At 41.4% G+C, this 112,070-nt stretch overlaps 11 protein-coding genes across 19 annotated transcripts; 8 read left to right on the forward strand and 3 right to left on the reverse strand.

The window, feature by feature from the left end:
• Window positions 1-721: 721 nt before the first annotated feature.
• On the reverse strand, window positions 722-7,453 carry ift22 (intraflagellar transport 22 homolog (Chlamydomonas)). The gene is made up of 5 exons (XM_058068991.1): window positions 7,179-7,453; window positions 6,879-6,961; window positions 6,704-6,790; window positions 6,147-6,349; window positions 722-6,071 (listed from the first exon to the last, which is right to left on the reverse strand). The coding sequence occupies exons 1-5, from the start codon at window positions 7,215-7,217 to the stop codon at window positions 5,923-5,925; spliced, it is 561 nt and encodes a 186-aa protein (XP_057924974.1). The 5' UTR covers window positions 7,218-7,453; the 3' UTR covers window positions 722-5,922.
• A 227-nt stretch (window positions 7,454-7,680) lies between these two features.
• Window positions 7,681-16,918, forward strand: LOC131125522 (trichohyalin-like). 2 transcript variants are annotated; one of them, XM_058067149.1, is made up of 17 exons: window positions 7,681-7,695; window positions 7,913-8,078; window positions 8,158-8,305; window positions 8,367-8,498; window positions 8,603-8,677; window positions 10,192-10,263; window positions 10,715-10,831; window positions 10,898-11,083; window positions 11,153-11,262; window positions 11,334-12,726; window positions 13,199-13,306; window positions 13,948-14,052; window positions 14,245-14,382; window positions 15,759-15,859; window positions 15,965-16,136; window positions 16,215-16,340; window positions 16,411-16,918. In XM_058067149.1, the coding sequence occupies exons 2-17, from the start codon at window positions 7,918-7,920 to the stop codon at window positions 16,576-16,578; spliced, it is 3,312 nt and encodes a 1,103-aa protein (XP_057923132.1). In that variant the 5' UTR covers window positions 7,681-7,695; window positions 7,913-7,917; the 3' UTR covers window positions 16,579-16,918. The 2 variants fall into 2 exon arrangements, with proteins under 2 accessions (XP_057923132.1, XP_057923133.1); XM_058067150.1 differs by lacking the exon at window positions 14,245-14,382.
• Window positions 16,919-17,279: 361 nt separating this feature from the next.
• Window positions 17,280-19,362, forward strand: bcl10 (BCL10 immune signaling adaptor). Its single transcript, XM_058067156.1, has 3 exons — window positions 17,280-17,536; window positions 17,954-18,242; window positions 18,628-19,362. Exons 1-3 carry the CDS (start codon window positions 17,486-17,488, stop codon window positions 18,999-19,001), a joined length of 714 nt encoding a protein of 237 aa, XP_057923139.1. The 5' UTR covers window positions 17,280-17,485; the 3' UTR covers window positions 19,002-19,362.
• A 139-nt stretch (window positions 19,363-19,501) lies between these two features.
• Window positions 19,502-25,302, forward strand: mcoln3a (mucolipin TRP cation channel 3a). 3 transcript variants are annotated; one of them, XM_058067153.1, is made up of 13 exons: window positions 19,506-19,673; window positions 20,028-20,265; window positions 20,326-20,493; window positions 20,566-20,719; window positions 22,248-22,329; window positions 22,674-22,770; window positions 22,855-22,954; window positions 23,029-23,141; window positions 24,057-24,206; window positions 24,319-24,420; window positions 24,487-24,609; window positions 24,677-24,883; window positions 24,954-25,302. In XM_058067153.1, exons 2-13 carry the CDS (start codon window positions 20,032-20,034, stop codon window positions 25,104-25,106), a joined length of 1,683 nt encoding a protein of 560 aa, XP_057923136.1. In that variant the 5' UTR covers window positions 19,506-19,673; window positions 20,028-20,031; the 3' UTR covers window positions 25,107-25,302. The 3 variants fall into 3 exon arrangements, with proteins under 3 accessions (XP_057923135.1, XP_057923136.1, XP_057923137.1); XM_058067154.1 differs by having other exon boundaries at window positions 24,957-25,302; XM_058067152.1 differs by having other exon boundaries at window positions 19,502-19,673; window positions 24,319-24,609; window positions 24,954-25,186.
• Window positions 25,303-25,496: 194 nt separating this feature from the next.
• On the forward strand, window positions 25,497-31,195 carry ssx2ipa (synovial sarcoma, X breakpoint 2 interacting protein a). Its single transcript, XM_058067155.1, has 14 exons — window positions 25,497-25,697; window positions 26,328-26,436; window positions 26,594-26,757; window positions 27,361-27,558; window positions 27,769-27,879; window positions 27,939-28,074; window positions 28,881-28,956; window positions 29,037-29,217; window positions 29,283-29,427; window positions 29,669-29,784; window positions 29,864-30,037; window positions 30,121-30,238; window positions 30,354-30,504; window positions 30,915-31,195. Exons 2-14 carry the CDS (start codon window positions 26,394-26,396, stop codon window positions 31,003-31,005), a joined length of 1,704 nt encoding a protein of 567 aa, XP_057923138.1. The 5' UTR covers window positions 25,497-25,697; window positions 26,328-26,393; the 3' UTR covers window positions 31,006-31,195.
• An 89-nt stretch (window positions 31,196-31,284) lies between these two features.
• Window positions 31,285-33,315, forward strand: gng5 (guanine nucleotide binding protein (G protein), gamma 5). The gene is made up of 3 exons (XM_058067157.1): window positions 31,285-31,471; window positions 32,779-32,921; window positions 33,009-33,315. Exons 1-2 carry the CDS (start codon window positions 31,391-31,393, stop codon window positions 32,902-32,904), a joined length of 207 nt encoding a protein of 68 aa, XP_057923140.1. The 5' UTR covers window positions 31,285-31,390; the 3' UTR covers window positions 32,905-32,921; window positions 33,009-33,315.
• A 575-nt stretch (window positions 33,316-33,890) lies between these two features.
• gpt (glutamic--pyruvic transaminase) lies at window positions 33,891-51,833 on the forward strand. Of its 4 annotated transcripts, none has more exons than XM_058067804.1 (12): window positions 33,891-34,188; window positions 38,164-38,350; window positions 44,158-44,247; window positions 44,622-44,730; window positions 45,101-45,234; window positions 45,318-45,561; window positions 46,751-46,830; window positions 46,891-47,027; window positions 47,107-47,281; window positions 47,374-47,529; window positions 50,171-50,283; window positions 51,276-51,833. In XM_058067804.1, exons 1-12 carry the CDS (start codon window positions 34,124-34,126, stop codon window positions 51,364-51,366), a joined length of 1,581 nt encoding a protein of 526 aa, XP_057923787.1. In that variant the 5' UTR covers window positions 33,891-34,123; the 3' UTR covers window positions 51,367-51,833. The 4 variants fall into 4 exon arrangements, with proteins under 4 accessions (XP_057923787.1, XP_057923791.1, XP_057923789.1 ...); XM_058067808.1 differs by lacking the exon at window positions 33,891-34,188 and adding an exon at window positions 37,577-37,683; XM_058067806.1 differs by lacking the exon at window positions 33,891-34,188 and adding an exon at window positions 37,703-37,895.
• fuz (fuzzy planar cell polarity protein) lies at window positions 34,214-37,159 on the forward strand. Its single transcript, XM_058067809.1, has one exon. It carries the CDS (start codon window positions 34,473-34,475, stop codon window positions 35,778-35,780), a length of 1,308 nt encoding a protein of 435 aa, XP_057923792.1. The 5' UTR covers window positions 34,214-34,472; the 3' UTR covers window positions 35,781-37,159.
• Window positions 51,834-65,697: 13,864 nt separating the features above from the next.
• c1ql3b (complement component 1, q subcomponent-like 3b) lies at window positions 65,698-69,592 on the forward strand. Its single transcript, XM_058068801.1, has 2 exons — window positions 65,698-66,664; window positions 67,156-69,592. The coding sequence occupies exons 1-2, from the start codon at window positions 66,047-66,049 to the stop codon at window positions 67,333-67,335; spliced, it is 798 nt and encodes a 265-aa protein (XP_057924784.1). The 5' UTR covers window positions 65,698-66,046; the 3' UTR covers window positions 67,336-69,592.
• pter (phosphotriesterase related) lies at window positions 68,577-76,661 on the reverse strand. Of its 2 annotated transcripts, none has more exons than XM_058068799.1 (5): window positions 76,548-76,661; window positions 75,614-76,072; window positions 74,504-74,769; window positions 73,106-73,246; window positions 68,577-71,562 (listed from the first exon to the last, which is right to left on the reverse strand). In XM_058068799.1, the coding sequence occupies exons 2-5, from the start codon at window positions 76,043-76,045 to the stop codon at window positions 71,352-71,354; spliced, it is 1,050 nt and encodes a 349-aa protein (XP_057924782.1). In that variant the 5' UTR covers window positions 76,046-76,072; window positions 76,548-76,661; the 3' UTR covers window positions 68,577-71,351. The 2 variants fall into 2 exon arrangements, with proteins under 2 accessions (XP_057924782.1, XP_057924781.1); XM_058068798.1 differs by having other exon boundaries at window positions 68,578-71,562; window positions 76,438-76,591.
• A 10,649-nt stretch (window positions 76,662-87,310) lies between these two features.
• On the reverse strand, window positions 87,311-107,683 carry mmp16b (matrix metallopeptidase 16b (membrane-inserted)). 2 transcript variants are annotated; one of them, XM_058068427.1, is made up of 11 exons: window positions 107,165-107,683; window positions 103,877-104,025; window positions 103,731-103,745; window positions 102,648-102,764; window positions 100,459-100,763; window positions 95,716-95,877; window positions 95,268-95,485; window positions 95,046-95,184; window positions 93,309-93,459; window positions 91,196-91,311; window positions 87,311-90,430 (listed from the first exon to the last, which is right to left on the reverse strand). In XM_058068427.1, exons 1-11 carry the CDS (start codon window positions 107,291-107,293, stop codon window positions 90,069-90,071), a joined length of 1,863 nt encoding a protein of 620 aa, XP_057924410.1. In that variant the 5' UTR covers window positions 107,294-107,683; the 3' UTR covers window positions 87,311-90,068. The 2 variants fall into 2 exon arrangements, with proteins under 2 accessions (XP_057924410.1, XP_057924411.1); XM_058068428.1 differs by lacking the exon at window positions 103,731-103,745 and having other exon boundaries at window positions 107,165-107,681.
• Window positions 107,684-112,070: the final 4,387 nt, after the last annotated feature.

Here is a 112,070-nt window from a genome sequence, read left to right on the forward strand (position 1 = left end):
TGGGATTAAGGCTTTTTTTATTATTATTATTATTATTATGAAGTTATGCGCTGCTGTGGCAGTAGCCCACCATGAACCACCAGCATTTAGAGAAAGTGAAGTGTTTGCTCATTTGTCTTCCCACCGCTCTTTGCCAATAATAATGTTTGGATACAGTACATGCCATTTCATTAGGTACACCTGATCCAATAAAAGAGCTGTTTCAAGACAAGAACCCTTAAATTAATTTTTAGAAAGGGAAATTTAATTTGTTTGGCATATGCATACATGCTTTACCAAGATAATGTTCAGTTTTGATTGGCACTGTTATGTCGAACTGCACTGCATCATATTAAAGGGTGTCAATAATATTTTGGGGGCGGACGAGTGGTTAGCGCACAGCTCGGAGACTTTAGGAGACCCTAGTTTGATTCCACCCTCGGCCATCTCTGTGTGGGGGTTTGCATGTTCTCCCCATGCATGAGTGGGTTTTCTCCGGGTACTCCGGTTTCCTCCCACATTCCAAAAACATGCTAGGTTAATTGGTGACTCCAGATGTTTGTCTATATGTGCCCTGTGATTGGCTGGTGACCAGTCCAGGGTGTATCCCGCCTCTCGCCCGAAGACAGCTGGGATAGGCTCCAGCACCCCTGCCGCCCTTGTGAGGATAAGCAGTAGAAAATGAATGAATGAATGAATAATATTTTGGTAAGCTGATGCAGCTAAATTAGAGGAAGAAATGTTCTATACCTTTGCAAGTAGAACCATAAAAATAAACATACAAATATTGTTATTTTATATACAAAATGAGCATTATTATCACTGTAAAGGCAAAATTGTTGCTTTGGTTATTATTGTTTGAAGAAACACAATAAGGGTGTCCACTTTGTGGGTATTTGTACTACTCCTGAATCGCTGCACACAAAAAGGGTAACATTTGTTAGCGCATGCAGCTACTGATTTTCCGACCAATTCACCACAAGGTGGCGCTGTTGTTAAACCCCAAAGGTAGACCCCCATAAGTCAGCTTGACTTGAAATTTCTCACACAGCTCACTGGCCTAGCCTAATACCCACCAAATTTGGCACACACCTTTAGGGGGCTGGCAAACACAATGGTGGCAAATCTGAGCAAGATTGGTTGAACAACATGGGCGCCAAGAAGGCAACCATTTTACAGGGGCACATGAGGGTTTTCGCAACTATTTATCCATATGCCATTGACTATATTTTGAGGATAAACAGTATGTATTACATGTATTCCAAAGCATTTTGAAGCCAACCTCAAATATCATATGTCCTGTACTTCTATATGTTCATATTTTCCTACAACACATCCATCCTTAGAATAGTCATGTCATCCTCTTGGTATAATCATATTCTGTAATGTGACGTTTCCCTTCCTCAGTTATTTTGTGGCTTCTTAGCCTCAAGGCTAAAAGAAGGACAGCCATGTTATAAGAGAGGAGGGGGGAATGGGATGGTTTACTCACACAGGAAGGAAATACAGTACAGGAAATGTCTCATCATGGTGGAAAACAAGTATCAATGTAATTGTGAAGTTTGGGCTCAATTACTGTCTGGGTGGTCAACAACAGAAGCAGCATCTGTGTGAGGCTTTGACCGTAGCGCCACTGATACACTTATGTAATATATTTGTCATGCTTAGTAAAAGCCCACCGCTGACAACGTAAGACAACCCAATCTAAACACGGCCCGTGCTACTGCACCTTCACCTTCCATTCTTTCATGAGAAAAATACATTGCAGTCATCAACAGACTCAGTGGGAAATAAATTGGGAGTAGTGCAATCAATCATTGTCACATTAAATAAATCAATGGGATTAAAGCAGCAATGGGGGGCAAAGTATCGTTTGTTCTTGAAAGCTTTGGATAAGTCAACCAAGTCAAATTGTGTTTGTTATTTTTGGGTGAGAGAAGAAAGTCTCATTGGTAAAGTCAGAACTATTTCTGTCTGGGATTGCAACTTATTAGAAAAGACTAAAGCCTAATTAATTCCACAAGGAGGAAAGTCACGCCACATCAGCAAAGTATAAAGACGAGACCATAATACATTTAGTAAAAACAGTCTGATCTGGGAGACTAATTTAATTAGTATTGGTATATTATTAGTATAGGAAATGTTTAAGTATTGTCATATTATTATGATAGGAAATGTTTGAGTAACACTTTAATGCTCAACTGTCAAGTGTAAGAACAAGCCAACCACTGTTAAGTCGTAACAGCGATAAAACAGTCTTAACTTGAATGAAAAAGTCATAATTTATTATTGCTTAATGTGTTTCAAGTACAAAAAGACATTACATACCGTAGGCGTGGTTAAAATAATAAAAACAGTCTGCCTTAACTTTGCTAACACGTGCCACATATAGTGGCGCTTCAAATGTGGGTCAGCTGACTTGTAGTTTCCTGTATTGCAAGACAGCCACCAAAATCCAAAGAAAAAGTCACATGTTTTTGTGACTTTTGACGTTTTGACTCTCAACAAATGACCGTCTCTTGTCAGGTAGACTTGACTTGCATGCAGCAGTCCTATTCTTTACAGCTTGCAGTTTGCTTCCCCCTGTGGTGATTTTAGGGAGGTGCAGCTGCCTGGGCTCAGCCTCCTGTGCCTACTGAGCTGATAACAGTTGGATATTCAACAAGCACTGGCTCAGTTCAGCAGGAACCGGAGTTAGGCCCTCTCGAAAACAGCGACGGATCAGCTCAGCAGTTGCCTACAGTGAACTGATCCTCTGCACTTGGGTTCTGGATTTCAAACACGGGAGATGGAGGAAATCTGCTTCTGTTGGTTGGGTTTCACGACGAGATCACAGGAACAGCGTTTTTACAGTTATATTACTGACATTTTTGGAACTCGGCCATAAGACATTTTTAGACAGATCATGGGTACAGTGGTGCATTTGTGAAGATAATGATAGGAAATCTGCACAGGAGCTGGCAAGATGACAGCCAGTTCAAAAGCAAAACACGAGAAAAAGGGGGATGAGGATGATTCACTCATTCATTCATTTTCTACCGCTTATTCTCACGAGGGTCGCGGGGGTGCTGGAGCCTAGCCCAGCTGTCTTCGGGCGAGAGGCGGCGTACACCCTGGACTGGTCGCCAGCCAATCACAGGGCACATATAGACAAACAACCATTCACACTCACATTCATACCTATGGACAATTTGGAGTCGCCAATTAACCTAGCATGTTTTTGGAATGTGGGAGGAAACCGGAGTACCCCGAGAAAACCCACGCAGAACATGCAAACTCCACACAGAGGGTGGAATTGAACTCAGGTCTGATGAGGATGATTACATGAAAAAGTTTGACATCTTAATAGACTAGACGATATTAAAAGAGTCAAGTTCAGCAGCGGCTCAATCTACCTGATCCAAATGACTTCCTGTTACATATCTCTGTATCTTATGTATGTGCTGACAGAACTAAAGACTTTTAGTCACCAAAAAAAAGCTGTTCCATTTTTGTCGTCCTGATGGTGTGACTCATTCACCATGACTGTCTTGCTTGAACAAACGCAGAGACAATGCAGGGTTATATCCAAAGGGCACTTTATACCGTATATTTATCCTTATCTCTTCTTGCAAAGAGAAACCGACTTAATTATCATAGATATGAATGCCATCTTCAGTGTGAGTAATGTGCTTGTGAGGCTCTGTCCTTGAGAGATCATCTCCTTGTGAGAGTATGGAAATGGATATATGAATATTTTCTGACAAGGTTTCTTGCTTTTGTGGATGAGTACTGTATGCTTTAGGGTTTGTTTACTGTGTGAAGATGAGTGCCTGTTGCTACTTGGGTATGTTTTAACAGGGACCTTAAATCTTCATTAAAACATGTACAATACCCATTAGGCTGGCTCATACAAATAAAGATGCATCTCAATATTAGAATATCTCTAAAATGTTCATTTAGTTCAGTCAACACCTTGTATAATTTGAAAAATTGTCAAAAAGTTCAACATGGTAAACTTGTGATTTTTGTGGTAGTGCGGGAATTATTATATTAATATTATGGTTATTCTAATATTTCTTCTTTATTCTATATTACTGTTTTTTTTCTTGTTTTTGTTAATTTTCCTGTTAAAATGTATGTCTAAAATATGCAAAGAGAGCATTAAAAATAAAACCTTTGTGATCTGCAGTGTTGTCCTGTTGAAAAGCCCAGTCATTACCACACAGACGAGGGCTTTCAGTCATGAAGTCTTGCCCCTGCAAGATCTCCAGCTGCTGTTTGATGCCCATGCACAACCCGAAGCTCCATTGTTCCATTGAGAAAAAAAAAACACCTCAGATCGGGGTGGGATTTTCTCCAGTAATATTGAAAGCCATCAAGACCAAAAATGACATTGAATTCACATTTTTGCCCAGGTTTTGGCTTTTAAAGCCTGTGGTCTGAAACTTTTCATCAGCTGGTGAAAAGCCCATTTCACAATAAATTGCAAACTCTATATTTGGGGGTATTTGATATGACCTTGATTTTCAGTCAAGGGATATGTTATGCTTGAGACGAGCACCAGGAATAAAATACAATTTTGAAATATTAATTATGCTGGTGTTGGCAGCAGTATTCAGCCCGTTAGTCTTCTTATATTAAAATATTTGCTGGAGGAAGAAGCCCTCTGAGGCATCACTCAACTGAAAGAATGCACTTTTTATTTTAACAAGGGAACAATTATAAATTGATAAAACAGCAACACTGCTATTTAGTGGTCACAACGAGATACAGCATATGAAAACAATATTGACTATTTCAAACACGAAAAAGACAGTTGTTAAAGCGTTACTGCGCTAAAACGGCTACTGTGTCGAAGTTCACAGTGCAATGTTGATAAATTAAAATATTAGTAGGGTTTACGTTGTATAATAACCAGTGTTAACACCCTCAGGATTATTCTGCCAACGGTCCTACCTCCCTCACTCGACTGGCAGCAACAGTGTTGCATTTGGTAGTATATTTCTTAACTCCTCATAACAATTACTTGCCCAACTTGTATAAAAAACACCGCCTGGGATCGCTTCATTGTTGTGCGGAAGTCTAATGATGCAAAACACACCCTTTTACATGAATGTGCACCAAAAATAACCATCACAATACCATTCAGCTTTGTTTACAGAATTTAGTTTTTGTTGAGTTGCATCCTGAGCACAAAGCCTACGTTCCTGGCAAAATGTCTCTGTGTTTCAGCTGCAAATGTCCATGAGAAGGATTGTGATCAACTATATCTCCTCTGGCGTGATTACACAAAACAATTACCTGCCAGACACAACTGTTGCCCTGTGTTCAATTTATGAAGAGCATTTTGACCTGGATGGATAGCAATTTGCAGAAACAATACCGGTCACCTCAGTGACATGGCTACTTTTTTTTTTTACATCACAGTGTACAACATTTGGCTTCCTCCGTTCATATGTGCTCTACTTTATTCCATAATAGCGACTACTACAACTCGCAATGTGCATACAGCAAGCATTTAGTAATTTCTACAACAATAATGACCCACTTGGCCACAAATTCTTGGTTACATCCTGCCGTAGAGACTGGTACATGCGCGCAAAGCCGGCTCCGCTCGGGTAGAACACACATGCAAGAGAGAGAACTATTTTCCAATCACATAATCTAAGTCAGTAACTGAATTGTTAAAAAGCCAAACAGATTAACTGGACGCACATTCAGGAGTAGACAAAAACCAAACAACCACTTAGTCATAGTCTGGAGCCATTAAGAGTTTTTTCTGTTGATGTTTACTTTATGGATTTACTTGTGAGGATATTTAAAACAAAAATACATCTCTTTTTAGAAGTATCTACGTATAGTACCTATACTGCCTTAAAAATTTGATAAGTGGTCCTTAAATGGTTTCATTAAACACAAACACGTGTGTTGTTTTTGGAGAGGTAAGAAAGGTAGGTGATGCTAAGTGATGATGGACATTTCTTCCCTCTCACGACTTTCCGAAAGTGTATTTACCACTTTTCCCAAGTAGCTGCAAAAAGCCCTCCTCAGGTCCTCTGGTTCTTCCTCAACATCAGAGTGAATAAGTGGAAGTCTACTCAGGTGTGACACTGCATCAAAAATAACCGAACATGTTAGCAGTGTAGAAACACAATGTGTTTCATATGTGAAGCTTGAAGGATTACCTAAAGCCAGTCGACCTTCTTCTGCTGCACTGCCGGGCTTGTGGTGAGCTATGAGCAGACATTGGCTGTCCTGCAAACCCTGGTGGGAGATGAACATGGAGTGCCACGTCTCGATTTCTTTGAGGTGACTGGGAATGTCGGGATTAAAAACCATCACGATGCCGCTGCAGTCTTTCATGAGCGCAGGCCAGCATGACTCAAATCTGCAAGATGAAAAAAGCAGTGAAATGTAAAATGATAGATACTTTATTTCATTATTTAAAAAATCAGTACACAACAAAACAATGAATGAATGGCAAAACTTGATACACAGGTTAATTGTGTACTTTCCGCCATCTAGTGGAAAATAATTTAATTCTTCTGCCTTTCTTTATATGTCTCTGGCATAGCTAATAACAAAGATTCCCTGTTAGTAGTAAATAATAATAAATAAAATTGGATGAGTTCCTGTGGCACACCTGATGATCTCTCATGTCACACTAATGTGCCATGGCACACTGTTTGGGAATCACTGTTGTAGATAGCTTTAAATGTATGATGCAGGTAAGTGCACCCACTTGAAATCACCGGAACAATCCCACAGCTCCACTTCACATGACTTTATGTCACCAGTGCCTTCTAGTTGGGATTCAAATTCTAGTATCCTGCAAGCAAACACGGAAAAAAATGTATTCATTTGATCATCAAAAAGATATTGTTGGTGTAGGGATGGCCACCGTTTAACCTACAAACCTGACAGCTTGAGTGGGTCTGTATTCACCTCCCACATTTTCTGTTGCATCCGACAGAAAGTTTGCAAGGACACTTTTCCCACTCTGAAATAAACAGGAGCAATGTAAAATACATGTAAAAGAAGAGACCCTTTCTTTGTATGCATAGGTTTACAGCATGGTTTATTTTAAAGTCAACATACAGTACAATCTATTTAATTGTTGCTGATCTTGCAACTGACAACTGACTTTTCCTTTGACGCTATGTTCTAGTCTCACAAAAGTTACGCTAAAGACTATAGAAGTTATTTAATTTGCTTACCTCGTTTGGACCAATTAGAAGTATTTTGGCTTTGATCATTTCATCAGCAAGGATAGAAAAGCATGAGCAAGTTAGCTACCTTCGCCTGCAGAGAAGTGCCACGAAACGGTAACAAATGTTATCTTGAAATATTGTTGGTTTGGAAGATGGAATATATAGCTGTATGTTCTCAGTAGAGCACTTTGAATGTGGTAATGCTAAAAAAAAAAATGCCGATGACTTCCTAATAGCTTCGCATATTAGCCAAACTTGTCACGCTAAACTTCCGGGTAGTTTCTATGGTTCCAGCTAACAACTGCTCATTGGCTCATTTCAGACAAACAAGACCGCCTACTTTTATGTCACAGCCAATCGACAGCGATAAATTACAATGACGTCCTCAAAGTGTTGCCTCATTAGCCAATCATTTTCAAATGATTGTGTCAAGCATTGATAAAGTGGGCGGGTGTTAGGAGCGTTTCCTTCGGCATTGCAAACAACGCAGTAAGTAAATATCACTACAAACAACAATCTGCATGTACGCATTTAATTATTATAAAAAAGACCGCCACTGGATGTGCAATCAGGGTTTTTGTTTGAGTGAAAAGAAATGCTTAAACGTCATAAAGGGGTGTTTACGCTACGTTTCCCTGGCGTCGACATAAGCTAATGCCAAGGCTAAAATATCGCTAATCACATACCATTCATTGAACATTTTAACTGTTTTAACTGTCTTGTTGTTGCACCGATGACAGGTATTATGTGTCCGGAGGATGAGCAGACGAGTTCAGCCTGTGGTCCCAGCTCCCCCAGGTTGGGTGTGACTCTGACCTGTGGGGACCCTGACAACTCTCATGCATCAACAAAGAAAATCTGGACTAGCAGTGGTCTCAACAAAACCCCAGAGGTGGAAATCCACTGGTGAGGTCCAAGTAGGATGTATGCATAGAATACTTGTTTGTGGCACAAGCTTCTGACCCACTAATGTCACTGTCCTTAGTCCATGCAGTCCACACAGTCCATGCAATCTATCTATCCCCGGGAACAACAACAAAGGATTTGGATCTTTTGTGAAGAGACTGACAGATGCTGAAGCTGCGATCGTCTCTGCAGCCGCACAGCTTGTGTCTTTCAAAGATATATTGAAAGTATGTCTGTCACGTATTGTGAGCAAGTAGACTTACAACTTCATGATCTACTCTTCTTTAGGATGCAAGATCATCTACAGCCAACAAGCAGCGGGTTGCCAAGCAGAGAGGACTTTTGTTGCAGAAGATGGAGGACTTCCGGCAAATCAACAAGGACGTGCGGCAAAAACTGAACCAGCTACTGGAGGAAGAGGTCAGTCATCAATTCAAGCTCATACACTGCAATATTCAGCCTTATTGTCAAGTTGATGAGTGCTGGTTTCTGCGACTTTTTTATTGTTGTTTCTTTTTAAACAGATGGATCAGATTAACGCAGGCACCAAGATTGATGCTTTGCTGAATAAGATCTTGCAAGCTGAGCATGAAATTGAGGTGTGTTATGTAAGCTTTCATATTTATGTAATATACATTTAAAGGGGACCTATTATGCTATTATTTTTTTTTAATAAGAAGTCTACAGTCGTCTTTGGCAGTGAATTAGTTAAAGGGGGACTAATTTTTCTGCCTTTGTATTGAGTTGTGGACTCCTATAGATCAGCTACACACAATAACCAGCTTCCGAGAGCTTCCATAATTTGCACCTATTCCAGGTTATTTCTTTGGTTTTTGTGCTCCTCGGGAAAACGGGCTGTTTTAATTTATTCCACCCACAGCCCGCCTCTAGGCACACCCACTTTTCCTGTAGATGCTCACACTCCCGAGTGCTTACAAAGACTTCCCGTGTTGTACTGCTAGCTGCTGCAACGCCACCTTTATAGGAGTTGATAAGTCCAAAGTTTTTCAAGAAAAGAGGTCACTTCAAGACGTCTCTCAATGGTAACTAGCTTTAGCATTTTAGCGTTGGGTTTTCTAGAGTATCAGTAATGTGTAATGTGGTCATTACACATTTTTTGCGGGACTGCTAGTGTTTAAAAAAATTGTGTAGACTCTCTGTTAGTGGTGGGAAATGGCTGTTAGTAATCCCGCTCCCTGTATGCACACTCTATAATGCTACACAGACAACCGCTTTTGTTCTTTGACTTACACAAAATAAACACTGTTAGCACACTGATAAATTGTTACTTACTGTTTGCTCTTCTGACTCTTCCACACGACCAAGTAACGTTGGAAACTCGTCAGGCTTCAGCGAGAGTTTGTCGGCTAGTCCAGCTGCATACTCGATACTGCATAATGCCCTCTGAAACCGAGCATTTAGAGCCATCTCAAACGTCTTTCAGGGCTCACTTCCAAATGTGCAGATGTCATTATCTGAAACTTTGGCATCGTTTAACATGAGAATACAACTTTCTAACTATATTTATCGGTCAGAAAAGTGGAAAGAGCATAATAGGTCCCCTTTAAGTGTACCTTGACTGCCAACCACTACAGGGTGTACACTGCTGCGACCCTCGTAGGTTAAAGCGGCATTGAAAATGGATCACTTGATCTTTTGAGTACCTAGAAATGTGATCTTAGTTCTTCATTTTAGAAAGACATTTTGGATAATTAAATGTGTCCAGCTTTGTAGGAACACTTTATGGAAGGCCCTTTTCTGTTCCCATAGTGTACAACACAAGGCATGATTGGATGAGTTTGGTGGGTCGGGGGGGGGGGGGCCCTCAACATCAGTTCTTCTGGTAGAATGGACAAAAATTCACTCAAACACACGCCTCCACACAACCTCCCTGATGCCACGCTGAATAATGAATTCACAGCTTTGGCTTTTACATCAATAGCTGGCACTGCTCATCTCTCATCTAAAGGGGATCTGTGAATGCGGGGTCACGCCCAGGCAGGATGTAGGGCAGGCTGGTCCGTGCTTGTCACACCATTATATTTGCAAACAAATATTTTATCTAATTTTCAATTCCTGTCAGGTGTAATATGCTTTTGTTTGTCTTTTCTAGCTTCTAAAAGGCGACCTGAGTGTAGCAGAAAAAAGAGCAGAAGAGCTTATGAGTCTACAGCAACAAGAGCAGGTGATGAGTGCGTGTTTGCACATTTCAGTATATCAGTATATCAAGGGACAATAATATAGAAAGTAAGTTGCACTTTTTTTTCATGGTTTTTCTGGTCCTGGGTCGACTTACAGTACACTATCACTCCTGTACCACTGAAAATGTACAATGTAAACATCAACTAATGAAGACAACTGGAGCACTCATGGGCACTAAGCCTGGGACAATAATAATGAATCACACAATAAATGAAAATGACCCTGATAATTTTGTTGGTCTCAATATATTGCCACATGCATGCGTGTTTTCCTCTTCTCCCACCTCCAGGCAAGAGGGGATTCACTCTGTGCATTGGGTTCAGCACTTTGGCACGTTTGTGTCATAGAACAACGGCATACTAAAATGTGGGGATGTACTTAGTTTGTTGAGCTACTGAATATTAACCCTGATATCCCATTCCTGATGACTACAGGAGAACATTAAGAGTGCTCTTAACATGGCCAAGTCCGCTGAGGCCAATCGCGCTCGTACACAGGGGCAGCTACGCAGCAAGGAGGCTGATAACAATCGACTGACGGTGCAAGTAAAGGTAAAAAATACATTTATTTTTATTAGATCTGCATTCTCTAAAGTCAAAGTCATCCTCCTTTCCTAGACTCTTGAGCGAGCCCAAACCCAACACAAGGCGGAGATAGAGGAGTTGAAAGTGTCCTTAGCCTCTCTGACAGAGCAGAGCTCACAGGAGAAAGAGGCCTTGAAGAAAGCTTCGCGAGCACACAAGCAGAGAGCCGAGCGATTCGAGGTCGGCCTTGACAAATGCTTCTTCCATCTGAAGGAAAAGGTAGACTAGGTGTCGATGGGGCGTGGAGTCTCCTCTTTGCTTTTTTTTTCACTTTTTGTCTTCACGTAGGATGTGCAGCTGAAAGTTTTCCAGCAAGAGAAGGAAACATGGATGCGGGAAAAGGAGCAGCTGAGTGAAGAGAACCACAAACTCGCCGCTCATGTGGAGTTCCTGCAAAGGTCAGTAATTGTTAACTTCATATGCACCTTGGAGCCAGTTTTAACTTTGTATTTTGGGAATTTTAACAAAGACAAGCCAGCGACCTTGAGCTAAAGCTGCAGGTGGACGTAGAGAGGCAGACGACCACGGCGGTGTCGCACGGAAAAACGATGGAGGTGTTGAAGCTGAGGGAAAAGGAAATAGACAGAGAGATGGAGGGGGAGATGCTGAAAGGGAGGGAAATGGAGATTCAGAGGGAGAAGGAAAGAGAAAAAGAATGGGACAGGGAGAAGGAAAGAAAAGAGCTGGAGATCCAGAAGAAGGAATGGGACAGGGAGAAGGAAAGAAAGGTGGTGGAAAGGCTGAGGGAATGGGACAGGGAAAAGGAAAGAAAAGAGCTGGAGATCCAGAAGGAGAATGAATGGGCCAAGAAGAAGGAAAGAAAAGAGCTCGAGATCCAGAAGGAGAAGGAAATAAGGGAGGTGGAGAGGCTGGAGGAATCTGACAGGGAAAAGGAAAGACAGGAGTTGGAGATACAAAAGGAGAAGGAATGGGCCAGGGAGAAGGAAAGAAAAGAGCTGGATATCCAGAAGGAGAAGGAAATAAGGGAGGTGGAGAGGCTGGAGGAATCTGACAGGGAAAAGGAAAGACAGGAGATCCAGAAGAAGGAATGGGAGAGGGAGAAGGAAAGAAAAGAGCTGGAGAGGCTGAAGGAATCTGACAGGGAGAAGGAAAGAAAAGAGCTGGAGATCCAGAAGAAGGAATGGGAGAGGGAGAAGGAAAGAAGGGAGGTGGAGACGCTGAAGCAATCTGACTTGGAAAAGGAAAGAAACGAGTTGGCGACCCAGAAGAAGGAATGGGAGAGGGAGAAGGAAAGAATGGAGGTGGAGAGGCTGAAGGAATCTGACTGGGAAAAGGAAAGGAAAGAGCTGGAGTTTCAGAAGAAGGAATGGGAGAGGGAGAAGGAAAGAAGGGAGGTGGAGAGGCTGAAGGAATCTGACTTAGAAAAGGAAAGAAAAGAGTTGGAGACCCAGAAGAAGGAATGGGAGAGGGAGAAGGAAAGAATGGAGATGGAGAGGCTGAAGGAATCTGACTGGGAAAAGGAAAGAGAACAGCTGGAGATCCAGAAGAAGGAATGGGAGAGGGAGAAGGAAAGAATGGAGGTGGAGAGGCTGAAGGAATCTGACAGGGGAAAGGAAAGAGAAGAGCTAGAGATCCAGAAGAAGGAATGGGAGAGGGAGAAGGAAAGAAGGGAGGTGGAGAGGCTGAAGGAATGGGACAGGGAGAAGGAAAGAAAAGAGCTGGGGATCCAGAAGGAGAAGGAATGGGACTGGGAGAAGGAAAAAAAGGCGATGGAGAAGGAATGGTACAGAGAGAATGAAAGTAAAAAGGAGGTAGAGAAGAAGGACGAGGCCCCTGCAGTAGAAGTGGAAATGGAACAACTCACAGAGGAAAACCAGCACTACAGCAATGCAACGCTCAAGGTACAAACCAACTTACAGTCCACTTCATTAGTGGGAGGGAAGCGGAGTACCTGGAGAAAACCCACGCACACACGGGGAGAACATGCAAGCATTTAGTTTTTTTTTTACTAATAATAGGCCGTAGTCAACTATGAAACAGGTGATATACAGGGTGTCTCACACTTTAAATAATTTTAAACTAGGTGTTTATTATGAATTGTTAAATTTTCTAAATGTAACTTAATTTAAATTATTATTATTATTATAATATTATTGTTGTGTCACCGCCTGTTCTTAAACTGACGTTCGTTCTGGTGTGGACACAGAGAGGCTTGGCTTCCTATGATACATATGCGTTAATTACGCTAAAACATTTAACATAATAAATTGGTTGCCGCCGTTACCGTGCTATTTTTGACAGCCCTAATGTATATAGTATGTATGTAAAATAACTACAATTGTGTCAGAAATCTACATTTGTGTGTGGTTACAGGTCTTGGCCCAGTTTGAGGATAAGCTTGCTGAATGCGAGGCGGCCCTGGTTCAAGAGAAGATTGCATCGCGAGAGAAGGACGGCAAAGTTGAAGAGTATCAAATTCAGGTAACAGCCTCCCATAGTTTTCGGGTGCGTGGTCTACAAAAGCACATTACTACCAGGATCTCTAATTAGCGCTGAGTCAAAAGACATCAGCATTAACAGCTGTGGCTGTAGGCAACCCTTTGGACCCACTGGTCAAACATCTACTGCATGCGCTTTAAAGTTTGTTAGTGTTTGTGCTACTCAGCTGTGAAACTTGTGTGTTACACTTGCCGTACTGTTGTTTGCAATGACATCATTAGTACTATTAATGCTGACTCAGCAGTTTACGCCTTACTGCTATTACAATATTGGTTCTTTTGGTGCTGTGTCGTGCAAAGTACGTGTGTGGCCAACTATTAAGATATGCCCAAGATTAAGATATGCCTTTATTCGTCCCTCAGTGGGGAAATTTGTAAATTATTATCCTCTCCGGTTTCTTTTGCACACTAAGTCGTTATTATAATGAAATAATTAAGTTGTTTTCTACATTCATTTATTACATTTTGGGGGAAAAAACAGCCTGTCTTCAGTTATCACCTGTTTTGTAGACATGATTAGAGAAATCGAGAGATGTCAAATGAAGAGAAGATAACCACTGTACAGTATAGTGTAACTAAATAAAACTAAGATAAAATGAACTTTTTAACATCTGTGTCTTGTAGGTTGCAGAGCTTGAAGCGGACTTATGTAATACAAAGCTCCAATGTAAAAATCTGGCACAAGACATTGAGATACTGCAAGCTGCAGAGGAGGCAAAGGTTGATAAGGTAGTCTTTCTTTAAATGTCTCATTATGATTCATTCTGGGTATACTGGTACCACTGGTTGAAGCTTTGCAGTGTCACCTGCTTTGTTTTCGACCCATGTTTGCTTGCTGCACACCAGATAAATAATCTCAGCTAGCTTAAGCGACATGCGGCACTCCACCCATCCGTCAGCAGACCAGTTTGATTTGTCCAGGTGAGGCAGGAGCTGCAGGGTCGCGTGGAGGAACTGAGAGCAGCTGAAGGCAAGCTCTTGAACTGCCAGGAAAAGCTGGAATGCTCAGAGTGGAAGTGCTCAGCACAGTCCGAGACCATTCGGCAGCTGCAGTTTGAGGTGTGCAAGCAGAAGAGGTTACCGTAAATTCCGGTGTGTCAGCTGAACGGGTATATAAACCGTATTTACTAAATTTAGAAGAAAAAACAGATTTGTACATTATAAGCATCATGTGTCTACATCATGAGCTATGAAAAAACTCACAAAGTACCTGTCAACCCACTGGAAATTGCAGGAGGTCATTACTCAATATAACAGTTCGATGCACTGTTTAATGCTCAACAAACATGTACCAATACGAGTTGAAAATGAAAAATGAAAAAAAAAGTTTTCCCATAATGCATTCATTTGAGGACAAGCGGCATTGAAAATGGATGGATAGGGTGGCAAAGCTGCCTTTATCCACCAGAGGGAGGCCCAATGAATGTGTTATGACGCAATGTATTATGGGAAAACTTTCAAAGAGTTGTTTTTTGGGTTTTTTTTTTCATTTGAAACTTTGATTGGTACATGTTTGTTAGCCATAAATTATCACCGCTGTATGAGCTACAGGGTTCAAATTTAAGAAAAAAGTAGCAGCTTATACACCGGAATTTATGGTATTTAAGACAGCTGGGATAGGCTCCAGCACCCCTGCGACCCTCGTGAGGATAAGCGGTAGAAAATGAATGAATAAATGAATAAATCAGCCAGGGGAAGTAACATATTTGATAACCATATTTAGTGGGCTATTTCTCACTGCCAATCAGCAAAGCAAGCATTGTTAAAAATATTATATATATCTAATATTATAACAGTATGATGGTAATTTTAATGATTGTATTAATAGTAACGTATTATAAGGTACAATAAAATGCAGAATAAAATATGTATGTATAAAATACAAATTGTAATTGTAATTCTGACCAATAGATGGTGCTACAACCGAATTAAAACCGATGCATGTTCAACTTGAGCCAAAGAAATGTCCTTAATAGATGATTAAGGAAATTAACAAGGTGAAAGAAAAATACTAAAGAAAGGAGATTTTTTTAAAGATAATTATATTAACAACTATTAATTAACTTTAAATAAGAAGTGCTTAGATAAGCACTTAGAAGCTAAGAAGCTTAGACGTGGCAGCAGAGACTGAGGCTCAGCGCTAAATTGCTTTCCTATTCTATTACCCAAGGCAAAATAGAGTAAAGGATCTAAAATGCAGCTGCAATGAGGCGTGAACGTCACCGGCCTGAGGAGCCTCACCCAATTCACCAGGCTGTGATGTGAAGTCTGCTATTGCCACAGTATATACAAGAAACTTGCAGTTTTAGTTCAACTTTCTGACTTATATCATGAATATATCAGACACTTGAAGCCAGAATCCAACACAATAACTAGTGTCAATCTCCAGTGTCAAGTGAGTCTCAAACAGGGCATTTTCCTTGGAAATTTTTCAGGTGGAGACTCAAGGGAATTTTATGAGATCAACTGTGGAGCTGAAAGAGTCTGCAGAAAAGGCGAGTGCAAGGCTGCAAGAGCAAGTGGACGTCCTTCAAAGGTCAGATGACACACACCCTGACTGTTGCTTTTGTGGATGCAGAATAATCTTATGTTTAAAATGACTAAATATGTGGCAGATGTAAATATATGTTTGTGTTTTTAGGAGGGTAGACGAGTTGCGTGAAACAAAGCTGGAGCTTGATGAGAAGCTCAAGGCCAAGGAGGCAGCTCTCTGCCACAGTAACCAGCAGCTGGAACAACGCACGTCCGAATGCAAGGCTCTCAACCAGCAGCTGGATCAACGCTCTGTGGAGTGCGAGGCTTTCAGTCAGCAGGTACCGGACGCGTTGACAAACTTGAGAAATTAATACTCTATTAAATGAATACTAATATTATAATGTATAATGTTTCAGATTACAAAGTTTAAAGAGCAAGCGTTATCCAAAGAAGAGGACCTACAGAACACCATCCACGAGCATGAAGCAGAGAAGAAGAGAATAGATCATGAGTTGAAGCTTCTCCGACAGAGCAAGTGCTCGGTGAGAGTCGCATTTTGATCTCATTTGGCAATCAGCTGAGTCAGCCTTAATGCGATTGTGTTCTTTTTAGGCAGAAAAGCAGTTTGAGGTGCGTCTGAAACAGCTACAGCTAAGTCTGGACCAGTGCGAGAGCCACAAGAAGAGCATGCAGAACTACGTCAACTTCCTCAAGAATTCTTATCTCCTCATATTTGAAGATCAAATATCCACTTTTTGGTCTTCTGGTTTTCTAAAATGAGGGTTTATTTATTTCATTATTCTTGGGTCAGGCATCTCAGTGTGGAGTTTGCATGTGTGGGCTTTCTCCGGGTACTCCGGTTTCCTCCCACATCCCAAAAACATGCTAAGTTAATTGGTGACTCCGAATTATCGATAGGTATGAATGGGAGTGTGAATGGTTGTTTGTCTATATGTGCCCTGTGATTGGTTGGCGACCAGTCCAGGGTGTACCCTGCATACTCATGACCCTAATGAGGATAAGAGGTATACAAAATGGATGGATGGGTTTAATTATGTGTTGTTTTTTTAAGGACTGTATTTATTATGCACTTTGGAGAAAATGTGATTGAATAAATTATTCATAAAAGTGGTCATTGACGCTTGAAGCAAACCTGAGAGTTTAATCAACATAAACAGCCAAACAACCATACAGTACTTGAAAATGGCAATGTATGGTTTACCTGAAATCTTGTTTAACAGCAAAACCCAGTGGCCAAAGTAACTCAACAGCCACAATAGTCCCTATCGCAAGTATGATAGGGACCACCATATTGATCTAAATAGTATTCAACATTCAACAAAAATAAATCAACAAGTAAAATGTACTTTTCGGTTTCTCGTTTAATAGTGACACCTAGTGGTCAATTCAGGCTACTACAACACCTTTACGCTCTCAGAAGTGTGACGTCCTACGTCTTGATGACGTAACTTTCACTTCACATTCAGGAAGTCCGGGTTCGTTTTTTTCTCTTTTTTTTGAAACCCAAACATTTAGTGGACGCGTTAGCGCAATTAATAAATCAAATTAATCATGTTTGGCACCATTAAATGAAGTTATGAATGTATTTTTTGGTTTTAACTCTACGACGAACTTGTGTTCGAATTTTGGATTACTTATATAGCTGAACTTTTACTTCCTGGAGAGGATGGATGTGCATCAAATCACTGAAGACGAGATGGCAGAGATTAAAAAGGACGTGAGTACACTAGTTGACTGACAAACAATTAAATACGACACATGAAGTTGTAGTGCCGCAAAAAACGTCGACTGGATTCGCCATTTTTTTTATTATCAGTTGTAAATAAAAGTGGAATGTATCAAACCACAAATTACGTAAACTCCTTTCAGGTTTACGTCAAAATGCAGTATGAATATACATGCATTTTAAAAGTGCAATAATGCTCCATTTTGATTGACACTGCCATTGAAGAATGTCTTTTGTAATGGGTAGCCCCTCCTATGTCACTCAGGTAAGCAACATATTACAAACAACCACAATAATTAAGCTTTATGATTTATGGAAATTGCAAATATATTGCATTGGATAGTGCAGGTGTACCTCATGTTTTATGCAACATTTATTCAGCATATTTTTCTCTACATTTCTCGCAAGGTGCTGAACAGGCTGCGCCACTACCTCTGCTTGAAGATCCGAGCTAGATGCCACCTGGACTACCTGCGCTCCCGACGCATCCTCACCCGGGACGACGCTGAGGAGATCAACTGCAAGCCCACACAGACAAAGAGGACGGGCCTGTTATTGGACATCCTCTCGGAAAACCCCCAAGGCTTGGATGCTTTGGTGGACTCCATCCGGGAGCTGCGAGTGCAGAACTTCATCATTGCCAAGATCACAGACGAGGTGCAAAAGGTCAAGAATGAGAAGATAGAGACCCTAAAAGGTTTGAATTCCAGTGTTTTTACTTATTTTGAAGTAGGTCCTTATAAAACAGTTGTCATACGGACGATCAGTGACTTGCGTTTTTGTTGTCGGTCTGAAAGAAGAGGCTAATTGGAGAGGGGCTGTCATTTCTTACATGTTTATTTTTGCTAACTTTAACAATGATTTGGAGTACATGAGAAAGTAGGAAGGAAAATGTATCTCCTTGAACACACAACAAGTATATTGTTTCTTGATCTGGTGCAACTTAAAGCTAATTCAGATAGCACATGACATTATCACTGAGTAAAATCCTAATCTACCATTATCTACCACAATCTAGCATTATTGTTTGACCTTGGCAGAGGTCTGAACACAAATGAATGCTCTATTATTTCACTCTTCAGCTGGAGTATCCACTTCCTCACCCAAAAGCAACGTCACCAGCACAACCCATGAGCCTTCCGGTACATTCTCAAACAACTCCACCTTGCTCTTCCACCCTGATGGCGAACAAAGCCCCTTCACTTCAGACGGCTTTGTTGATTCACGGTTGCAGAACGGTGGCGATCTCTCCTCCTTAGCTGCCTTTAGCATGGCCGCTGCCTCCTCCAGCCTTCCCAGGCCAGGAGAGCCGGGAGCTCCCCCGCTTCCTGAGGAGGACATGACAGAAGATGTGGGATCACCGGTGTCCAACAGCAGCAGCAGTGAGGCCGACCCCAACTTTCAACCCCTCCGGTCACGTTCTGTCATTCCGGCGTCACATCAAAGCCGCTTTTAATTTTTATGCAGTCAAAAGGACAAACAGGTAGACACAGTACATCCACTGCTTAACTTTGCTGCTTATGAATATAATCTACTGTACATCATAGTACATTGTACACTAATAGCTGCTTCATCTCTTGTGCCTTCTATGGTACCTGTGACGTTCTTATTTGAGGTTTGTAAACATAATTTGAACATTTTTAAGGTATTTTTTTAATGTATATCATCGGATCCTGGTATGAGAGGAGCATTAAATAAAGATGGTGCATTTTCTGCTCTTGCCTGCAGATTTATTTAAGCCTCAAAAAGAGGGAATTTAGTCATTCGTCACTTCAGTAGAATGCATGAGCAATGCAAGAGCTGAATACAATTCTATAAAAAAAAAACAAAAAAGATGCATTGGAATACATAAACATGTCTTGAATTAAAAAATAATTAGTCCCATAGGAACATTAAAAACTTGACATTAAACACATTTTAACAGTATTATAGCATTGGGGGGGAAACGGGTGACATGGGAAGTTCTGTTTTTGTTTTGCTTTTTTCCTTCTTGTGTTTGTAAATTCCCAAACTGGAAAAGCTGAAAATGACGTAGATGTACGACAGTCATGGTCGTGGTGACAGCTCCACACTGAGAAGGATACACTTGTACTGTAGCAGCCCACTGATGCACAACCACTTCTGACAGGTAAGTTCATATATATATGGTAATATAGTATACACATATACACACAAACATATGTATTCATTCATTTTGTACATGTACTTCTGTTATATGTCTAATATTCTGCCTTTATTATTTAATGTGATGATTTTTCTGCCTTACAGGTTTCCGACTCGTGCAGCGATTATTTTTTAAAAATATTATTTCATATCAACAGAAAAAGTAAACATTCTTAAAGACATATTTGATTAATTTTTGTTCTGAATGAGGTAAAAGTTCATGTAGGAGAACCAGTTTGATAAACATCAGAATGCCTGGAATGGTGGAACTAACTTACACAGTCACTGCGAAGTTCAACGTTTGATTCCTGTCTGTCAGCGTCATGGAGGAGTCAGAGCCCCTGCTGGCGTCCAGGTCAGAGGAGAGGAGGCCCAACAACAACGGAAACTGCAGGTGGAGCATTCGCACTCCCAACATGGACCCCAAGGTGGTGGAGGACCTGAGACGCAGGCTCAAGTACTTCTTCATGAACCCATGCCAGAAGTACAAAGCCAGGGGTCGCAAACCATGGAAGCTGATGCTGCAAATATTAAAAATTGTTATCATCACAGTCCAGGTATCCTTACAGTATGTCGCCTGATTATTATTGTTGCGGTGATGATGTCTGTTTTCTCAGCTGGTCTCCTTTGGACTGAGCAACGAGATGATGGTCACGTTCAAGGATGAGAACCTGATGACGTTTAAACACCTTTTCCTCAAAGGCTACAAGGATCATCAGCTAGGAGGTCATGTTTTGTACACTAAAGCAGACGTCGTCAATCACATCTACTATGTGATTAACAGGGTAAAGGGAGCAAAACTAGGCAAAACTACAACTGGAACTTCATGGCAAAGTTGTTCCTTCTTCTCGTTGCAGTACATCCAACTCCAGAACCTGACAGTAGGCAACCTGGCGTACGAGAGGACCAACGGAGAATACACGCCTCTGATTGTCTGCCAAGAGTTTTACAGGAACAGCAACATTGATCCCGAGAACGAGACCTTTGACATTGATCCACACATTAATACGGGTAGGTAATGATTTGGTTTATTTCCAACATGTACAGCACATGTTTACACTATTGTGACATGTTTGGAAAGGAGTAGGAAGAAGCAGAGCTTATGTTAAGCTTAAGTTACTGATCATGTGTTGACTTTCGATGTTAAACATGTACCAGGTTACCATTTACTAATAATGGTGAAAGGCATCATGATGTGTAATAGTGATATTAATATTTATAAATAGCTTATTCACTAATAAAATATGTATAAATAAAATAAACATGGGCAAAAACATTGTAAAGTCAAACATGCTAGGTTAATTGGCGACTCCAATTGTCCATAGGTATGAATGTGAGTGTGAATGGTTGTTTGTCTATATGTGCCATGTGATTGGCTGTACCCCACCTCTCGCCCAAAGACAGCTGGGATAGGCTCCAGCACCCCCACAAGCCTTGTGAGGGTAGGCAGTAGAAAATGCATGAAAAAATGAATTTACTTTTTGTTTGACCCAAGCACAGCAGTGGTGTAGAAAAAATGATCTTGTGCAATTATAAAACTTAACTGCTGAGTTAAATCATAAAAAGTATGATTAACTGCACATGTAGAAATTAAATTAAACTTAACTTTAAAAAAAACACCTAACTGCCAGAGGTATAAATTGTAACATAACCTTAACGCTCTGCATGGAGTCAGCTCAGCCATGGCATGTCCAACATGTCCAAGAATAACCCCATGACCCTGATGAGGATAAGCAGCAAAGAAAACGCATGAATGGATAGCCATTTACATGCTTTAAAATGCTTAATTGTTGGCCAGAAATACATATAATTTGCTTAAATATGCTTTAATACGACATCTTATATTTTGGAAAAAACATAATAGAGTGAAGCCGCTAAATTTGAAGCTCTTTGTATGTTGTTGTGAATCTAGAGCAGGGTTGTTCTGGGACCCGGGGCCGTTTTGGGCTGTGGCCACCAAAGAAGCTTTATTAAGTGTGGAATGCATGTTTATTATAACATAACAGACCTCTGCATAGTTTAAAAATAAAACGTATTTGTGATGAGAATACTGACAGGCCATTGTGTTCTCAGACGTTTCACCTCTCATCCAAGCAGCCTTATCCGCCATTGCACTTCATTGCTTTGCCACACAAAGCTAAGATGTGGTTGTTTTTTTAGATAACTCAGCATATACTGCCCTACATTGCATTAGGTTTAGCATCTCCATCCATACATTTATACCGCTTATCCTCACTATACTGGGGTATGCTGGAGCCTATCCCAGCTGACTTTGGGCGAGAGTTGGGTTACACCCTGGACTGGCGTTTTAGCATCTCAAAATGTATCCAAAAGTGTATGGAAAAACATTTTCAACAACAAAAAAACGGTGCCCTTCTGATGTACATTCATCCTGATGTACATTTTTCTGTATCAAGTGATGTGTCTGTCTATTATTCATGGATTCTGATTCATTGCACCAGTGGGAAAGATGAATCCCCCAAAAAGGGGAAGCACATTTCCATGTCATCAAATCAGTTTTGTGCATTTCCTCCTCCAGATTGTTTTTCCATCTACCCCATGCAGTCCTTGGACAACAGCAGCCTGGCGATGCCCCTCAACTTCTCTTTGGACTTTAGGAGGTGACTGAATTCATACTTTACAGCAGCGCCATTTCACTGGCAGCATGCGGGCAAATTCCTCAATGTGAATGACGTAAGACCAGTCCATGACTTCAGAACATGGACAGCAGTTTTTTAGAATACTTACAGTTTATTTATAGTACTTGAATAGGTCTGATCTTGGCTTGAGATCAGACCAAAGTGTACCCCACCTCTCGTCCGAAGACAGGTGGGATTGGCTCCAACATGTCTGCGACCCTAGTAGGGTTGAGCAGTGTACAAGATGGATGGATGGATGCATGAAGAGTCCAGCTTTAGAGTGTTATGTAACATGCTAATTAGCAATTTATGTTTTTTGTGTCCAGGCTGCTGTCAGTCAAAGTTTACTTTACTCTGAAAACCATCAATCTGCAGACTGTTAGGCACCACGAGCTTCCAGACTGTTACGTCTTCCATGTTGTGGTTAGTCGCCACACCTGTTGTCAACACAAATGATGAAATACATATCCTGTAAATCTCCCATAAATCTCGTTTCTTGTTACACAGATTATATTTGATAACCATGCTCACAGTGGAAACATAAAGGTGTCAGTTGAGAACGATGTCACCATCAACGAATGCAGAGACTGGAACGTGGAGGGCACTTGTAAGTTCACATTTGCCTTGTATGAACTACATGGTCACTACAGCATAACTTGGAAGTCTGTTTTGGATTTCAAGCCGGGAAGAATGACTACTGGCTGCTCTTCTTTGACTCGGTGGTCATCCTCGCATGCTTCACCTCGCTGATCCTCTGCCTGCGTTCTGTCATCAATGGCATCCAGCTCCAGTTTGTGAGAAAGCCATCACACAACACAATATAGAGCAAGGAACCATAGTTGGTAACCTGGAGTCTATCCTAGCTGTCTTCCGGCGAGAGGCGGGGTACACCCTGGACTAGTCGCCAGCCAATGACAGGGCACATATAGACAAACAACCATTCACACTCCTGTTCATACCTGTGGACAATTTAGATTCGCCAATTAACCTTACATACAACCTATACATCACAGGAGTGTGAAATAAAGCTCGAGGTCATGAACAGATGACTGGAAATTCTCATTCAGGGTTTTTTGGTAGACAGCAAAATTCACAGCAAGTCTTCCAGCAAGACAGACGCAGACCATGACACTGCAACCACCATATTTTACTGTTGGTATTATGTTATTTTTTTTAAATGTGCCATTTTCAAATTTCCTTGGGGAAATTTTGGTTGGCAGACCACTCCTCACCACTGTTCCATGTTTTCACCGTTTGTGGATAATGGCTCTCACTGTGGTTTGCTGGAGCCCCAAAGCTTTAGAAATGGCTTTATAACATTTTTCAGACCTCAATTCATCTCAGTTATGTTTTAACTGGGGGGGCAAACACTCTTTCACACAGGGCCACATTTCATTTAAAAATGTTGTACATTTTGCATGTTATGTTGTCATTGACTAATATTTTAATTTGTTTGATGATCTGAAACAAATAAGTGTGGCAAACATGCATAAAATAAGAAATCGTAAACGGGGCACTAATGTATATCTATTTAAAAAAAATTTAGGGCCATCGGCAAAAACAATGATAATAGTACATAAATAAATAATGTAATACTTAACCTAATTTGGTGTAACAGGCTCTGAAGTCCATTTGAGTCATATCAAGGTTAATAAGTACTCAATGCAAACCTAAATATTCAATATAAAAACAATTTTGGATGTGTGCAGGAGTTCAACACCTTCTTCCACGCCTACTACAATAAAATCGTAAGCATGTCAGACCGCATGGAGTTTGTGAACGGCTGGTACATCCTCATCATTGTCAGTGACACTCTTTCAATCGCCGGCTCTGCCTTCAAAATCGGAATACAGATGAAGGTTTGCATGTCGCCTTTATTATTTGTTTGTTAGCTCGCATAAAACGCTGCATTTATTTTTTATCATGTGAATTTATGGGATTTTTATACAAAAACTTTCCTGAATTTCACAGTTCATGACTTGCTATGACGTCTGCAGCATCCTCCTGGGCACAGCAACCATGCTGGTTTGGGTGGGCGTGCTTCGTTACCTTGGTCTCTTCAAGAAGTATAATGTAAGAGTTCTCATTTTCAGTACAGTGAAAACATGTGACGATGAAACCTGGTATTCTTTTGAACAGATCCTTATCTTGACTTTGCGAGCGGCCTTCCCAAATGTGATCCGGTTCTGCAGTTGTGCAGCCATGATCTACCTGGGCTATTGTTTCTGTGGCTGGATAGTGCTTGGACCATACCACGAAAAAGTACCCTCACATGAGTTCTGGAGAACAAACTGCATAAAGATTTTGATGATTCAAAAATATTTTCCAGTTCCGAACGCTTGACAAGGTGACAGAGTGTCTTTTCTCTCTCATCAATGGCGACGACATGTACGCCACCTTCATGAAGATGAGGAACAACGGCTACATGGTGTGGCTCTTCAGCAGGCTCTATCTCTACTCCTTCATCTCGCTTTTCATCTACATGGTGCTCAGCCTCTTCATCGCTCTCATCACAGATACATATGAGACCATTAAGGTCAGTTGCCATTTATAGTGTCCACCTCCATAGAGACATTCTTAGCTTGACATATTTTCTTCTGTTGCAGCAGCAGCAGGAAAAAGTCAGAGTGTCCCAGCTCCAGGCCTTCATAGCAGAGTGCAGGGACGAGCCCGGCTCTGGAAGATACAATACTGATGAGGGACCAGATCCCTGCTGCCTCTTTTCTTGTTTTTGTTGTGTATGCCGGGAGAAGATGTAATGTGTGCTTTACACTATAAAGGCTGATGCCCAAACGCACACCTATATGCATTGTACATCGTTGAATTGTACTACTACTAGCTAATTTATTGATATTACTTGCTCGTGATGTTCTTGAAATGTCAGCAGTTCTTCAAACCTTCAAATCTATTTGAATTTTTCCCTCTATCTATTTTTCATATTTTGCGGAACAATATTGTCTTTTTAATTAATTGCAACAGTTTTTCCTTCCTGACGTCATTTCCGTACACCTGATGGCACCTTCATTTGTAATAGTCTTCCGGATTTCCTTTTCAACCAATCATCAGTCCCCGCACTGGTTGCCTAGCAACCTCTACGCCAATAACCTTGCCGTTTGGTTCAGGGTTGACTGGATGGAGCCTTCAAAAGCACTACTATCAGCTGCTGCTGTTTAACTCTACTCCGCTGCTTCGAGATTAACATTTTGGGGGTCGAATATTGGATAGTTTGACGAACCAACTCAGGGGAATGGCATTGGAGTGTTTTTATTATTTAAGTTAGTTGAAAAGTAGAGTTTAGTCACTTTGTTCCACCCTGTTGACGCATTTTACGTCGCTGAAGAGGTAGACAGGTAAGTGCGTGTGTGTTACATTTTGTTTATATTATTTTATATTATGGGCGTTTGTTGTTTGGTGATATTTAACTCTTAAATCCTCTTAAAAGTTGGATTATTGTATGTTGCGTTTTGGGCGTGTGCACCGCTTAGCTGGCAGTTTGTTCAAGATAACCATGGGTGGAACACATTTTTGCTGAGCTGGAAATGTACATTCCAACAACACACAGTAGTTGTTTCTCCATGAAGGTCTCAAGTGTGGAGGAACTTGATAAGGTAATATTGGTTTTTCTCACTGTTTTGCAACGCGCCGTCCATGACAACATGTGTGCATAAATTTGGATGATTATTTACTGCATGCAATAAAGTAGAGCCGTTTGAACTATTTTTAAGTGGTGTTGCTGTATTGTCTGCAGGGATAGAAGTTATTTTAAAAAAATAATAATACTGTGGAAGACTAATGCTCATCCTAAATGTTTATCCCCTGGCTTGCACTGCCGTCATTTTCCCTACCATGCCACTTTAAAACCCCTATCCCACCCTAGCTGGACCGCATCTGATGTTTTTAAGCCTGTGTGAGCTACTCTACTGTGCACTTGCTCTCAGATTATCCGTTGCCCGGTCGATCTCGCAGTTTCTGTGTTCCAGGACCGCTAATCCTCTGTGGTTGATAGCCCATGAACTGGCATCCTTGTGTCCTGATGCTTCGATGATATGGGGGAGTGGTGGACAAACGCAACAGGAGACACATCCATGGGTAATTTTCGCAGAGAATACTCTCCTCTTGTTTTGCTGCAGCCGACCTAGATTTGTGTTCTCGATTTAGAACAGCAACCTGATTCAGTTCTGGAGATCACTGGGGATTTAATCTTCATTGTGATTCGCCTTTGTCTTTCATTTGCCTTTCCCCTCAGGAAACTATGAGATCTCGAGCATATCACATGTGACGATGTCCCCATCGAAGCAGACCAACCTCGTGTCTCTGAACCCTTTGCCGCTGTCTAAAAACTCTTACAATCTGATCACAATCTTTTGCACAGATGACAACACCCCGCACTGCATCTCGTACATCAATCAGGTACCAAGATGCTGCTTGTTATGTTGTTTAGTAAGGGAAGGAACCAATGTTCCCAATAGCCTCCTGGAAACGCTCGCATCAAGCAGGCCCAAACCAATTTTTGAAGTGATTCACAAGAACGGTGGAGCTGCTCATCACTGAGTCCTACTGAGAATTTTGTTTGTTCTGGTTTGGAGCATTTTTTTGTAGTTTTTTTTTTTTTTGAGGGATGGTCTTGAACTTTTGATCAGCCGATAAAAGCCTATTTTGGTTAAATTGTTTTGAGTAAATTACTTTTTCAAAGTGCTTTTTGTCTCACTTCCTCTTGTTGCTATTGCATATTGTAGGTCTACTTGTGAATTTCTCTTGGAGATGAGAAGTATCTACCTACCTACCTACCTAAAAAAAAAAAAAAAAAAAAAAAATATATATATATATATATATATATATATATATATATATATATATATATATATATATATATATATATATATATATATATATATATATATATATCAGGGCTGTATGTGTATTATTATTATTATTATTATTTATTTTATTTTTTTTAACTTTGCCTCTATAATTGGACCTCATATTTTAATTTGACACTGCCCTCCCCTCTAGGAGCTTTCGTCCCTGGGTCTATCCACATGCATCGAGGCCAGCTCATCCGGCCTGAACGCAGCGCCTGCTCTGAATGCCATGTTTGAGCTGCTGCAGATCCAGAGACGCACGATGAGCACTTTAGAGGAGCTGGAGAGGGACCAGATAAAGAAGTCCAGCACCTTGGATCAGATGCAGATGAGCAACTCCAGACTTAAGGCATGTTCGTCAGCTGCTCCCTTGTATAATACAAATTACATGTCCGTTCCCAAATCAACAAAGCTGTAAAGTGAAAAGTGGAAAAACCATAATAGGTACCCTTTTAAAAAAAAATGTGACCGTAATGTTGGCACTGTAGCTTCCATAGCTATGCTAATGTTTTGAACGTTTGTGTGATCCCCACTCCTCCTTGTTGCTGGTTATCCCCAGGATCAGCTGGAACTGTCCATGAGGGAGAAATCGGGTCTCCATGAGACAGAGAGGCAGTTACAACTCAAGATTAAAACTCTGCAAAGCTGTCTCAAGACAGAGAAAGAGGAGGTAGACGACCACTGTAATTTGTGTTTAGAAAACGGCACATACACTGCATTCTTGCGCAGGTTCAGAAACTCCAGAATATCATCGCCAGTCGTGCATCCCAGTACAGCCATGATGCCAAGAGAAAGGAGAGAGAATCCATCAAGCTCAAGGAACGCCTTAGCCAACTACTTGTCGATCGAAAGGAGAAGAAACTGGGTGAGTACTGTATAAAGTTATTACGTCTCACGACAGAGAATGTATTGATGTTCAGTATGATGCCCTTACATTATGTTGAGCCTCTGCATGAAGGTGCAAATTCAAGCAGCAAGGACATACTAGGAAGTAACCTGCATACAAAACAGATGGGCATACAAATGTGAATACTGTTGTCCCTCTTATTGCATTTAATTGGTTCCACACCCAACCACGAGAATTTTTTCTAGACCACTGCTGTGCTTGGGTCAAACAAAAAGTAAATTCTTTTTTTTTTAATTCATTCATTTTCAACTGCTCACCCTCACAAGGCTCGCGGGGGTGCTAGAGCCTATCCCAGCTGTCTTCGGGCAAGAGGCAGGTTACACCCTGGACTGGTCGCCAGCCAATCACAGGGCACACATAGACAAACAACCATTCACACTCACATTCATACCTATGGATAATTTGGAGTCGCCAATTAAACTAGCATGTTTTTGGAAGGTAGGAGGAAACGGGAGTCCCCGGAGAAAACCCACGCATGCACGGGCAGAACATGCAAACTCCTCAAAGGTTCACACTCTATGTGCTCCTCCTGCTCAAGCTTGGTCAAGTCGCCCATAAACATGGCACACATCACGTGGTGGCATAGCATACAAATAACGCAGAGGTGAGGTGCATTCAGTGACATCGGGTCGTTACTTTTTTTTTTTTTTTTTCTTGGCAAGACCTGCAACCCACCAGTTGAGAAACACAGCTCTAAAGTATAGCCAAATTTATTTTATATAGCACTGTCCCTTGACAAGAAAAACTTTTTTTCTCCAAATTAGCTATTGATGTGCTGAACTGCCTTGGCCGAGCAGACGGCAAAAGGAGTCACTGGAGGACGACAAAAGTGGCAGTCAGGTATCAGCCTTGTGACCTTTCACATGGTTTTGACTTTATTCTAGTGTAGAACATCAGTTTGTGTATATTTTTTTCTTCAGCCACGAAGGGCAGATGTACAAATCCTTGCTCCGTGACTATGAGGCCAGTCAGAGAGCCCTGATGCTGGAGAACGCCGAGCTGAAGAAGGTCCTGCAGCAGATGAAAAAGGAGATGATTCACATCCTTAGTCCACGGCAAGCACCCTGCAGAGGAGCTGGCGCCGACGACAGCCAGGAGATGGTAGATGGTGACACAGAGGGAAAATATTATGTGAATGCTGACTGATCACACTTTTTTTTTTTTAGGTGGATTCTGATGGAGAGAAGACTGGCAACTCCAGCAGGGAAACCCTGGATCAGTCATGTGACCAGGCCAGGGAGCAGCTCACAAACAGCATCCGCCAGCAGTGGAGGAAACTGAGGAACCACATGGAGAAGTTAGACCACCAGGGTGTGTCAACGAAACTATACTTCCCATTCATTCTGCATCCATTTATGAAAAATAGATTTTTCAAATATGTTCTCAGGATAATACATACACAAGCTACAGACACATAAAATGGTATGATTCCAGCAACAAGTCTAGATATTCGCTATTGTGGGACCTCTGCAGTTGTTGATAGGATAATGGATTAATATGGGACACAAAATAGTAATCTCCTAGGTCTTTTCTTCCTAAATTGAAAATCAAGTTGAGTCCCATAAAGAGGTGATACCGAGGGAAGCACACGAGGATGAGATGGAGCGGATGAGGCATGAAGTGCAGCAGTGCAAGGAGTTCATTCACGCACAACAGCAGCTCATCCAGGTCGGTCTTGTTCAGCAGCTTCATAACCTTCATTGGTCAGTTGCAGTCCAACATTTCTTTCAACGTTTCTTCTCTGCAGCAACAATTAAACACATCATTTGACGATGAGACGGCCGAGCTGCTCAACGGCTGCTACACCTTGGAGGAGAAGGAGCGACTCAAAGAAGAATGGAGGCTCTTTGAGGAGCAGAAGAGGAACTTTGAGAGGGAGAGGAAGTACTTCACCGAGGCCGCCATCCGCCTGGGCCGAGAGGTACGGACATTTCACACCTCTCGCCTTTTTTTAATTGTGCTGAATGTCCAGTTCTTTCTCTTATTTGTGGTTGCATTTGACAGAAAAGGGCCTTTGAGGAAGATCGTGCTTCTTGGTTGAAAAATCAGTTTTTAAACATGACCCCCTTTGCCAATCGTAGTAGGTGCTCGTCGTCTGATGGTCAGAGTGCCTTATCAATCAGTAAGTGTCATTTCTTCATCATGATAAATTCACCATCACTTCCACCACCCAAGTAGATAAACCGACCCAACTTCCGTCGAAAGATCCACTAATATTACAATCCCCTATATTGTAGGAAGTGAGCCAGAGATCAGGATGTCTTCCCCTAAAAGCCAACAGTCCAAATCGTCCACCAACACCACATTCTGTACCCCAAAACCTGCCCGGGCGACCACACCATCCACTACCGAACTTTACCGAACACTCCGGCTCATTTCAGATGGCAGGTAAAAGTTTGCTCTTGTAATTCAGTGGTTCTTTTTCACACTAAGTACCACCTCATTTTTTTCTGTGCTACTTCTGACTGTCACTGTTTAGCTTCAAATACATGGCCAGTTTTTATGATTTCATATGTATAGGGCCGCACAGTGGCATACTCCATTGCAGCATAACTGTGTGGAGTTAGCATGTTCCCACCATACTTGCATGGGTTTTCTCCTGGAACTTCAGCTGCCTCCCAAATACTTGGGTTTAATTTGAGTTTTTAAATAGTTGTGAATGGCTGTTTAGATGTGCAGCTGTGATTGTAGTTAGCTGGGATCGGTTCCAGCTCACCTGGGTCAAGTAATAAAAAAATTGATGCGTGTCTCTAATGTTGCTTTTAATTAACCACATCATCCCATTGACCCCCTTTCAGTTCCCCCAGGCATTCGAATCGAGGACGCCGGCAGGAGGCTGATGACGAAGAAGACCAAGCCAAGTTCAGAACTGGAGTATCTTCTTTGTAGGAGATGATGAGAACCCCATCGCTTTAAGAACGTGCTCATGAACTCTTCTCATTGTACATATAAATAATTTGCCAAATTAAAGAAAGCACTTTAGTGAGCTCTGAAACAAGCCAAGCAGAAGATTGTACCATTTAGTGTGTCAATCAAATGTTTACAATGAGGTTAAATTTAGATGTACTTTAATTGTATAATATCAAGCTAGTAAAATAAAGGTATCTTAACATGGTCTTCTTTGGTGTTCCGAGTTTATAGCACCCCTGGTGTTGGTAAAGCGCAATAGCAAAACCGGAAGTGATCATTCTTCCGGTCGCGTCAGTCGTCGGCAGCATCCAAGGAACCTCACCGCCCAACAAGCGTCTAGTTTTAAAGAAACTACACCGCGAAAATGTCGAGTTCCTCCAATCTTATAGCCATGAAAAAAGTCGTACAGCAGCTACGCTTTGAGGCAAGCATCAACAGAGTGAAGGTAATGAAAGAATCCATTGTTTTCCCCGTCTAAGTATCTCGACAGTTTCCTTGTGGTGTGTGTGTGTGCGCGCGCGCACTGGCATTAACAGTAACATTAGCATTAGCCGCTAGTCAACAGAACAGGGCCGTTGCTTTTCCACTAAAGAGGAACTTTTATATAATGTTGCATTCAAAGCTTCTATTACTTGTTATAACCGATGCCTTAAGTCAAATTACAAGGTCTAGCTTGAAAACAATGAATGATCATCCTCTTATCCAGTGATATTGGTAACGTGGATAACCGGACAAGACTGTTATCATAATGGGTTTTGTTGTGTAACAAATCTAACGGTTCATTTTAATCTATTGTAGGCTTAGAAGATTGCGTTTTCTTTGTTTTATTGTTTGATTCTCAATATACCAGGTTTGATAACTTCATTCTAACAGCATGAAATTAATGAAAAGGACATGATCTGATGATATTGCTGAATGTTTTTGTCCCTTTTTATAACCATATTCTTCGGATTGATTAAAAAGTGGAATAAATGTATTTAAAAAAAAAACAGTCACATTATTAATAGAACTTTTTTTTTAGCTTAAATTAATAATGCATCAAAATCAGCAATTAGTCTAGTCAAGTTAGTAGTATTTATATCAAATATTGACACCTTTACGCCTCAATAACTTTCTGTAAAGTTGTTGAAAATATTTTGAAGGGATGTTGGATTTTTTTAAAACTTCTTTAAAGCTTAACAATGAATGGATGGACAGATGGCAATTATTTTAAACTTATTAAATGTTTATCAATGAGCAGGACATGAGCCAAGGACATTGTCTGAAATGTAAAGCATTTTGTTACCTGACCTATTTAATCCAATCGTGCTATGTGACCACAAACCCTTAATTAATTTGATGCCTGTTTTAGAGTAATACGAATTATTGCCGAACCCCACTTTCTAATTTTGTCATAGTACAGTCCTTCTCATATATTTTCTGTCATGCACCCCCAAGGGACAGACTTTTTTTTGTGCTCCCTCCGATTTCAAATACTAGAGAAAGTGACAACAGTCAGAGTTTGAGCAGGTGGGGATTATTTTATTTTTAGTGAAATTTCTTATCTGAAAGCATGTGTGCTGCACCTCAAAGATGGGGCCAGGAGGCGGGGAGCCTGGTGGAGATCCCCTGGAAGGACTAGGTGTTGCCTCTGTGCATCACTAGGCAGTAGAAGTAGAAAGCCGTCCGCGTGGACGTTGTTATTTTTAATGCTTATCAAGAGTTTATACCATATGGCACCGTGTTGAGTTTGTGTCTTTTTTTCCTCGCAAGGTGTCCCAAGCTGCTGCAGACCTTCAACAGTTCTGCATGCAGAACGCCTTGCAAGACCCCCTGCTCACGGGTGTGTCATCCAGCACCAACCCCTTCAGGCCGCAGAAGGTCTGCTCCTTCTTGTGAATTCACTGTGCTCATTGGTGAGTGTGCACTATTTATGATCCAGAAATGTAGGTCATTCTGATCTTCTCCAATCCCCAATATAATTGATATGCTTGTCCTCACAGGCCTTCGTTTTTGATGCTACAGGGAAAAGTCGACCTCAACACTGCTCCTCATGCCAAGCCATTAACAAAGAAACTGCCACAGAGGGGATCTCTTTGAGTGTATTATGCACATCGAAATCATGACAGAGAGACAACCATCTATTTTTAGCCACAGTAGTAGTAGACGAAGAAGAAAGGAAGCTAGTTTTATTTTTCATGGCACAGTGTGGATTTTTAATTGTGCCTTTTCTATTGTTCTATTTTAATCATCACTCTTCTGGACAATTTTTTGTATTTAATGAATAAAAAGCATTCTTTGTTACTCTAATGTTTGTTGTGCTTTGTGTTACATTCACTGGACATTTGAGAAAGTTCACTTGGATAATGTATTGTTATGATCCAACAATATATTTGTTATTATGGGTATGCAAATTAAAAACTAAATTATGTTAAAAACTATATAAAAAAAAGAATGTTTAATGTTTTGCTCCTGATTTGGACGAATAAAAATGTTAAATACCTCTAATCCACTGTCAACTGTAAAGGCATAATTTCCTGTTCAAATCAATTCAAACTTTATTTTGTAAAGCTATTCAAGCTTAAAATGTAACCCAAAGTGTTGTACAGCTTATTAGTGCTTGTAAACCTTTGTTTTTATAGAATAGATGAAGCTTATTAACTACTAACCAACTGCATGAAAATAAGGGAAAACAATATTCGAGCACCTGTATACAGCGCCCTCTAACGGCAGTAAGAACGTGATTTGACACATCTCGCGAGAATTGGGTTTACGACGAATGTTACCCCAACTGATAAAAGTACAGTAATACAATGTTTTGTTTATATTTATAATGGTATGTTTAATTGTCTTCCAGCTAATGTTCTGTTTGATTCATTTAAATTGGCCTCTATGTGGAAAAAACGTGACCAGACAGTGGCGCAAGCGTACCAAAACGGCTTACCACAGAAGAAGAAAAAAACGAGGAAGAAGTCAGACGTCTCCCTTTCGACAAAATGAAAAACACGCGATAAACCGGCACGTTTACTCACGGCACCGAATTTACGGTATCCGACTATCGCATTGTTTTTCTGTTGTGATAGTGAACATATCATTAAAAGGATTTTGGACCGGCCAAATGAAACGCTCTCCTCCGCCGGTTGAAGAAATGAATCATGGGACCGCGTTGCTGTGGAAACGACGGTAACCTGTCTCCTTAACGCAGCATGTCCATCCCCTTTCCCTTTCCCATCCTGTGAGATGAAGCTGCCCTTGTGTGTCACAAATATCGGTCATAATTTGCTGCATAATAATGTCTTAGTTTAGCGTTCTTCTGTTGTCGATAAGTTGGTTGTAGCTGCTGATGCTAACGGATGACCCGGGTACTCGCCCGCGCTAAACTAGCCAATGAGTTACGAGCTAGCGTTGCTCATTCCGCCTTACAATCACTTCCGTAAATACCTCATTTGACTACTCTTAAACCAAGCATGATGGTCCAGGAGGGGCCCATACAGCTGGTGTGCCTCACAGCCAGCAGTGGGGTTCCCCTTTTTACAAGAGGGGCCTCCAGGCAGCTCCCCTTCTCCATCATTGGCTCCCTGAATGGTGTCCACATGTTTGGAAGTGGACAGGGCGTGGTGTTGTCCAGCTGTGAGACTGAAGGAGGTGGCAAAGTGGTGTGGCGAGTCTTCCAGGATAGTGTGATGCTCATTGCTGTGAGCGGGGGTCACCAAGCGGGCAGCAGTAAAGGAGAGCGTGTGTATCTCCAGCGCCTCCTTGAGAACGTATGGAGCTCCATGGTGATGGTGCTAGGGCAGGACGAGTTGACCAATGTGAGGAACGTGGAGCGGCTGAAGAAGGACCTGCGTTCCTGCTTTGGCCTCATCGATGTGCTGCTGGAGGACCAGAAAGAGGGCATCTTGGGCCAGCTGACGCACTGCGCCGACTGCCTGCTGTCTCCGCAGCCGACTCTCCTCCAGGAGGCCCTGCAGGGCTTCGCTAAAGCTGCGGACAGCGAATTTGGCTGCCTCCTCGTCCATGGGCGGATTGCGGCTGCCACAGACATGTGGTGGCGCCTCGCTCCGCAGGAAATAGTGCTCCTCTCAGCGTTGATGCTATCACTCTCGGACTCTGCTTCGGCCTCCTGTGACTACCCCGTGTTTCTTCCTCAAGGCAGCCCCACTGTGGCGCACCGCCTGCTCTGTTTCCGGCTCCTGCCTGGCGCTGATGTTTGTGTGCTGTGCGGGCCCACGCCCTCACTACACGGAGCTGAGAGTGGCCTGGTGGGTCGCTTTTGGTCACCTCTCGTGGACACGGTGAGAAACTGCCTTGCCATTGGGGAACGTTGTCTCCCTGCATCCTTATTCTTACGCCCTGATATCCTCGCCTTTCTCCTCATCAACCGGGAGAACCACCGCTCCATCTCCAGTGTGTTGCCCCCCATGTGTGCTCAACCGCAAGGTGATCCTGCTTTACCGCCCAAGGCTCGCTGCTGGGAACTCCTGAAGCTCTTCTACATTTTTTGCACTACGCGCTACTTCAAGCAGGAGGAGTCAAGTCCACTCACAGAGGAGGAGGAGGAGGGAGCCCACCAGGGGAACACAGGGGACTTTGTACATGGACTGTCCCACCAGCCACTACAGTGCTATTTGATCACAGATGAGTGTAAAAGCTTTGGACTTCAGACATCACAGCATCACCTTTTTCTGCTTCTTCCCCCAGTGGTGCCAACTTTCGCCCTCCCCACCATCGCCACACAGACTCTCTCCACCATAACAGCAGCTACTGCATTCTGACAAGGGCGTTAGATCTTTGCATAGCACAGGACTTCAGCCAAAGTCCGCCTTGCTATTTATTTTCACGGGTTTAACTTCTCTTTTATTACAGACAATGATTTGTCGAGCATAACATGTTTAAAGTTGCCTAAAGATCACTGATCTAGTAATAGCGACTCAGTATACATCACACTGGCTACAATATTACATCCACCTGCATGTATCTAATGAAAATTACTTTTACAGTTTAGAGGTATTAATTTATCTATATGTTTATTACTGTAGCTGTCGCTTTGCATCACGCTAAGAAACAGTTCCATATGACCTGCTTTGCTGTTTGTGTCAATGATAATGTGAAATGGGAATGGACAATGCTGATTATTATTTCATATTTGGCCTTTTTAAAGAGAACATCAATTCAAATGTGGCCACTTGGTTTATGTTCATTCTGTTTCATCCTGCCTCAGTTTTGATCATTTATATTAATGCTTTATTAAAGTATCTTTTTGTTATTTGTAATGACAACATTAAGTGATTTTGGGAGTCTATCAGTAAGAATCACAAAGGTCCCATATGATGTCAGGTTACAAAGGGCATCTCCTGTGCAAAATCCCCTAGTTTTCTGTTGGATTTGGGTGTCCAGACCCGTTTGGTACACGGGAAACATTTTGTTGCATTTCTCAGGTTTCGAGTTCCGTCTACGCATAGGGTTAAGTGCACATCCTTAAAAAAATCATTAAGCTGCGCTGATGTGGACTGTTAAGGCTGGGTTTTACTTGGTTTGTAGTACATTATTTCCTGTCTGTGTACGACTTGTCTGGAGGTGGCCCGATGCCATCTCTTCTGATATCGGATCGACATTTGCAATAAAAGCATCTGTTTAAACACAACGATTAGTGACAGCTGCTAATACACTTCCATTCTGTCTTTGATTACTTTTGTGGGCTTGCTCTAAAGGAAGCTTAATAGTTGAATGTTGTGGTTGCTCAAGGAGCCCTGAACCTCCCAGAGCGAGGTGCCATACAATCCCTCTCTCTATAACCCCCATTATGTTTTTGAAAAAATAAATCACATGGCGGAAGTGTTAATAAATCCCAAAGTTTGACCCACGAAATTGAAATTTCTCACACACTCTACAAAAACCCAATGTTACTTCGAGGTGTTCAGTCGAGTCACCATTAAATAAAGTACACTTCTGTTGGGGACTGACCAGCATGTGTATAAAAATAAGGTTGGCTGAAAACCATGGCTGCCATCAAGCAAAAACATCTTAGAGAGGCAACTAATTGTCCATAAGTGAATTATTTTAAAACTTTGAGGATATATATATATATTAGATATATGTACAGCATGTCTTCCAAAGCATTTTGGACCACAATCCATCTGAGTGTCATTTACATGTCATGTGACATCCCGTTCATCTTGCTGGATGAACCGGTTTTTTAATTCAAACTGTCCAAAAGTAGGAAATGTTTTGCAAAGTTAAGTCTAACCAGAACCTTGACGTATTCCAATAGAAAATCTTGTATGGTGACCTAATGAGGGGGCTATGCACAAGGGATGCCATCCAATCGGGCACACTCTTGTAATGAAGAGTGTACAGTACAGCTATTCTGTTGACATTAAAGCAATCAAAGCATTTCATCGAAGTATGTGATGGCTGTCTCTACTGATGCATCTTATTTTGCATTTTCAAACCTGGAAAGTCTGATTTCAACAGGACTTTGTTCACTGATTCCCAAATAGGAGGAGCATCCATGCTTATTTTGCATTAAAAAACTCATTCGTAGTCTCCTCCCAAACTCCTTCACAGTGGAGTCACTGTATTACTGACTGTCTGTCTTTGGTTTGGAGTTGTATCCAGTCGCGCCACGTCAGGGTTCAAAACTTGTGCAGAACCGGAGCTGGGTGTATTGGATAACGGGTAAAAGGGGAGGGTTAGTGGCGGAGCCCACACAGAAAGGAGGGGGAGATACGCCGTTTGTAAGCGTTGCCATGTGTGCACAATGTATTGCCAATCACCTCCTCCTCTGAAAAAAAAGAAAGCAAGAAAAGAAAAGAAAATAGAAAGCGGATGCTGCGAAGCTCCTCGGAAACATCTCTGGGGGGATTTTTACCACCTTCTGTTTTGACGAAGTTTGTACTTTCACCCTGACTCAAGTTCAAAGATCTACGCAGAGATTTGACCGTGGAGCCTGCACTTGCTCAGCTTAGTTGAACTAGTTAACTCTTTAATTAAGTTCCCCAAAACGCGCTAGGAGAACATGGCCGCAGCGAGGATAGGGTGGCTGTCGCCCCGTAAACTCCGCTTTAGTTTGACCTGGGGACGGGGAGACTCGCTAGCTGTTAGCAGCGGCGGTATTCCCGTGTTGCGTCCATTGACCTCTCCCCCTCTGTCCGCCAGAACTATGGCCGGCCTGAGCTCCACACGATGCGGACTCCCGAAGGAGAGCGTGACCGAGAACGGTGCCTCGCCCCGGGGCAAGGTGCTGACCATCGACACCATGAACCCTACGGTGAAGATGGTGGAGTATGCCGTGCGGGGCCCCATCGTACAGCGGGCCGTGGAGCTGGAGAAAGAGCTCTCTGAGGTGGGTGATAACGATCACTTTTGTATTTTTGTTTTGATTTGTTAGTTCAAGTTTTGGAGCACTTTGTTGCTAAAAAAAAACACATTTTGGACGAGCCATGTTCCACAAAAAGATGTTCTGGGTTCGTATTGAAATAAAGTCATAAATTAAAACAGTCAACATATTTAAGATATTCAAAGATCCTTTAATGTTTTAAGGACTTCATGTGAAAAGCCAAAGTATCTGTATGACACGACTGCTGTGATGTTTGTAACTGCTGTAAAGTTATAAATATAGTACATATTGAACCCCTTTGTTACACAGCAGATGATACCTCTTTCCAACTATGGTAACACAGACAGAGCTAATCCACAGGAAAGTGGATTTTATTTTATTTTATTTTATCGTTTCAGCCTCTCATCCACATGAGACGGCATTGTGGGTGCCCTGAAATGGTATTTTTCAAAAACTGCTTCCAGACCCTGTGATTGGCTGGCGACCAGTCCAGGGTGTACCCCGCCTCTCACCCGGAGACAGCTGGGATAGGCTCCAGCACCCCCGCATCCCTCGTGAGGATAAGCGGAAGAAAATGAATGAATGAATGCTTCCAGACCAGTCAGCTGGGATAGGCTCTAGCATACCCCCGTTACCATAGTGAGGATAAGCGGCATAGGAAATGGATGGTTGCTTCACTATAAATGTAGCGATACAGTAGGCTTATCAATTAATTGTAAGCTAATAAATGTTAGCTTTCAAACAAAGAATAGCAATAAACTCATTCAATCATTCATTTTCTACCACTGTTCCTCACAAGGGTCGCAGGGGTTGCTGGAGCCTATCCCAGCTGTCTTCGGGCGAGAGGCGGGCTACACCCTGGACTGGTGGCCAGCCAATCACAGGGAACATAGAGACAAACAACCATTCACACTCACATTCATACCTATGGACAATTTGGAGTCGCCAATTAACCTAGCATGATTTTGGAATGTGGGAGGAAACTGGAGTACCCGGAGAAAACCCACGCATGCACGGGAGAACATGTCAACTCCACACAGAGATGGCAGAGGGCGGAATTGAACCCCTCCTAGCTGTGAGGTCTGCACGTTAACCACACAACCGCCGTGCAGCCTAGCAATAAACTAATAATAAAATATAAAAACACACTCCTCTTTTATCCAGGCTTAATGAAAAGAAAAAGTTGTGTTTTAGATGAGGTCAAGCTCCTCCCCCATGGCATCGTGGCGCGGAAGCTGTGTACTACCGATACACGAACCAATAAACGATCATTCAATTATTTCTGTGATGTTTAGTGCCACCAAACTCCCATCACACATCAACTGGCTCCTCCTGGCTATTCTACAATACTTAGTTGGGGAAAAGGTGCTTTTACATGCATTGAATAATTTTGGCTGGCGACCAGTCCAGGGTGTACCCTGCCTCTCGGCTGAAGACAGCTTGGATAGGCTCCAGCACCCCCGCAACCCCCGTGCGGATAAGCGGTAGAAAATGAATGAATATCTTGTATTGGATCATATTAGCTTGTGGAGATGAACCTGTTGAACCGTGGCTTTTTAAAAATTTTTAAACAAATTTACGCCCTTGTTTCAGTGTGAGCTAATTCGTTCAAAAGCCGCCTGGATGTTTTCCCAATGATAGCTCATTCTGCCATTTCTCTGGTGTACAATGGAAGAGTGTACAATGGAACCTCGGCTAGTGTACGCCCCAGTTAGTGGGATTTTTTTGGTTAATGTAAAAAAAAAATACCTCAAGATTTTGCCTCAGTTTGCGTACATTTTGCATTAACCTACAATATTTTGCACATCTTGTCCTTATTAAGCCACTGTGTGAGTTTTTCTCACAAAACATCCGACTATAAAAAAGAAAAGAAAAGCACTTTTGGCTTTCTGGAACTGATCAATTAGATCAACATAATTTCTTATGGGAAAATGTACTTGGCTAGAGTATGTTTTGGATAGAGTCAGAAATTCTGGAATGGAATAATGATGCAAACCAAGGTTGCATTGTGTTTGCTTTCTGCACACTGCACACCCCCAGGCTAAAAGGTTCTGTCTGAATGCCAACGGCACTTAAAAAATCCGGAATGACAAGTCATTGTGTTATCACTTGGCCCGTTGCTCCCATATCCTCTTGGCAAAGTCCATCTGTGAGTTAATCATTGAAGTTTTTCTCCTAAGTGGGCCTTTTTGACGCTGATTTACCCTCCCGTTTCATCATCTGCTGCACTTCTCATTTGAACATGAATCATCTATAACTTGTGTTTGTGTAGTGATCGTAGAGGTGAAAGTCTTGCTGTAAGTGCTTTTTTTCTGACCTCTTTGCTCCCCTCTTCACTGCTACTGGTTATGTACCAGACAGCTGCTGGCTGGTGTACACAGTGCAGGCTGCTGTGAAAATCAAATATCTCCTGTTGAGACTGCCCAGAAAAAAATGTATCAAACATTGTTTGGTTAGCCTGGCCTTGGGTGGAACCGGCAGGCAAAGACTCAAGCACTGTCTGAGTCTGCTATTAGTATTGGGTAAAACAAAACATGGCGTTAAACTATTGGGATCGTACAGAAAATAGATTTAAATGCAGTTCAATATACAAATATTAATATGTGGCATCAGCTGTGGCTGTAGGCAACCACACAAAATAGCACTAGCTGTATTTGACATTTGATAGGTCAGCATAGTAGCTTTATGTAACTCTGTATGTGCTTTAAAATATTGTTTTTCCCATTCATTTATTAGGTGTGAAACTAACACTTGTCGTACTGTTGTTTACAATGAACCCCTTGGTGGTATTAATGCTAGCTGAGCAGGCTATAATTACACTATTTATAGTAGATATTTTTAATAAACATTGAGTGATCAAGTGTTTTAAAAAGGTCCTCCTTCCTCATGCATGCATGCATACATGCATGTTGTCCATTACAGTGTTTGTTTTGTCCTCAAGGGCATTGAGCTGATAATCAACTGAGACACACACACATACACACAAGGTTCTTTGTCCATCTTCCATGTCCTCTGGCAGCCTATAAAACAGCCTTTTATATTTGTGAACATTATTCCAAAGTATTTCAAACATTGTTGAGCAATTAGTTAGTTCAGAGACAGAGATTGTTGCTGTCAATAGTGAATACGAGTGTATTCACTATTGTCATATTTGTCTTGGTTAAAACAAATAGAATAGAACGGAATTTTATTGTCACTTATACGAGGTACAAGCAAATTTGAGCAATCGCCCGCCTGTACATACATATACAGTCTGACAGAGCGTAGACAGGACAGGATGACTGGGCGACGAAAGAGGAGGGGGGGGACAAAGCAACTCCAAATTATGGCCAAGGTCGCTGCCAGTGAGGGGGAGGCCGAAATGCAGATTAATCCGATGAACTCTTGTACAGTTTGTTTGGTGAACGCTATCAACTCTGGTGTCCACCAATAAGCGTACTAAGAGTGCTTAAATGAAAGGTTTTTTGTTTGCGAACTTGATGTTGATGACAACTGTAGCAGTCTGTTATCACTAGGGTTTGTTCAGTGCTCTGGTCCGGAACTAAAGTTTTAAAAAGATACTAGGTACACACATACAGTACATGCAGGCCACTTAGCGTTACACTGGTATTTTTGATATGGGACCAAAGGCTGCACAGTAAAGAACAAAGGCATAAAGTAAGGACATGTTTGGGTATTCTTTGGGATATATTATATAAGGTAAATATCCATCCATCCAGTTTATTGCTGCTTATCCTCATTAGGGTTGCAGGGGGTATAATGGAGCCTATCCCGGCTGACTTTGGGCGACAGGCGGGGCACATATAAACAAACAACCATACACATTCATACCTATGGACAATTTAGAGTAGCCAATTAACCTAGCATGTTTTTGGAATGTGGGAGTACCTGGAAAAAACCCACACACGCATATTTTGATCTTCTGCACTATTTACCAGCTTTGTTTTAAAAAAAAAAAGCTTAAATGTTTAAAGGCCTTTTAATTTTAATTTAATTATTAAACATAAATAGTAAATAATATGTATAATTGTTGTATATTCTTATGTCATCAGCGGCTTATTTGTGGGGCAATAATCATGGAGTAGTGCACCTGCATTGTTTTGTGAGTTACATTTTTTAAAAGTACTTTTCTTAAAATTGTTCAAATCTCGTGAGTTGGGTGTCTCCTGACACCCCATTCATCATTTATATGTATTCATATGGATTTTGAATTGTTTTCTGCATGTCAAACAATAACCGTGAAACTATGAAAACTTGTTTTCTTGGAGCGAATAATTGGACTGACATTAGTTCTTATGGGAAAACTGGATTTAGTAAGCGTCCGTTTCGGGTCGACTAAGCTAGGTTCCACTGTATTTCCTCCCTTAATTTCATTAAAAAAACAAAAATATATACTTTTAAAGTACTTTCAATATTTTTTCTGTGTTGACTACATAGTTTATTTTTATACTCTGCACTGTTTGCCAGCTTAGATTTCTTAAAAGCTTTGTAAATATACTTCTAAAGAGCGACATCATATTATGTGAAGTAACATGACATTTATAGCAACACACTTATAATAAGAAAAACAATCATCAGTGACCACATTTTGTTATGATTGATGAAGTAAATCTACTGGATGTATCCTGGATATATACTGGATGTACAGGATGTATTTCTCATGTTTATTTAGTCTGTTATGGAGCTTGGAGAATAGACAGCAGTACTCCACTCTCTTGTAAATGTTTGCATGACTGACTCATCAGTGATGAAGGACGAGTAAAAGTCAAATCGAAGAAGCGCAAAGATCCCTCTATCGTGACCGAGGTGACATACTGGGATGACTTTGGGGTGTGACACCCTCCCATTAATTTGATTGGCTCAGGCTGTTCCTGTCTTTGACCAATAAGCCAGCGAGAGGCTCCTATGTTTGTAGTCGGACAAACAGGCTGTTTTGATTTCGGGGGAATGTTGGTGAAAATTCCCTCCTCTTCTCCCACTACCCCCGGCTGCAGCTGTGCACAGTGTGTGTGCGTGTGTGTTGTTTGTGTGTGTGTGTGTGCATGTGCGTCCTTGTTAGTTTATACACATGTCGGCCAGCCTGGCCTTTTTACCACCCGTCGCCTCCTGTGAACCCTGCAGGGGTCGCAGCTGCTCAAGCCTTCACAAACTTTACATTACAGCCCTGGACCTCATTTATGTTGATTCCACTTTATGGATGTCATAAAACCTAAGCTTAACAACCCCACCCGCTTCCACTACCCCCCACATCCCCAGCCATCACTTAGGAGGTTAAAAGGTATCTGTGTTATGTGAGTAATGTGTCAGGAGGCATCAGCAAGATGAGGATGGATGTTTGCATGCATGTTGTGAAGACTTTCATTGTTGCTTTTATAAAAATAATTTGGAATTTTGCGCTCATCTGTAGTTGTACTACAATGTAAACATCCTATAAACATTGACAACATGTAAACAGCATATTTCCTCAGAGAAGCAAGTATATTTACGTAACTATAGAGCAGTGGTCACCAAACATTTTGAACCTGCACAAGATCTAACACACACAGACCTAAAAATTGCTAGAATATACATTTTACACATTTGGACCTTAATGAGGTTTTAAGTAGAGCTACAATATGCAAAAAAACAGAAGGGGGAGTGTGACAAAAAACATTAATTCATTCATTTTTTACAGCTTTTTCCTCACGAGGGTCGCAGGGGGTGCTGGAGCCTATCCCAGCTATGTGACAAAAAACATTTGTTTAAAAAAAAATGAATGTTATTTTTGAGTTGCATTGTTTGTCAAAGCTCATGTTTGTTTGTTTGTCATGCAGGGGAGGAAGAAGCCGTTCGAGGAGGTTATCAAAGCAAACATCGGTGACGCACACGCTATGGGCCAGCAGCCCATCACTTTCTTTAGACAGGTTGGCTCTATAATGCACCACACACACACTGTTTCTTTTTCATTTTAATACCTGGTACAACTAAAGGTACCTTTGTTTGGACAAATGACAACAAAAATAGCTCACAAGAGTTTAATTTCTTGGCGATACAATGCTTTAGTTTTTTGGATTATCAAGAAAACCATGATAGTATCAGCTCTTAAATTAAACTATTTTTGTTATCACTTGATAAGCAGCATCAAATCAAAATTGTCCAAATGCCTTTAATTGTACCATGCACTAAAATGGTTCAATACAAAGGTGGTCTAATGTTTTTTTCTATGACTGTATATATACTGTATGTATAACATACATCATAGTGTCCTTTCACGTTCCCACCTCTCTGCGTTACCAAGGTGTTGGCACTCTGCTCTTACCCCGAGCTGCTCAACGACGGCACATTCCCGGAAGATGCCAAAAGCAGAGCTCAACGTATTTTGCAGTCGTGCAGCGGCTACAGTATGGGTAAGTTGGCATGAAATTATTACATGAAATTGCAGTAATCTTACACATTATAGTTGTCTACCCTCTGCTCGGGCTTTTGGCTGGCATAGCAACTTCTACTGCTACTTCTGGTAGGAAATAGCCATATATTGTAATTAATGCAAAAGACCTCCGCAAAGACCGAACATCCTAATTTAGATCAGCACGTCCATAAACTCCCGAATCATGCATATGCCTTCATTTTGTCATGAATATTCATGCATTTTCCACTGAAAAATGGATGGGGTTGTTACATGTTCCCACCTTTACTTGAATCAACACCCTGCAGTTACAGCATAAGGACTTTGGGGATTACTGTTCTCCCCTCTGACTATTTTGTTGTTGTTTTTAGGTTCTTACAGCGCCAGTCAAGGCATTGACTCCGTACGCCAGGACGTGGCCCGCTACATTGAGCAAAGAGATGGTGGCGTGTATTGCGACCCGGACAACATTTACCTCACAACGGGAGCGAGCGATGGCATTGTGGTAAAGATGAAACCCATACGTTTACCACATTGACCCCCCCAGAAAAACCCCTGTTTTTCATTTGGAAATTTTTACATGTTCAGACCATGCTCAAGCTGCTGGTGTGCGGCGAGGGCACGGCCCGCACCGGCGTCATGATCTCTATCCCCCAGTACCCACTGTACTCGGCGGCACTGGCCGAGCTGGGTGCTGTGCAGATCAACTACTACCTCAACGAGGAGAAGTGCTGGAGTCTGGACATCAGTGAACTGCAGCGAGCTCTGGAGGATGCCAGGAGCTACTGCAACCCCCGGGCGCTGTGCATCATCAACCCCGGGAACCCTACTGGTAATGCGTCCGTTTTCCCCAACATCTCAGAATAATATTTTCTTGTTGGAACTCCATTTCTAACAAAAATAAACCCAAACATGGATGTTAGCTCCCTAATTAACAGTAGCGTGTCAGGTAACTGAACAAGTTTACAAGAGAAAAGGTCTTTGTCAAGTTTATTAGCGCTCACCACACATAAACTGTACTTTCTGTTCGGGGGCTTCCACCAAAAAGAGGCCCCAAATACACTAAATTGAAGTGAAATTTTTGGGATACCTACAAAACCTTTACCTATTTGAAGAAAACATGTATCCCATGTATTAGGAGTATAACGGTACATTGGATATTTTGGTACGGTAGTGATTCTTAACGACTGTGCTGCGGCACATTCGTGTACCATCAGAGATCATAAGGTGTTCATTGGTCCAAAAATTATTTATTTACTACAATTAGTACAGTAATCCCTTGTTCATCACAGTTAATTTCTGCAAAGTAGGAATCCTTCTTCATGAATGGAATTTTTTTGTAGTGATGGCATAGAAAACCTGTTTACAAGCTTCCAAATATATGTTTTTTTATGTTATTAAAGCCATCTAGACATGGCTATTAGTATTACTCTAAAACGGGCATCCAATAAAATTTTGGTTTGTGTCAAATAATTCGTTCCACACAACTGAAGGGGAAAAAAGTCTGGTTGGTTTTGCTGATATTATTTGATTATTATTGAAAATTTCTTGTCGCTGACAAAGTCGTGTTCCAGTAGCTGACAGTAACTCCTACTTTCGGTGTGCAATCCTAAATTCTCTACGTGTGTTCTTCAAATTTGAAGTTAAGGGCCACTGTTAGGGCCAAGTTAGTCTGGAGCTTTGTATTAATTAATGAATGTTTGAAAAACTGTGTGTGGGAGCGATTTTCAAACTGTTATTTATGTATTTTTTGACTTATGATTTATTTGACTTATTTTAAAAATCATCTTGTCTGCACAAAAGCTAAGTAGTTTTATGTAGAGCATGTTCTTCATTTACTGGACCCAAAATAACCAATCTGCTCCCTTAAAAGTGAGGTAGGTACTAAACCGTGATGGTAGTGTACATTTACACCACTACATGTGGTTTAACCCTAGCAAGGTATTTTTGAGTAGAGCCACTAGATGGCAGCAACAGACAACCATGTGGTTCACCATAAGTAACAACCCTCCTCTTCACAGGCCAGGTTCAAAACAGGAAGTGCATTGAGGACGTCATCCGATTCGCCGCCAAGGAGCGTCTTTTCCTCATGGCCGATGAGGTAACATCTTATCGTCTAAAAAGCGCCAGGCAACATACCATAACCCTCCATCTTTGTCAGGTTTACCAGGATAATGTGTATGCTGAAGGCTGCCAGTTCCACTCGTTTAAGAAGGTGCTGTTTGAGATGGGGCCTGAATACTCCAACACAGTGGAGCTGGTCTCCTTCCATTCCACCTCCAAGTGTTACATGGGAGAGTAAGGGAGGATTTTTTCTTTCATCGGGTGACTGCTCTTCCAACTTCCTTTTCCAGTGAATGTCATGTTTTACTTCAAGGTGCGGCTTCCGGGGCGGCTACATGGAGATCATCAACATGGACGACGAGGTGAAGGCCCAGCTCACCAAGCTGGTATCAGTCCGACTGTGCCCTCCAGTTCCTGGACAGGCGCTAATGGACCTGGTGGTCAACCCGCCGCAGCCTGGCGAGCCGTCATATAACCAATTCCTCAAGGTACACAAATCTCCAACTAAATATTGTCAAATAGTCAACTCTTCTTTGTGGTTATGCGTTTATGTTTGTTTGTTTTTTTCTTCCACATCCAGGAGCGCACAGCCACGCTAAACGCCTTAGCAGAGAAGGCCAAACTGACGCAAGAGGTTCTGAACACGGTGCCTGGCATCAGCTGCAATCCAGTGCAGGGCGCCATGTACTCCTTCCCTCGTATCAGCATTCCAGAGAAGGCTGTCAAAGAAGCCACGGTAAGTCTTAAACGGTAAAACATGGACTCCACCTACACATTGTGGTAGAAGACTCCATTACATTTGGTCACTGTCTGGTGAAAAGCCATATTTTGTTGAACCTTAAGGGTCCAAAAACCGTCAGTTAGGAGATGCTGATCAACCTCTAATCTGTATTGATTTGGAATGAATCCGTTTCAGGATGCTAACCTTTTATTAACTGTGCAAGTAATGTTTTTAAGGAACATTTTAGCATTCTTCAATGTAAAAATTTGGGTTGGGTATTTTTTGAATTTGAACTACTACGGCTTCGATTCCTCGTTTTGATTTGGTTCCTAACGATTCTGATGCTTTAAGAGGCAGCGTCATAAAGGTTTGCATGGTCAAAGCATTCATTTTGAATGTAAATGTTATGAAGTTTCCTTTTACAGGAATACACTTTCACAAAAGTTTACTTTTGACTAGGGCTTTACTTTGTTTTCTGGCTCACAGCCTGAAGACAGCTGGGATAGGCTCCAGCACCCCCGTGACCCTCGTGAGGATAAGCGGTAGAAAATGAATGAATGTTAGTATAAGCTATTATTATGACACCCGTAGTTTGGTAACACAAACAGGATAAAGCCCAAAGCGCTCTTATTTTGAAGGTTGGAAGTGTGTTGTGTGAGTTGAGAAGGTCCCTTGACTGTTGCTAACAGAGACAGAATGAATAGAATTTCCTATCCTTTAGTTCCACCAAACTTCCACATCATCTAGCGTAAAAGAAAGAAGAACTGTAGTACAGTACTACTACTGAGACAATATGCAAGCTTTGTGCCAGGGATGTCCCAATCTGATCTTCAGGATGAGGATCAGCTGCCGATCCACGGTATTTTGAAGATAAAATCGGCTACCGCCACGAGATGGGACCAATACGGTTGCCGTATAATGTTCATAACTCTGACACATAGTTTAATGCTGTACTGCGCTTCAAAGATGGTTGCCACTCGACACTCTCGACTAGCTACAGCGGTAGTTCCCCCTCACTGTGCCCGGACTGCTGCGTCATGGTCCAGGATGTGCCACTGAAGGACAAGCACAGGAATACTCCCGTGTGGCATTAAACATTTCAAAGCTAAAAAAATAAAAGTCAGAAGGCGCGCCGAGCCGCTGAGAATCTGATTAGCCTCACGCATGAAAAGGTCAGCCGGTCCTTGTTAACTTTTCTCGGCATTGGGATATAGGCGGTCCGAGAGGAGAAGCGCCTGGCTTGTTTAGCGGCGCCACCATGGGACGTAGTTAAAGTGAGAGGCAGCGTGTAAATCCATTAAGCGTGCTCGCTCCTTACCGTCGTTTCAAGCTGGAAACTATTGGTTTCATTGAAATCGAGTGTGTGACGTCACAGCCTCGAGTCCCTGAAGGCTGCTGCTGTGTTTAAGTGATCGTGGGGTGGTTTGTACAAAAGGTAAAGTGTAGAGAATGTGACGTGCTGGAAAAGTCTGTATACACGCAGAGAATGAAGGTGCCAGGAGTGCATGAGGAAGAGCAAAATAAAATATAGCTTCACCACATGCTTGTTTATTAACAAGTATATTGCACAGCATACAGTGATGTGATGTGAAAAAGTGTTTTTGCATGTTTGTCACACTTCAATGTTTCAAAACAAATTTAAATAGTAGTCAATGATAAGTGAAAGCAAATGTAGTTTTAAATGAAACGTTTTATTAGTAAGTGAGAAAAAAAATGCAAACCTACATGGCCCTGTGTGAAAATGTGATTTTCCCCTAAACCTAACAACTGCTTGGGCCACCTTTACTTAGCAGCAACAACTGCAATCAAACATTTATGATAACTTGCAGTAAGTCTCTTACAGCTCTGTGGACAAATGTTGGCCCACTCATCTTTGCTGAATTGTTGTCATTCAGCCACATTGGAGTATGAATTGCCATTTTAAGGTCATGTCACAGCATCTCAATAGGACTCAGGTCAGGACTTGGACTAGGCCACTCCAGAGTCTTCATTTGGTTTTTCTTCAGTCATTCAGAGGTGGACTTGCTGGTGTGTTATGGATCATTGTCCTGCTTAAGAACCCAAGTTGGTTTCAACCAACCAGACATTGTCCTTCAGAATTTTTTGCTAGAGAGCAAAATTCATGGTTCCGTTTATCACAGTCTTCCAGGTCCTGAAGCGGCAAAATAGCCCCAGACCATCACACTACTACCACCATATTGTGATGTAATGCAACACAAATATTTCTTTTCTCCTTTAAGAATAAAATATTTAATTAAAAGAAAATACATTTTGTGTTTAGTTGTGTTATGCTGAAACATTTAAGTGGGACAAACATCAGGAAGGGGGCAATCGCCTTTTCACAGCACTGTAGCAGCCACAGAACCAATGTTGTAATAACTATAAAAGGGGAAACCACTCCACTAAGAGCTCTGAGTTCATTGTAAACAACAATATAGCAAATATATCACGCATGTGTTTCACACCAACAACATTTTAGCAATAGCAACATTTTAAAGCGCATGCAGAGGTAGATAAAACTGTGGGATGCTCACTACTCATGATACTGCCATCATGTGGAGTTCATAAAAAAAAACATCAGGGCTTTTGATGCCAATGTTTGTTTACATGCTTGAATGTTGCTGCTATAAATAAAACGAATGAATGAATGTTGTAGGAAAAAGGCCAGCAACCTGACATGTTTTACTGCATGAGGCTGTTAGAGGAGACCGGAATCTGCCTGGTCCCTGGCAGCGGCTTCGGCCAGAAGGATGGAACCTACCACTTCAGGTGCAGAACAATTTCTTCTTTTTGTAATAAATCATCCATGCTATCCTGTGGATACTCCCCTCTTGATTGGACAATGAATAGTGCTGAAAGAGATGCGGTCCTTAATGGTCTGCTATTGTCCTTCCAAAAGTATTCTTCCAGGCGTATCTTTAATTAATCCCTATATACATTTGCTACATTTACACAGCAGAGGATGAATCGAAAAGTCTTATGTGAAGCTTCTTCATTATGGTGCATTGTACTTATCGAGCCACTTTTTTATGGTGATCCTTCAAAGTCCGTGAAAATCTTTAACTCCTCCACTGCTGATGCATTACTCGGCTAACAACTTGCGCTCTGACAGGCTTCCTATGTATGGTCAATGAAGGGGAAAAAGGTTACTTTACATTAAATGGTGAATTTTTAGAGTTGTTTTTTTTATTTATTTGCCATTTCTAATGCTAAAAACATTGCCTGCAGACTTACTTTAATAACAAAAGTTAATCCAATCCACTTTATTTATATAGCACATTTTATTAACAGTTTCCAAAGTGCTGCACAGACTAGTAAAATAAAAAGTAAAAATAAAATAAAATACAATAAATAAAGGTACAAATTGAATTTAATCCAAAACTAAAAGATCAAATAAGAAATAAAATAGTAAAATAGATATTAAAATATTAAAAACAAGAAGCAAAGCAATAAAAGTATAAAAAATAAAACCAATTAAAATAAAAAGAAAGCACTAAAAGACACTCACTCAGAGTTGAAAGCCAGAGAATAAAAGTGGGTTTTAAGACGAGACTTCAAGCTTTCGATGTTGGGGGCCTTTTTTACTTGGGAGGGGCGTTAAGGGGAAGTTAAGGGCATAATGAAAACTCTTTTTGTACCAAGTAACAATCCACAAATAAATATTAGCAATAATACATAATAACTTCATTATGTGACTGCCTGTGTTTAATATGTACCAGGTTGCCTGTCAAATATCTTTGTGTTTGTCTTCTTGTTCCTAGAATGACCATCCTGCCTCCTGCAGACAAGCTGAAGATCCTCCTGAGCAAAGTGAAGGAGTTCCATCAGAGGTTCACCCAGCAGTACTCCTAAATGTGTCCTCACACACGCGCTCACTGAAGTGTGCAAAAACTTTTGCCAAAATCCCCAATTCCTTGTCACTTTAAAAAGTGCCTTCACGTAGAATCTCTATCACTACGTCGCACTTGGGCCGCCTCCACACATCTGGATTGTGGTGGACGGTCAACAAAAAAAGGGCACCCTTTGTGTTTTCAACACAAAAACTGGAAATGGAAGTTGTGTTTTTTTAAGTTTGTCTTGCATGTGGACAGTATGTATGGAAGACAGTCATAGAAAGACGTGCCAAGGTTTTTTTTCCCTTTTTTAAAAAAAAAAATGAAGTTACAAATGAAGAGAAGTTAATGCTGCTTAAAAAAAACCCACCAAAACGTGAAAAATTCATTGCTGCAGGCAGTACGTGACCTAGAGAATATGCAGACAACAAAAGTGCTATTTCCATTGCATGACCGTTTAACAAAATAAAAGTCATTCTCCACAACTTTTTGTGTTGTTTGGGCAAACGATACTTTCCTCAAACTGAAAACATACATAGTTGTCAGTCTTTATATTAAAATATTAGCTTAGCAGGTCCTACATTCATCATTGCATTCATTCCACTAAGCACTTCGATATGACTGATACACAAAAATGTGTTAAATGATGCCAAAGTTTCAGATAATGACATAGTGACCCCCTGAAAGAAGTTTGGGATGGTTCAAAACACTTGGTTTGAAAAGGCGTGGTAAAACTGCCCTTTGTGATGTCACAGAGGAGCATGCTTCCTTATATGGGTGTGTCTGTAAGCCAGATAAGCGCCCTGCTCCTCTGGCTCGTACGGGAAAAGCCACATTTGTTTACAATTCCTAAAAACGCAACCATCAGACACAAGTGGTTGGAGTTCCTGATTCCCTACCAGCAAAAGAAATGCATTTTAATCTGCCAATGACGTTTCACTCTGCACTGTTTTGTGAACATGGGCCAGTATGCAGCTGGACTAGCCGACAGGCCTGCCTGACGCCTTGCCAACGTTACATGGTCGTGTGGAAGAGTCAGAAGAGCAAGCGGTAAGTAACAGTTTATCAGTGTCCTAACAGTGTTTATTTTGTGTAAGTCGTGGAGAAAAAGCACTTGTCTGTGTAGCATTATATAGTGTGCATAAAGTGTGTTACTTATATGTTGTATATAAAACAAAGAGCAGTACAATGCAAGCAACAAATGGGAGTAATATACTGTATGTTTATTTGTATCAGAGCGCACAGCTATGGTGCTTTCAATGCCAACTGGGATTAAAAACTTAGTGAAACAACTGCCGTAAAACCCTGTCCCAACCAGAGGCCCTTAGAAACAGAACATTCCTGTCATAGAAGATCTTTGACTAGTGGTTTTAAACAGCAACACACTCCTGTTATATAGAGGATCTTTGACAAGTGGTTCAGTAGTTTCTTAAAAGTAGCGCAGCTTTTTGTTTCTTAAAAGGTCCTTAAAAGTGCTCCTGTCATATAGATGATCTTTTAATTAGTGTTTTTTTTTGTTTTGTTTTTTTACAGGGGGTCAGAATGTTTGCATTGCATTTTTTGTTGTAGATCCTTAAAAACAGCAGGACCACATGTGTGTTGTGGTTCCACTATGTCAAGAAAAGACACTTATAATTAGAATACAATTACAATTATTTACATTGTGTAAGCTGTTACTACAATAGTGTTGCTGGGAGCAGCCTGCCCCCCCCCCACTCCTCTTCGACGTCACAGCAACGACACTGTCATATTCTGTAATCGACATCGTGTCAATCGTGTTATGTTTCGTTAAAATAGCATAACTGTTCCTATTAATTCATCTATCATGCATTTTTATTGCCCATTATGCAGTTTGTAAAGATGGATGGTACCGTGTGTTGTGTTTAACCGCGTGTGTGTGTGTGTGTGTGTGTGTGTGTGTGTGTGTGTGTGTGTGTGTGTGTGTGAGGGATTGATAGACTGTACAGTGTTCGAGTGAATCACGTAGTTTGAAGGGCCGCTCTCCCTCTCCGCTCCACAGTGGCTGTCAGCTTCAATTAAACTTGACAAAGAGCTTCCGGAATCCTAATTACGCTGACTTTTCCTTGTCTGTCGTGGTGAAGGCCCTCAGCACATCATCCCAGACCTCCCTCTTCTTCTTCTCCCGCCAGGAATTAACTCAGGGTCGCTGGCACTGGCCTTTTTTTTTATTTTTTTTTTGACACCAAAGGTCATCATTAGCCAATGTAAGGGGACACGTAGCGAGAGAGAGTGCTGTCATGTGGATGTCTGTGTTATGACAACGACCAGTCTTATTATTAATATTATTATTATTATTATTATTGACACTATATGGTGTCTTATATTGGTACATTCCTGTGGATGGTGGTGTGTCAAGGTCAATACATTCACAATTTGACTAATGGTTTCACTTTCATTTTATGTCAACATGTACACAATTTACCATGGGTGACATCACAGAGTACAATTTACAGTTTTGCATGTCTGAAAGGAGTAAGAAGAAACATAGATTATTTAATCCTACCCCCCCCCCATCCTTTTCACATATATTGCAGTAATTTATTCACTTCCTGTATTTCATCTGCCTCCCGCCCTTTTTTTCTTTATTAATAATGAATATAGTGATAATTAATCAGTCAATTCATTTCTTATTTTGGTGGAAAATCACTTGATTTCTTTTTTTCCAGCATTTAAAAATATATATTCATTCATTCATTTTCTACCACTTATCCTCACGAGGGTCACGGGAGTGCTGGAGCCTATCCCAGCTGTCTTCGGGCGAGAGGCGGGGTACACCCTGGACTGGTGGCCAGCCAATCACAGGGCACATATAGACAAACAACCATTAAAAATATATGTATATATTTGTTTTTTTGGAGGGGGGGCAATAATTTCAGTATTATTCATTAATTAATTTTCTACCGCTCTTTCCTCACGAGGGTCGCGGGGGGTGCTGGAGCCTATTCCAGCTGTCTTCGGGCAAGAGAGGATTTCAGTATTAACTTTTCTTAATTAACCTTTTGGATGGGACAGTACAAATGTAATATTTTTGTAATATTTTTAAGTTATTTTGTTTTTTATTTTAGATAACAGAAAATAAAAACATTCCATTTAACAACAAATGTATATCTAAAATGACGAAAATATTTTATCTTTTATTACTTTTTTAATTTCACAATTAAAAAGAATAAATTAAAATGTTCATTCATTCATTTTATAACCGCTTTTTCCTCACAAGGGTCGCGGGGGTGCTGGAGCCTATCCCAGCTGTCTTCGGGCAAGAGAGGATTTCAGTATTAACTTTTCTTAATTAACCATTGGATGGGACAGTACAAATGTAATACTTTTAAGTTATTTTCTTTTTTATTTTAGATAACAGACAATAAAAACATTCAATTTAACAACAAATGTATATCTAAAATGACGAAAAATATTTTATCTTTTTATACTTTTTTTAATTTCAAAATAAAAAAAATAAATTAAAATGTATTAATTAAAAACGTATGAGCTGTTATTTTGTCATTTTAGATGCCAAGAATGGATGAACGTAGTATAATTCTGTAGCATTTAGCAGAGCTAAAGGTACAGCAGGTCATTTTGCAGGTGTTCATTTTTGTTATTTCTAGAGCCACAAAACTTTTTTGCAGTATTTTTCTTTTACTACTACACTACAATGTGCTGTGGGCCAATGAAGAACACACTGTGGCCCGTAAATGTGGCCCTCAAGTCACATTTTGAACACCCCTAAACGTTGCTATTGGACCCCGGTGCTTGGGGGAGCCTTGGTCCCCCCTGTGAATCAGTGGTATTGATTGAGGATGGATTACATAGGTTTATCAAACACATACCACAGCCAACGCAGTCTAAACACTTTTTTTTGGGGGGGGGGGTACTGCTGCCCCAAATTTAAGGGCGGTCATGAACCAGAAGTAAGAAGCGGTGAGAGCCAGGGAGGGACGCTCCATAGATTGGGTGATAAATCTTGTTCTGATCAGGTTTCTCTGGTGCCCTCACCCCTCACTCTCTTTCTCAGGGTAATTAATCAATCCCAGACTGCGGCCATTGATCGGCCCCCTCTCAGTGTCCCTCGCTATGTTTACACTCCTCGATTGTGTTTGCCACTAAGCCCCTCGATGCTGCTCAATCTCGTCGCCGCACGATGTGACACTCCTGGCCCTCTGATGCCATCAACCAAACGCACCATCGATTGACATCTCCGTAAAAATCAATCCACTTATTTTTTTTTGTTTTTTATCATAATCCTTTGTGGTAATGTTTATTGCGGCGTGCGCCACATAAGATTTTTGTTATGTGCAATCAACGCAGCGGTAGGAGTCTATGTCAGGATTTATGGTTTATATGTGTTACTGTTATTTACAGATGTCCTCACCAGGGTCACGGTATGCTGGAGCCTATCCCAGGGTACACTCCAGCCAATCGCAGAAGCTGTAACATCCATTTAATCACAATGGCCGCCAGGTAAATTGAACTCGAGTGACTTCATCACATGATTCACTTTCACTTCAAATCCAGTCCTTTACGTGATTCACTGTGCTCTTTGAGGCGCATGACGTGTGCAGCTCTGAGCCCCTGCTGAAGACCAACGCAGGAGAGCAGCATAAACATGATATTTTCATTCAATTAGTAACTTGAAACACTGCACCATGTTGGAGCCACACTCGAATAAGGAAGTACATACCATCAGCTGGAAAGATGGGGGCGTTGTCTTTAGTCTACCTGTGTATTCTTACAATATACTGTATGGACACACAATGGACACTTTATTATGCTACACCTGCACACTTAATGACATCCAATAGATAATAATAAGGCTCAAAATACCAAATACACAAATTATATATAAAACCCAAAACAAAACAGGACCTATGTGAACAAGGAAAAGCTAAAATATGTATTATAATAATATATATATAATAATATAATATATATATATAATATTTTAATTGTTTTTTTATTACACAGCATGTTTTGTTAACATTAACAAATACAAAATGACAGAAAGGAAATGGTCGTTCTGTGGGGACATGTTCATTCATTCATTCATTCATTCATTCATTCATTCATTCATACCGCTTATCCTCACGAGGGCTGCGGGGGTGCTGTCTTCGGGCGAGAGGCGGGGTACACTCCGTACTGGTCGCCAGCCAATCACAGGGCACATATAGACAAACAACCATTCACACTCACATTCATACCTATGGACAATTTGGAGTGGCCAATTAACCTAGCATGTTTTTGGAATGTGGGAGGAAACCGGAGTACCCGGAGAAAACCCACGCTTGCATGGAGAGAACATGCAAACTACCTACCGAGATGGCCGAGGGTGGAATTTAACTCGGGTCTTCTAGCTGTGAGGCCTGCACACTAACCACTCGTCCACCGTGCAACCTATTTTATAATGTGTACATACATAATTCTCTCCTGGTAAAGATAATATTCCTGACTTTTGATTCATACCGTCAGAGAAACTTAAAAAAATGGCTTACTGTTTGTAAAAATCGTTATAATTTATAATTGCACATTGTTTGGTTAAAAGAACAAATCCTTTCAAATTAAATATTATGTTTTTTTTTATTATAGTGTTTTAATCCTTGTGAACTCCTCATATTTACTAGTTTATATATAATTTAATAAATATTACAAAATGTTTACTATTGCACATTTTGTTTGTTTTAAATTCAAAGATTTATTTCTTTTACTTACTTTTGTTGACTTACTGTTACACATTCTGTTTGGTTCGAATAAACAAATCCTCTAAAATGAAATCAAATGTACCATTGGAAGTGCTGTAGTTTCTGTTTGTGTTGATGTTTCTAATGTTGCTGCTGTTTTACATTTGGAGTCTAAAGCAGAACAAAACAACAGAACAAGTGAAAAAATGAGGCAGGTAAGGAGTGAAATCCATATAATAGCAAGAGGTCATTTAGTTCTCACCTGGAAACAAATAATCAAATCAAATAACACAATCAACTTGATTTTGAATTGAATTAATATAATAATAAGCAAAAAAAAAAGTTCCTGTTCTGTAAGTGAAGTAGTGCTCAGCTCCACCTCCGCCATGATTGCTCCTTCATGTCCAACCAACACAGCATTGGAGCAGCTTTGAGTGGGTGGTGTGGTAACGCAATCTGTTCTCCCCCCTGCTGGGCGGCACTGTTGAGTCCAGCCTTCTTTCTGGCCTTTCTGCAAGGAGGAAAACAAGGGAAGGAGAAAAAGGACAAACAAAAAAGAATGTGAGAAAAGACGAGAGTGTGCGTGCGTATGCTGTTGTGTTAGCGAATTGTCATAATTCACTTTTGGATGGCGTCAAATTCCAGCAACTCCAGTTGTTTTGATAATTAAATGTGTAAAAAAAAAACTTTTTTTTTTTCGTTAAATTCAAGGATGTTCATGAACCCAAACACAAAGTGACTTAAAGGGGACCTATTATGTTTTTTCCACTTTTCTGACCTATAAATGTAGTTAGAATGTTGTATTGTCGTGTTAAACGATGCCAAAGTTTCAGATAATGAGGTTTACACATTTGGAAGTGAGCCCTGAAAGAAATTTGGGATGGCTCAAAACGCTCGGTTTAAGGGGGTGTTGCAAAACCTTTCCTTTGTGATGTCACAGAGGAGCGGGCTCTCTGCCCTCACCCAAGCTCTGCTTCTCTGTTTATGAGGCAAGCTTAAGCAGAAGTTATTGGATCTGTCTTATGCTTCTTTAAAGCGTTATTTTATACAGACATGGTGTAATAGTTAAAGTGCTGACGACTCCAAATTGTCCATAGGTATGAATGTGAGTGTGAATGGTTGTTTGTCTATATGTGCCCTGTGATTGGCTGGCCACCAGTCCAGGGTGTACCCCGCCTCTCGCCTGAAGACAGCTGGGATAGGCTCCAGCATCAGCACAATGTTTTTCAAAAGCAGAAAGTTATTGATGTGAGTTTGGAAAAAAAATTGTGCACTTCCAATAATCACATGGTTGACTTATTTTTACACTTGTATGTCCTCTTTTTTTCCTTCTCCTTGTGGCTGTGAAATACTTGCCGAACAAGGACTAAAGGACTGGGACAGCACTTCTTTGAATGTAAGTCTAATTACACAACTTCATGTGTTGTTTCTTCATCTCCTCCTCACCTTTTGTATGTGTCGCAGAAAAGCCAAAGAAAAAGCCTGTTTGACACCTAGTGAAGCGAGGTCTTGGCCTCTAGGTTTCGTTTTAATAAACCTGCTGAAACAACCCTTTTAGACCTAGATCTCTATCTGTACTTTGTTATTTATAGAGTATGCAGGAGTCCCACCGTCTGTCTTCTCTTCCTCCTCTAACACCTTCTGTCATCAGGTTTTTTTGTCCCCTACCTTCCTTAAGGTGTGTAATATAATCAACTCCTCTCACCTTGACACAGGACACTTCATTAGGCACACCCGTCCAATCTAATTAAACCCAACAGCTGTTTCTAAAAAATATATATCACCCACTTTGTAGCATTTTTCATACCTTAATAGGATATTATCTCAATTATCAATGAACAGGAATCTGATTGACAATGTCAGGAAATTATTAATTCAACAATATGTTTATTATTAAAGATGCTCAACATTTACTTTTTTCTTCTGCTGAAAAAGCAGATTTATAAAATGTAAAAAACTAAAGTAGTAAGGTAATGAATGACCATTATAATGTGATGCCACAGCATGCATTTCATAAATAAGACAAATACTGTAATATGGAATGTATGTTAAAACAGGTTTAGGTGTACCTAATAAAGTGTCCAGAGAGGTCTAACGAGGTCTCCACTCAGCTTGCCATTCATCCGAAACGCTCCTTGAAGAACCCATCTTCAAGTTCTGACCCCTCCCAGCCTCTCCAACCAAACGAGCCAAGTCAAGACTTCCTAAACGTCATCCATATTTCATGCAGCATCAATCTCTTTTTTTCCTCCCATCTTTTTCTGGACTTTCAAGTCTGACCTGACATGGCTATTAGACAATTGCAATCGGCTCTGTGGTGCATGTTTTATTCATGTCCTCTGAACATCTGCTTGTCAGGAATCATCAGACACCCCCCCTCTCCACACACACCCCCATCTCACCCTCCAGGGACTGCTGCCTTGACTGGCTGTAAATGAACGTCAAAAGCGTCTGTCAGGACCACTCGAGGAATCTTTCATCACTTTTGGGCTGAGGTGAGTCATGTACATTTTTGATGCACCTCCCCCAAAAAAAGTCAAGAATGGACAGCGCCCCCCCCCCCTCACACTCAGCTGGTGTGACAATGAAATAAGCCTCTGATCCTAATGGCGCCGTGTGTGTTTTTGACACTGTCTGTGGCTGCTGGCTCACTGGAGCCTTATGCCAGGGAGTGGGGGGGGGGGTGCTGACCGCTAACAAGTGCTCACGGACTGACTCACAGCCGCCACAGTACAGTATGTCACACTGCTCCTTTATATACTACATTCTCTTTCTCACTCTGACACTCTACCCACAGAAAATGTGTTCCTTGCCGAAAGGTGAATAACAGTGACATTTTTATGTGGAAAATACATAATGGGGGCAACAAACACTTACACCGGGGGGTGTCCCAACTTTTTCCCACCGTGGCTGAATGCGGAAACATTGAAGGATGTTGGAGGGCCACAGATTTTGTGCATTTCAAGATGCAATATGAAAACTAACTACACCAAACATCCTCATCTTAGCTTTATATCATGGGTGAAATCAATCAATCAATCTTCCCTGGGCCTTCAGTATCAGAAGTGCAGGCACCTGTCACACTATTAGCGATGGAGTGTGTGTGTGTGGGGGGGGGGGCACTCAAAGTAGCACTTTTCAGTCCTCTGGTTGATTAGAACAAAACAATCCAAATGGAACCCACAATGGCTGACTGAGGAGGAGCAATTAACATCAATGGTAAGCAGATGTATTTTACTTAAAGGGGACCTATTGGGGCTGTTATGTATTGAGTTGTGGACTCCTATAGAGCAGCGACACACAATAACCTGCACATACAGCTTTCTAGATCTTCCGGAATCTGCACCTATTCCAGCTGTATTTCCTTCCATTTCCAAATAGTCAATTTTTATTATCTGACACGCCCACTCCACTGTGATTGGTCACACTCCCAAGCGCTCCTGAGGACTTCTGGACTACAGCCGAACCCCACTTTTACTAATTTTGTCGGTACATGAGTTGATAATAAATGAATAAAGCCTTTGGAGAGCTACTTAAAAAGTTGTTATGAGCTACTGGTAGCTCATGAGCCACTGGCTGGAGACCCCTGACTTACCATGTATAAACTCAAAGAGTTTATAGTAGAACATAGGCCTGTGTTTACTGCGTGCAGACAACCTTGACACAACATCGGTACTGGAAATGTGGTCATTACACATTTTTTGCTGACTACTCGGGTAAATCCACCAATTGTGGTGGAAAAAGGCTATCAGCAAAGCCAGGTAAGGTAAGATGCCCCCTTATGCACACGCTATATACGTAGCTACACAAACAACCACTTAGGACAGAGGTGCGCTCACTGGTATGTCACAGTGAGACAGTGTTAGAAAAAACTCTCTGAACCCGAGCATTCAGAGCATCCCAAATTTTTTTCAGGGCTCATTTCCAAATGCGCAAACCTCATTATCTGAAACTTTGGCATCGTTTAACTCGAGAAAACAACATTCTAAACTACATTTAGAGGTCAGAAAAGTGCAAAAAGCATCTTAGGTCCCCTTTAAAAGGTTTGGAAGTGTTGGAGTTCAGCATTGCACTTTAAATTTTATTTAATTAGTTTTTTAAATTAGTGACAAATGCAAAAAAAAAATCTGGTAGTTTAAATCCCCACTAAAGGTCCAGGTACTAAAGTTCACACAGAATGCTGCAAGTGCTAGATCATTATAGTACAGGCTTGCGGACTTGAACACCAGGATATGCAATGACGTATAAACACGTACTGGACAGTGACAATTGTTTTCAACACAACAGGGTGGCAGAATGACTGGTATTAAACGTCACATCCATGTCCCAGCATAACAGGATACCCTCTCACACAGGCACTGTACCGCCTCTGTTACTACTTTTATACTTTAGATTTTTTTGTGGCTGTTAATAAAAGGCAAAACAATTTCCCAAAAGATGCAGCCAACGCATTGGGGGCCTTCCACATTGATTAGTGCTGCTTTTTAAAAAAAGTCTTCTCCATTATTCATCAAGCATCCATCTTCTTCACTTTTGATCCCTGATGATAACTTATTAAAAGTGACACCCATTACTCATCTTACTGCCATTTGCGGCCCGCAATTTGTGTTTTATTGGATAAAATTAAACATGGCCCTCAGTGGTACGTTACACAGGTAACTAAGAAAAGTGGAAATGCCCAAATCCTCCCAAATATGATACCTGCAAACCAAAATGGCGGACTACATGTGTGTTAGTGTATCACTTCTTTGTTAATTTCTGTGCATTGTGTTATGATAAACATGTGTAGCAGATTTCCCAGCATGGACTGTTCTCTCGCCTGGCATCGGGGAGAAGGCTCTGCAGCATCCGCTGTAGGACGACCAGGTTCAGAGACAGCTACTTCCCCCTGGCCATCAGACTGCTCAATGCCAAATAAGCCCCTCTACCTTACTTACATTATTATCATTTATTTTAATTATTTAAATTATTTGGGCAATTTACTGTTCACGCTGCACTTTACATTATGTTGTTCATATTTGGTGTCTATTTATTCTCCACATTATTATTATTATTATTTATTATTACTTATCTTCTTTTGTGACTGTTATTATATGGGAGCCAGGCAACGACATTTCGTTGGCAATTTCACTACTGTGTTTTTGTGCAATGACAATAAAGGGAGTCTATCTATCTATCTATTGGGGGTTGCATCTGTCATGATTTACTCTGCTTGGTCCGCTTGTCCTCTGCTGAGGACTCAAACCCCCCCCACACACACCTGGAGCCAATCTCCTATTAGGACTTCTTAAGCCATGCGGCCTGGCAAGGCGCTGTCAGATTGTCCTACTGCTTACCCTGTATTGTTCATGCCTCGTGACTCCTGACACTTTTGCCTAACCTCATTATTAGTACTGTTATTTTCCTGCTGCCTACTCTTTCCCCGTGAGGAGTTGAGCTTCCTAGTCTTTTCCTTGTTTGCTGTTTTGTGCCTTCTGTTGTACTTCTAGTTCTCCGGTGACCTTTGGTTACCGGCGTCTTTTGTTATACCGTGTTTTTGCCTCCTGTGAGTGCCTTCTGTTACCATTAAATACCCTTTTTTTATCACATACTACAGTATTAATTGGCCCTGTACCCTAGAAACCGCCCATGAATGATATGGGAAAAGGGCTACATTGAGACGTTTCCATGGGATTCTATTTTGGACAAATCATATGTCAGTTGCATGGATGCATATGTCTGTTTTTGTACACTGTCTAGGTTATTGTATGTCCTAACATTTCCTTACAAACAAAGAATGGATCGTGGTTCTTTTAGAGATGGGACACGATAAACAGATTCTGGCCAGGGAATGCTTTAATCATCTTTCTTGTGTGTGTGTGTTGGGCGGGTTATTTATTCACAGAACACACAAAGACTGATGAACAATTCTGTACTGTTTTCAAGCACTGTGTACTACATTTTTTTTGAGGAATCTGTACTTTTTACAGCTGCAAAAGATGAAATTGTGGCAAAGTACAAAGGTAGCAATGTAAGCGTTCCTAGTTAACACACGTTGCAGGGGGACTGGTTTAAGGAAAACACATATCAGATAGTGAGCCGGGATCGGCGTGTGTGATGATGATTGTAACTGCTGCTGAAGTTTAGGATACAGTTCAACTAAGCAAGTATACCGATCTAAATGTGCTTTCTTAAAGTTAAGTTTGTAATGGACTGGAATGACAAATGTCCATGTGGCTCTTCTACCCCCCCCCCCCCCCCCCTCCCATACTCCCTTCACTCATTTATGCGTTTGCTAGTCGTCAATTAAGGGAAAAGTCATGTTAAATGTTTATTTATCCATTTCATTCATCATTTATATGTCTTTGGCTTTGCTTATTGCATGTTAAACTGTAATTATTCGCCATAAAAATGTGTTTTGTGATCATATTTTTAGGTGTCAGATTAATTGAAAGAAAAATGTATTTGGTTTTTGTGTGTTTCAGTTTTTGTCTGACTTTTTGGAACGCAATAATGATGAAAACAGAGGTTCCGCTGCATGTTAAATACAGTTGTTGACAGCATAGACATAGAAATGATCCAAAAACACACAAACACCATGGAACACACAGAACGTGACAATGGTGCAACCGCAGTTTGCATGTTCTCCCCGTGCATGTGTGGGTTTTTTCCAGGTACTCCGGTTTCCTCCCACATTCCAAAAACATGCTAGGTTAATTGGCCACTCCAGATTGTCCATAGGTATGAATGTGAGTGTGAATGGTTGTTTGTCTATATGTGCCCTGTGATTGTGTGTACCCTGCACCCTCCAACTTTTCTATACGTACATGCCATTCTTTAGAAAAGGTGTGCCCCCCCCCCTGCATGAGATCCATTAAAAAACACAGCCTTTATATCAAATGTAATGCCAAGTCTTTGGTTCCAAATATATCTCAGTATAATACACAGCATAAAAATGTTTTTTTTTCTTTCTTTGAGAGATGATTCCGAGACAAGTACTTTAAAGTTGCGGGCCATCTATCTCTCCACCTGGCAGGGAGGTGAGTGACAGGCCGTGCATGCATGAGCACATCATTATTCCCCCTCCCCTCAACAAGCATTGTCCTTTCATCACTCAAACGTTAGACTTTTACAAAAGAAAAACACAGATGAATTCCTATTGAGATGTTTTGTTTTTAATCCAAAGAATCGATGTGGGCGGGTCGGATCATCTCACAAGCCCGTGGCGGGGGCGGGTAGGAGATAAAATAGAACGTTTCCAGAATTAGCATCCTATTTACGCAGACCAAAAGTCAACAAATTGGGGTTTCTGTCTGAGGCGCTAAAGGCTAATTGGTAATTGATGAAGTGATGGCCCACTTTGATTCTATGCTTGCATTCATGTGTGTGTCTGTGTGGAGTCATCCTTCACTGCCTCCTCCCAGTCACTCCCTCCTTCTTTTCACTTACTCTATAGATTTTCCTCACATGATAAATTGGACTCAGGGATCTAGTGAGGTGTGACCAGGTGCCAGAGAAGTAGACCTCTTTTTTTTTTTTGGTCTTTAATTAGGCCTCGGATCTTTGTGACCAATCTTGTATAGCTAATAATAATCAATAGGTTAGAATTATAAATGATCATACTGTTAGCACATCAGGGGTTGTTGATGATAATATACACTTACGGTTTTGATCTGTCAAAAGGGCGGAATCCTGGTGTGAAAAAGGCTGCCGTCTCTCCTTGTCCTTTCACAAACATGTGGAAAATTTTCATTCATTCATTCATTTTCTACCACTTTTCCTCACGAGGGTCGCGGGGGTGCTGGAGCCTATCCCAGCTGTCTTCAGGCACCCTGGACTGGTCGCCAGCCAATCACAGGGCACAATTTGGAGTTGCCAATTAACCTAGCATGTTTTTGGAACGTGGGAGGAAACCGGAGTACCCGGAAAAAACCCACGCATGCACGGGGAGAACATGGAAACTCCACACAGAGATGGCCGAGGGTGGAATTGAACTCGGGTCTCCTATTTTCAGGTCTGTGCGCTAACCACTTGTCCGCCGTGCAGCCACCTGCATGAATAAAAAATATGTCCTTCTCTATATATTATATGTAGGGCTGTCAATCGATTAAAATGATTAATCACAATTTCCCCATAGTTAACTCAGAATTAATCACATCGCAGCCCGGCCTCAAATTGCTACCAAAAAAAACCAACAGTACAGTTAGTATGACTTGCATATTATTATTAGGCAAATTCTGCCTACAAGTGGCGCCATTAAAAATATCATAAAAGAGTTTTGATAACTATGTAGTCCAATTATTGTTGGACACAAATTGTGTCCATGCAACAAGTCAAGTAAAAAAATTAATATGTTCCCCCAAAATATTAAGTGTAAACTACAGTTCCAATCACATTCTCATACAATATCATTATTTACATCTGCTTTCAGGTTGGGCCATTCCAAAACATTTCATTTTTAGCCGTGCTTTTGCGCGCGTGGAATTATTAAACCCCAACTGACCCCCTAATTGTTTTGTTTTGTTTTTTAATCCACAAGCTTCAAAACAGCTGAAATGTGCCCACTCTAATCACGCCACTTTAATCATTCCTTATTGTTGTTGACTTCCTGTGCAGTGATTGAAGTAAAGCATGATCCATCACTTCCTCCCCTCCCTCTCCAATTTAGGAGCAGCTAACATTTCGATTCTGTCCCCCACGCACACGCAGTCAGTCAGCAGGTAGAAACAAGCGCCCTAACGTATGTTGAGTAGACTGAATCCTCGGTGTTTTTTTCCCTTATTATTATCGTCGAGGTGGAGGTGGGGGAGGTTAGAAACAAAACTGACGAGATGCACCAGTTGGACGGATGCTGCAGCGCGTAAAAAGCTGTGGATGGTTCCCCTCTGCTCGCTTAAGGGGCAATTTTAGTGGCAAAAGTTGCAGAAGCACACCGGCTGCGGTCCACTTCTCCCGTACGCTCAGGCACCGCTCACAAGCAGGCTGGAAGACCACCAGGCTCAGAGGACGCATCTTCGCAGGGCGCAGATGATCGCAACTGGTGTTTGTGGCGTGGCGCTGGTCCTGGTGCTGGTGGTGCTCATCCCGGCCATGGTCAACTCCGCCGGAACCCCCGCCCGCTACGAGATGCTCGGCTCCTGCCAAATGGTGTGCGACCCCCACGGGACGACCGCCACGGCTCCGGCGAAGGCGGCGGTCGGTCCGGTGAAAGACACCAACGGCCTGACGCAGTCCCTGCCTACTTTCATCCAAGGTCCGCAAGGGGAGCCGGGACGCGTGGGCAGGATGGGTCCGAGGGGTCCGGTGGGCGAGCCCGGTCCGCCGGGTCCCGCTGGTCCGCCCGGGGAGAGAGGGGCACCCGGTCTTCCGGGTCCACCCGGAGCGAGTGGACCTACTGGTGCAATCAGCGCTGCCACTTACAACACCGTCCCAAAGATCGCCTTCTATGCAGGACTCAAGAAGCAGCACGAAGGATACGAAGTGCTCAAATTCGACGACGTGGTCACAAATCTGGGGAACCACTACGACCCCGCCACGGGCAAGTTCACATGTTCGATACCCGGGATTTACTTTTTCGTTTATCATGTGTTGATGCGAGGCGGGGACGGGACCAGCATGTGGGCCGACCTGTGCAAGAACAACCAGGTGGGACCAACAACACAACATCAACAACACACTTTGCCTCCATCTTTAGTGTTTATGTCACATCTGTTGTCACTTTTCACTTTTACGCACAGCCTTTACGCACACGAAGCTTGTCATTGGCGTCAATTGAATGGATCAAATACACAGCTAAGCTGCTAAACTATAAACCTATAGTTCAAGGTTATGTCATTAGATATTTAAAAGTATGTTTTCCAGTATTTCCAGGTGTATCATCAACTTTCGAAGTGTAATATAGTAATATACACACCAGACCCTTTATTAGGTGCAGAAAGAACTGAATATGTATGTATTTCACATCTCTATACATCTGTTATGTAGAACTGCATTGCATATGACTCATGTAGTCCACAATAATTTAAATAATTAAATTGTGTTCATCAAACCTGAGCATTATAATCTCGTATTATGCATAATGTAGCATATTTTTATTGGTGTGTTTTGATCGTCAATGTCAAATTTTCCCCCATCAGGTCAGAGCCAGCGCCATCGCCCAGGATGCCGACCAAAACTACGACTACGCAAGCAACAGCGTGGTCTTGCACTTGGAGCCCGGCGATGAGATCTTCATCAAGCTGGACGGGGGCAAGGCCCACGGGGGCAACAACAACAAGTACAGCACCTTCTCGGGCTTCATGCTGTACGCCGACTGAAGAACCGGCCACCCTCCCGGCTCAACGCTCAACGCTCATGTTGCTCACATTCCATAACTCGGATTAGTAGAGACAGAGCTTCTTCTCCATGTCGTCCATACCCCCCCCCGCCCCCCCCAACGAATGAGCCTGTGGAGGTTGTTGTACAGTGTCATCACACACAGAAGGGAAATTGTACTGCTTACAGCTCATTGACATGTCAATCAGTGTGATTGGTGCTGCTGCATGCTGTGTGATGAGCTGTGAAGCAATACCACCTTAATGCTACCACATATCATAATGTAGCCGCTGCCATCTAATACAGTAAATACAGTACATGTCTTCACCCCACCAATAGTCCTACGCACAAACTCGACTTCCTTTTCCTCTTGGTGAAGTTTGTTTAGCAAACAGGTATGCAACCGTTATGTTAACAGGTATGTTAACTCGAGGGTGATGGAGCCTAGCCAAGCTGTCTTCAGGCGAGAGGCGGAGTACACCCTGGACTGGTGGCCAGCCAATCACAGGGCACATATAGACAAACAACCATTCACACTCACATTCATACCTATGGACAATTTGGGGTCGCCAATTAACCTAGCATGTTTTTGGAATGTGGGAGGAAACCGGAGTACCCGGAGAAAACCCACGCAAAATCCACACTGAGATTGCCGAGGGTGGAATTGAACTCGGGTCTCCAAGCTGTGTGGCGCTAACCACTCGGCCTTTTCTGGTGTATTTTAGGTAAAATCAGTCCGGATATCTGGAAGATCTGGGTTCTAATCTCTGTTGGAGACCTGTGTGTGGAGTTTGCATGTTTTCCCCGTGTGTGCGTGGGTTTTTTCCGGGTACTCCAGTTTCCTCCGACATTCCAAAAACATGCATGTTAGGTTAACAGGTGTCTCTAAATTGTCCATAGGTATGAATGTGTGAAAGCTTATTTGTCTATTTGTGGCCTGCAAGTGGCCCAAAGTCACTAGGATAGGCTCCGGCATACCCATGTGACCCTGGTGAGGACGAGCGGCATAGAAAATGGATGGACTTATTTATTACCTCCACCAAGTGCAAAAGGTACAAACTAAATGCGCTTGGCGGGAGAATAAGTAGTCACATGGTGAACACCAAGGAAAGAAAACAACACTTTCATTCCATGTTGTTAACTTTCTTCCTTTCACTATGTCACACAAGCGTGATCAGACACCTGATAGCGAAAGCGAAAGTGAAAACATTGTAAAATGATCACAAAGTGGAGATCTTCTCCATGTGGTGTCATTAATGAGACTTCCTGTTTCTCCCTCCCTTGCAACGCCCCTTCCAGTGTGCATAGCCAACTTGAGAGACACAAGTATGGGGTTGTTGTCATTTATGTGACTGCTTCATTTCATCATTTTATTACTGTGTCATTTGTTCTGTGTACAATGTAAGTGACTTAGGTGTTCATTTACATAAAAGTTATGAAAAAGTCCACATCGCATTCATTGGAACGGAACTCGTACATAGAGCAAGGTTGCAAGATTACTTATAGATTATAATAACCCTATACATTTTCGTGACATTTTAGTGTAATCTGTCTTCAAATTGGGCTGTTTGTTCATAATGGAATCATTCCGGAACCATTCCGGAAATGCTTTCATGAGAAAATTGTAGCCCCTTTCACACAGATTCCACAGAATAGGGAGAAACCAAGAGCTGACATGACGCCACCCAGCCAAGGTGTATGGATATTTTTGCAACTGTGTGTTCTTTCATCAAATTCAAACTGGCATCACACAGTTGGAAAATGATATCACAAAGCAATAGTAGCCACTTTCACACAGCAACGTTGAAAAACAGCCTAAACAGAAGATGTTAAACCATCCATAGCAAAGGTGGGATGATTTGGAAACAGTGCACACTGTCACTCAGCGAACTCACATCCCGTAATTAGACTGTTGTGATGCACACAATTATTGAAAGAAATAAGAAATAAGTGTTCCGGCATTCCGGTATTTACTTTTCACGGCAAAATATCCCCAGATGAACTCTCAATTGAAGTCAATCATTGTACGTCAGTGTTGTTTATCCACTTCATGGACTTCAGCCAGTGGGGAAAAGGGCGTATGAATCCCGGATGGAAGAGGCTGTGTGTGAAATAAGTGTTTGAATCCATTTGCTGCCATCCTGTTACCATAATTGTTCTACTACATTGAGAGCATACATACTGTAGCTGCATCATTTGTTCACTTTGGCGAGTACTGTTGTAGTTTTGTTCAGTAGCCCGTACATTAAAACTTCTTCCTGTTTACATTTTGCTAGCAATATTTGAGGAGAGTGTTTTCACATGGTTTGATTCTAAGGCGATTACCCATATATCGACTGACTTTTTAAAACTTGCAATAATTGATTCCATAATTCCATAATTGATTTGAATTGGAAAAATATTGGATTAATTTTAAAGTAAAGAGACAAAGAAGATTCCAGAAAGGCAGCAGTTTTCCCAATCAAGATGCTATTCCATTTTCTCGTCCATGTCAACGTGACAACTGGTCAGGTGGTCACAGATACATGTCCTTGACTCCGCCGCTGACACGCATCGATCCGCCCGCCATCGCTTGCTAATCCCCCACTTCGCAACGCCCCTCTCCAGATATGAATATCATATATAATTTACAGCTTTGCTCCCTTAATCCTCTCGCAAGATTAATCAAAAGTTGTTCCAAGGCGCAGTCGGCGGTGCGACGACGGCGGCCATTGATCATGGCGGGAAGTCACCCTGTGAAGCCACCTGTTCCCAGACGAGAAGAGAGTGTGTCCTTCATCTGGGGCTCCCGTTAGACGACCCCTCGACGAACCGCTGAGGGACCAACGGGTTGTCATGCTTTTGTAGCATACTGATTAGTGACGGACTTGTTGTGGGCCTCCTTGTCCTTTGGCTAGACACAAACGGAAGCAAACATAATGTATGCGTGTTGATTGCATAAACACAAATTCTAGTGAATGAATGCTTCCAATCAGATATACATATATGTATAATCCCAATCTGAAATTAATTCCCGTCAGTCTCAATGGACTATGGTTAAGCACTAAATTATTCAAAATATGCACAATTATTGGTTGAATTTAACTGGAAATGGCACAAGAACGGGCAAAACTACATCAGATGTTTAAAAAATAGTTATTCTTTGGTACATTTTGGCCAATTCGTTTTAATACAACACCTTGCAGTCATTTTCTTGTATCAATCTCAGCCATTCCACAAATAAAAATGTGCTTTAAATGAACATTTGTGGAGCACAATAATAATTGAAGCCTTTACTCAGGGGTGTCCAAACTTATTCCCACCGGGTCCGTATACTGAAAAATCACTTTTATATTTTACATTTTCAAAACAAACCCATCTTATATATTTAAAAAAAACAGCTTTGTGTTATAGGTGATATTACACAAATCCTGATATTTTTTGCTTTGACTTTTTTTGCTCATTTTTACATTTAAAAATGTTATTTTAAAATGTATTCTTATTAATTTTATTCTCCTTTTATGACTTTATCCCAAAATATTTGGATATAATTTTTGTCATATAACTTTTCCCCACCAAATTTTTCAAGTTTATTTAAATTAAAATATTTATTTTTTGTTGTTTTTCATGGCTTTAAAGAGTCTTTTTCTTTACAATTTCAACTTAGGGCTTCTATAATATAAGTCAATATATTATCATAAAAGTATGACTCTATTAGTTTAAAAAAATAATAAATTAATCACTTTTTATTTCTAAATGTCACAAATGATGTTATTCTTTTTCGATTACTTTTTGTTTGTTGTTTTCCTGTATTTTTAGAATGTGCCAAGCGCCATATAAAACTACGGGCCACACTTTGGACACCCCTGCCTTAACTTGAAGGTCTGATGGGATAAAACAAGCATTTGTCCATTCAAGAGACCTTGTGATTTATTGAAGGGTTGACAAGTACATTCATTACTGTCACACCCAAGATCACGGCTCCATTAAAGATAAAATATTCCATAAAAACACACTGCCTCGCCTCTTTTTCCCTGCCTCATTTGAAGGTCAGCCAGCGTTTGGGGTTGTCCACCAGGATCTTGTCCACCTGCAGCTGCGAGATGCCCCTGGTGAGCATCTTGGGCACGATGCTTTTTAGGATGTGCGAGTAGCCATGGCCACCGTATTTAGTGAGACGGTTCTTGGTGTGGATGTCGTGCGCGATGACGATCTTATCTTCATAACCCTCTTTGATCAGGAACGCCAAGCTGGAGGAAGAGAAGAAGAAAGATGGAGAGCTCTGACCTTTTGGGGATTAAATATCGGGACCCTGAATGACCCGCAGCGGGGCCAAAGAATGTTGCAGGATGCCAGCCATTTGATAAATTAAGTGGAAAAACACCATTGAATTAAAAAAAAATAAAAAATACAACGCAATGTACTAAGATGCCATCTAAGTGGCACATTTTGTCAGGACGTACAGGAAGTTCACATCAACAGGTTCCTTCCATTTGTCATTTATAATTATATATCTTGTTTTAAGCATGCAAAACTACAATCATTCTCTGTACAATTTAGTTTTAGTTCATATTATGGAACTGATGACACAGATTTATTTTATTACCAGTGGGAAAAATTACTTTGGTTTTTGTCTGACCCTTTGGAACTAACTGATAAGAAAACCAAGGTTCCAGTTTACAGTTAAACACAATATTAATTCATTAATGCATTTGTTTTTTTTTGTTTTTTTGCTTAACAACAGGTCATCTTTTATTCAAGGACAGCTTGTGCCAAGAGTTTTTTCTTCCTAGCAACACAAGATCTCTGCAGAGATCAACTGGGGAAAAAGTACCTCCAACATTGTTAGCAAGTTGTATACACTCCTGATCAGAAAACCAGTAACGGAGATTTAAAAACTTTATTGGAAACAACATTAAGGTGTAATAGGATGATCATCAGCTGATTGAAGGATTAAGACTACAGCCCTTATAAGCCAAAATTTTGGCAAAAATTTTAATTCAAATAATTTTCTTGCCCTGTGATTGGCTGGTGACCAGTCCAGGGTGCACCCTGCCTCTTGCCTGAAGACAGCTGGGATAGGCTCCAGCACCCCCTCGCAACCCTTGTGAAGATAAGCAGTAGAAAATGAATGAATTAATGAATGAATGTAAAAGTCAAGAGGTAGACGAAAAAAATGAGTTGAGGTGTTTTTTTTTCCTTCAATGGAACAATGGCGCTTCAAGTTGTGCAGGGGTGTCAAATGGGAGCTGGCTTTGTCGAGATGCTGCAAGGGGCCATCTCTCATGTCTAAAGCCCCTCGTCTGTGTGGTAATGACAACCCTGCAGTTCACAACGCCTGCCTGAGAAAGGACTTCTTCCAGAAGAATAACCCCAGTGGTGTGGACTATCCTGTGTGTTCACCTGATCTTAACCCAAGTGAGAACATTTGGAGATGGATGGCAAAGGATGTTTACAAAAATGGACATCAGTTCCAGACAGTGGGTGCCCTCCGTGAAGCCATTTTCACCACTACGAACCCACGAGCCTCCTGTGGGTCTCTGGGTTTTTGGCGCTACGCTCTTAAACCTTTGATCAGCTGATGAACGGCCTATTTCAGTTGAATGCTCGTTTGCAATAGATTGCTTACTCAAAAATGTTTTGGTCTCATGCCCATTTTTTTATTTTTGTATTTCAAAGTACAATTTAGAACCTCCTGAAGATCCAGCAGTGTATGTAAATGTAACTGTAGGTTCTTGCAAATCTGTGGACTTCCTTTTGTGACAATGCAAAAGTATTATAATCGGCTCTCACGTCTTGACTCTCTGGCTGTCGCTGGGCATGTCCAAGTCCAGGTTGTAGGGGTAGTTGAGCATCTCGGTTCCAAACAGGTCGTATTCTAGATAACTTCCCAGCTCAGCAAACTCCAGCAGTTCGGCCTCATCAAAGATGGTCCTGACAAAGGAGTCGTTGTTAATCTATTTTCTTCACCAACACAATGATTTACCTGGGCTGTATGTTCAAAGTACAAGTTGTAAACCTCAAGTGTGTGTTCCCATCTACATACAAGTATGACTAAAGTCCCATTTGTAGCAGCAGAGGTGTTGAAGCTCAGTTCCGCTTGCCATTGTATGCTTTGGATGATCTAGTTTCGTGTTTTCCACTGCAGGCTGGTTGTGTTAATAAAGTGACATGGTAGCATAGTGTGACATAGTGGAGCACAACAATGGCTGTTCTTTACTTGTCACTTGTGACTCTTTTATCCTAAGACAAAACATGTGTCAGAAAAGGCGCCTTTTGATTTCTTCCTCTTCCTTTTTTTGTAGCCACACAGAAGCAAAACGAAGTGTACTACTTGGCTGCAACCAGAAGAGGTGGCGTTCGTTAATTCATCTCAACTAGTTTGTCTAAAAGGTCCCTTGTATGCCTCCATTCTGCATATATATTTATATGTATATATTTATATTTATGATATATTAATTATAATTATTATTATAATTATTCATTCATTCATTTTCTACCGCTTATCCTCACAAGGGTCATGGGGGTTGCTGTCTTTGGGCGAGAGGCGGGGTACACCCTGGACTGGTCGCCAGCCAATCACAGGGCACATATAGACAAACAACCATTCACACTCACATTCATACCTATGGACAATTTGGAGTGGCCAATTAACCTAGCATGTTTTTGGAATGTGGGAGGAAACCCACGCATGCAAACTCCACACAGAGATGGCCGAGGGTGGGATTGAAGATTGAAGGTCTGTGCGCTAACCACTCGACCGCCGTGCCGCCCATTATAATAATTATGAAAATATAATTATTATAATATTAATTTTATTATATGTATATACGTAATATATATATTATATTCCATACAACCCGTGTTGTCCAAAAGGAAGAAGGAAAAACTAAATGATCAAACATAGAGCTCCCATGTCTGGAGCTGACAGAGCTTTATTTTAAGATGTGTAGTGAAGCCTGTGTGGGTTTTTTGTGTGTGTGTGTGTGTGTGTGTGTGGTGGGAATAACATGAGCTGGGGCGAACCAGAGGTGGTATCATGACCATGAAGAAAGATGATGTCATCAAAACCTGCAACTTTTCAGAGTGCCTCTTCTCTCAAAAGTGAAGCACGTTTGATGCCTATGAACTGTTCTACAGACACATGTGATCCATTTAGCATAATGAGGGACCTTTAACTTGGCTTCTTACCTGTCCAGGTGAGACATTACTGTTTTCCCGATGTCACCTCCCGCCTCCTGGAGAATGCGGACCACCTCAGTTGGAGCAGCGGGATGGCGTCCGGGATGTATGATGACGGGGCAGCCCAGCTGGGCCTGTGTGTGCGCCACGGCCTTCAGCACCTTCTTCTCGCTCTCCGTGATGGGCCAGCCAGTTCCGATCTCACCGACCACGCCACAGCGGATGTCGGTGCCGTCGGCGCCGTGGAGGACCTCGTTGATCATGACGTCGGTCAACTAGCAAGTAAGAGAAAATTGGGCAAAATTGAAGAATCTTTTAAAACAAAAAGTTGTTTCCGTCTGATGCGTGTGAAAGCACATGACGAGCATGTTGAATGACAATCTGGAAATCTGCGTGCCGCACATTCTCACCGCGTGACTGCGCAGAGCCCTGAACGAGCTTGCTCGAATCAATCACTCACGCACACAAACACACAATCAGGCACAATGTGGTCAGCATAACAAATGGAAGCAGCGTGTTCCTCTTGTCTTATGACTGACACATGCACAGCTAGAATGGCGCTCATGTATTTTTATTTCATGCAAAAACTGCCAACTTTTGAAAAAAATGCATGAATTTTTTGTATAATCCTGCTATTAATAAAATATTAAAATACATATTGACCTCATAGCCACTTTAATGAAGAATGTACAGTTTGTGTACTACTGAATATACTACTAAATGTACTGCAAAAAAGGTCAGTAAGGATAATTCATAATGCCGCCTACAGAGAACATACTAACTCCTTATTTCTAAAATCACAAATACTTAAACCATATTAGGAAAGCAGGAAGTGAACAAATGTAACAGTTACTGATTGTAAAAGTACCAGACGGAGGGGTAGGATTTAATAAGCTTTGCTTCTTCCTACTCCTTTTGGACATGTGGAACTGTGAACTGATTATGTGATGCATTCAATTGTAATCTGATGCATGTTCAAATGAAATAAAACCATTACCATTACCATTACTGTAAAAGCAAGTGTTGCAGTAGAGGAAATTAAACCCGTGGGTAATGTAATGTAAGATCCATAGGTTAAGAGTGCATGTGTCACTGGAACATATGTAGATGTAAACACACCTCCTCCACACTCATCTTCCTGGTGGCATCGCTGTGCGTGCAGTCCACATAGTAGCCCGCTCCCGCCACAATATGGACCCCGGTCTCCTTGGCCAGCTTCTTCAGGGTGGGCAAGTCCCGGTCAATGCCCGTGGTGGTGTTCTCCACGATGGAGCCCCCACCGGCCTTCCTGTATGCCAGCAGCTCATCACGCACGGCGTCCGTCTCCTGCTGGAGCAGCAGGTTCTGGTGGCAGCTGTAAGGGTTTTGCCTGAGCCAGTGCATATGCTGCATGTGGAAGGGATCCTCCGCCACTTTCTCATCGCCCGGCGGCGGAGGGAAGTAGCAGCACTCAAAGGTCATAGACAGGTGCTCGTGGGTCATGGTGCGGCCCAGCTGGTCCGGGTCCAGCAGACCCAAGACGGTCTGGACCTTGCCGCTCAGCTCCGGCATGGCAGATCCTCTGCGTTTCCCCGCAAGCTGAAGGAAATGCAAAACAAGCAGTTATTAATGTTTGACAGGGTGTCAGACGCCGCAAAGTTTTTGCATGTTTGATTGACAGGTGAGTCTGCAGAGTAGACAAGCTCAACAGAGCATGCAGGACAGGAACCTTTGGACTTCAAAATAATAATTCAACAAAACTACCAAAACTAGCGTCTTAACTTGCCGCTATATTTGGAAAGCTACTTGCGTTCTTATTACAAGTTCCATACATTTAGCCCACGGACACGTTAAAAATGCATTCATTCAGACTGACGCCGCAACACGTCGTTAGGCAGAAGTTGAAGTTTTATCGACTTAAAGCATGAAATGTGTCTAAAATAGTGTGGAAGAACGCTGCTGACCTTTATTCCGAATCCCAACTGTCGGATCCTACCCCCTTGAATGACGCACGCAAACCCGTTCACTGAGGATTAGTCGTGTCATCGCGAGACTGTACGAGAATTACAGTTACCTTCTTGATATCAAGGATTCAAATTTAAGAATAGGGCGAGCGAATCCAACGAAAATGAAGGGAACGGAGTGAAACTAGCATGGAGCTGAAAGTCCGCCATGATGTGGGCGGGGCTAAGCGGTCAATAGAATACTGTTAATACACTTCAATAACAATGAATATATGTATTTATATATGGGTATAAATCAGAAATGCAGAAATATGACCTACATGTTGATGTCAATAAAAACCTGAGTAGCAGTATGAACAAAAACTTCTTCTTGAATTATTTTTTTCCTTCTTTTCAGTGTTATCAACACTTAACAACCAACATACAAAATAATAATAATTAATAATAATTAATAATAATTAATAATAATTAATAATAATTAATAATAATTAATAATAAATAATAATACATAATAATACATAATAAAAAATAAAATAAATAACAATAAATATAAAAATAATAACTGTAATTAATAACTGTAATTGATAAAATAAATACATCTAAAAAATAACAAATCTACAAATTATTTTTACAAATATTTTCCTCTCTTACATCGTTATTAGGGCAAGCAACATTGATGCAGCTGTATTTAACATCATTATTTATAATGTTAATTCCTGTATAACTGTACTGTAATATGAATATTAATTTCTGCCAATTATATCATTCAAAATGGATGAACAGTATTTTATCCATCAATTTTCTATACCGCTTATGATTGCCGGGGTATGCTGGAGCCTACCCCAACTGACTTTGGGTGGGAGGTGGGGTACACCAGCCAATCACAGGGCACATATAGACAAACAACCATTCACACTCACATTCATACCTATGGACAATGACTCAGAAATTAGTCAAAAATAGACATTGCATGCACGTGGAAACATATACAATCAGAATTTGATCGTCTAGGCTCTAGATGATGCAAAGAATGAGAGATGATGGCATCTTTGTCTCCTCGCAGATGGTCTCCACTGCAGCATTTGTTGCAGGGTCGGCCTTGTAATCGGTCACCATTGCACTTAACAAATGGCCGAGCAGATGACCACCGCCGTTTAAGGCCTCGATGCCGTCCATCGAATCAAACAGTACAACAAATAGGACATTGTTTTTTTTGTCAGTGAAGCAATTGAAAATGCTCTTTTGACAATAGTGATGGCAACTAGGATGCAAATGAATGCACATGACAAAAGTTGTTATGTTAAATGAGTTTTGGAGCAGCGCTGTTACTCATACACTGTGACTATCATTCCACTGCAGGGTTCCTCATTAGTGGCAAAAGGGAGAGTGACACTCATTTTTTATCTGTATGGCCGCCGTCTTTCAGACAGACATCACCACTGGGACAGACTCGGGGAGAGGGATGAATAACCCCCACTAACAATATCCTCCAAAAACTCTCGCGTCCCTCTGCGATATAGCTCAAAGCACTGACTGCAATATTGCAATAGAAGCAAAATACATGAATGCATAGTTAAGTAGTATACTTAACTATGCGTTTATGTATAGTTAATGATATGTTCTATATTTAACATGTCAGTTTACAAGTCAACAACATTAAATAATAGTTACATTACAAATACTGTTTTATATTCAAATATTGTATTTGCTTCTTTTTGGCTACATTTACAATAAAGAATCTAATCTTAATGTTTAGCAATACACTGATTAAGAACTGATTTAGTTGGACTTTGGCGTCACCTGCAGGCCGCGAGTATGTACTGGACACTTTCTACACTTTTTGGAGGGAGCACCCGGTACATATACATTGTTAGTAATAAACACACATACATACATCATAATGTTTTGCTGATGTGTTCAAAATCTTTCCCAGGTGACGCCCTGGTGTCCCATGTCAAGGCAAAGTGTGATCCCTCTTTTCTGTGTCTCCTGAATCACTCTTTGTCTTTGTCTGGTACATCACCCAACAAACCTGGTAAATCACACATTTGATTTGTATAGAACAGCATAGCATAGCATAGCATAGCATAGCATAGCATGTCCTCCTGTTGTGGTAATAAAGTCAGAAAGAAGGTAAATTACTAGGTAAGTTCCTGGTTATTTGATTAGGTTTTCTTGTGCGCTATTGCCTAATGGTTAGCATGGTGGCCACACATATTTCTGTAGAACTTTGTAGAGTCTTCTTTATATGTGCATAGGTTTGGTCCTTGGTACTGCCTCCTTATACCGTATATGGATAATATATACAGTATCTTGTCTATACGTGCCCCCGTGATTGGCTGTCAACCAACCCAGGGTGACCCAGGGTGTATCCTTGGATAGGGTTCAGCTTCCCCATGCCAATAATGAGGTCAAGCAGTATAGAAATGTGCATTTTTAGATTTTATGGCAACATACAATTGATGGACTGATTGACATTTATTTATTGATTAACATTTGACCCTTTAATGCGAAGCAAAATGTACATTGGCATTTTGCACAAACCAGTAATAGTATCTTCAAGCACACAAATGGACAAAAAGCAGTAATCCGCGTATGCTTGTGTGACAACCGGCGTGAAGTGTCATGCTAATCATTTTTGCATGGCGCCACATGATAGCCCACTTGCTTCTCGCTATAAGCGTTCTTTATAAACGACCTCAAACCACAAACGCTCTCACACAGTCCTGCCTGACCAACCTGCAAGCAACACGCCTGCTTTTGTTGCTTTATTATGTCTTCTAACATCAAGTCCGGAGCTCTTGTCCTCCTTTTAGGATTCTGCATTTTGACTTATGGCGCCCCGACTGACACAACAAATGCCTTCTGCAAAATCGTCTGGTAAGAATTTATCATTTTCCTTTGCATGCAATTTCATTTTGAAAGAATTAGTATGTGATTAAAGTGTCTTTTAACCCCTACAGGCTGCTTGGCGTGCCGTGTAGCCAGGCTAACATGGCCATTGTGACTCACATTAAAGCCATGGGCTCCTACAAAGTAAAAAAAAAATGCAGGAATAAAATGCATACACATGTGGATTAATCTTGATTAATACTTTTTCTGCTTTAATCCAGCTGGGCTTGGTGACTCCACTACAAATCCAGGCCAACCACACATCAGCTGTGGGTCAGGTGGAGAGCATTAATTTCACCATGTCTCCTATAACCACAGGCCTCGGCTGTCGAGTAGATGTAAGCGGCATACTGTAGCTAACCATGTTTAATTGTCATTCATTACAAAATATTCATCAAAGTATTTCTCTCCAGGGCTCATCAGTGTCGGCCTTCTGGTTCAGCCTGTTCGATAACGGCACCAACTACTGCAATCTCTACAACGTCATACAAGGTATGCTCATTATTTGTACATATTTTTTTACATCTTTATGCTATTTTGTGTTTCCTGTGCACACAGGAAGTGGCCTCACCAAGGCTCCCGGATTCACCGAGTACACCAATGAGTGGCTGTGCCTCGGATACGGTCTTTCTAAGTGCAAATAAACAATAGCTAAATGGCCGGGCAGTTTTTTTTTTCAAACGAGAAGTGTCCTCTTTTAGGGCACTGTCATTTCTTAATTGGTTCTTTTGCATCATGCACTCCCTTTCCTGTGTCTGTTTATTTCATCAAGTGTGTTGAATTAAAGTAACATGATCCCAAGAGTGACTTGTTTAGCAATTATTCACACTCAACACAACACGACACAGCACAACATAGTGCTGTCCACAATAATCAAATCAATGAGTCAAGCTGCACCAACACAGTAAATGACCCCTCAAAAACACCCACAACACTTTCAACACTATTTTAATTTAATTTAATTTGAATGAAATGTAGCCTGTGGCACACGTTATATATCATAAATTGCTCACATGTGATATATGATAATCATGTAAGCAAAGAAGGAGTCATAAATTGGGCAAATTTGGAGTTAAAGTTTATTGTAGGACATTGTGTCATCATCATTATTATTAATAGTGATAATAGCATAGTGATTAATTAATAGCATCCGCAGTGTGGCAAGACTTAACAACAAACAATTGTAAATACTGTAATCTATACTGTATATAATGTTTTTCTGTGCAATATGTATTATTACAGTTATTATTACAGTGTTTTCCTGCTTTTTTGGACTACTTTTTTACTCTTTTATTCCAATCTTTTGTAAGTCATGTTTGTTTTTGTCCTGTTTATGGTGTATGAAAATTTGATACTGCAGCCGTTGAATTTTTTAAAAAGTCATTTATGAATTAAGAATCAAAATCTCTTAACTAGGAGAGTGTCACAAGATATCTCAAGATTAAAACGTTTCTCGTTCAGAAAAATAACTGTATCACAAGCACCAGGCCTGGGACAATAATAATTAGTAATACATAATTAATCACATAATAATAAGTGAAGTTCAAAACTCGCCTCATCACCCAATCTCGGGTATCATCATGTCTTATGAACCGAGTGTCTTGTGACACCTTTACCCCCCCCCCCCCCCTTCTTGTGTCATTTCCTGCTAAAAGATGCCCCATTTGGCAGGTGAAAATCATTTTAAATCGACTTTTACATGATAATTCATCAAGTATATATTCAATTATTAGTACATTAAATTACATCTAAATCAGGTTGGACATTAGTATTTCAAATATTTATTATTATTTTATTGAGTGTAAATAATGCTGATAAAATTTCATATTTGGAATATTTTTTTACCCAAAACAAAATCATCCTTGCCCTCATCATCTGCACTTGTTTTAGTCTGCTGCCCCCTGTTGTCTCTTTTCTGTCCTGCAGCCGACTCCTGCCTTGTTCTCCTGGTCTGCACACCTGTTGCCCATCAGCCATTAGGCCTTCATATGTATATAAATGTATATATTTTTCCCCTTTCTCCTCTTTAAATTTTACTCATTATTTTGTTTGCTTGGTTGTCGGTAGCCACAGGAAAAAAATATTGTTGATTTTGGGGGGAGAAAAAAAAAATTGGTGGCACTACTGAATTTAATTTAGTTGTAAATTCAATGAAATGTGACACAGTACAAGCTAAGTGTCTGATTATAAATATAAGTGGGAATGGTATTTTAATAGTGATCATTCCACTGTCTTGTCATCACTTGTCATCTTGTCATAAATTGTTAGAGGTACCTAGGCTAACATGCATAAATATAGAGGTAGTGATTATCATTATCATTATTATTATCATTAATTATTATTAATTATTACTTTACAAAAAATAGTAATAATGGACAACAATACATCATTGCTTCAAAAATTGGTTTGAGCACAGACCTAAAACCTTGCTTCCTAATGCACAAGACCAGACACACACAAACTAATAAGCACGTCTAAAAACCTCAGGTAGGGTTTAACAAGAAGATACTGATGTTTGGGTTGGTCACCTGTCCAGACACAGTCTCAAGTTCTTGTTTTTTAATGCATAAGATGAGACACATGCAATAAAGAAAATAAGTAAATGTCACAAAAAAGTGGGCTAATAAATTGACACACAAAGACTGCGGATTTCAGAAAATAACAGATGAAATCTCTACACTCTACAAGAAGCAATGAAGTCTGTAAAATTAAATAATTAAAAATCAAAAATCACAAAAATTTTTAACTACAATGATGAAAATGGTAATATTAATGATGATTATAATGATGGTAATAATGATAAAGATTATAACAATAATGATAATGATAATAATAATAATATTACAATGATAATAATAACAGGGGAAACAAGGCAGTGGCATGAACATGATTATATCCTGCAAAAAGGGGTAGGCATTTATAAGCTTTTGCTTCAGCCTACTCCTTTTGGGCTTGGGATCAGATACTTGAATACAAATGTAAATAATGGAAAGTTATATTTTGATTGATGTAAGAAATGCACTGTAATGATTCACATATTTGCCCAAATAAAGGAAAAGATATATATATATATGCCAGTCCACTTCCATTGTTCCCGTGTCAGATAGTTTGCCTTGTCATGCCTCGCCCTGCCTGCACATTGCAAGCTTGATTTTGTACTCTTTTCTTTGTACTTTTAGCTTCCCAGTGACAGAAAGTGACTTTTGTTGTACTTTGTTTTTCCTTTTCTGTGAGCACCCTTTGTTTATTATTAAATACTTTTTTCTACATTTGCCTTGGTCGCTGCTCTGGGGTCCTCAAGACCCGGCACAAGTGCCAACCGGTGTAACACCTTTTTGTTGTACTTTATTTGTAAAGAATCTGACAAGCAGTGTGAAATAGTTTCGAAAAATGTTCATATTTACAAGTTTTTCCACATCAGGTACACAAATTTATCAGATTTATTATTATTAATTTTTTTCCAAACAGATTGTCTTTTTTATGCTTGATCGTGATGACCTGGCCTCACTATTCTTTGGGTCACATGTTGAGTGATTTCTCAGTAAGTAAGGCTATTCTCTTTGTTTGCTGTACTGTATGGGGACTTTTGTTTGGTCCTCAGTCAAAACAAGCCTGGTGGCATTTCTTCCGGAAGAATTAGATATGCCGGGATGGTGCCAGGTCAGGAGTTCTAGAGGACAGAGACATTTTCCTTAACCCTCTCCGAGGCCATTGTGTGTGAAGAATTAGAGGAAAATGTGACATCCAGACTGAGGAAATGAATGTTTCCAAAAGATCTTGACTGAAATTGTTTGCCGTGAGAGCAAAGAGAGACTCCGCTCTTGCTATTACTGAACAGTATACAATGATGAGGACCTGGATTTTAATGGGAAATTATTATGATAATTAACATGTTTAGGCTGTTATTGAGTTGGTTAACAAGCATGCAAGTATAAAGAAAATACACTGTTGTGATGACAATAGATCACAAGTGTTAAATTACACACACAAAATCAAATGAAATAAAATGATAATGAAATAATTCAAATAATTCAATAGTAGAATTAGAATAATTACTTACACAACAATGACGACACCAAAAAATAACAAAAGTATAATGAAATATATAATAAAATTCACTTGAGCATCTCTGTGTGGAGTTTGCATGTTCTCCCCGTGCATGCGTGGGTTTTTTCCAGGTACTCCGGTTTCCTCCCACATTCCAAAAACATGCTCGGTTAATTGGCGACTCCAAATTGTCCATAGGTATGAATGTGAGTGTGAATGGTTGTTTGTCTATATGTGCCCTGTGATTGGCTGGTGACCAGTCCGGGGTGTACCCCGCCTCTTGCCAGGGGCTACTGGTATAGACTCCTGTATACTCCCATACTCTATTGAGGATAAGCATTATAGAAAATGGATGAATGGATAATTTTGTGGGTGCCACTGTAATCATGGTTTAAAGACATGAATTATATCAACAATAACCAGGCAAAGCTGCATTTTCAATATTGAAATGTTTATTTTGATGAAGAATCCATCACTTGGTCCATCGGTCTACAAAATGTTATTCATATTTTTCCATAGAAACTGTTAAATGAAGGAGAAATATGAGCTGTTAAAGGTCCAGGAAAGTCCTACCTTGGTGCAGCCACTAGATGGGATTAGAGTATAATATTTAAAATGAATCCACAAATGCATAAATGTATACAACAGTTGTACAGGATTCAAGGAAAAGGGATTGTTGTTGAAATGCAGCCAAATAATTAAAAAAAAAGGCTTATTTTTTGGGGTGTGTTTTTAGGCTTTGCAGGTGGCGAGTCCATAGCCCAGGCAGGCCCACTCATTGGTCATCTCCATGAAGCCTGGTCCACTCGTCAGTCCACTCGCTGGGTGGCAAGAACACGTGAGCATTAGTTTGTGGTGATAGACAGCACTGAAATGTATCCTGATCCTGAAATGTACTGACCTGAGAGGAGGTCGTAGAGGTTGCAGTAGTTGAGGCCGTTATCCAGAAGGCTGGTGAATCCCAGAGAGACGGATTGGCCCTGGACACAAAGGACACTTTTCTATAGTTCCATTTTGATTGCAATAACATTCAGAGTAGTTCAAACCAAAAAAAAAAAATGAACCAATGTATTTGTAGGATATGATTACTTACGGACACACGACAGCCTCCAGTCAGTATGGTGGGGCTGAAGGTGAAGGTGATGTTCTCAGCCTGGAGGCCATCAGTGGAGGTATGGTTGGCGTTGAGGGCCACAGGAGTGCCTGACACAAGCTAGAAGGGACATTTTGACACTTTAGAAATTCTGGTATCTCTTCCAAGCAGAAAATGGATCATTTCTTACCGTGTAGTGACATTTCTCACAGCCAAACATGGGGTTGAAGGCCTGGATCTGCTGCACCACTTTGGTGCTGACTTCTGCACAGGGTGCACTGAAGAGCCTGGGTGCACACGTTCCCAAGTTGAATGCATTGTTGTTCAAACAAGACATGCAGTAACTTACCAGAGAGTCCTGCAGAAGGCGTGGTAGGGCACAGGCACAGGAACGGCGTCTGTGAGGAAGACAAGTCCGGCAAGGAGAATAAGAGTCTTCATGGTTCTCGTGACGGTTCTTGAGGAGATGGCTGTGTGGAGATGCGTCTGGAGGCTCTGTTGGGACGAATGCTTTCTGCAGTCTGCTTTATAAAGGCCGTCAACACCGATCATGCGGTCTGCTAAAGCGGCATTGCAATTGATTGCGCTTGAATGTGCGCTGATGACCCGACACAGCGGTCTTGTGCTGGTGACGCTTGTTATGTGAGGCCTTTAATGATCAGTGCAGCACCTGCACACTCTATCTTCAACATGAATGCTTGCTTGCCACGGTTAGGTTTCCAGTATGGTTTGATTGATCGATTGAATATTTCACTTCAGTATACATCAAATGTCACAATTCATAATTCAACATGTAGGAAGAAGCAGAGCTTATTCAATTGTACCCCGTTTTTGTTTTCCCATCATTTGCTCATACATTATAGTACAAATATAACAATGTATTACAATGAAGTTTAGGTCTGTAAATCTCATGGACAAATTGCACAAATTTAGGTTGTTGTTATGGTTTGGGGTAGAATTAGAATTGAGTTTAATATACGCCATGTGAGCTCTCTCAACTAATCAGCAATGGAAGATAGTAATAATAAACATCCAAAAAATCCACTGTACTATTATAATGACCAAGTAGAGTAGTGATCTTGTTTATGATCTAGTTTGAATTTACGTAGTAGTTACGTAGTTTATGAGATATGGTCTTTATCACGGCAGTGTTAAATGTACAGGAATGATGCAGCTCAATAACCGTATCATCCTCATGATGCTTCAAGCGGCATTCATTTAATTTTTTCACATGTTGCGGCCATGAGGCGTGAAATGAGGCGTGCTAAAGCTGATAATTCCTGACGCCTGATATGGTGGGAGGCCTGATGAGTCATTCGCACAATGGGCTGACACTCAGCTGACCCAGACGTCGCCTGTTGGCTCCTTGGATGATCAGGCTGCCTGGTGAAAGTCCGGTGTAGCACTGCATTGCACATGGCTACAATGTTATCAACCTTAACTAAACATAGTCACAGGGAGTTCAAATGTACACAGATATTCCGAAAATATGGACAAGTTGACCAATGGGAATCCTGAAGACAGTCATTGTGGGAAAAGGTACAATACAGTGTTCCCTCATTACATCAAGGTTCACATTTTGCAGATTTGCTGTTTTTGAACATGCATTGTGTTCTGCATCCTTGTGGTGTATTAGAGCTATCAGTGCTCTTATTATTGTAGTTGCTACCAATGCAAATAGGTGTTGTATAATCATCTATCTGTCTACAGTATGGCAGCATCACTCAGAATGGGTCACTCGTACCCGTACAATTCAAGATAATTTTAAAAATCATAATATAATATACAACTAGGAGACCCGAGTTGTCTATATGTGCCCTGTGATTGGCTGGCGACCAGTCCAGGGTGTACCCCGCCTCTCGTCCAAAGACAGCTGGGATAGGCTCCAGCACGCCCGTGACCCGTGTGAGGATAGAAAATGAATGAATTAATATATATTTTTAAGATATCTCAAAATGTTTTGTTTTCATTTTGATTGCAGGTTTAAGTTTAATGTGAATGAATCTAGCTTTTGTTGAGTCTATCATTTTAGTGAAATAATTAACAATTTCATTTATTTTTTAAAGTTATTGTTATGATTATTATTATGATTACCACCACTAAATACTGCAACTTCTCTGACCTGCTGTCAGGTGAGGTCCCAATCGAAACCTGACTTACATATTTACACTTTATATAAGCACATTATAGCGTGCAGACCTCACAGCTAGGAGACCAGGGTTCAATTCCACCCTCGGCCATCTCTGTGTGGAGTTTGCATGTTCTCCCCGTGCATGCGTGGGTTTTCTCCGGGTACTCCGGTTTCCTCCCACATTCCAAAAACATGCTAGGTTAATTGGCCACTCCAAATTGTCCATAGGTATGAATGTGAGTGTGAATGGTTGTTTGTCTATATGCGCCCTGTGATTGGCTGCTGACCAGTATGGGGTGTACCACGCCTCCCACCCGAAGACAGCTGGGATAGGCTCCATCACCCCCGTGACACTCGTGAGGAAAAGCGGTAGAAAATGAATGAATGAATAAGCACATTATTAGGTATAAACAGACTCGTATTGCAGAAATGTAAAGATTAAACTTCATTATCACATCCAGGCTCCTTGGAGATGACCGATGAACGGGCTTGCCTTGGCAATGGTATGGCGTGTATTTGTCCAAAAATAATAAGACAAGCAAAATAGTATTGGGGCGCATGTTTTGACAAATATTCATCCTTTTCTGTGCGAGTAGAATCACTGGCACATACCAAAACCTCCAGACGTCCAACATGTTACATAACTGAGTGTTATCGTTAGTATTATCCTCTTGCAGTGACTCTGGTGACACAATCAGGCACTCACTCGTTTCATTTATTATGCACTTGTTTTTTTTATTTATAACACACAGCATCATTACCCATAGATGGATTTAAAAAAACAAACAGAATACCTCCAAGCAGACAGCATCCTCCCCTATTATGTACAATAGTAAGGTTTACTTCTATCACACAAGCTACTTCCTGTCTTAGCCCTAATGCTTGTTGTTGACATACTGTAGTTTGGCGCTATTACATTGTAAGTATGCTGCTAAGTACAGCATTGAGCCACTTGAAAGTTCTGATATGAGTGATAACATGAAGGAACTATTGGTGTTATTAGGTAGGTCTGCCGAGGCAAGGAAAAAAATCAGCCACAAATTTCCCCCTGTACAACAATTACAACCTTTCACCGTAGATCAACATCAAGCAGCTTGGATTGGACATCACTCAAAAATCACCAGAGTTCCAGTTCTGGCGTGAAATTGTCTTTTTCTCCTTTAAAATGATGATGCCACGCAAAAGCTGCGGCCATCAGTCATAAGGCCCGGCTTCTTTTGCTTATGTTTCCACGTCAGATATGTTATAAAATATGAAACAATAGATTGAAACCAAGGGGTGAGGATGTTTCAAGTAGAAGAAGCACAAATATATAAACATTAAAAAAGTTCATAGTGATTGCGCCCTCATCTGGCGAACTCCACCAATACACCGACATACAGCATTTCTTATCTTGTGTATTGCATTTATCATACATTTGCTGCTCAAATGAGCCTAAATATAATTTAACTTTGGTTAGACATCTATCGTATAAATATTGGATTTTATATATGGAACGTCACAGGATATTTGTTAGAACATTTGTTTGTTTGTTTTTTTGTCAAATATACTCATTAATTGTAGCAGTGTTAGCTTGCTTGTAGAAAAACTGGATTAGTCAACAAGTGCTTTCATTATGACGATACTTTTTTTGGCTTATTAATTAATCCTGGTTATTGTTTTATTATATTTTTTTGTAATTTGTTGCAGTGTAGTATAACAATAGCGTCATTAGTTGTGTATGACATGCAGGTAAGTATCTAGGCATTATTTTTACCCTAAAATGTTAGCTTTTATCTGCTTTCCTTGTCCTCCGCATCCATTGTTTTATGCAGAATGTAAAAAATGTAGTATATATGATTATGAATTGGCAAAGCTATTTAAAATGGATGAATGTAGTTAAGCTGCACGGTGGACGAGTGGTTGGCATGTTGGCCACACAGTCAAAAAATCGAGAAGACGTAGGTTTGAATCGCATCTTGGGCATCTCTGTGTGGAGTTAGTATGTGTTGTCCATGCGTGCGTTGGTTTTCTCCATTTGAAAAACATACATGTTCGATTAACCAGAGACTCTAAATTGTCCATAGGTATGAATGTGGGTTGAATGGCTGGGATAGGCTCCGGCATATCTGCGACCCTAATGAGGTTAAGCAGCATAGAAAATGAATTGAAATGGATGGAGAAGGGAATTGCAGCTTGAAGAAGTAGGTTTGATCGTTCACCAATTCACCAAACAGAAATGTTTGTATAGCTTTAAAAAATGAACAGGTTGATTATAACTGTGCCCCCAAAGTGAATGAATTACAAAGCATTGGAATTAAAGGTCCCTGATTATGTCAAATGTACTTTTGAATGATACTGGTGTCCATAGAGCTTCTACTATATGAGCACCAAAAGTGAGAAGAGGCGCTCAAACAACCAAACCAAAGAAGACCATATCTTAAAATGACGTAAGTTTGATCATTTTGTTTTTCTTTATAGAATGAGCTAACTTAGCATGATGCGACTCTTAAAATGTGGGTGTAATATTAGCATTGTAGCTCACATAGCTATGCTAGTGCTAACGTTTGTGTCCTCCCTAATGTTACCTGCAATCCTACCTGTTGTATGTAATATATGGCAGACTTACAGTGTTTATGTAAAAAGTGAATAAATCACACAATAGCGCTTCTTGGAGACAAACATGGCTCATTGGCGTTAGCTCAAAGCTACAGACTCACATAATGGGGAGTTCCCGGTAGCTTACTAAAAGCACTTTTAAACGGTATAATTCCAAAATCAAAGCCGCATTTTAGACAATACACTTCCAATACACTATTGTGGGACTTAATTTAATACTGTGATTTAATTATAATAATAAATAATTAATAAATAATTTGAATACTGTAATTGGGACCTTTAATGTCTTTGCTTGCAATACAGTCTGTGCCATTTAATGTCACTAATGTTAGTATAAATACGCTTTTTAAAATTTTTGAACATATCACACTTTATCAACTGCCTGCTGTCTTCACAAATTATACAAAAAAAAAAAATCTGAATATGTCCCCAACAACAAAACTGATTCATCATCCTCTTTGGAAGAAAAGGCCCTAGTAGTCCGTCACACAATGAATATTCTTTCCCATACATTTAAAATAAAAAAGAAAACGCACAGCTCAAGTTGATTCTATTAAGACTGAAAGTAAAGCCTAAAATCTAATTTGTCGGTGCTCTTGTTGGGGCTCTTCAAGCAAATGTGCAGAGACGATAGGTCCCACTGACATACAGGAGCTTAACTCAATTCATGTTTGTTGCAAGTTAGAGAAAAGAGTCAAAGTAGATAAATACATAGGACTTGAGAGATATGGCTCCCTCACTGTGTGCCGTCTCCTTGCGCTTTGCACCGTTTGTGCAGTTCCGCCGCCATTGTCGTGTACTTCACCCAACAAAGGGGGAGGGAGGGGGGGCAATTTTTAGACCTTTGTCAAAGACTCTGCATCCCTCCCCTCACACCCACTCCTGCATGGAGCGCTTGCAGTACAGTATGTGGCGTTGCGTGCTCTTCCTACGGAACTGGAACACGGTGTAAAGCAGGACCATCATGCACAGTGCCAGGACACAGGGGATGGCGATGGCCACCGCTTTCTCCGTGCCCCCCGCACTGTCTAGTTTGATAACCACGTCGGCGTCGCCGTTGTCGTAGTGCCGCTCCTCGGCCGCTGGCGGGCTCCAGTCCCAGTCTGGGTCTGGGGGGAGGCCGTCGCAGCCCATAAAGTCCCGCAGGATGGAACGCGGGTAACCGGGCTCCACGCGGAGCAGCTGATTGTTGAACTTCCAGTACTCCTTACCCTTGTAAAAGTACGTGAAGCCTACATGGAGAAAAAATGGTGGGTTATTTAGATACAATGGAATGAGGCTGTCCATGCAAGTTGTAAAAAATGCAAATAATTAATGTGAGTGTCCCTCTTGACAGTCATTTATCATAACGGCCACATTTCATACTAAAAATATATATGGACAGACTCGCAATAACCTCCACCTTTCCACCATAACAAAATAATATTTCATCAATGTGATTGTTCTTCCTGTAAATTATAAAGTTATTACTACTTAACACCATGTTTCACAATAGAAACAAATACAGTGGAAAGATGCGTGATAATCCGCAAAATCAATGCCCATAGTAACCTTCCTCATGCTCATGCACGGGTGTATATGAACGAGCATAGATACGTCATAAAATAAATAGGAGCGTTCCTTCTGCCAGTTATTAATCATAACCACCACCTTTCATAGTAGAAATAAATAGAAAGACTTGTAGTTATCCACCACGACCAATAGGGCACCACCACACGTTACAAGTTACCAAATATGGTTCCTTAGCCACCGTTGAAGCACCTAGTTGATGTGTCACGTGACAGCGCCGATCAAAGCTCCATGACACACAGTAATCACACACTAATGCAACAGGCTGTCTTAGCCTCAGCGTAAACAAGCAAAGCAGCTTAATGGCGACGGTCGACGTTGCGCTCTCAAAAGCGGCTTTGAAACAATCGCGCCGTAAAACTGTACATGCTCCAATCTCACTAATGGGATTTGCGGCCGAGTTAAGTAAAGTAAAGCTGGCGGTGTACCGTTGGCTTTGTCCACAAAAGCCCCCTGTGGTGAGTCAGGGATGCCCTTCCAGATGGTGATGGGTTTGGGATAGCCTGGGTCCATGGTCCTCATCTCTTCATTGTAGCGCCAGTATCTGCAACACAGGATATCAATATATAAATGTTCCCATTTGAAATTTTCCCACTGTATGGGCAAAATTACAAGTAACTTTAGGGTGTTTAGCCAAATCACCGCAACTGAAAAGCACATGGATGGCAAGCATTAAATGAAACGTCTTTGTCGGAGCGCAACTATTAAGTGTCCATAAGTCAAGGACCATTTTTCCAATAGTTTAAAAGTCTAATAGAATAGAATGTTTTCTCAAATTTACTGCACTACTACTGTTACCAAGTCTTCGTTCACAGTGTAGCCCAGCAACACTATGGGCTACACTGGCAACCCACCTCTGGTCCCCCCACCTCCCACCCCTCATTGCCTTTGGACCTTTTGGATGTCCTTGAGGGGGGGTACTGTCACGATTGGGCTTCACCCTCTCGTGACAGCATTCTTAGTTTTCCTCTTTTCCTCTGTTCCTGGTTTATGCCCTTATTTTGTATTCACTTCCTGTGTTGCTCTGTTCTGTTTTCCGTTGCTTTCCATTATCTCCCGCACCTGTTTCCCATTTTCTGTGATGCCTATTTAGTTCAGGTGCGTGCTGCTTTAGTTGTTGAGTCATTGTCGTTTTTATGTGCTTTTACTTGGTTGTTGTCATGTAAACATAGCGCAAAATGGGGGTGAATAACTCATGACAGTTCTGAGGAGTGACTATTAAATCTTTTCATCGAAGAGGGCAATCTATCTACAGACTGGGATGAAAATGATCAAGGGGCCAATTCAGGCATGATGAATTTGTATGCTTGATTTTACACAACCCCTTGTAGTCCCCCCCCCCCCTACTTAACTCAATTAATTAACAGAAATGGTATTCACAGGGGAAGTTGGAATCCACACACAGAAAGAACAGGCGCAAACGAAACGGTGTAAAACATGACGTCAATGATGATGTGCACCAGCAGGTCAAAGCATGAGTCTATCATGACAAAGCTGTTTGTCATCTCTCAGCACCACATTCCCCTCATCTTGCTGAGGTGATTTCTGATGACAGCTACATAAACATGCCACTTCTCCAATTTCGTTGTACATCTTGTATAATGACAATAAAGGCCATTCCATTCCATGTGTGAGTGAACCTAAGGTGATAATGCACATGTTCAGAAAACTTTGGCTTTTATCAGCTGTTAAAGGGCCACTTAAAATTAAAAAAAATGCAGAGGCAATACAGACAATTCCTGCGCTGACATAAAGGATCATACCAAGGACTCTATTTTCGTAGACCAGGCGCCAAAAGGGTGTGGCCAGCACTCAAATTTTGGTGAGTGGCGCAGTCTGGCGCAGCGCACCCACGCCTCCATCCTTGTCAGCCAATTTAACACTGCGCAGGTTGCGCTTTGCTTACACCAAGAATAGACCAGTTCAGAGCTGTCAATCTTTCAGCCCACTGAAAGGCGCACTGTTTTTCACTGTGCCAAGCTGAAAATGTGGACCCCTGCCGCTGGTGTGCTGCCACACCCATCTTGGCGCAATCCAGTCTACCAAATTGGTTGCGCAGAGTGGTGCACTGGTCGAAATTACCACTGCGTGGGGTGCCCCACGCATCGCCACACCGAGCCACTTTGCGCTGCGCCATGAAATTAAAGCCCCAAAGGCAAACATCCGCTTCTAGAAATCTGTAAAGAAATTATTTGGTGGCTTTTTAAATGAAGGCATGCACGTGGCTCATCAGGACTAAAAAAAAATATGTTTGACTAATTGTGTACAGCTGAGGGCAAAGTTAGCTTCGGGCCAAATGGGAGAGAGCGCTGCATGAATGATAACTGTAACTGTAGGATGATTATATTTGGTGGAAAAATCACAAAGCACTATTCTATTTTTTTATTATTTTTCTATTTCTATTTTTCTATAATTTTGGCTCATGTGCATTTCTTTTGGTGTGGCGAGGGATTCCAAGCAGCCAGTTGTTGAATGACTTTTTCGTGCCGATATTTCAGAAATCATAGACTCTCATATTACGTAGTCTTAAAGTCTGCAGACCTGTCTCCTTTGAAGAAGTAGGTCTTGGCCACATCCTCCCACCAGACAGCAGTCTCAATGCTCTGCGTGGGCATGCCGCTGCCAAACAACGAGATGTCCTGAGGGTAGGACGGCTGCAGAGTCGTGTCCTTGAAGACCCAGAAACGGTTTCCTGAGGTGAACGATACAAATGTTACAGAAGACATCATCATTATATGACTCATCTGAGCACCTTGGCTCTTGAATGATCTGGATATTGCTACATTGTACCGTAAAACACATAGTAAATAATTACACACTCTGATCCCATGGGGGATGGACTGATGGACGTTTTGTTTGCAACTTACATTCATGCTCACAACTGTGAAACTGTGAAATACAACATAATTTTTTTCAAATGTACCTTATTTTTTGTATTGAATACAGAGCAGTGATCCAGTTAGCAAAATTATATAGTTATACAGCACGTATATGGTTTTGGTAGGGGTTCTCCGATCGATCAGCCACCGACTGGTATCGGCTGATATCAGTGAAAAAGCACTGTATCGATGATCGGCCGATGCCGAGGGTACAGAAGAAGAGGTCGGCTTCGTCTGCGCTTCAGAAGGCAGCGGATGCGGCTGGAGGGACACGGCATAGGCGGGCAAACCTGTTTTCATTCAGGTTTTCAGTGAATAATGTGAGAAGAATAAATGCATTGTGAAATACAAAACATGAGTTGTGGAAACTAGCATTGTCTTTATGTTCTGGTAAAATGAGCATATTGGCTTTGTTTGGCTCGAAATAATCTATGAAAATAAATGTTACAAAAATGAATAGCTCTTGGACATTTTCATTTTGAAGATGCAAAGCCCTCTGTTGGAACAGTTGGAATAGTGAGGTCAACTCCGTTATTTTTATTGTCTACTGCATAACTTAGACAATACAGGAGCTTTTTGTTTGAAGCTGTTGATGTAGAGGCTTGTGATTTTCCGTTTTAATGGAATCACGGATGGAATTACGGAATTGGCCAAGAAAAATGAAATTGAAATAACATCATTCATAGCGGCATGTCCTCACAAACAGCCCCCTCCTGAGTGAAATATGTCAAGATGGCAACCGGAAACTCTTGTCACCGAGCGTGAACGTTAGCCACGCTGTGGCCGTTTCTGCCATACTGTGGTTTCTGATAAATGATGGCTGCCTTTATCACCAATTCTGTTTATAATTTTCATGGGCGGAATTTCTAACCACAGCCAAGGCGTCCCAGTTTGGGGATCTCCTCTCTGCTATTTGCAGACGATGTGGTCCTGATGGACTCATCAGGCTGTGACTTTCAGCATTTACTGGGGCGGTTTGAAGTGTGAAGCTTCTACCATGAGACTCAGCACCTCCAAATCTGAGAAAAAGGATGGACTAGACCGTGATCTTGATCTAGAGGTCTTGTTCACGAGTGAGGGAAGGTTGGGGCGCAAGGTCAACAAGAGGATCGGCGCAGCATCTGCAGTAATGTGGTTGCTGTACCAGACTGTCCTGGTCTGGATCTAGTCTGGATGCCTAGTCTGGATGCTTCCTGGACACCGCCCTGGTGGGTGTTCCAGGCATGAGGCCCCAGGGTATATCTAGGACTGGATGGAGGGCGTATGTCTCACAGCTGTCCCTTGGTGTCCTCCTGGTGGAGCTGGAAAAGGTGACTGAAAACCGGGAAGTCTTGGCTCCTCAACTGAGAGGGCTGCCCCCGCTACCCAGACCCGGATAAGTGGAAGAAAATGAAATTACCTTTGAAAAACACAAATTTTCCTTCGCTGTTTTCATAGACAGCATCAATTTTGGGAGGCAAGCCTTTCCAGAAGTAGTTGATCTGCATGGGGTATCCAGGAACCACAGAGTTGTCCCTCACCCTCCAAAACCATTGGTCCTATAGAAGTAAAAAAGAAAAATCATCATTATCATCATAATTTTCATCATTAGCATCGCTTACTGCGTCTCTCCTGTATTTGCCTTGAAGACAAAGAGTTCCTGGCGGAGGATGGCCAGCGTGTTGAAGCCCCCATCACAGATGTTGGGCTTGGAGTTTGGGTTGGACGGCTTGGCTCCTTGCGGAGGACGATGAGGCCTTGCGTGGCGGTCGTGCTTGCGGGGGTCTGAGGGCAGGTGGAAGCGGGGAGGCGGTACCGTGGGCGGAGGCCGGGTCGGCTGCGGGGCTCTGTCTGGTGGACCTGGAGACACAAAGACAAGGGTCATTTTATTGTCTTAAAAACAATTATTATAGAACGACAACACTTTGACTAGTGTTTTAGTCGTAGGTACTTAAAAACGACACAGAACAATTAGTATCGGTCGATTTTGGTTGATATTTTAAATTATTATCAAACTAATTGTGGTCAATATTTGCATAAATAATAAGCTATAACTTCCTCACTTTTGTGAATACCGTATACACTTTTACCGTAGATCTTCTGGATGCCCTGCAGGTCATCATGAGGTAGTTTGAAGTTCTCTGTGTCCATGTACTGATAGAAAGGAGCCATGATAGCTGTGGGGTCGTTGGAGTGTTCCAGGCCGAGGGCATGACCCAGCTCGTGAACGGCAACCAGGAACAGGTCGTTTCCTAAAAGCAGGATGAGAACAAAATAATGGTTTGATTACACTCCAATGAAATAAAACACTACTTTGGATGAAGTTTATCATATCCATTTAAATGACAGATATCTAACTCTAGGCTGCACGGCGGGCGAGTGGTTAGCGCGCAGACCTCACAGCTAGGAGACCAGGGTTCAATTCCACCCTCGGCCATCTCTGTGTGGAGTTTGCATGTTCCCCCCGTGCATGCGTGGGTTTTCTCCGGGTACTCCGGTTTCCTCCCACATTCCAAAAACATGCTAGGTTAATTGGCGACTCCAAATTGTCCATAGGTATGAATGTGAGTGTGAATGGTTGTTTGTCTATATGTGCCCTGTGATTGGCTGGCGACCAGTTCAGGGTGTACCCCGCCTCTCGCCCGAGGACAGCTGGGATAGGCTCCAGCACCCTCTGCGACCCTCGTGAGGATAAGCGGTATAAAATGAATGAATGAATGTCTAACCCTAGGCCCCGCCACATTGTAATAAAATAATGGAAAACCTGGAAATAATGCATGTCAAAAATTTGTACTGTATGCAATTGGAATATTTTATTTTTGTTGTTATGGTGACTCATTGGCTGGCAGAGGTTTTACACTTTCATGACTGATGTAGTGCACCACAATTGAGCAAAATCAGTCTTGGTTGGAGAGGGGCGACCCTCAAACTGAGAGGATAAATGTTTGGATCTTGCACCTCCTCAGACTTGAGCTGCCCCATCTAGTCAGCGTTAAATGAGGAAACTGTTTGGATGAGAGGTGAAATGTCTTCTAAGAAAACCTGAACATTTCAGGCAAAGCTGCAGCCCTCCGAGTGCACCCTTAACTATGATGTGACTAACAAGTTTGACGGCCCTGCTTTAAATGATCCCACATGTCCGACAGAGGGCGCCATCATGGCTCAGTTTCTCCTTTCTCTCTTTTCATGAGTCATTCTGCTGTATGTTATCAAAGCTATCCTTCAATTTATTCATGATGTAACACCCTGAAGCCAACTAGTGTTTGCCTGAGTGACTGCAAATGTGCTAACAGCTTACATTGTGTTCAAATGACTTGTTGTTTTTCACAATAACGCAAAAAAGGTGCAAGAAATGAGTCAAAAACATGAAATGTGTAAAAAAAATTTCAACGTGTAGCTGAATCCCCACGACTTTGAGATTCGGGTCACTGTGTTCTTGCTGCCTGTGCATGCAGTTGTATGATAATGTGCTCACAACTTGTGACACAAACAGTTAGTGGAAGGAGAAGTGACGCTACATGAAAAGGTACCGTTTATAAGTCTGTGATTTCTGCACTGAGCAAAGAGAGCGAGACTGTTTCGTCCCATGACAGCACTTTTCTTCTTTTTGAGTTGTTACCGACACCAAGCACGAAAGCATGAGGTCCATCCATCCATCTATCCATCCATTTTCTACCGCTTATCCTCACTAGGGTATGCTGGAGCCTATCCCAGCTGACTTAGGGCGAGAGGCAGGTACACCCTGGACTTTTGTGGGCGGGTTTAAGAGCCAATATGCTAATAATAAAGAAAAGTAGTAATACAAAAAGTATGCTTGCTGACTGTATTGTTTTACATAATGGCCCATAGTTCCGAAATTGATATACCTTTACATAAAATTTGTATTTGCACATTGAATTGTTTACCACAAAGTGATCTCCCCCACTTATTATAGATAAAAACTTATTTCTATCTGCGATGTGATTAATTCTGAGTTAACTATGGGGAAAGTGTGATTAATCATTTTAATCGATTGACAGCCCTATGTAAAATATATGTGTTTTTAAACGGGCATATTTTTTGTGCATATTTTGATCTGTTATTCATGCAGGTGGCTGCATGGCGGTCAAGTGGTTAGCGCGCAGACCTCACAGCGAGGAGACCCAAGTTCAATCCCACCCTCGGCCATCTCGTCTCGAGTTTGCATGTTCTCCCCGTGCATACGCAGGTACTCCGGTTTCCTCCCACATTCCAAAAACATGCTAGGTTAATTGGCGACTCCAAATTGAGTGTGAATGGTTGTTTGTCTATATGTGCCCTGTGATTGGCTGGCCACCAGTCCAGGGTGTACCGCGCCTCTTGGCTGAAGACAGCTGGGATAGGCTCCAGCACCCCTGCGACCCTCGTGAGGATAAGAAAATGAATGAATGAATGAATGAATATTCATGCAGGTTAGGTTTCAGGTCACTTGAAACAGAGGATGAGCGAGGAAAGCAAACAGTTACGTGTATACTCACATAAGTACAATTCCTTGATGTTATTGTTTGGATTGTTTTTGTTGTTTTTTTATTTTGCATTTACTTGTGGCATTCAGGAATATTTCATTAGCATCCACATGTATTTTTTCCCATTTCCTTCATTATCCATTGTTTTCATGATGCCTTATCACAAAAACGACCTTCTTCCGGCTTCTGATTGGCCAAATTCCCCCTGCTGCTTGACAGCCCGCAAAACCCTTCTCATATAGATTTTGTAGCAGGAAATGGAGAACTAGGTTTGAAAAATACATGCAGAAAAAGATACTGGAAAAGAGTAAAGGGCAGGTTAGAAAGCATGTCAAGTCAAAGGTTAGCCAAGGTAATGGTTGTGGTTCTAGGAAATAAAGTATAAAAACTACCATGGTCAGTATATGTGGTCAGCATACATACTGTATGTGCAACTTGCAGTACCAACCCGACTTGGGCAGCCACACCATATCTCCATAAAGCACGTGACTGAATTCGTCCCCAGGAGATCATTGCCCTTTAAAATATGATATCCACTCTCGTCAGCATCCACTGACCCAGGTGCATCAGCTAAAAGGTTATATCCCCTACAAACCTCCCCATGCACGGTATGTACAATATGTATGTATGCAACACAAGCAACCTTTTGAACCAAAGCCAAAGAGGAGACCCCACCGCAAGGAGTCCTGAGTGAGGGTCCGGGGTTGCCATTAGTGAAAATGTCAACATGCATCATTTACCATGACACTGCTGTGTAATGCCCATTAAAGACTATGGGCGGCTTTCGAGACCCATAAGAGGAAGACTGGAGCGTTCCTGAATGAGATGCTGAGCAGGAGCACAGGGGTGGGTGGGAATCTGACCTGGGGATTCGTGTTGTGTAAGTTCATAGTTCTCAAGAACGTTCATAATTCACCATTTCAATTTTTAAGTTGTTCAAAGATATGTTCATTTCATTTTTTTTAGGTGAAAAGTGATTTTTGGTTTTAAAACAAAACTAAGACATCCATCACTACCTAAAACTGCCCACTGTTTACAATTATGTATTGTTCTAGTGACTGACCATTGTTTTCCACCACCACAAGAAGCCCAATGCACAAAAATACATTTCATAAAAAGCCAACTCGCATACAAAAACAGCAAAGTTAGAGGTTAATTTTGATATTATTAAGACATATATTTGTTGTTTATCCATCCATCCGTTTTCTATACCGCTTATCCTAGCTCGTTAGAGTCGCGGGGGTATGCTGGAGCCTATTCCAGCTGATTTTGGGCAAGCGACAGAGTACACCCTGGACTGGTTGCCAACCAATCGCAGTATTTTTTGTTGTTCTAATTATTATTAGTAGTAGTATTAGTAGTGATATTCTTTGTATCAGTTGTATAATTGTTGTTGTCATTTGTACTACATAATACTACAAGCTTTTTCTATATATTTTTCTTTAAATATATATACAAGATTTGTATATTGAAATTTTTACCATGCGCAGACCTCACCGCTAGGAGACCAGGGTTCAATTCCACCCTCGGCCATCTCTGTGTGGAGTTTACATGTTCTCCCCGTGCATGCGTGGGTTTTCTCCGGGTACTCCGGTTTCCTCCCACATTCCAAAAACATGCTAGGTTAATTGGCGACTCCAAATTGTCCATAGGTATGAATGTGAGTGTGAATGGTTGTTTGTCTATATGTGCCCTGTGATTGGCTGGCGACCAGTCCGGGGTGTACCCCGCCTCTCGCCCGAAGACAGCTGGGATAGGCTCCAGCACCCCCGCGACCCTCGTGAGGAAAAAGCGGTAAAAAATGAAAGAAAATGAACAAATGAATTTTTACCATTGTGCAACTAATTCAGCAAATCAGAAAAAAAAATGCCACAAATAAACTATGCTAACATGTTTGTAGTCCTTCTTCCAAAAATCAGTGCATTTAACAATTTAACAAAACCAGTCAAACAAGCAAAGATGATGAAATGATGAAAGCCTGCATTATAACATGTTACAGTTTTCCGCAAGCCTGTAGCAATGTCTGCAAATAGATGCTCTTTCGCTCCTGTCATTTTGAGAAAAGCAACAGACAGACAAACAGATGGGGTGACGCGAACACAGCACAGTCTGATGGCCAGAAAAGTGCATCCTGTATCCTTTAAGATACTCTGTCCAGCTGGACCAACTGCCTCGCCTCCACAAGATGTCCTTATTTGTCACATTTTGCTGTCCATTAGCTGCCCACTTTCTTCTTCCGGCAAAAAAAAAAAGTGACAAATACGAGCCAGGCAGCAAATATCAAACACCAATTCCAAAACAGCATGACAAGGATGATGCTCTGTATTAAATATCAAATACTCCACTCACCATCATGGTTGGGATTCCCAAGGGTCCAAGGTTCGTCAGAGTCAAAGTGGGTGTCCCCTCCTATGCCTGGCCCCGGGAAGTAGGCATGGGCGAGGAAACCACCCTCTCCATCAAAGGGCGAGCTGTCGCCGTGGAAACCCGAGGCGAAGATGATGGTGATGTCCACGTCGCGCCTGCCAGTCTCCAGGGCGCTGTAGGGGACAGCTTCGAAACGCAGCGGGGTCACGCCCTGCCACACGTCGAAAGCCCTGCGGATGGCGTCGTGGGTCTCGCGGGCGCCCACCTTTGGCGTGACATTTTTAATGCTGTGGTGGTTGAAGAAAACTTCCGATGTTGATAATGGCACACATGACAGACCAGCAGTTTTTTAAAGTCAGGTAGTTGACTAAAAAAAGTCCTTGCATGGACCACAGTAACTACCCCCACTTACCATCATGGGTTAGCTTCAAATACTTTGCTTGTATACTTGCAGAATTCCCTTAAAAATGCATGAATTGACTTTTTCCCTCCCCAGAACCAGAGCAAATATAGCGAAGAAGAAGAAATAGGAAGAAGAAATTAAAGTCAACAAGTCACTGACACGAGCATTCTGTGTCATGTGCATCACCAATAAATATACACTATAATATCCATCCATTTTCTACCCCTTATCCTCGGGAGGGTCACGGGCGTGCTGGAGCCTATCCCAGCTGTCTTCCGGCGAGAGGCGTGGTACACCCTGGACTGGTCGCCAGCCAATCACAGGGCACATATAGACAAACAACCATTCACACTCACATTCATACATGGACAATTTTTTGGAATATGGGAGGAAACCGGAGTACCCGGAGAAAATGCAAACTCCACACAGAGATGGCCGAGGGTGGAATTGAACCTGGGTCTCCTAGCTGTGAGGTCTGCACGCTAACCACTCAACCACGCAAATCGTACTATAGCAAGCTAAACAGAACTGCTCCAAGAGCCTATAGCAGTGGTTGGGAACCTTTTTGGGTAAGACAGCCACAAAAGTCTGTGTGGAGTCTGTGTGGAGTTTGCATGTTCTCCCTGTGTGTGGGTTTTCTCTGGTACTCCGGTTTCCTCCCATATTCCATAAACATAATTGGCAACTCCAAATTATCCATAGGTATGAATGTGAGTGTGAATGGTTGTTTGTCTATATGTGCCCTGTGATTGGCTGGCAACCAGTCCAGGGTGTACCCCGCCTCTCGCTTGAAGACAGCTGGGATAGGCTCCAACATGCCTGTGACCCTCGTGAGCATAAGCGGTACAGAAAATGGATGGATTTTTAACACTGTGATTTCTGTAATGTTTTATTTTAAAAAAAGGTATTCAGAAATGTCTAAGAGCCAGATGCAGTCATGAAAAGAGCCACATCTGGCTCCCGAGCCATAGGTTCCCTATACGTCTGTAGGATGGAAACAATTTTCCCTTTCAAAATGAAGGCGAGCAAAGTAGTTGACACAAGTATTTCAAGGCTGGCAGCATGGAGTGAACTTTTACACAGCGTTCTTTATCAGTGCCTGGCAGGCAGAAAGGAATTGGGAATCTTCTCTCTCTCTCTCTCTCTCTCTCTCTCTCTCTTCTCCCATCTTCATGAATAAAGTGCAGTCTGTGGCTCAGCACTGATTGACATTCTATTTGGAGAGCTCTCTCATCAATTCAAATTAAGGGAGGGAAGGATTTGAATAAATTGACGGCATTATCGTTGAAACCTGTCAATTTAGCAGCCGTTCCGCAGACCCGTTTATCGACCCTCCTCAGAAGCCATTAAAAAGGAAGGGTAATCGGGAAGAGATAAGATGAGAGTTGGAACATTTTCTGCTGAAATGAGGGATTCTGCAGTTAGGAACTCTATTCCTACACGAGCATGAGTGCTGAAAATTGTTAACCGGCGGGTATGAAAAGGTGCCACCAGCTATGTGCAGCACAGAAATAGAACATAATGACTGCCGCTGCGCTAACACACACAAACAAATGTATGTGTTAAATCCCGCCTGTGTGACGCTGACTATATTTTCGTGCGTGTTGCCATGGCAACATGTGATCACAGGCTGACGATGACAGAAAAGAAAAAAAAAATACATCACTGGCACACATTACCCTCCCTCTCCTCCTCCGTTTTCCTCCTCCCCAGTAAGTGGAGCTAAGCCTCAATGGTCGTCATGGCAACTGTATCCTCCATCTCTCACCTGTAGGTGATGTGTGTACGCTGCCACTTCTGTCCTGTCAGCGCATATCTTCGCCTCCGTGACCTCGAAGCACTCTTGAGTCTGTCTGGATTGCCGCAGCGGGGCCTTTGCATCCAACTTGAAATAGACAAGAAGAAGAAGAGGATGTCAACTTCCTCATCCTTGAGACAAGGCATACGTACAACACATACAATACAACGTATAAAATATTTGTCGCCATACAGAGCGGTCCACATTAATGATCGGACATGTGCTTGTGCATGAGCTTTGACTTTGTGGATTATTGCATTTCCATTTGTGCAAGGTAGCGGTTGTCATTAATAACTGGTGGGTGGAGAGCTCTCATGAACATCTGTGTTGGTTGTGTGCATGTGCTAGTAAAATAGCACACCATGGGCTTCGACTTTGTGCATTAATGTGACAGTTTTTGTGTATTTCTACAGTGTAAGGTGCAACAGCGCAACATGGACATGTCATATATGATATGTTTATGTTAGGGGCATGCATGCGCTTGTGCATGAGTGAGCATGCCGTGGACTTTGACTTGTGTATTATGCTTTTGTCTATTTTGACAGTTCAGGGTGGGGTTATCATTAATAACTGTTAAGAGGCGCACTCACATTAATTATGTGACATGTCTATGTTGCGTACATGCATGGAGGGACGCTCACATTATATATTTTGTTATTATGGTGGGCATGTGCATGTGTATGATTGACTTTGAAGTCCTTCTGTCTGTGCAAGATGACAGATATCATTAATAACTGGCGGGAGAATGCTTGCATTCATTATATTACTATGTCTATGTTGTGTGTGTGCGCATTTACTTGTGCATGAGTGACCTTGCCATGGATTATCTTGAGGGTTTTTGATCATTTCTATTCTGTAAGGTTGCGGTTATCATCAATAACTGGTGAGAGACACGCTAGTTAACATAGACAAAGAAATCTATACTAAAAAGAACTATTGTATTTCTCTATCTATCTGTTGGCAGAGATAATGGCTCTTTTCCTAAAAAGTCATCAATTATCCCAATGTGCAGTGAACAGACACAGACACCAAAAACAAAGCATCAAGTCTCACCGAGCTGTGATATCACTGCGTGATCATGCAAAATGAAGACGAAGGAGACGTGTTAAATGCTTTGCCATAACGTTGATTCATGACAACATGGACATCATGTCTGCTTTGTGTCTCATACACTCATACACGCATTTACTGTTACTCACTCCTTGGTTCTGTCATCCAGCGTCCCGGTGACATTGAGGCCGTAGGCACGCTGCATGGCGGCAATGGCCGAGTGCATGGTTTGGGCAGAGCGCAGGACAGACATTTTGGGTTCGGGGCGGGGAAGGTAGCCGTACCTCTGTAGCCATCCCTAGAGGTAAGAATTTGACTCATTTAGACTGAAATTGACACAAAAGCCACACCGTAGCAGTCACCAGTAAATTGTAGGACAGATCCATTTGTAATGCCATTCATTAGGACTCCATTCTATTTAGCATTAAGAGTGACTTACCACTTCCGATTTTGGACTGGTTTGTTTATCCAGACTGAGAATGTGAACAAAATATATACAGTATGGTGACATAAGAGTACGTACATTGTGTCAGAACTCATAGCTAACTAGTTAGCTCAATAGCCAGTAAAGTAAAGAAACTGAATAGATTCAATGGGTGTAACAATGGTTGCTTTTTAATACGGAGGATTTTAGCTAGAGGAGACAAGGGTTCAATTCCACCCTCGGCCATCTCTGTGTGGAGTTTGCATATTCTCCCCGTGCATGCGTGGGTTTTCTCCAGGTACTCCGGTTTCCTCCCACATTCCAAAAAACAAATTGTCCATAGGTATGAATGTGAGTGTGAATGGCTGTTTGTCTATATGTGCCCTATGATTGGCTGGCGACCAGTCCAGGGTGTACCCCGCCTCTTGCCCGAAGACAGCTGGGATAGGCTCCAGCAACCCCCACGACCGTTGTGAGGAAAAGCGGTAGAAAATGAATGAATGAATGAATGTTTTGGCTAGAATTTCTTCCACTTATTATGCTTCATAAAAAAGCAAAATGATGACAGAGTGACAATGTCAAACAGCCATATTGAGTCAGATTATGTTTTATAACAGAGATGTTTGTGGATCCTTAAAAATGACTTTTGGGAACATGTACTGATTTCTAAGGTCATGTTGGGTCAGACATTGTTCAAAGAGTTAGCATTTTCCCCCCAAAATGTATAAAAATAGTATAGTCATACTAGTATAGTCATTGGGAGACTAGTGTTACGTATATACATGCTTTTCTTCCCATCACTCACACACCCTACTAACCAGCAGGACCACTGGAAAAAAGTGTCTCAGTTTCAATTTGCGTACTTCCACACTTAGCATTTTGAGTGCATACGTGTGTTCACACAGACAAGTACGGCAAAATGCAGTTTGACCTCAGTACCAAGATGTTGCACTCAACAAGCCCCAATTGGTGAATGTGCAGCAATGGAGTCTCCCCATCCTCATTCATTGTCATTTTGGCTACGTAACGGTGGGGTGGAGGTAGGATTTCATAAGCTTTGCATCTTTGAATTGAATTATGTGATGTATTCCATTGTAACTTGACATATGTTCCAATAAAATTAAACCATTACCATTATCAAGATCATTTTAAGAAAAGTACAGCAATCCTCATTTATCACTGGTAATTGGTTCCAGACCTGACTGTGATGAGTGAATTTCCATGAAGTAGAATTGCTTATTGGAACGATTGGAGTTCATTCATTCATTCATTTTCTACCGCTTTTTCCTCACGAGGGTCGCGGGGCGTGCTGGAGCCTATCCCACTCACACTCACATTCATACCTATGGACAATTTGGAGTCGCCAATTAACCTAGCATGTTTTTGGAATGTGGGAGGAAACCGGAGTACCCGGAGAAAACCCACGCATGCACGGGGAGAACATGCAAACTCCACACAGAGATGCCCGAGGGTGGGATTGAACCCTGGTCTCCTAGCTGTGAGGTCTGCGCGCTAACCCCTAGACCACCGTGCCGCCACGATTGGAGTTATATGTGGAATATTTTCGTAGTTAGAGCATAGACAAGCAGCTAATGTCCTGCTAAACATTATTAGAGCCCTCTAGACATGAACTAACACCCCTAGTCACCTTTACACTCCTACTACCAAATACAGTAACATAATAAGACTTCATACACCATTTAAGACATAAATAAGCCTCGTGTGTTACTATAAATGTGTTCCCAAGGAGAGCTGAGTGACCGGCAGACAGAAAGTGACGTCAGGTTTTCAGAGTTTGCGTTGGTAACGCCATAACAGTCACCCATGTTTTTATGAGGGATCATTGTGCCTGTCGTAAGATAAATCAAACCTGCAATAAGAGCCTGTTGTTCCGACAGTCGAGTCTGGTGTTTGTGTGTCTCACCACTTTATATTACAGTAAAATTACTGACACCTAGTGACCATTGTAGAATACTACATTTCATCAAGATCTTTGAATGCGTCTTTTTAATGACTTGTGTATTTGTTAATTTAGCAATTTCATGTAAAATGCTTAACTTTGTTTTTAATTTAATGCTTAATTTAGGCAAAAAATATTTAACATTTGCTTGAAAATGCATACTGAACCCGCAAAATTTCACGTGCGACTAGGACGACTATATAGTAAATCGTTTTTTTGCAACCTATTTCACTCACACAGACAACATCATTGAAAGACATTCATTTTGTCTTTAAAAATATCACTGAAACCAAGGTCTTGAAAAAGAGTGTTCATCCTTTATTCAGGGTTGTCTTATATTCGGGACAATACTGTATATCCATTTTATCCATGTTCTGACATTGGGACGAGGTTGCCAGGTGTCCACTCCATCCATCTGTCCCTCTGTCCTTCCTTCCATCTATCCATCCGTCCATTCACACGGCAACCAGCTGCCTCAGCGAGCAGCCAATCAGCAACGTCCCTGCTATGGCTAATCTGTCCATCCCTCCCCATTCCTCGGACTGGGCTCAGCCTTGTTTATCCTCGGCTGCCTCGCTGCTATGTCAGTGGGTTTCCTGTGTTTGTTTAAAAGACACTATCTCCCCAGATGTCAACGAGATGTAAAATTGAATAATGGATGCATGTGTGTGTGTGTGTGTTGGTGTGTGTGTGCCTATGGGAATGCCATCCCTATATTTCTTCTCTTTATGCGGCGAGGATGACTATAGATTGATGTGATATGTGATTTTTAAAAAAAAACAAGAACCAACACCAGACAAGAAGAACATCCTGTTATGCAACTGGCATGTGTGTGATGGCTAATCCGCTCCATCAGCTATGATGCTGAGGCATGTGTGGCCTATCACTTCATCATCAATGAATGCATTAAGGCCAGTCTTCATGCTATCACACACACACACTTTCATCCCATCTGGGTTAGAATCCCCATTCCATCACCTCCACAGTGTGCTCCACATATTTTGCTGCATGCAGCCATGGAGCCTAAACAAGGGAAGGGCCGCCTGTCCTTACCTCGACGCTGAAGAGGTGCTGCTCCTCTCCGGACACTGAGCAAGAGATCCAAAGCAGAAGATGCAAGCAGAAAGCTGCCGCCTGAATGCAATCCGATGGTTTCCTTGCACTGGAGGCTACTAAGGTCATAATGACCTGTTTATATCCCGAGTGTTTTCTTCTTCTTTTCTTTTTCTTTGCGTAAGGAGAAGCCGCCCGTCTTTCTTTGGCTCCTGTTTCAAACGAGAGGCATCGAGGCGTTTGTCTGTGGCTTCACAAGGCATGCAGAGAGAAATGCTCCCGATGTCATGCACAGATTAGGCGGCATGTTCCATCCGCTGCCCTCGCCATCCTTATTTACATCACGGGCTCCATTTAGGCACCAGCATCAGCATCAGCATCATCATCCTCATCATCATCATCACTGGGCTGCAGGCAGTCTGCGCAAAGATTGGCCGCCTCCTCTTCTCGCCTTTCACGCCTGCGCTTTGATTTCGCGCATGAGAGATGAAATGCGCTGCTTTTCAGGCTCCAAGGAGTTCTGATTGGTCCTCTTCATAGCATGTACACAAGCAGGATCGTTGGAAAACAACAAAAAAAACAGCACCCGTTTATTACATTCACTTACAACAAGGTTTATTTCATCACATTTTCATAGGAAACATTATGACGAGGCGGCAGAAATTGGTGTTATCAATTTTGTCATACAGATTCTGGATTTTTTTAATGCGTATTTGAGCCATCTAGTAGACGACTGACAAAGATTTCCTGGACACGTGACGCTATACGTTTGCCCCAGTCTGCCTTGTTGCTAGGCAGAATTCGTGGACAACACAGGTAATCATTTATTTATGTCATTAATTAATTGCAATTGAATGACAAGAACATAACACTTTAATAATTGCATATTGGAAACTGAAGATTGCTGAAGCACTCTGTGATTTTTACTTACTCTTAATTTTTTTAAAACATTTATGCTGAGTTATACTTATGCTGTGTTATTTTTACTTGCTCTGCAATTTTATGACATTTTTCTCCACCCATTAACTATAGTGCAACACATTTAGTGCACAAACGAGAAAAATATGTTGATTATGTTAAAAGTTGGAAGAGTACTATTTTCTTACCGACCTTGTAATAGTTTTAATAAATAGTAAAAGACAAATTTAGTATATGAAGTTGATTAATGAACATTAATTTAATCTGGTGGGGTTTAACTTGACAATACGTAAAGGTTTTAAGTACAACATAACAGAAGTTGAGAAATGTAATAGAAATTGCAGCTCTCTTAGTACAATTAAGTTAAAACATAAATGGAAAAATCCACCTTTGTTAACATCAAGCAATCCCCAGATATTATGAAGACATGCTCCCTGGTGGCTGTATGTTCATATTATTAAAAAAAAAAACAGGAAAATATTCCAAACATTCCTTTAAGGCCTAAAGCTTCTACGGTATCTGCAAACACAAATAGCCTGCAATAAAATAATCTGCCGCAAGATGGCGGTGTTTCCTGGTTCACAATGCCTGCCAGCCATTGTCTTGACAGAGAGACCCCAAAAGGTCCTCAGAAGACATCACTTGAACCTGAGTACAACAGAACTGAAACGTCCCCCCAAAAGGGAGGGTGGAAGCCAATCTGAAGATGCGTTCATGGTCTGCTTGACAGTCAGACGAATGACCGACTTTGGAGTTTTGATGTGGTGATTTTTTGGAGCATTTAGACAGGGACAGGACTAGCCTTTTACTGGAAGAGTCTTGGCACAAGTTTGGGGAATTCTAACCATTCGTGGTTCTGTTCCCTTGTTCTTACATTGGTGGAATAAAACATTGATCAGTTTATTCCTTCTCCAACTGCATTTTTTGGTAATTAACAAAACAAATTCTACTTCTATCAATTCATGTTTAGTGCTACGTTATAGTGGTGGGACCACTGAAGGTGCTGGGACTCATTATCATTATGATTATTATTTATAAAATGTCATTATACCGCGGCACTGCGGTCTGGTGGTTAGTGCGCAGACCTCACAGCTAGGAGACCAGGGTTCGGTCCCCGCCCTCGGCCATCTCTGTGTGGAGTTTGCATGTTCTCCCCGTGCATGCGTGGGTTTTCTCCGGGTACTCCGGTTTCCTCCCACATTCCAAAAAAATGCTAGGTTAATTGGCCACTCCAAATTGTCCATAGGTATGAATGCGAGTGTGAATGGTTGTTTGTCTATATGTGCCCTGTGATTGGCTGGCGACCAGTCCAGGGTGTACCCCGCCTCTCGCCCGAAGACAGCTGGGATAGGCTCCAGCACCCCCCGCGACCCTCGTGAGGAAAAAGCGGTAGAAAATGAATGAATGAATGAATGTCATTATACCCGCTATGCAAAGAGTAGTAGTAAGCACATGTGCCTATACTCTTTACTAATTGACTCCCATTTCAACCGCATATTATTGATGTTGTGAATGTGTAGATAATGTATACATTAAATGTTTATACTGTGGTTTTAGGTGCTGGAGGTCTTAAAAACATGAATAGTATATTCAAAAAGAGTTGGACCATTTTGGGACCTAAGTCATTTTTAAAAATCTAATCAAATCATAATAAGGTTGTAATAATCCCGAATATTCACAACATGTACTTTGCACCCAATTTTTTATAAATGGGCTCTTTCTTTTCTTATCATGTTCACATTCATACCATATCACATGAGAATTCATTAATAGTGTCATGATGTGATCAGGTACACCTGAAACCCACCTCACTGGTAAGCGTTACGCCACACATTTTGAAACAGGATGTAACCGCAGCAGTAACTGATAAATTCCAATGGCATGAAGGCAGCCTCATTCATTCATTCATTCATTCATTCATTCATTCATTCATCATCAACCACAGGAAGGTGTTTGGTGTGTCTCAGGCAGGTTTCCATGACGACAACATGCTCTGACAAGCAGCAGAGAACACAAGCTCAGAGAGTGAAACGGTTAAAAAAAAAAAGTCGCGCAATACATTTTATTGAGTGTTAAAAGTCAACAATGAGCGTGTGCCTGCAAGTGTTTTAGTGTACACACAATTAAAAGGCATCAAATATTTGACTTCAGCTGGAGACCAATGCGTGACATCAAATCACGTTTTACATCCCAAAATCTCAGACTATGTATGCCTATGTGTGTATTTCTTATGTCTTTCTTTGTCTTCTGTCAGCATTGTGGGCGCCTCAGTTAGACAAAGAGTCAAAAATAAACACTCAGTGTTTCATCAGCCCTGCTTGGCAGTAGATGACCACAATGTATCCCAGCACACATCCTTGACATTTTCTCATGCATTCCAACAGAAAAATGATTTCAATGTACATGTCGATGTTAAGGTGTTTTGTCTGTCTGTACTTTTCCATGCAACGACCCCCCCATCCAAAAAAAAAAAAAAAAAAACAACAACAACACTGCAGGTCCATCCGGGTCTTGTCATGCCCCCATACTGTCACATAAACACATTTTCTGCCTCACTCGGCGACCTAATAAGATTTCCAATGTGATTTACTGGCCCTGAAGAAAAGGAGCATGTACTACTGTGACCTTTGAACTCAGCCATCTTGTGCTGGATATAATTCCACTTTTATCACCGGATTACAGACAATAATGTGTACTCGTTAGACCTTTTACCCCAGGCATCTTAGCTGTTCAAATGAAGCGTTAAAATTAAGCCCTGTTTTGATTAATTCATGGATTAAGAGGAGTGGCTTACACCTAACACTTTCAAAATAAAAGCATATATCTTCCTTGAACCAAAAACAAACAAGTAGTGCTATCACATCATTTAAATATAAATACAGTCAAATGATGATAAATTGAAGTAAAATACAGTATATTTGTTTTATATTATTGGATTTTTATTGATTAGTAGTTGGGAATTTTTTGTGTGTTTTTATTTCTATTTATTATTATATATTATATTTTATTATTTCTATATAGATTATACCTAATATCTTGAACTTCATATACTATATGATGCATCCATACAAAATATATATTTTTGTCATTTAACATTGTCTGTATTTCATTGTAAAGTGTAAAATCCAGAAACATCTATTGATAGTATCGGGACATCTCCTCGATATTTTGAAATATACTGCTTGCAGTGGGCTGTGCATGTGTACTTTATAAAGTGACTTACATTGCACTGACTTAGGAATATACCATATTGCAACCCCCCTGGAAATTGATTCCAGCTCTGGTTTTGAAGCATCATATTGACAAAGGTCTTTGGACACCATTTTTCGGCCCTTTGTATTGAGTTGTGGTCTCCTAAAGAGCAGCTACACACAATAACCAGCACAGAAAACAGATTTTCCAGAATCTGTACCTATTCCATCTGTATTTCCTTTGATTTGTGCTTCCTGCCAAAATTCTTTGTTTTAATTTATTCCACCCACGGGCCACTTCAGGGCATGTCCACTCCGCTGTGATTGGTCATACGCCCAAAGTGCTTCCTAACTATAAACCATATAAGGAAATCCGCCCTTCTGTGACATCACAAAGGGGAGGTTTTACCACGCCTTTTGAAACCAAGCGTTTTGACTCATCCCAAACTTCTTCCAGGGCTCACTTCCAAATGCACAAACCTCATTATCTGAAACTTTGGCATCATTTAACGTGATAATACAGCATTATAACTACATTTATAGGTCAGAAAAGTGAAAACGCACAATAGGTCCCTTTAAAGTTAGACCTGTTGTGTAAGTGTACCTAATAAAGTTCTATTGTATGCATCGTATTGCAGTTGTAATAATAAAATTGACCTGTTTGGAGCACCATATTGTCAAAAATCCTGGGATACTTCTAAGTGAAGTGAATAAAACAGTATTAAAATGACAAATCTAAGTTTTCCAAGCCATGCATTTAAAAAATTACGGTTTTTAGGCATTGTATTGAAAAAAGT

This window comes from Doryrhamphus excisus, chromosome 3 (assembly GCF_030265055.1).
Source record: "Doryrhamphus excisus isolate RoL2022-K1 chromosome 3, RoL_Dexc_1.0, whole genome shotgun sequence".
NCBI lineage: Eukaryota > Metazoa > Chordata > Actinopteri > Syngnathiformes > Syngnathidae > Doryrhamphus > Doryrhamphus excisus.

Coding starts and splice junctions, on each gene's coding strand:
- ift22 (XM_058068991.1), bottom strand. CDS start 7,217: ATGATCAAAGCCAAAATACTTCTAATTGGTCCAAACGAG. Junction 6,962..7,178: donor TTCTAATTGGTCCAAACGAG/GTAAGCAAATTA, acceptor TGTTTATTTCAG/AGTGGGAAAAGTGTCCTTGC. Junction 6,350..6,703: donor GATTGTTCCGGTGATTTCAA/GTGGGTGCACTT, acceptor TTCATCTTGCAG/ATTTGAGTCATGCTGGCCTG.
- LOC131125522 (XM_058067149.1), top strand. CDS start 7,918: ATGTGTCCGGAGGATGAGCAGACGAGTTCAGCCTGTGGTCCCAGCTCC. Junction 13,307..13,947: donor TTGAAGAGTATCAAATTCAG/GTAACAGCCTCC, acceptor TGTGTCTTGTAG/GTTGCAGAGCTTGAAGCGGA. Junction 14,053..14,244: donor AGGAGGCAAAGGTTGATAAG/GTAGTCTTTCTT, acceptor TGATTTGTCCAG/GTGAGGCAGGAGCTGCAGGG.
- bcl10 (XM_058067156.1), top strand. CDS start 17,486: ATGGATGTGCATCAAATCACTGAAGACGAGATGGCAGAGATTAAAAAG. Junction 17,537..17,953: donor TGGCAGAGATTAAAAAGGAC/GTGAGTACACTA, acceptor ATTTCTCGCAAG/GTGCTGAACAGGCTGCGCCA. Junction 18,243..18,627: donor GAAGATAGAGACCCTAAAAG/GTTTGAATTCCA, acceptor TTCACTCTTCAG/CTGGAGTATCCACTTCCTCA.
- mcoln3a (XM_058067152.1), top strand. CDS start 20,032: ATGGAGGAGTCAGAGCCCCTGCTGGCGTCCAGGTCAGAGGAGAGGAGG. Junction 20,494..20,565: donor TCTACTATGTGATTAACAGG/GTAAAGGGAGCA, acceptor TTCTCGTTGCAG/TACATCCAACTCCAGAACCT. Junction 24,610..24,676: donor TTGGACCATACCACGAAAAA/GTACCCTCACAT, acceptor AATATTTTCCAG/TTCCGAACGCTTGACAAGGT.
- ssx2ipa (XM_058067155.1), top strand. CDS start 26,394: ATGGGGGAGTGGTGGACAAACGCAACAGGAGACACATCCATGG. Junction 28,957..29,036: donor ACGACAAAAGTGGCAGTCAG/GTATCAGCCTTG, acceptor TTTTTTCTTCAG/CCACGAAGGGCAGATGTACA. Junction 30,505..30,914: donor CGGCTCATTTCAGATGGCAG/GTAAAAGTTTGC, acceptor ACCCCCTTTCAG/TTCCCCCAGGCATTCGAATC.
- gng5 (XM_058067157.1), top strand. CDS start 31,391: ATGTCGAGTTCCTCCAATCTTATAGCCATGAAAAAAGTCGTACAGCAG. Junction 31,472..32,778: donor CAAGCATCAACAGAGTGAAG/GTAATGAAAGAA, acceptor TTTCCTCGCAAG/GTGTCCCAAGCTGCTGCAGA.
- fuz (XM_058067809.1), top strand. CDS start 34,473: ATGATGGTCCAGGAGGGGCCCATACAGCTGGTGTGCCTCACAGCCAGC.
- gpt (XM_058067805.1), top strand. CDS start 38,024: ATGGCCGCAGCGAGGATAGGGTGGCTGTCGCCCCGTAAACTCCGCTTT. Junction 45,235..45,317: donor GAGCGAGCGATGGCATTGTG/GTAAAGATGAAA, acceptor TTACATGTTCAG/ACCATGCTCAAGCTGCTGGT. Junction 47,282..47,373: donor CATATAACCAATTCCTCAAG/GTACACAAATCT, acceptor TTCCACATCCAG/GAGCGCACAGCCACGCTAAA.
- c1ql3b (XM_058068801.1), top strand. CDS start 66,047: ATGATCGCAACTGGTGTTTGTGGCGTGGCGCTGGTCCTGGTGCTGGTG. Junction 66,665..67,155: donor ACCTGTGCAAGAACAACCAG/GTGGGACCAACA, acceptor TTCCCCCATCAG/GTCAGAGCCAGCGCCATCGC.
- pter (XM_058068799.1), bottom strand. CDS start 76,045: ATGCCGGAGCTGAGCGGCAAGGTCCAGACCGTCTTGGGTCTGCTGGAC. Junction 74,770..75,613: donor GGAAGATGAGTGTGGAGGAG/GTGTGTTTACAT, acceptor CTTACTTGCTAG/TTGACCGACGTCATGATCAA. Junction 73,247..74,503: donor GTAATGTCTCACCTGGACAG/GTAAGAAGCCAA, acceptor CTCCTTTGTCAG/GACCATCTTTGATGAGGCCG.
- mmp16b (XM_058068427.1), bottom strand. CDS start 107,293: ATGACCTTAGTAGCCTCCAGTGCAAGGAAACCATCGGATTGCATTCAG. Junction 104,026..107,164: donor AGCACCTCTTCAGCGTCGAG/GTAAGGACAGGC, acceptor TCTTACCTCTAG/GGATGGCTACAGAGGTACGG. Junction 95,486..95,715: donor GGGCATCCAGAAGATCTACG/GTAAAAGTGTAT, acceptor TTGTGTCTCCAG/GTCCACCAGACAGAGCCCCG.